General features: G+C 41.9%; 1 protein-coding gene and 1 long non-coding RNA gene across 5 annotated transcripts; one reads left to right on the top strand and one right to left on the bottom strand.

The window, feature by feature from the left end:
* Positions 1-65,522: 65,522 nt before the first annotated feature.
* LOC140462836 (uncharacterized) lies at positions 65,523-75,605 on the bottom strand. Of its 2 annotated transcripts, XR_011954547.1 has the most exons (4): positions 75,132-75,605; positions 72,054-72,587; positions 67,186-67,288; positions 65,523-66,162 (listed from the first exon to the last, which is right to left on the bottom strand). It is a non-coding gene; the product is annotated as an uncharacterized lncRNA (long non-coding RNA). The 2 variants fall into 2 exon arrangements; XR_011954546.1 differs by having other exon boundaries at positions 65,523-67,288.
* On the top strand, positions 73,914-143,402 carry asip1 (agouti signaling protein 1). 3 transcript variants are annotated; one of them, XM_072556186.1, is made up of 5 exons: positions 73,964-74,065; positions 120,455-120,551; positions 135,985-136,166; positions 138,848-138,918; positions 142,437-143,402. In XM_072556186.1, the coding sequence occupies exons 2-5, from the start codon at positions 120,535-120,537 to the stop codon at positions 142,626-142,628; spliced, it is 462 nt and encodes a 153-aa protein (XP_072412287.1). In that variant the 5' UTR covers positions 73,964-74,065; positions 120,455-120,534; the 3' UTR covers positions 142,629-143,402. The 3 variants fall into 3 exon arrangements, with proteins under 3 accessions (XP_072412285.1, XP_072412287.1, XP_072412286.1); XM_072556185.1 differs by lacking the exon at positions 120,455-120,551 and adding an exon at positions 130,883-131,103 and having other exon boundaries at positions 74,015-74,065; XM_072556184.1 differs by lacking the exon at positions 120,455-120,551 and having other exon boundaries at positions 73,914-74,065.
* The last annotated feature ends 777 nt before the right edge of the window (positions 143,403-144,179 follow it).

Below are 144,179 nucleotides of genomic sequence, written 5' to 3'. Positions count from 1 at the left end.
AGAATATACATTACAGCGCAGTACAGGCCCTTCGGCCCTCAATGTTGCACTGATCTGTGAAACCAATCTAAAACCCATCTAGCCTACACTATTTCATTATACATCCATGTTTATCCAATGATCAATTAAATGCCTTTAAAATTGCCGAGTCCACTACTGTTGCAGGCAGGGCATCCCACACCCTTACTACTCTCAGGATAAACAGCCTACCTCTGATATTTGTCCTATATCTATCACCTCTCAGATTAAAGCCATGTTCCCTTGTGCTAGCCATCACCATCCAAGAAAAATGGCTCTCACTGCTCACTCTATCTAATCCTCTGATTATCTGATCATCTTGTATGCCTCTATTAAGTCACCTCTTAACCTTCTTCTCTCTTCTGTTGTTTAAATCTTTCCCCTCTCACCTTAAACTTGTACCCTTTACTTTTAGACTTCCCTACCCTGGCTATTCACCCTATCCATGCCCCTCATAATTTTTAAACCTCTACAAGGACGTCCCTCAACCTCCAACGCTCCAGGGAAAATAGCCCCAGCTTATTCAGCCTCTCCCTGTAGTTCAAACCCTCCAACCCTGGCAACATCCTTGTAAATCTTTTCTGATACTTTTCACAACATCTTTCCTATAGCAGGGAGACCAGAATTGAATACAGTATTCTGAAAGTGGTCTAACCAATGTCCTGTACAGCTACAACATGATCTCCCAACTCCTGTACCCAATACACCGACCAATAAAGGCAAGCAATCTGAGAGGTGATAGATATAGGACAAATATCAGAGGTAGGTTGTTTATCCTGAGAGTAGTAAGGGTGTGGGATGCCCTGCCTGCAACAGTAGTGGACTCGCCAATTTTAAAGGCATTTAAATGATCATTGGATAAACATGGATGTATAATGGAATAGTGTAGGCTAGATGGGCTTTAGATTGGTTTCTTCTGCACTACCTAGTGCATTGGAGGAATTCAGCAGGTCTAGCAGAATCTGCAGAGAAAAAGCAGGGTGATCATTTGGGTCCAGTGACCCTTCTTTAGAACAGTGTAGTCTTCTTTGAATTTTAATTCCACTGGCCCTTCAGCAACATGGGAACCATCAGCTTCTGGAGAAGACTGACAGGACTCAAAGCATTAACTCTACTTTTTCTCCACAGATACTGTCAGACCTGTTGAGTTTCTCCAGCAATTTCAGATTTTCAACATTCCACAGTTCTTTATTTTATTTTATGACAGCCATCATGTTCTGTAGAATGCATGATCCCTGGTTAACTCTGTTTAATTTCACATTCACAATTTCTGAACACAGAATATACAAAGGCTTGCTGTTCCCCAGTGTCACACTGTAACAACCTGCATTCACAAAGTACCTTTCATGTAAGAAAACACCCTTTTCCCCTTCAGACAGAAATTGATGTCAATGTGGAGTAGATGAGCTTCGACACATTTACTGCAAATTGGGCAAAGATGTTGGAAAAGTGGGATAGAGAAAAATCATAGAATCCCTACAGGGCAGATAGAGACCACTCAGGCCATCAAGTCTGCACTAACCCTCCGAAGAATATACCACCCAGACCCAAACTATCCCTGTAACTCGGCATTTACCATGGCTAACCCTCCCATCCTTGCACTTTCCCCTGCTACCGCAGGAACTGTAAAACCTGTGCCCACACCTCCTCCCTCACCTCTATCCAAGGCCCTAAAGGAGCCTTCCACATCCATCAAAGTTTTACCTGCACATCCACTAATATCATTTATTGTATCCGTTGCTCCCAATGTGGTCTCCTCTACATTGGGGAGACTGGGCGCCTCCTAGCAGAGCACTTTAGGGAACATGTCCGGGACACCCACACCAATCAACCACATCGCCCCGTGGCCCAACATTTCAACTCCCCCTCCCTCTCTGCCGAGGACATGGAGGTCCTGGGCCTCCTTCACCGCCGCTCCCTCACCACTAGACGCCTGGAGGAAGAACGCCTCATCTTCCGCCTCGGAACACTTCAACCCCAGGGCATCAATGTGGACTTCGACAGTTTCCTCATTTCCCCTTCCCCCACCTCACCCTAGTTCCAAACTTCCAGCTCAGCACTGTCCCCATGACTTGTCCGGACTTGTCCTACCTGCCTAATTCCTTTTCCACCTATCCACTCCACCTCTCCTCCCTGACCTATCACCTTCATCCCCTCCCCCACTCACCCATTGTACTCGATGCTACTTTCTCCCCACCCCCACCCTCCTCTAGCTTATCTCTCCACGCTTCAGGCTCACTGTCTTTATTCCTGGTGGGGGGGGTTTCTGCCCGAAACGTTGATTTCGAAGCTCCTTGGATGCTGCCTGAACTGCTGTGCTCTTCCAGCACCACTAATCCAGAATCTGGTTTCCAGCATCTGCAGTCATTGTTTTTACCCCATATGATAGAAAGACCTATTGGATATTTCTCCAGGAAATTGAACATGTTGAAAAGGATTCATTGAGCTTGGTGTTGGTGTTACAATATTTCCATATTTATTTTGCCAGTAATGTGTCTAAGACAATCATACAAACTGATCATGACCCATTAACATTTTTGGAATAATTTAAGGACAAACATTCCAGACTGCTTAGATGGAGCTGATTAGTGCAGGCATTCAATTTGAAAATTATTCATGTGGCAGAATGACAAAACATAATTGCCGATGCAATCTTGAGACTTGGATTAAAAACTTGGATTACAACTCGGTTGTAGTTAAAATTCTCGAGTCTGGATTAGAGTGGTGCTGGAGGGGCACGGCAGGTCGGGCAGCATCCGAGGAGCAAGAGGGTCGACGTTTCGGGCAGGGGTCCTTCGTCAGGAATGGAGGCAGGGTGCCTCTCACTGCAACCCCCTGGTCATCTCCTCTGCCCTGAAGCTACTTTCTCCCCACCCCCACCCCCCCTCTCATTTATTTATCCACCCTGCAGGCATCCTGCCTCTATTCCTGATGAAGGGCTTTTGCCCGAAATGTTGATTTCGAAGCTCCTTGGATGCTGCCTGAACTGCTGTGCTCTTCCAGCACCACGAATCCAGAATCTGGTTGCCAGCATCTGCAGTCATTGTTTTTACCTAATCCACATAACCTGCACATCCCCGGATATTATGGACAGTTTAACATGGCCAATGCACCTAATCTGAACATCTTTGGACTGTGGGAGGAAACTGGAGTACCCAATGGAAATCCACACATACACGGAGAGAATGTGCAAACTCCACAAAGACAGTGACCCAAGGGTGGAATTGAACCTTGATCCCTGCCAACGTGAGCCAACAATGTTAATCACTGTGCCATCATGCCACCTCAAGATAGGGGCTTCAGAAGAATGCACACTTCTTGCCTCAATTCCATTTATAGGGCAAAAGGAAAGATGAGGTGAAGAAGCGAACAAATGTGAAGAACACACAGCTTAGAAAGGTCGAGGGGCCTGGCGGCAGCTGTACAATGGGAGGAGGTTGCAGAGGTGCAATGGACAAGGCCTTGAACAGTGGGATTTAAACACAGGACAGGTATCCACATGTGTTAATGAACACCATCTCAGACAGTGCACATTTAATTTTAAAATTGCATGGAATAGCGGCATATCTCAGAGCTCTGGTGTCGCCTTTACAAAATATGTTACCATGGCAACTCCACTTACTTAAGAGTGAGAAGAGGAAATACACAAAAAATGATTAACATCTATATTTGGCTTAGTTTTACAAGCCTATAAAAATACATCTATTCAAAGAAATGCGCATAATTCTATGCATGAAAGAAGGGCAATGGAACTTTTGGACATATGTTAAATGTATAAGGCTGAATACAAAGTTTAGATGGGCAAAGGAATAGGCTGCATGGTGATACATTCTCAACTCGATGAGAAAAGAAAGAGTCCCAATTTACAGAGCAAGACCGATAATGCCTTCATCCTGCCAATCTAGCTCTGAAAGAAAATGAGGTGGATTTTTAAAGACCTACAAAAGTCTGCAACCTGGTAGGCTGCAATTTTAGAACTACAATCCCTGAGGTCAGCCCTGATTCTCAACATAGTCAGAGCAGTTTTCAATTTCAATGACTTGATGGCTAGGGGGAATAGAATGGGGGACTCAGTTTTCTCCAATTAAGGAGACATTCAACCTGCATTCGACTGAGTGTGGCATCAAGAAGGCCAAGAAAAACTGGAATCAATGGGTATCAGGGGCCAAACTCTCCGATGGTTAGGGTCATGCCTGACATGTCGGAAGATGAGCCGTGGTCGTTGGAGGTCAATCATCTCAGCTCCAGAACATCTCTGCAGGAGCTCCTCAGGCTGGTGTCCTGGGCTCAATCATCTTCAGCTGCTTCATCAATGACCTTTCATTTGTCATAAGGTCCAAAGTGGGATATTCACTAATGATTGTATAATGCTCAGCACCATTTATGACTCCTCGGGTACTGAAGCAGTCCAAGTCCAAATGCAACAAAATCTGGTCAATATCCAGACTTGGGCTGACAAGCAACAAGTAATATTCATGTCACTCAAATGCCAGGCTATGAGCATCACCAATAGCAGTCAATCTAACTAATGCTCCTTGACATTCAATGGTGTACCCATCACTGAATCCCCAACAATCAACATTCTGGGAGTTATCATTGATCAGAAACTCAACTGGACTCACCACATGATCTCAGTGGCTACAAGAACAGGTCAGAGGCTCGGAATACTGTGGCGAGAAACTCACCTCCCACCTCAGACTCCCAAAAGCCTGTCCACCATTCAGGTGTGTGATGGAATATTCCTCACTTGCCAAGATCAGTGCAACCCCAATAACACTCAAGAAGTTTGACACCATCCAGGACAAAGCAGCCCACTTGATTGGCACTGCATCCACAAGCCTCCAGTCCCTCCACCATCAATGCTCAGTAGCCACAGTGTGTACTATCTACAAGATACACTGCAGAAATTCACCAAAGATCCTCAGACAGCACCTTCCAAACCCAAGACCACTTCCATTTAGAAGAACAAGGTCAGCAGATACATGGGAACACCACTCCCTTCAAGTTCTTCTTCAATGACCATCCTGACTTGGAAATATATCGCCATTCCTTCACTGTCACTGGGTCAAAATCCTGGAATGCCGTCCCTAATGGCATTATAGGTCAACCCATTGCAGGTGGACTACAGCAGATGAAGAAGGCAGCTCACCACCACCTTCTCAACGGGCAACTAGGGACAGGCAATAAATGCTGGCCCAGCCAGCGATGCCCACATCCCACAAAATGAATAAATAAAACAAAATAAACTCCTTTGAGAGCTTGTTGGTGGACCAGAGAGGTTGGCCCTGCAATTGTTAATGGAAATGTTGATGACCTGGAACAATTCTCTACATGTTAATGCAGAGTTTTAGATTAGATTAGATTAGATTACTTACAGTGTGGAAACAGGCCCTTCGGCCCAACAAGTCCACACCGCCCCGCCGAAGCGCAACCAACCCATATCCCTACATCTACCCTTTTACCTAACACTACGGGCAATTTAGCATGGCCAATTCACCTGACTTGCACATCTTTGGATTGTGGGAGGAAACCGGAGCACCCGGAGGAAACCCACGCAGACACGGGGAGAATGTGCAAACTCCACACAGAGAGTCGCCTGAGGCGGGAACTGAACCCGGGTCTCTGGCGCTGTGAGGCAGCAGTGCTAACCACTGTGCCACCGTGCCGCCCCTGTTGGATTTGTTGCAGTGAAGTACATTTTTCTTTAAAAATTGCTTAAAACATTGCCCTCTTCAGGTGTCCTACCTCAGAATGAACTCCATTTTGCCTTGTTGCCCACTGTTTTATGGTTTCCTGTTTATTATCATAGGACTAGCTTGGAGGAGGTTACTGTAGTCTATTCCATATTTGATTTACTATATACAGTAAACACTTTAGACTTAGTATGAGCTCTGCACTCTTACAGTTTAGTTCGCAATTTCTCTATAATCTTGTGATCTTTTTATAATTACTGACATATCTTATTAATTACTTATTTAAGAATTAATCCTTTACTTGACATCTCCTCAAAATCATTGCCTTTATATCACAGTTAAATTCTCAAAAATACTTTAAAATCTTCCTCTTCAAAATCTGTGTTTCGGAAGGATAAACTTTATGGTGCTTTCACTGGTGTTGTTCTTAGTTGGTGGTTGAGGGTCTGGGTTGTCCAAGTTTTCATTTGCACTCTGTGAATCATCCTTTAATCGTGAGAGAATGTCAAACCAATCAGAGTGTGCTGGAGAAAGTGAGCAGGTCTGGCAGTATCTGTGGAAATTGTCCTATATGACTCTTCTTCAGAGCTGAAGAACCAATGAATCATATCAGATTTTCATTTGTATAACTGCTATTCTCTGGACCTGAATGGTAACTTATTCAAGTATTTCTTGATTGACCCATTTTACTGCATCTAAAAGGATTGACACACCTTCTCCAGTGTCACGTTGTAAATTCATTTGGTACACATTAATTTAAATGGCAATATTCCAAATACTTCCCTTTGGATTGTTTTATTTCACCTAAAGATGTTTATTCATTGTTTGACTTGCCGTCCCTTGGAAGCTGCTCTTTCTTATGGGCTATTCTTTCTAAATTTGTGGTGAAAATCTTTTTTACTATGATGAGCTGTTGTTGAATGACTTGTCTTCTTGCAATTTAAATATCCTGCGTTGTTGGCTAGACAAACTTTATGCCAATACAAACTGTTCCCACCACAGCAAGAACACTGCAGCCTGGTATCAGCTGGCCGTTTCTTGGTATATCCATTGGGCTTTAGCTTTGATGGACTTTTGCTTTTGTGCCTGACATATTACACTGCCTCTTTTTCCATAAGCCCCTGCATTGGCTCAAACAAAGACTCCCATGTTTCCTTACTCCAGCTTGTCTTACTGCTTGCACAATTTTAGTAAACTTAGTTAAAAAATCACACAACACCAGTCCAACAGGTTCAATTGGAAGCACTAGCTTTCGGAGCGATGCTCCTTCATCAGGTGGTTGTCAACATAAAAGTTGGCAAGGGTATTCACCGTCATGGCACACTTCCTCTGCTGCCTGAGGAAGAAGAGTCGTTGTTAGTCCTTTGTGACCAGCGCATCCATATGAAGAGTCCAAGAAAGCTTGTTGTGGATGAACACTCCCAAGAGCTTGACACTCTCCACTTTGTTCCATCTCTGTGCTGTTAATGCATGGGGAGCATGAGTAACATCTGCATCCCCCCCCAACCCCTCCCCTCCACCCCCCCACCCCACTCCCCGAAAGTGAATAATGAGTTTCTTGGTTTTGCCGGCATTGAGAGCTAGGTTGTTCTCAGTGCACCATTTCTCCAGGTTTTCCACCTCCCGTCTGTAGTCTGTTTCATCGCCATCTGAGATTCGAACGACTGCAGTGGTGTCATCAGCGAACTTGTAGATGATATTAGTCTGGTATTTGGTGACGCAGTCATGGGTATACAGTGAGTACAGTAGGGGGCTGAGTACGCACCCCTGGGGGGTAGGGGGGGGGGTGGAGGGGTTCCAGTGTGGAATGTTAGTGAGGATGAAATATTGTCCCCAATCTTCACTGATTGTGGCCTGTGGGAGGAAACTGAGGATCCAGTTGCAGAGAGTGGGCTTAGTCCAAGGTCACTAAGTTTCATAATCAGTCTCAAGGGGATAATAGTGTTGAAGGCTGAACTGTAGTCAGTCAGTAGGATTCTTATGCAGCTGTTCTTGGCGTCAAGATGTTCCAGGGAGGAGTGAAGGGCAAGTGGTATGGCATCTGACGTGGATCTGATGGTCTGATAGGCAAATTGGAGTGGGTCAAGAGTAATGGGGAGGCTGGAGTTGATTAATGCCATGACCAGCCTTTCAAAGCACTTCATAACCACCGAAGTTAGGGTCACAGGGCAGTAGTCATTAAGACATGCTGCATGAGCCTTCTTAGGCACAGGGATGATGTTGACCCTATTGAAACAGGTAGGGACAGTGGCCTGCTGCAGGGATAGGTTGAGGATGTCCGAGGAGAACTCTGCCAGTTGATCTGCTCATGCTCTGAGTGCACGGCCTGGTACTCTATCTGGTCCTTTCACTTTTCTTGGATTCACATGAAGGAAAACTGACCTGACCTCTGATGCAGTGACTATTGGGATAGGTTCATCAGGACTTATTGGAATAGGTGTTACCTCTCCACCGAAATTCTGCTCAAAGCGAGTATAGAAGGTGTTGAGGCGATCTGGGAGGGATATATCATCGTCTGCTATCCTGCACTGACTCTTTTTTTGAACCTGAGATGTCATTCAGTCCTTGCCATAGTCACTGTCTCTAGTTTGGATTGGTATCAGTCCTCGGCTGTCTTAATGGCTCTTTGAAGGTCATACTTGGATGAGTAGTAAGGGCATGGAATGCCCTGCCTGCCAATGTAGTTAACTCAAACACATTAGGGGCATTTAAAATGTTCTTGGATAAGCATATGGATGATGATGGGATAGTGTAGGGGTTGAGCTTAGATTAGTTCACAGGTTGGCGCAACATTGAGGGCTGAAGTGCCTGTTCTGCGCTGTATTGTTTAAAAGAAATTCTGCATTCTTTCTAGTTTAAAAACATCTTTCCTATCGCAAGGTGACCATAACTGAACACAATGCTCCAAGTGCGGCCTCACCAATGTCCTGTACAAATGCAATGTAACTTCCCAACTTCTATGCTCAATGCCCTGACTGATGAAGGTCAGTGTGTAAAAAGCTGCCTTCACTGCCCTGTCTGCCTCTGATTCCACTTCCAGAGAACCATGTACCTGAACTCCAAGGTCTCTCTGTTGCACCACACTCCTTAAGGCCCTACCATTCACCATGAAACTCCTACCTTGATTTGACTTTCCAAAATGCAACATCTCACACTTGTCTGTATTAAACTCCATTTGCCATTTCTTGGCCCACTTCCCCGGCTGATCAAGGTCCTGCTGCAATTTCTGATCACCCTCCTCACTGTCCAAGATACCGCCTATTTTACTGTGATCTGCAAACTTACTAATCATACTTTGTACATTCTCATCCAGATTATTCATATTGCTAACAAACAGCAATGGGCCCAACACTGACCCCTGAGACGCTCCACGAGGCAGAGGCCTCCAGTCCAACAAGCATTCTTCCACTATTACCCTCTGCTTTCTACTGTCAAGTCAATTGTGTATCCAATTTGCCAGCTTCTGCTGGATTCCAGGCAATCTAACCTTCCACAGCAGCCTACCATGCAGAACTGTATTAAAGGCCTTACTGCGATTCATATAGACTATGGTTTACTGTCCTTCATTCGTTAACCTTCCTGGTCACTTCATCAAATAACTGTAACAAATTTGTGAGGCATGATCTCCAATGCACAAAGCCATGCTGACTATTTCTACTCAAACACTGTCTTTCCAAATGCATGTGTATTTTATCTCTCAGAATCTTCTCAAGTAACTTATCTACCACAGATGTTAGGCTTACTGATGTATAGTTCCCAAGGTTTTCTTTGCAGCCTTTCTCAAATAAGGGCACAACATTTGCTGCCCTCGAGTTATCCGAGACCTCATCCATGGCTAACGATGATGCAAAAATATCAGCCAGGGCCCCTGCAATTTCTTCTCTAGCCTCTTGCAGTTCTTGGATATATCTGGTCAGGACCAGGAGATTAATCGACCTGCATACATTCTAATGCATCCAATACCTCCTCTACTGTGAAATGGACTGTCCCCAAGATATAGTAGGAGAAAGTGAGGACTGCAGATGCTGGAGACCAGAGTTGAAAAATGTGGTGCTAGAAAAACGCAGCAGGCCAGGCAGCATCCGAGGAGCAGGAGAATCAACATTTCAGGCATAAGCCCTTCTTCAGGAATGAGGCTGGTGTGCTAGGCGGGCTGAGATAAAAGGTAGGGGGGAGGAAATTTGGGGAAAGGGCGCTGGGAATAGGATAGGTGGAAGGAGGTGAGGGTGAGGGTGATAGGCCGGAGTGGGAGTGGGGGCAGAGATTTCGGGAAGAAGATTGCAGGTCAAGAGGGCGGTGCTGAATCCGGGGTTGGGACTGAGATAAGGTGCGGGGAGGGGAAATGAGGAAGCTGGAGAAATCTACATTCATCCTGTGTGGTTGGAGGGTTCCTAGGAAGATGAGGCGCTCTTCCTCCAAGCATCATGTAGTCAGGCTCTGGCGATGGAGGAGGCCAAGGACCTGCATGTCCTTGGCGGAGTGGGAGGGGGAGTTAAAGTGTTCAGCCACGGGACGGTTGGGTTGGTTGGTGCGGGTGTCCCAGAGGTGTTCCCTGAAACGTTCCGCAAGTAGGCAGCCTGTCTCCCCAAGATATCACCATTAACTTCCCCAAGTTCCCAAGTCTTTATGTCTTCCTTCATGGTAAACACAGGGGAGAAATATTCATTGAGGACCTTGCCCAACTCCTGTGGTTCTACACATACACGTCCACTTTGGTTTTGAGGGGTCTTATTCTCTCTCTAGTTATTCTTTTTTCCTTTTATATACTTAAAGAACCTCTTTGGATTCACCCTAATCTTCTTAGCCAAGGCTATCCCATGCCCCCTTTTCACCCTCCTGATTTCCTTCTTCAATAAACTCCTGTATCCCCTAAATACCGCCAGGGATTCCCTTGATCCCAGCTGCCTATACCTGAGCCATGCCTCCTTTTTTCTGATCAAAGCTTCGATATCTCTTATCATCCAGGGTTCCCTACTCTGGTCACCCTTGCCTTTCACCCTCACAGGAACATACAGAACTTGAGCTCCAGCTATCTCACTTTTCAAGGCCTCCCACTTGCTGGAGGTTCCCTTTGCCTGCAAACTACTCCAGTTAACCCCTGCAAGCTCCTGTCTAATTCCATTAAAATTGGCCTTGTTCCAGTTGAGAACTTAAACCTGTGGACTAGTTTTGTCCCTCTCCATAACTATTTTAAAATTAATAGAGCTATCGTCACTGACCCCAAAGTGCTTCCCACTGTCACCTCAGCCACCTGCCCAGGCTACTTCCAAAGAGCATGTCGGGTTTTGCCCCTCCCCGAGTAGGAACCATTATATACTGCTTGAGGAAAATTTCCTTAACAAATTCCACCACATCTAAGACCTTATCGCGCTATGGCAGTCCTGGTCTATGTTAGGAAAATTAAAATCCCCTACTATGACAACCCTATTGCTCCTGCAAGTCTCCCTAATCTCCCTGCATATTTGTTCCTCTAATTCTCTTTGACTATTTGGGGGCCTATAGTACAACCCTAATAAGTCACCATTCCCTTCTTATTTCTTAGCTCCACCTACAAAGCCTCACTGGATGATCCTTCAGTTATTTCATCTCTGATTACTGCTGTGATACTCACCTTCATCAAAAACGCAACTCCCCCTCCCCTTCTTCCACCACCTCTGTCCTGCCTAAGGTACCTGTACCCAGTCCCACGTACCTAACTTTGCCCTGAGTTTGTTGGCCTTATCTGTCAGCCATCTTGCATTGAAACAGATGCAACTTAATCCAACAGGCATTCCTTGCTCCCTATCATGTTCCAGTCTGACCTGTCTCTTCACTTTACTATTCTGATTACTGTATCTCCTGTCAGCCTTGCACTTGCCTCCCTGCTGTTCAGGATCCCCCCCCCACCCCCGCCAATCTAGTTTAAACCCTCCCTTGTAGCACTAGCTAACCTGGCCGCCAAGATATGACCGAATTCATGAAAAAAACACCATTGACTCATTGACAGTCATCACCATCCTAGCTTCCATGGAGGGGCAGAGTGTCATAATGGCAGGCATTAACAAGCTAGAGATCTGGGACTTGAGGGTAAAGTAGAAAGATGATGATTTAAATAAAAGAGTTGGGTGGGATGTGTTGAAGTTCAGTCCTGTTGACATGTACAGAGAGTGTAAGGAAGAAGACAATGTTAAGGATTTGGTGCACAATCACCTCAGTTGAGAAGCTGACCATGTGACTCATTCCATGAAGTATTACTGGTATAGCCTTCCATACTGGTTCAAACCACAGGTGTGCAATGGAAATGAGAAATGACTGCCACCAGATTCACGTTGAATCATCTAACTATTTTCTCTCTGATAGTGTGAGAGAAACCACTAGGCTCACAGAGTGAAATCCTCCACAAAACCTGATGAAAAACACTTAACTGAATTCTAGTAAGACACAGCCTATAATTACACATTTATTACATGAGGACAATGCAGATAGCAAGTCTGTATGAACATATAAAAGGTTTTGGACAAAGTGTTATATAACATTCTTGTTCCTAAAGTCTAAAGTGAGAACCAATTAAAAGGTTTGTGCTCTCTCGGACAAAATATTGTGAGAACCTGGGATGATGAATGTCAGCATTTATAACTGATTCTCATATGAAGCCAAATCTAAGTGGGAGATCTCATGAATTCTACAGATGGCAACATGTCGATTTCATCAACAGGAAATCAACTGGACTATGAGAAGTATCCCATTTTTATCCTTTGATTTTGGACTCTAGGCTCATTATTAATTTTGTTGCTTTTTAAAAAATTCCAATATCATCCCTTCACAGCAGCATGTTGAGTCTGTCATTTGGATGCATGCATTGGGGATTAAGGGATATAGTTTCATTTTATGTTGCAGCTTATCAGTTAACTAGCTTTATCACTTATTGTAAGAATTTTGTTTTGCTTCAAATAAACAACTTTTTTTAGTTAATGATGACAGCCTGATGAACATTTCTTTTATTCTTGGTAGTTCGACAAAATTAATCATATTTGTGATCAAATAACATTGATGTGCTCAGCAATTAGTGTACCAGTGCATTGGTTACCAGTGCATTCCTGTTAGGGTCATAATACGGGCAGAAAACAGAGAGCAAACGTGAACAGAATAGAGAAATGTTCACAGTGGGGTTTGAAGGAATTGGGATGTGACCTCTGGTTTTATTGATGCATATTCATTCCTTTGTGTGAAGAGGGCAAACTTTCAAAATTTTTGGGTGAAATAAAACTTGGAACTGTTGTGAATAGTGAAAGGATTGTGAATGACTTGAAGGGGACATATAAGTGATTTAGATGAGAATTTCAGAGGCCTGGTTAGTAGGTTTGCAGATGATACCCAAAATTGATGGTATAGTCCACAGTGAAGATATTTATCTAAGATTACAAAGCCATCCTTATCAATTGGACCAATGGACTGCAGAATGGCAAATGTAGTTTTACTTGGTCAAATGTGAGGTATTGTATTTTGTTAAAAAAACAAGAGACAGGACTTATACAGTTAATAGTCAGTCTCTGAGTAGTGTTGTCAAAAAGAGAAACCAAGGGCTTTAGATACATAGTTCTATGAAATTTGCATCACAGGCTCAGACCAATGAGTGAAGGGTTGGGACATCATGTTGAGGTTGTACAGGACATTGGTGAGGTCACTCTGGAAGTATTGCGTACACTTCTGGTTGCCCTGCTATAGGAAGGATATTATTAAATTGGAAAGAGTTCAGAAAAGATTTACCAGAATGTTGCCAGGAATGGACGTTGAGTTATAAGGAGAGGCTGGATCGGCTGTGATTATTTTTCATTGGAGTGTAGGCGATTGAGGTGTGACCTTATAAAGGTTAATAAAAGATGAGGGGCATTGAAAAGGTGAATAGCAAAGGTCTTTTCCATAGGGTAGGTGAATTCAGACCTGGAGGGCATGATTTTCAGTTGAGAGGGAAAACATTTTAAAGGGACCTGAGGGGCAAAGTTTTCACACAGAAGTTGGTTCATGCGTGGAATAACTGCAGCGGAAGTGGTAGATTCAGGTACAGGTACAACACGTAAATGACATTTGGATAGGTACACGAATAGGAAAGGTTTAGAAACATGTCAGCCAAATGCCGGCAAATGGGACCAATTTAGTTTGGGAAACTTGGTTGGCTTGAATGAGTTGAATGGAAGAGTCTGTGTCTATGTTGTATGATTCCATGACTCTACATAAAAGCTGACGAGTAGCCAGACATGTGTCAGAGGAGAAAGTGAGGACTGCAGATGCTGGAGATCAGAGCTGAAAATGTGCTGCTGGAAAAGCGCAGCAGGTCAAGCAGCATCCAAGGAGGAGGAGAATCGACGTTTCGGGCATCAGCCCTTCATCGATTCTCCTGTTCCTTGGATGCTGCCTGACCTGCTGCGCTTTTCCAGCAACACATGTTCAGACATGTGTCAGATGCAATTAAATGCAGGAAATGTGAGGTGATACATTTTAGAAGAAGGACCAAAGACAGATAATACAAAACAAAATATAGACTTTTAAAGGAGGTGGGGAAGCAGTGGGACCCAGATGCTTTTTGTGCACTGATTAACATTATTGAAGGTGACAGGACAGATTGGAGAAGTGGTTAAAAAATACAGAATCCTGGAATTTATTAATGTAGGGGTAGAGTACGAAATCAAGTGTACTGCAATGAATCTTTATAAAACATTGGCTTAGATCAACTGGAGTGTTGTGCCTACCTTTAAATACCCTCTTCAGAACGGATGTGAAGATCTTACAGAGAGCGCAGAAAAGATTTATGGGATTGGGACTGGCTCTATCCCTGCTGTATTCCCTCTCAGAACATCCCCATTCTCCCTTTCCACTCCACCAGTCTCTATTCAAAGGATCATCCTTTGCTTTACTGCTACCTCCTGCAGGATGTCACACCTTTCCACCCTTGTCAGTATTCCACAGGGACTATTCCCTCCACAATGCTCTGACTCACTCCTCCATCGACCTGATAAATAATTAGAAATGACTGGGCAAACCACATTAGCAATAATCCTGTGGCTGATAGATTCCTGGAGTGTGTGGAAGGTTTTTTTTTGTAGCCAGTACATTGAGTAACAAACGTATCTATGAATGTGTGTATAATGTATATATTTATCACCAAGTGTATTTTGTTACAAAAGTTCAGGCAAAATGTGTTAATAATGTTGCCACTCTCCGATACCATCTTAAAACCCAGAAAAGTAAATCAAAACACAGAACACCAAGGCAGAAAAATAAAGAAATAAAGAAAAAAGTGTTCAACTTTACAGTCCTTCTTTATTAATTTCTTTATTAAAATTGCTTTTGGAGCCAGCTATCTGAGAAAAAAATGGAAAATCCTTTTTCAAGATCCTTCTGCAGGGATGAATGGGGCCAGGGGTGAATGGGACCGGGAGTGAATAGGACCGGGAATGAATGGGACCGGACGTGAATGGGACCGGGAGTGAATGGAACCAGGGGTGAATGGGACAGGGAATGAATGGGACCGGACGTGAATGGGACCGGGAATGAATGGGATCGGGAATGAATGGGACCGGTGGGCCTGATGGCCAGCCCCTGTGCCATGCCTCCACTGCTGGAACAAGAGTCGCTTCTGTGCCATCTCTTCTCCACTAACGTCCCCGTCACTGAGTCCTCAACAGGTCTGGTGGCATCTGTGGAGAGAAATCAGAGTTAGCATTTCAGGTGGGTGATCCTTCCTCAGAATGGAAGGGGAGTCACTCAACCCACAATTATTAACTCTGACTTCTTTCCACAGTTACCGCCGGCAAATCTGTTTTTGTTTCAGATTTATAGAATCAGCTGTTCTTTCTGTTTTTATTCTGAGTCCTCACTGGACCTCGTAGATACAGACACGACTGATTATGCCAAGCACTGCAACGGCACAATCGTGACTCCACCGCCACCATGAGTCTGCTTCAGGCCCACATCACCAATGCAGCCGCTGCTGACGCCACCAGGTCTTGTACTGGCCCAAACCTGCCTCCATGAACCTGCACTGGATGCAGACGTCGCTGAGAAACCAGATTCACTGCTGCCATGGCAGGCATGAGTTGGCATTAGAGCTGACTCGCCAATACAAAAGTGTTGGGCTCACTTCGAGACTGCACTGGTTCCACTCAATGACCAGCACCAGTCTACTCTGGCCCATTCACTGATCACCACGAGTCTGCACTAGGCTCACTCACTGACCACCATTAGTCTGCATTGGGTCCACGCACTGACCACCACGAGTCTGCACTGGGTCCACTCACTGACCACCACGAGTCTGCACTGGCCTTACTCACTGACCACCACAGGTCTGCACTGGGTCCACTCACTGACCACCACGAGTCTGCACTGGGCCCACTCACTGACCACCACGAGTCTGCACTGGGTCCACTCACTAACCCCCATGGGTCTGCACTGGATCCACTGACTGACCACCATGGGATGCACTGGGTCCACTCACTGACCACCACACGATGGCACTGGGCCCACTCACTGACCACCACGAGTCTGCACTGGGTCCACTCACTGATCACCATGAGTCTGCACTGGGCCCACTCACTGACCACCACGAATCTGCACTGGGTCCACTCACTGACCACCATGAATCTGCACTGGGTCCACTCACTGACCACCATGAGTCTGCGCTGGGTCCACTCACTGACCACCATGGGTCTGCACTGTGTCCACTCACTGGTCATCATGAGTCTGCACTGGGTCCATACACTGACCACCAAGAGTCTGTACTGGGTCCACTCACTGACCACCACGAATCTGCACTGGGATCACTCACTGACCACCACGAGTCGGCACTGGGATCACTCACTGACCGTCACGAGTCTGCACTGGGCTCACTCAATGACCACCATGTGCTTGCACTGCATCCATTCACTGACCACCACGAATCTGCACTGGGATCACTCACTGACCACCACGAGTCTGCACTGGGATCACTCACTGACCACCACGAGTCTGCACTGGGATCACTCACTGACCACCATGAGTCTGCACTGGGCTCACTCAATGACCACCATGTGCTTGCATTGCATCCATTCACTGACCACCACAAATCTGCACTGGGATCACTCACTGACCACCACGAGTCGGCACTGGGCTCACTCAATGACCACCATATGCTTGCACTGCATCCATTCACTGACCACCACGAATCTGCACTGGGATCACTCACTGACCACCACGAGTCGGCACTGGGATCACTCACTGACCGCCACAAGTCTGCACTGGGATCACTCACTGACCACCATGAGTCTGCACTGGGCTCACTCAATGACCACCATGTGCTTGCACTGCATCCATTCACTGACCACCACGAATCTGCACTGGGATCACTCACTGACCACCACGAGTCGGCACTGGGATCACTCACTGACCGCCACAAGTCTGCACTGGGATCACTCACTGACCACCACGAGTCGGCACTGGGATCACTCACTGACCGCCACAAGTCTGCACTGGGATCACTCACTGACCACCACGAGTCTGCACTGGGATCACTCACTGACCACCACGAGTCGGCACTGGGCCCACCTCATGTCGGCGCAGAGTTAATTCGCTGTGACTAATGTCACGATGCAACCAAGGTATTCAACAACAGATAAGTAAAAGGAAGAAAAAGAGTAAAAGAAATCAACAAAAAGAAAAAACCAAATGGAGGGACAAGTCCTGGGCTCTTACTGGAATCTGAATTATGCCAAAACCAGGGAACAACTTTTCCAAGAGATGGTCTTGGGCAAAGGGAAAGAGTTAATTAACAATTTTATTGTGAGAAGTCTGTTAAGCTTGGGAGGAAAGAGTCAGCTTCGTAGAGAAATCCTCCAGAAAACTCACCAAAATTAATATGCATCTAATTTACTGTAATCCCTTGTTTCTGTGTTAGTCTTCAGATCAAAGAAGGAGCAATATTTTTTTGCAGAGAAAGGGTATCTGATAACATAATTGGATCAAATCTGAAGGAATCCTAAACAACACAGAATACTATTGACCTTTAAGATCTTGAGGAAATATATTAATCCTGAAAGTATTAATTTGTTTGACTGTTTCAGCATCTGGCTGCTTCTATTAAATGTACTTATTAGATCCATCAGCAGGAGAGTATGTCAAGGAAGACATTGATAGTGCAGTAAATCTCTCTGGCAGCTGCAGAATATAAAGAATATCAAAAGCAAGTGGTAGTGATTTTCTAAGTTTTCACTAAATTCCAGGATGTCTTGTGAGTTTATGATCATGTTAAATAAAAGCACAGCTGTAGTTGACTCTGTGTATTGTGAATGAGAAAAAGCACTTCTCTGGACTGGGATCACTGGGAAACCTCCTCGGGAAAGCTGGCTGAAGAAGTAGAACTCAGTGCAAGGTGAAACAGGATGAAGTGGAGAAGGGCTAAAACATGAAAAGCCAGCAGATTGTAGCGCGGAGGGAAGAAAGTGGAATGTTTCCAGTTCCGACGAAATACCTAGTGATGAAGCACATGTGCTAATAATCATTTTTTTTTGTAATGGTGCCACAAGATAGGTTAGAACAAAATAACCTGCATTTATCTAGCATCCTTCAGGACCAATGTAAGTACCAAGCCTCTCAAGAAGCTCAGTGCATATATGGAGAAGCCAATTTGTGCACAGGAAGGTATCACAAACAGCATTTCAAAACACCACCTCATCATCAGTCTAACAGTTCTGTCTTAATCCTACTGCAGTATTGCAGCAAAGCTCAGCTGGGGAAACAGTGCCTCATGTTTTGCTTAGGCATTTTACAACCTTCAAGAATCAGAAACTTCAGAGCATGAACACCGTCATCCATTTTGATTAAATACCTCCACAACCCCACCACCATCTGTTCCACTCGCTCCATCTTCCCCTTTGTCAACAGCATAAAAACTCACTTCCCAGAATCCTCCAGTCCCAAAACACTATTGTGAAAAATAATCTAATTTTGTAGTCAAAACATTAGCTTAGTTTTTCTCTCCACAGATGCTGCCAGACTTGCTGCGTTTCTCGAGCACACTGTTCTTATTTCATATGTCCAACATCTGCAGTATTTTGCTTTTATCCGATCAAACTATTGATGACTTGTATACACCTATTTAGTTTTAAGGGATTTCCTTTCTCTACATCACTTGTTCAGTGATAATAAGATCAATCTGTAACTTCCATTTATTCAAAGCTTCTGTCTGCTATACATTTTCCCACAAGGATTTACCCTGAATCTACATTACATTATGGGATATAGTTACAGACACTGGACTTCGTTATGACCTCTGGGCCAAGGGTCTAAATCAAATCCCAAATGACCCAGAGGTGCATTTTAACATCCCTGAAAACATTGATTAAAAATAATGAGGAACATAATGTTTAGGTACAGGCCATTTGGCATTTTGAGTCTGTTTCACCATTCAATAAGATCATGGCTGATTGAGTTGAGCTTTCATCTCCACTCTCTTGTCTTAACTCCTTTGTCCATCAAAAATCTACATAACTCATCTTTGGAAAAAATTGAACACACAGCCTTTAATACCTTCTTGGTAGGAGAATTCCATACATAAACATATGAACCTAAGAATAAAGAGAGTGGTTGGCTCCCCAGTCTTTCAAACCTGCTTTGTGTCCACTATCATGGCTGATGTGGTTACTCCCCATTTCTGTTTACCCTGAATAAGTTTCACCTCTTTGTTCAGCAAGAACCTCTCCATCTCTGTCTTAAAAATATTCAGGGACTCTGTTTCCACCACAGTTTCAGGAAGAGAGTTCCAAATTTCTTCTCATTTCTGTCTTAAATGGGTGACCCCTTTTTTCTTAAACAGTAACAACTCGTTTTAGATTTTCTCATAAAAGGAAGATTTAAAAGGCTCCTAAGAAGCAACTTTTTCACACTGAGGGTAGTGCATATTTGGAATGAACTGCAACAGGAATTGGTGGAGGCAGGTACAATTAGAACATTTAAAAGGCATCTGAATGGGTACAGAATAGGAAGGGTTTAGAGGAATAAGGGCAAATACTGGCAAATGGGACTAGATTCATTTACGATATCTTGTCAGCGAGGGCAAATTGGACCAAAGGGTCTGTTTCCGTGCTGTCCAATTCTATGACTCCACAAGAGGAAACTTCCTCTCCACAAGCACTCGAAAGATCTGTTTCAATCAAGATTAGAGTGGTGCTGGAAAAGCACAGCAAACCAGGCAGCATCCAAGGAGCAGGAAAATCCACGTTTCGGGCAAAAGCCCAAAACGTTGACTTTCCTGCTCCTCGGATGTTGCCTGACCTGCTGTGCTTTTCTAGCACCACTCTAATCCTGACTTTGTTTCCAACTCTGTAAGTTGATCTTACACTTCTAAACTCCAGCAGATACAAGCCTAGCTTGTGCAAACTTTCCTTGCATGAAAACCCACCCATTCCAGCTAATAATACAAGTCTTTTCTAAACTGATTCCAACACATTTACAACATAATTTAAATAGGGAAACCAATACCATACTCTTCAGATGTGACCCACTAATGCCCTTATTTTTATATTCGATTTCCCTCACAACAAATGTTACCATTTAATTAGGTTTCCTGAATATTTATTTAACCTGCATCTTAACCTTCCGCAATATGTTTGGGGGTGAGGGGATTGATGGGGTAGTCGTAGTGTTACTGGGCTAGTAATCCATAAAGCCAGGTAATGTTCTGGGGTTTGAATCCTGCCAAAGATGTGGATAAAGCATATTTTATCTACTGTATTTTTGATTAAGGATTAAAAGGGAAAATAACGATGTTTTAAAAGCCAAGAATTGTGAAAAGAATTGCTACATGTTTAAAAGCATACTGAAACTCATCATGTATGTTGTTTACACAGCTGTTTCAATCAAGCAGTGGGAAAAAATGTTTGTAATCAGCCCAGCGGAAGGGGCCTGTGTGCCGTGTGATTTGGATAGCTGATTAGTTTGTGTAATTGTGACCAGTTACGTTAGCATGATGAGAACTCTCTCTTTGGTCCCTGGGTAGCTGAGCAGCTTGAGGGTGTGAACGATTCAGTGAGAAGCCTTTAAGCTGCAGGAAGGACAAGTGGTGTGTGTGTGTGTCTGTGTGTGCGTGTCTGTGTGCGTGTGTTTGTATGTGCATGTATGTGTGCACACGTGTGTGTGTCTTTCTCTCTCTCCTGTAAAAACTCCTGAAGCCTGAAAAAAGTCAACTGTAAGCAACCAGTGTCTAAGAGATTGCGTGAATATTGTACCAATCACCCTGCGCCTTCTTTGCGCAGGCAAAAGGAGATTCAAGAACAGAAATCATTGGGAGCAAAAGGAACATCTCCACAGACCTGTGGACAGGAGATATTGAACTGCATTTTCCAGTTTTTTACAATTATAAAACCAATTATTTTTAAATTGTCTGTATCTAAATGTTGGGGTTTTAAAAATGGTTTAAAGTTTTATCTAGTAGAACTATATGTGGATAGTTCACAGTTGTATATTTGTGATTAGAATATACTCACTTATAATAAACAGTCATTTCTTAAATTAAGTACAGGAACATGGTCAATGTTTCCTTTATTTCTCATTGGTAGGTAAATTGGAGAGTTTGTGTAAGTCATTAATTTTTTTCACAATCCTGGGAGTTCTGGGCTTGAGAATTGGTGCAATTCCCCAAATGGCAGGAGGGTTACTGTTGCTGAACAACAAATCCAAAAACCTAGGTAATGCTGTGGAGACCCACATTTAAATCCCAAGATGGAATGGCAAAATTTTGAATTCAAGTTTTAAAAAATAATTTGGAATCAAAGGTGCAATGTGCACCATGATTTCATTGGCAATGGTTCAATGGAGAGTGCTGGAGGGTGTGCCAAGAACAGCACAGGCATACCGACAAATGAGATGTCAACCTGGTGAAGCTACCAAACTGGACTGCTTGTGTGCCAAACAGCATTACCAGCAAGCGACAGAGCTAAGCGATTCCATAATCAATAAATCAAATCTAAGCTCTGCAGTGTGTCAGATCCAGTCATGAACGGTGTTGGAGAATTAAATAACTCACTGGAGGAGGATGCTTCACAAATATCCCTATCCTCAATGATGGAAGAGCTCAATACATCAGGGCAAAAGATAAGGCTTAAGTATTTTCCACAGTCTTCAACCAGAAATGCCAGGTCGATGATCAATCCCATCCTTCTCTAGTGATCCCCAGCATTACAGATACTAGATACTCATCTTCAGCCAATTCAATTCACTCCACATGATTATAAATGATTAGAGGCACTGAATACCGCAAAGGCTATGGGCCCTGAAAATATTCCAGCATTGGTACTGAAGACTTGTGTTATGGAGCAGAGCAGACCCCTCAAGATACATTCAGAAGACAGTCTACACCTTCACCTTTTCTTATTTTAAAGGGAAGTGCCAGCCGTTTCATTCCAAATACAACTTGATTGGTCAAACTACCAGATTTGGGAAAAAACACACTCTATATGCTATGGTTAAAATACAACGAACGAAAGAAGAAATTGGAATAACTTAACTCTATTGGAAAACTTCACAGAATAATAGATTAGTGAGTTTTGAGAATAGTTCTAGCTCAGGTTGAGGTTCTGGATATAGGTTTGCCGCTGAGCTGCAAGGTTCATTTTCAGAAATTTCGTCACCATACTAGGTAACATCTTCAGTGAGCCTCCGGACGAAGCACTGCTGATGATTCCTACATTCTTCTTATATGTTTGGGCTTCTTTGGGTTGGTGATGTCATTTCCTGTAGTGATTTCCTATGGGTATGTCATTTCCTGTTCTCTTTCTCGGTGGTGTTAAATCGGGTCCAAGTTAATGTGTTTATTGATAGAGTTCTGGTTGGAATGTCATGCTTCTAGGAATTCTAGTGCGTTCTCTGTTTGGCTTGTCCTAGGACGGATGTGTTGTCCCAGTTGAAGTGTTGTCCTTCCTTATCTGTACGTAAGGATATGAGTGAGAGAGGGTCATGTCGTTTTGTGGCTAGTTGGTGTTCATTGTTGATCATACTCATTGAGGATGATTCTCTTGTTTCTACTTTAAAATAAACTCAAGGCCCCACAAACTGTTTACTTTATGGGTTTTCATAGCTCAGTACCCCTGACCTAAAATCTCTGTTCAAATAAAACCAGACAAAATACACCTCTTAAAGCCATAATATCATCACACTTGTGCTCCAGAGCTTACTCTTCCTGACAATGTGGAAATTGTCCAGCTATGTCCTGTATGCAAAAATCAGGACAAATCCAACCTGGCCAATTACTGGCCAATCAGTCTACTCTTGATCATCAGTAAAGTGATGGAATGCATCAACAACAGTGCTATCAAGCAGCGCCTGTTCTGTCATAATCTGCTCAGTGACACCCAGTTTGGGTTCTGCCAGGACCACTCAGCTCCTGAACCCCATTACAGCCTTAGTTCAATCATAGATGAAAGAGCTGAATTCCAGAGGTGAGGTAAGAGTGATAGCCCTTGACATCAACTCACGTTCAGCTCAAGTGTGACATCAAGGAGCCCTAGCAAAACTGGAATTAATGGGAATCACGGGAAAATTCTCCACTGGTTGGAGTTCTCAAGGTAATGTAAAGGAAGATGGTTGTGGGTGTTGGAGGTCAGTCTTTTCAGCTCCAGGACAACTCTGCAGAAGTTCCTCAGGGTACTGTCCATGGCCCAACCATTTTCTGCTGCTTCATCAATGATCTTCCCTTCATCATAGGTCAGAAATGGGTATGTTCAATTATGATTACACTTTGTTCAGCACCATTTGCAACTCATCAGATATTGATGCAATCCATGTTCAAATGCAAGCTGGAAGAGCAACATCTCATCTTCTGCATGGGGACCCTGCAGCCTTCAGGACTCTATACTGAGTCTAATAAGTTTAGTACTTAATTCTGTCCTTACATGCTTTTTACCCATCCCACACCCAGTCTTGACATGACATGGGTTGCTTTTAGTATAGACAACCGTTTCACGCACACTCTCAGACCTATTATTACAGTACATGGGTCGCTTTCAGCACAGATTACCTATTTTCGGCTACCATCAGTTCTCATTATTATTAATTCCACTTCTCTCCCACCTTGGCCTGCCATCCATAACTCCCTCATTTACCTTCCCCTTTCATCTCTCTCTCTCTCTCTCTCTCTTTCTCTCTGGGTTTCATGTCCACCTACTCGCGCATCTCTTCCCACCACCAGTTCACCACCAACCCACCCCCAACCACAATCTTCCACTGTTTCGAATCTTTCAGGCATGCCTTACATAAGCCTAACATCTCAATTTCACCATATAAGTGATACTCCAAGCAATTGTAACCATTAGTGCAGTTGTGTCTTTAATTATCTAAGTGTTATCTTTGGAATTGCCCCTCCAAAAGCATTGTTGAAGCTTCTCATTTTATACTTATCAGGATAATTTGCAAGAATATCAAAGCAGAGGGAAAACATTTACATAGCATGAGAGGAGAATGCTGATTGGTTGGCAAATGGACTCTGGTAAAGGTATTGATGGGGATTGCTCCAGTTAATAATGGCTTGGTTTTCCACCACATTTAAATGTTCAACTAGACAAGTTCAATCTGATTGGCCAAACATTAAATCTCTGTCCAATGCCTTGTATGTTCTTCTATGTTTAAGGTCACACATAAATACAAGTTGTTATTACATTAAGCCTTGAAGTCACCTGCGGTAGGAACATAGATATCTGTATTGAGCATGAACGAATTGACCGAGTGAGATAGTTTAATATGTGCCAGCCCCCTTGGTATTCTAAACATCCATATTGCAAGTTGCTTTTATGTATACTCATTGCTAACTGTGTAATCTAGCTCCTCACATGGGGGATATTAACTAAGCTTGGCCTGAGACTGACTCCTTCCCTACAGTACTGAATAACAAATTGGTCTAAGTTTGAGAACACCTTCCTGCAGTGGTTTCCTTTTAAAATAATTGAAACTTGGTTATGGTACTTGCTTTGGGACTAGAGAAAGCCCTTCGATCATGACAGGAACTCTGAACGACAAAAAGAAACTCTGAACCATAAATGGGAACTTTTTCAACACACATGTTAAAAGCTGTTCTTGATTTATTTTTCATTCAGAGACTTAGGAATATCAAAGAAATCAGTCCGTGGCAATATTCTATTGGTCCCCATTCTGCATTAAGCTATATTAGATATAATTAACATCATTATGAATGCAAGGACATTACAACAGTAGGCAACACAGTCCTTTGGATCTTACATCATGACTCAATTGCTCTTTGTTCCATATTCCTTAACTATTAAACACTCACTGAGCGTAATTTGTAAAGTTCCACTTAATTAATTCAGAGGATTTGGACGACACTGTCCCTAATTGCTCTTGAGAAGGTGATGGTGCATTCCCTTCTTGAACCATTGACACTCTTTTGATGTAGATACACCCACCATGTTGTTATGAAGGGAGTTCCAGAAGCATAACCCATCAATAGTGAAGGAATGGTGATATATTTCCATATCAGGACGGTGAGTGGCTTGGAGGGGAACTTGCAGGTGGTTGCGTTCCCATGTATCTGTTATCCTTGTCCTTCTAGAAGGAAGTGATTATGGATTTGCTGTCTAAAGAACCTTGTTGAATTTTTGCAGAGCTTCTTGTAAATGGTACACATCTAAAAAATGGTACTGAGCGTCGACAGTGGAGAGCTTGAATGCTTGTAGATGTGATGCCAATCAAGTGGACTGCTTTGCCCTGGATGATGTCAACTTGCTCTAACGTTTTTGGAGCTGCAATTATCCAGGCAAATGGAATTCAGTGCTCTTGTCCATGCTTGCATTTACATCCACAGCCTTTAGGGGAGAAAGGTTGTACAGCGACTGACATGATAATGTTTAAGGGCAACTTATCAAAATTGAAATCGAGGCAAGTGTCTTCATGTCTGCATCTTTTTAAACCAATTTCTCAGCCTTTATGTTGACAGTGAGCAAGGTCCAGGGCAAGGTAATGAAGGGAGGAACAACAATTTATCATTTAAAAACTGTTGAATGATGTAATTGCAAAACTTAATGTTCATTGTAATTGGATGAGATACAGTATACCAAGTGATCTTTGCCATCTGTGCTTATTGCTTGGCCTTCTCTATGCTAGCAGTTAAGACAGAAAGAGGGAAAATTCAAAGGAATGTTCCATGGCCATCTTTGTTGACGTTTATTATGGACAAGGTACATTCATATCTTCCTCTCATAATTATTGAGGCATTTTCTGCATATTTCGTTGCTTTTTATTGGAATTAGTGATGCTGGTCTACGCAGTGATGTTCATATTCAATAAATAAATGTTTATAAAAAGTGTTTCAGCAAAGTGTACAAACCAGTTCCTTCAAATATAATTTATATGCAATTATAATAAAAGTATTCTGGGAATGTTCAGTGGACTGTCAGTAAAAATAGACCGAATCCTTATGTATTTTGACTAAGTGCAAGTTGTATCAAGTTGTGTTGAGAGATTCTTGCCATAGCTTACCAAACCCAACTCATTAGTTGCCTACCACACCTCTCTGGTGTATTCAATTCCATTCCATCTTACCACTCAGCATTCATAGAGTCATAGAATCATAGAGATGTACAGCATGGAAACAGACCCTTCGGTCCAACCCGTCCATGCCAACCAGATATCCCAACCCAACCTAGTCCCACCTACCAGCGCCCGGCCCATATCCCTCCAAACCCTTCCTATTCATATACCCATCCAAATGCCTCTTAAATGTTGCAATTGTATCAGCCTCCACCACTTCCTCTGGCAGCTCATTCCATACACATACCACCCTCTGCGTGAAAAGGTTGCCCCTTAGGTCTCTTTTATATCTTTCCCCTCTCACCCTAAACCTATGCCCTCTATTTCTGGACTCCCCCACCCCAGGGAAGAGACTTTATCTATTTGTCCTATCCATGCCCCTCATAATTTTGTAAACCTCGATAAGATCACCCCTCAGCCTCCGATGCTCCAGGGACAAGCAACCACACAGCAGATATCCTGGCTTAACCAACACCTGCGGTATTTTAGTAGCCCCACTGTGTACCTGGACAATCACTATCAATCTGGAGTGACCCTGTATGGTTCCAAATACTTGCCCCTCACATGGCAATCAAGGGGAAAAATGGCACCCTGTTTTGCATATAGGGTCCTGTAGAGCTTACTGGACAGATTGGTGCCAACACAGGACTTCCTCTTCCATCCAAGACCAGCAGTAGGCAATATAGGATCATGCCATACTGGCCCCAGGTTACTATCCAGCTTAAAACAGTCTTACCCAGAGGAGTACACAGTACAGTCAGGAGGAGGTTAATGACTTTCTCCATTTCACTATCATAAACATTACCTTCTCTGTGATATTCCATGCTCACTCTGTGCTACTATGCTCGCCTCCCAGTAAGAGTCAAGCTCGACAACTTTCACTATTGCCTGCAAGGGCTTTTCTCATCACTGTCACCCACTCTAACCCCTGACCATACATGCCCTCTGTGCTGCCTACTCACTTGCACAGGACACTTCACTGCCCAAACCATTGATAACAGCTGCGCCACCCACTTTCATCTTCTGTATTCATAGAAGATAGAGGCCATTCAGTCCATCAAGTCTGGACCAATCCTCGAAAGAGTATCTTGTCCGCACACCATATTCCCCATAACCACACATTTAGCATGGGTAACCCACCTAACCCGCACATCTTTGGACTATGGGAGAAAACCCAGGGAGAACATACAAAATCCACACAAGTTGCCTAAAGGTGAAAATGAACCCGGGTCCCTGGCACTGTAAGGCAGCAGTGCTAATCACTGAGCCACCGTATGCCCTGCCTGTCTCATATTTTAAGAAGAAAACAGTACACAATCAGGCAGAAACATTCAAGACAAGTGGTGGACTGCCTATCAATCAGCTCCTCAACCCTATCTGAGGAGAGTATCCTGACTGTGGGCAGTCCAAGCAGGGCCTAGATTGGTATGGGAGGCTGTCCTAGACTTTCTGCATTGGTACATACCCTGAGCTATGCCCTTTGATTGGACAGAGGCCTGCCAACAATGATGAAAGATTCCTAGCTATGTGTCTGTGTTAAACAGCATGGCAAGCTAGCATTAATATGATTCTGATGTCTCTGACTGAGGGGTTAAAGTGCAGAAAGGCAATGCAATGTAAGGCAGGGATGCTGTGAGCTTCCAGGCAGGATCAGAATGAGTGAGCACTATGAGTAGAGATCAGAGATACAGGGACTATGAGAAAGTGAGAACTGCAGATGCTGGAGAGTCAGAGTTGAAAAGTGAGGTGTTGGAAAAGCACAGCAGGTCAGGCAGCATCCAAAGACAAGGAGAGTTGATGTTTCGGGAATAAGCCCTTCATGCCTGGTCCAGTCCCTGAGCGCACAGTATCCTTGCTGCAGCATTACAGTGAGAGTTACCGGTGCAGCCCAAGGTGCACCATTAAAATGCAGAAGTGTCCTGTTGGTGGATCAGAGGTGTGCAGTCAGGGCTCTTATAGTTGGCACATGTTAGATGCCCATGTCCATGAACAAGTAATGCTTGTGGTCAGTGCCCAAGGAGTGTGCCCTGAGATGCTGGTGATGGTTTCCAACATAGAGGTGGTTTGGAGCAAGAAGTGAGTTAAATCTGCCAAGTACTCACTCTGATTCCAATACTGGGGCTTTCCCAGCATATGGTATATTGGCTGAGTTTAATAAGAATCAGAACCTGAAATATTAATAAAGTGAGTTGGGCAAACAACAAGGAACTGAATGAGCATTATCCCCAACATGGCAACTCCCTGCTGCCTGACGAGATTCTCACTTTGCATATTTGTGAGGTGTAGAAGAAATGATTTTGACTTGGACCTTGCTGGAGTTCACCCCTGGTTCTGCTATATGTTTTGTCATAGCCCACGTCTTTCAGACCACTATATGATTCTTCCCAATGCTTGTGAGTCAACATACATTAATGTTTTCATCACGGACCTTTCATTAAGTCTGGTCATTCTGATAAGAGATCCTCACCTGAAACATTCCAACTGCCTATTCTTCCAGCAGATTCTGGTTGATTGCTGAGTGTATCCCACAATTCCTGTATGCATTTCCATGACCTATGAAATGTTTTGGTTTATTTACTTAGCTAACTCTATTTGTATTAGTGCTTTGAGAAAACACTTCCCTGCACTTAGTCACAGTTTAAATAAAATGTTTTTGCACAAAATTAGCTGCTACTAAGCTTAAAGGTCTCATGTAGGAAAAATCTTGGATATCTAGGTATCAACTTTAGATATGATTACATTTGCAATGAAGTGCTTGCTAAACTATAACAAATTTTCACACATTTCTACTTAATGTCCTATTTTAAATGATGTAAATGGGTAGTGAATTTCCTCTCAGATTTTACATCCACCATGGCACTACATAGTGACATGATGCAAACCTGGACTTGGTATTTTTCAGCTTAAAGTGGCTTTTTAATAAATAATCATATCCAATTTATAAAATGGCATTACCACTTTGTCAAAATAGCTCAAAGTGTTTCTTGGAAAATGGAAATTGAAAAGTTGGGATTTAGTCTTGTATCCACTGGACTAGAATATAAAGATGCAGAAGTTACACTGCAGTTATATCAAACCCTGGTTAGACTCCATTTGGAGTACTGTGAGGAGATAGGGCATCACACTTTAAAAATGATATATTGGCCTTGGGAGGAGGGTTACAAAAATGATACCTGCACTTCAGGCATTATGAACAGAGATTATACAAATTAGTCCTGTTTTCTCTAGAATTTAAATGTTTAGGAGGGAGCTGCTTGAAAGCTTCAAGATATTAACAGGAAAAGACAGGGCAGATAAACTATTTCCACTGGTTAGGGATTCTAGAACTAGGGGGCATGGTCTGAGAATTAGGGCCAGACCGTTCAGGAAAGAAATTGAAAAGTACTTTTACACACAAAGGATGGTAGAGATTTGGAAGAGTCTTCCATAAATGGCAGTGGATGCTGGATCAGTTGTTAATTTTAAATCTGAGACAGATAACGTTTTTGTTAAGTAATTGTGTTAAGGGATATGGGCCAAAAGCAGTTATCTGGAGTTAGGCTACTGATCAACCATGAACTTATTGAATGGTGGAACAGGCATGAAGGGCTGAATGGCCTACTCTAGTTCTTATATGTTCCTGCGTGTATTCTAACTAATGTTCTGTACTTTCCTGCACACATTTACACAGCTCCTGGAATCCAATCAACCTTGGCATAGCAAGGAACTGTACTCCAAGTTACTGAAGTTTATTGAGGGTAAAAGGTTATAAACCAGACTTACAGCTCTTCATACTGAGGCCTAAAGGTCATAAACCAGACATTCGATGCTTCGTCTTACCTTCCATTAGTCTGGCATATACTGTTTAACAATGGAACAGCAACAGAGATTGATTTACAGCAACATCTTGAGTTCATTTTATTCTTATCATTGAAGTTTTTAAAAAGGCAATAAAAAGGATGCAATTCTATCTGCACATGCCTAGAATGAAGTTGAGGTTGAAAGAACCAACGTTTTGGCACTTAAGGAAGTCAAAGAAGCCATAGAGAAAGACTGCTGGATGCCCAGAGCTGACAAAACAACAGCAGAAATTATAAATAATTGTTGGGATACAATGATAAAATGGCAATATATTGGACCTCATATTTACCTTTTAAAAAATACCTTTTGCCTGCAAAAAAAGGCAAAGATTCAATTTTGTGAGGTTATTACACACATCGTGGACACCTGAAATGCATATGACCAGCCACTTCAAATAGCATTAGGTGTCTTACTCATACTGGTATGGGTATACAGGATTGATGGAACAGAGGGCTAGGAATCAAGAGACCCAGACAATACTCTAGAGGAAACAAAAACAGAAATTGCTGGAAAAGCTCAGCAGGTCTGGCAGTGTCTGTGGAGAAAAATCAAAGTTAATGTTTTGGGTGGAATGACCTTCCTCAGAACTTGACCTGAAAGGTTAACTCTGCTTTCTCTCCACAGATGCTGCCAGACTTGCTGAGTTTTTCCAGCAATTCCTGTTTTTGTTTTTGATTTCCAGCATCTGCAGTTCTTTCAGTTTTTAATAACCTAGAACTGATAGTTTAAATGTCACCACAGTAGTTGGGGAATTTAAATTAAGTTATAAGCAAAAATTGTAAAGCAGTTGCAAAAATTCATTCACTTCACTAATTTCCTTTCAGACAGAAAACTGCTGTGTTTACCTATTGATGCCTACTTATAATTCCACAAGCCCAGCAATGTGGTTGATTCTTAACTCCCATCTGAAGAGATCCAGCAAGTCAATGGATTGTTACGATCACTTTATATCAGTATTTAGGTATGGGCAATAAACACTATTGACACTCATATCCTGTGAAGGAATACAAAAATGGAATTTTAAAAAATTGTTAAGGACTCCTCTCTAAATTAGGTCAAAAATAAAACAGAGAAAGTTCTGAGTATCCTTTTTAAACTTTTACAGCGGTCTAACAATTGATTCTTAAAGCAAGGTGGTGAAGATGAGGTATTCTAAAATCATGTCATTCTAGAAACCACTCTGTTCTTTGTTCCTGTGTTAGTATTTTGAAAGACACATCAGTTAGCTTTCTGCACAGTGCTGCAATTCTTGCTTTTAAGTACCTACCAATTTCATTTTGAAAGTAATGATTTTTTCAGACAGCACTTTTATACTAATGTTTTTTTTTCACTAACTTTGCAAGGGGAGCCATCTCCTGACTCTCCAAAGCCTGTTCACATCTATAAGGCATACGTCAGGAGTGTGATGGAATATTTCCCTACTTGTCTGGATAGGTGAAGCTCAAACAATATTCAAGAAACTGGACACCATTCATAAGAATCCACTTTCTCCAACAACGCTCAGTAACAGCAGTATGTACCATCTACAAAATGCACATCAGTAATTCACCATTGTTGCTGAGACAGCACCTTGCAAAACCATAAAGATTTCTATATAGAAGGACAGAGACTGCAGAAACATTGAAACACCAGCACCTGCAAGTTCCTCTCCAAGTCGCTCAGCATCCTGACCTAGAAAGATATCACCGTTCCTTCATGTTGTTGGGTCAGAATCCTTGAGTTCCCTCTCTAACAACCTTATGGGCCCACCTACAGCATACAGATGCAGCAATTCAAGAAGGCAGCTCACCACCCAACGTTTCAAGAGCAACTAGGAAGGGCAATAAGTGTTGATCCAGCCAGGGATACTCATGTCCCACAAGTGAATTTTAAAAATCCTTAGAGGATGTCAGTAAGGTCTGTGATTCATATATATATTTAACATAATTTCTTTTGGAATTTTGAATTGTGAACTAGTGACATATGGGTGTTCTGGGTATCTGAAAGCAGTTTAAAGGTTAATTGTAGCTATTTCTGTACCCATTGCAATTTTTTTTAGAACAGTCTGAGAGAAATAATTCAGGGAGGCTAATGGGAATTTGTTAAAGTTGGGACATTTTTGTGAGTGAACAGAGATTCTTTATTTTTTCAGTATAGAACGGTGAGAGATTGATTTTCTTCTTCTTTTGTTGAGGGAAAATATCCTTAACTTGATAAAAGAAGCTTTTTAGTTTCTATTGGGCAGTTAGCAGTATTGGTGGAAGCCTTTTTGTATTCACTCGCAGGATGAGGACATCGCTGGCATTTATTACCCTTCCCTAATAGTCCAGAGAGCCAACTATATGGCTGTGGGTCTAGAGTCACATATAGACCAGATCAGGTAGGGATGGCAGTTTCCTTCCCTAAAGGAAATTAGTGAACAAGATGGGTTTTCCTGACAATCGACAATGGCTTCATGGCCATCATTAGACTCTTCATTCCAGACTCATTTCTTACTGAATTTAAGTTCTACTATCTGCCATGGTTGTGTTATGAGCTCAGATCCCCCGGACACTAGCTGAGTTTCTGGATTAATAGTCTAGTGAAAATGCCACTAGGTCATTGCCTCTCCATTTGGTTCATGAATGTTCTTTAGGGAAATGTCGTGATTGGAACCATGGCCAGGTGGATCTCCTTGACTATGAGATTCTTGACTGGAGTTGTTAAGCTGGGCCAGTCAGGGAGTCCTGGCTGACAGATATAAACTGGGGATTTTTCTTTTCCTCCTGGTGGTAGAAATTGAATAAAGATTTGTACACCTTGTGTCTTTCACGGTGTCTCACACCTGCACACACACAATGTGGGTGCTGAGGGAAATCTAAGCACTACCGCAGTTAGATGGTAGTGTAGGGAAAAGAAAAAAATAAACTGGGGATTTTTCTTTTCCTCCTGGTGGTAGAAATTGAAGGTCTCCTCAGTGTAGGGACTGGTTTTGAGCTGGCGGGTCACAGCCCATGTACAGTGCACATGTAAATAAGGGGTGATTTGGTGATGGGATACTCGCCTCTATGCAGTCATTACAGGAAGGAAATTGCTGTCTTTATCTAGTCTGGCCTACATGTGACTCCAGACCCACAGCAATGTGGTTGACTCTTAACTGCCCTCTGGGCAATTATAGATGGGCAATAAATGTTGGCCCCGTCAGTGATGCCATTATCCCATGAATGAATCAAACAACCTAAAAATGGGATGTCATAGCAGGAATTATTTAAAATACAGCTCGAACTGAAAAGATTTTAATTAGAAGGAAAACAGAGAATGGTGGAAATTGAGGAGAGAGAGAAATCAAGGGTCAAAGAATTAAGAAATCCTGAAAAGGAAAGCAAAATGGAATTAAAAATACTTAAACTCCAAAAATATAGGAAAATTAAAGAACATGAGTTGGTAGTGTAAAACCTCAGAGTAAGTAGGTAAGGAGGTGGTAATAATCTGAAGGATTATTCTGGATCTAATAATGAATTTAGTTAACTAAGAATCTACATATATTGAATAAAATTACTGAGCTAAGTCAAAAGGTATTTTACCTCATTTGAGAAGGTAGCCAGAAATAAGAACACCGAACCTTAATATTAGTAACTGTTTGGACTGGTGCAGCTATAACTGTGTACATCAGTTTGTCAGAAGAACAATCAATAAATTACAAAAGTGCCAAAGAGGAAATATATAACACTATGAGCTTGTCTGAAGTTTATCAATTAAAATTTAGGACTGTTAGAGAGAAATCTAATCAGGCATTTGTCAAAGTTGTCAGGGAGAAAGAAATTCTGCATGATCAGGGTTTAGATCTCTTAAGAAAATAATTTGAGAATACAAGGGAAATTATAATTATCAAAGAATTCAGAAACAGCATTCTTCCTATTTTAAAAAGCATCAAGTATTCAAGATCAAAGGAACAGTTATTCAGGCAGATACCTAAGATATCTCACACAGACAATTACAGGTTGCAAGATGGTCCAATGGAAATCCACAAGGAAACTGGAACAAGATAGTACCTATGGATAGAAGACATGCCAGTTTTGGAAAACAGAAAGAAGGATGCTAAAGTGTTAAAGGAGAAAGATTAAGGTGGGTGAACATGCACCATGGGTTGGTACCTGACTTTGATGTTTTGGCCATCTTGGAGACATGGATAGAGCTGGGACAGGAATGGTTGTTGCAGGTTCCGGGATTTAGATGTTCCAGTCAGAACAGGGAAGGTGGTAAAAGGGGGGGAGTTGTGCCATTGTTAGTCAAGGACAGTAGTACATTGGCAGAAAGGATGTTTGAGGACTTGTCTACTAAGGTAGTATGGGCTAAGGTTAGAAATAGGAAGGGAAAGGTTAGCCTGTTGGCACTTTTTATAGGCCTCTGAATACTTCTAGAGATATAGGGGAAAGGATAGCAAAGTTAATTCTGGACAGGACTGAGAGTAACAGGATAGTTGTTATGGAAACTTTAATTTTCCAAATATTGACTGGAAATACTGCAGTTCGAGTACTTTAGATGGGTCAGTTTTTGTCCAATGTGTGCAGGAGGGATTCCTGACACAGTATGTAGACAGGCCAACAAGGGGCGAGGCCACATTAGATTTGGTACTAGGTAATGAACCTGGCCAGGTGTTAGATTTGGAGGTAGGTAAGCACTTTGGTGATAGTGACCAACAATTCGGTTATGTTTGTTTTAGCGATGGAAAGAGATAGGTATAAACCGCAGGGCAAGAGTTATAGCTGGGGGAAATGCAATTACAATGCGATTAGGCAAGATTAAGGATGCATAGGAGGCAGAAGGAAACTGCAGGGGATGGACACAATTGAAATGTGGAGCTTATTCAAGGAACAGCTACTGTGTGTCCTTGATAAGTATGTACCTGTCAGGTAGGGAGGAAGTGGTTGAGTGAGGGAGCTGTGTTTTACTAAAGAAGTTGAATCTCTTGTCAAGAGGCAGAAGAAGGCTTATGTTAGGATGAGTTGTGAAGGCTCAGTTAGGGCACTTGAGAGTTAGCCAGGAAAGACCTAAAGAGAGAGCTAAGAAGAGTCAAGAGGGGACATGATAAGTCATTGGCAAATAGCATTAAGGAAAACCCTAAGGCTTTCTATAGGTTTATCAGGAATAAAAGAATGACTAGAGAAAGATTAGGGCCAATCAAGGATAGTAGTGGGAAGTTTGCGTGGAGTCCGAGGAAATAGGGGAAGCACTAAATGAATATTTTTCGTCAGTATTCACACTGGAAAAAGACAATCTTATCGAGGAGATTATTGAGTTACAGACTATTAGGTTCACAAGGAGAAGGCATTAGCAATTCTGGAAAGTGTGAAAATAGGTAAGTCCTCTGGGCCAGATGGGATTTATCCTAGGATTCTCTGGGAAGCCAGGGAGGAGGTTGCAGAGCCTTTGGTCTTCATGTTGTCATTGTCTACAGGAATAGTGCCAGTGGACTGGAGGAGAGCAAATGTTGTCCTCTTGTTCAAAAAGGAGAGTAGAGACAACTCTGGTAATTATAGACCAGAGAGCCTTATTTCAGTCATTGGTAAAGTGTTGGAAAAGGTTATAAGAGATAGGATTCACAATCATTTAGAGAGGAATAAGTTGATTAGGGACAGTCAGCACAGTTTTGTGAAGTATAGGTTGTGTCTCACAAACCTTATTGAGTTCTTTGAGAAGGTGAACAAACAGGTGGATGAGAGTAAAGTGGTTGATGTGGTGTATATGGATTTCAGTAAGGCATTTGATAAGGTTCCCCATGGTAGGCTGTTGCACAAAATATGGAGGCATGGGATTGAGGGTGATTTAGCAGTTTGGATCAGAAATTGGCTAGCTGAAAGAAGTCAGTGAGTGGTGGTTGATGGAAATGGTCATCCTGGAGTTTAGTTACTAGTGATGTACCACAGGATCTGTTTTGGGGCCACTGCTGTTTGTCATTTTTATAAATGACCTAAATGAGGGCATAGAAGGATGGGTTAGTAAATTTGCAGATGACACTAAGGCCAGTGGAGTTGTAGATAGTGCTGAAGGATGTTGCAGGTTACAGAGAGACATAGATAAGCTGCAGAGCTGGGCTGAGAGGTGGCAAATGGAGTTTAATGTGGAAAAGTTTGAGGTGATTCACTTTAGAAGGAGTAACAGGAATAAAGAGTACTGGACTAATGGTAAGATTCTTGGTAGTGTAGAGGAACAGAGAGATCTTAGTGTCCATGTACATAGATCTCTGAAAGTTGCCACCCAGGTTGATAGGGTTGTTAAGATGGCATACAATGCGTTAGCTTTTATTGGTAGAGAGATTGAGTTTTGGAGCCACAAGGTCATGCTGCAGGTGTACAAAACTCTGGTGCGGCCACACTTGGAGTATTGTGTACAGTTCTGGTCATTACATTATAGGAAGGAAGTGGAAGCTTTGGCAAGGATTCAGAGGAGATCTACTAGGATGTTGCCTGATATGGAGGGAAGGTCTTATGACAAAATGCTGAGGGACTTGAGGCTGCTTTTGATAGAGAGAAGAAGGTTGAGAGGTGACTTAATTCAGATATATAAGATAATCAGAGGGTTAGATAGGGTGGACAGTGAGACCCTTTTTCCTCAGATGGTGGTGGCTAGCCAAGGGGATATAGCTTTAAATTAAAGGGTGATGGATCTGGGACAGGTATTAGAGGTAGTTTCTTTACTCAGAGAGTAGAGGGGAATGGAATGCACTGCCTGCAACAGGAGTAGACTCACCAACTTTACAGGTATTTAAATGGTGATTGGATAAACATATGGGTGAAAATGGAATAGTGTAGGATAGGTAGGCTTGAGATTGGTTCCACAGGTTGGCGCAAAATCGAGGGCCAAAAGGGCATGTATAGAGCTGTAATGTTCCATGTTCTATGTTATCACCAACAACTGATATATAGGAAGTAACGTGCCTGCATTGTAATAAGAATGGACATACAGCAGCCAATTGTTAGAAGTTAAATGTAAGAATGATTGCAACAAGAGAAATGTCTAAGGAACCTTCTGAAAAAGAGGCATCAGGAAAGGAAGTGGGCATTCAATCTGTAGTGGGAGTACATACAGAACATGTTTCCTTGCAAGACAATAAGAAGGGACAATCATGAAAAATCATTTGTTTGAAGTGACTAAGAGAATCAGACTACTGGAGGTTCTGAGCATTTTATCTCAAAAGGGGAAATATTTCTTTATGCTTCAAATCAAAGGGTTAAACCAATAAAGACATTTAGAGACACTGGAGCAAGTCAGTCACTGATGCTGGCTGATGCTACTTATTTTAAAGAGTGATTGATGAAGGAGAAAGTATTAATTGGAGATTGCAAACTAGTCTCATTTCACAGAGTTGGATTAAAGAGGGACTTGGAAAATTGAGACGTTGTAGTAGGAATAGTGAATGAATTCTGATGAAAGGAATTGGCTTTATTTTGGCAATTTATCTGGCAAGGTTAGCAGAATAGCCAGTGGAGAAAAAGGGTACTAACGAAGTGTATCTGGATTATTTTCGGACTGTATTGTGACTAGATCTCAGCCCACACAATGAAATCGGAAAAAAGCCAGAGTATGAAGCAGGGAGATGATTTGACAATTCTGTTATTGGATGCAATTGTTGAAAATTTAAATAAAAAGGATATAAGCAACAGAATGCTGCTGATTAATTTAGCCCATCTTCTTCAATAGAAATGCAACAGATTTTGAATTGCAAGTGTTATAGCAAAAAGCCTACTCTGAGATTGAATCAGAAACAATACCTGAGTGTTATTACTTTAATACAAGATATTAATGAGGAAATAGAGACCACCTCAAATACTAGCTGATGAAGAAAGGGCAGTAATTCATTAGGTATCACAACGAAATTTATGAGTTGTCACACAATTCTCATGACAGGTCACTAAGGCTTCAGGAAGACAAAGGTAAAATAGTAAATTTTAATACAAAAGATAAGGCTGAAGCATTCACAGCAATCTTTAATCAGATTAGATTAGATTACTTACAGTGTGGAAACAGGCCCTTCGGCCCAACAAGTCCACACCGCCCCGCTGAAGCGCAACCCACCCATATCCCTACATCTACCCCTTACCTAACACTACGGGCAATTTAGCATGGCCAATTCACCTGACCTGCACATCTTTGGACTGTGGGAGGAAACCGGAGCACCCGGAGGAAACCCACGCAGACACGGGGAGAATGTGCAAACTCCACACAGTCAGTCACCTGAGGCGGGAATTGAACCCAGGTCTCTGGCGCTGTGAGGCAACAGTGCTAACCACTGTGCCACCGTGCCGCCCAATAATGTTCCAAATGAATGATCCACCTCAGCATCCTCCAGTCATTCCCAGCATACCAGTTTTCAGCCAATTCAACTCGCTCCATGCAATATCAAGAAATGGTTCGAGACACTGGATAACTGCAAAGACTCAGGGCCCTGACAACATTCCAGCAATAGAATCATAGAATCCCTACAGTGTGGAAACAGGCCATCAAGTCCACACCAACCCTCCAAAGAGTAACCCACTCAGACCGATTCCCCTATTCTATATAGAATCATAGAATCCCTACAGTGAATTTTACTGATGACTTGTGCTCCAGAACTTGTTCTGCTCCCCTAGACAAGTTGTTTCAGAACAGTTACAACACTAGCATCTACCTGTGGAAAATTGACCACATATGTCCTGTACACAAAAAACAGGACAAATCCAACCTGGCCAATTACTGGCCCATCAGTCTACTCTCAATCATCAGTAAAGTGACGATTGGTGTCATCAACAGTGCTATCAAACAGCAGCTACTCAGCTATAACCTGCTCAATAACACCCAGTTTGGGTTTGGCCAGGGCCACTCAGATCCAGACCTCATTACAGCCTTGGTTCAAACATGGACAAAAGAGCTGAATTCCAGAGGGGAGGTGAGAGTTACAGCCCTTGATAACAAGGCTGAATTTAACCGAGTGTGGCATCAAAGAACCCTAGCGAAACTGGAATCAACGGGGATCAGCAGTAAACTCTCCGATGGTTGATGTTACATCTGGCACATAGGAATATGGTTGTGGTTGTTGGAGGTCAGTCAACTCATCTCCAGGACATCTCTGCAGGAATTCCTCAGAGTAGTGTCCCCGGCCCAACCATCTTCATCTGCTTCATCAATGGTCTTCGCTCCATCATAAGGTCAGAAGTGGGGATGATTGCACAATGTTCAGTGCCATTCGCGGCTCTTCAGAAGCAGTCTATGTTCAAATGCAGCAAGATCTGAAAAATATCCAGGTTTGGGTTGACAAGTGGCAAGTGGCATATGTGCCTCACAAATGCCAGGCTATGACCATCACTAGCAAGAGACCAACTAACCACCACACCTTGATATTCAATGGTGTTATTATCATTGAATCCCCCACTATGAACATCCTGGGAGTTATCATTGAGCAGAAACTTAACTGGACTCACCATATAAATGCAATGGCTACAAAAGCAGGCCAGAGGCTAGGAATACTGCGGTGAGTAATTCACTTCCTGACTCTCAAAACCATGTCCACCATCTGCAAGGCACAAGTCAGGACCGTGATGGAATACTTCCCACTTGAGAGGATGAGTGCAGCCCCAACAACACTCAAGCTCAACACCATCCAGGACAAAGCAGCCTGCTTGATTGGCACTGTATCCACATGCATTCACTCACCGCATCATCAATGTTCAGTGCAGCAGTGTGTACCAACTACAGGATGCATTGCAGAAGTTCACCAAAAACCCTCAGACAGCACCTTCCAAAGCCATGACCACCTCCATGTAGAAGGACAAAGGTATCAGATACATGGGAACACCACCCCTTCAAGTTCCCCTTCAAGCTACTCACCATCCCGACTTGGAAATATATCACCATTCTTTCACTGTCGCTGAGTCAAAATCCTGGAATTCCCACCTTAATGGCATCGTAGGTCAACCCATAACACACAGACAGCAGCAGTTCAAGAAGGCAGCTCACCCCTACCTTCTCAAGGGCAAACAGAGCCAGACAGTAAATACTGGGCCAACCAGCAAAGTTCACATCCTGTAAAAAATGAGTAAATAAAAACAAAACAGTGACAACTGCAAAGGACCCCAGAAAACTTCAAATTCAAGCACCATGAACCTGGAAAATCAAATCTGAAATTATGATGCCAGAATTGGCAGAATCCGAAAAGAGATGAATGGATGAACACCAAAACTGCTTCACAGTCGAGAAGGAGCCAGAGAGAATGAGAACATCAACTTACAAAGACATGGTACTCTGTGAAGAAACTTTTGATGCAGTAATCATAGACTTCGAGGAGTCAGGGAACTGGTGAAGTAAAGGGGGGCACAAAATTGATTTAGTGGCACATTCGGCAGCATTAAAAAATCCAGTTCCCCAGAAAGACAACTTTAAGTAAAAAATTGTGCACTCCCAATCAGAGGTCATGCCCTGGTGACCAAGGGGTAGAAAAGTGAAAAACAAGTGGCGAAAAGTATTTAATAGTCCAAGAACAGGTTGGAAGAGATTGCTCAAATAAACAAATGTCAAGCAGTTTGTAGCAGGCACTCTCCAGGGAAAGATGGGGATCACAGTGGGAGTCAGTGTCAGGCTGAGGAAGCTCGAGAAAGTTTCTAATTGTGGAAGGATGATTTGAAACCAAATAAACTGACTAGAAAAGCTATGAGTTTTACATTTAAATTGAGGCAGGAAGTACTCCCTTTTTGTGGATGGTTTTGCCAGTACATGATGAGAAATTGTTGTTCTGGTCTCCTATTGGGCACACAACTTGGAGAAATTTCACCAAAGTAACATGAGTATCCCAAAATATACAAGACTGTGGACCAGGAATGCTGAGATCCATACAAGGGTAATTTCTTGATATCTGCCTTATCTCGACTCAGTTCCCGTCCAGACCAGTAGAATGTCCGAGGTGTATTTATTTATGGTTATTGGCAGGTCCTACCTGATTCTCAATTATTATTTTTCTGGATGGATTATGATCAAATGTTTATTCTGTATGACCATTGAGGCTCTACTTTGGAACACAAGAAGAGTCATATCAGACAGATTCTGCCAAACCTGCAAAGTTTCTCCAACACTTTCTGTTTATATTTTAAGGCTTATAATTTTAATAAGAGATATTGTGCATCTAATGTTCTACTCAAGTTAATGGTAGAAAGAAAGTTCTGGATAAGAAATCACAGGGCTATGGGCAAAGGTCTGCACCTATACAAAACACTGATGCAGTCACACTTGGAATATTGTGTACAGTTCTGGTCCCCATATTTCGGGAAGGATGTGGAAGTATTGGAAAAAGTGCAGAGGAGATTTACCAGAATGTTGCCTGGTCTGGAGGGAAGGTCATATGAGCAAAGGTTGAGAGACTTCAATCTGTTTTCATTGGCAAGAAGAAGGCTAAGAGGGGATTTGATAGAGACATACAAGATGATCAGAGGATTAGATAGGGTAGACAGTGAAAGTCTTTTTCCTAGAATGATGATGTCAGCGTGTACGAGAGGCATAGCTCCAAATTGATGGGTGATAGATTTAAGTCAGATGTCAGAGGCAGGTTCTTTACGCAGAGAGTGGTAAAGGCGTGGAATGCCCTACCTGCTAATGTAGTCAACTCAGCCACATTAGGGAGATTTAAACAATCCTTAGATAAGCACATGGATGATGATGGGATAGTGTAGGGGGATGAGCTGAGAATAGTTCATAGGTTGGTGCAACATTGAGGGCTGAAGGGCCTGTTCTGCTCTGTATTGTTCTATGTTCTATGGGACTTGCTAAATTGTGCTCGCAGTGAGCTGGCCAAGTGGCCTCCCTCCAATCCACAACTCCTCTATGTTTTGAAGTAGACCTAAGTGAAGCTCTTATTAAACTGAGCACTGTGTTATGACACAGGCTAAACACCTCTGATAATTTAAACCAGTCACACAGAAAAGATTCACCCTGTGCTGTAATCTGTTAAAATTCAAGAGGGAAAAAACTATCCCAAAAGTCACTATTTAAAGTAAAAATTAACAATTTTTCAAAAGTCTAACAGAGAATAATTAACTAACAACTATTTACAAGTCCTTTATCTTAAACCTATCTCTTACCTCCCACTCTATAATACCAGTCCAATAAAACTCCCGATAATGATTTATAAAAAATATCATGTTTCAAAACCAGCCAGCTTTGCCAAGTTTCCTCTGTAGAGTTTCCTCTGTGGAGTTTCCTCTGTGGATTCTATCTCTAGGTCACTTTCAATGATCTTTTTCTGGGCAAACTCCTTCTCCAGTCAGGTACCTCTCAGAGAGCTCTCACTAACAGCCAACATCTGTTGGTTTTTAGGCAATTCTCTTTGCCGCTCTGGCTAACTGTTCAAAATGTCTGGCATTCATACCCTAAAACGTTGGATCTTTTCATTGGTTTTAATATTGTCAAAATACTAAATTCAAACTTGATTGAAAAAGTTTGGATCTTTGGAAATAATTTAAACTGATTGGCCGAATTTGATTTTGTTTTTGTATCCAGGCAACACAGCTCTTAACCAGTTGTTTCAATCAAATATTACATTGTTACCTTGTTCCGGACTCTCTGTGCTTCTCTAAATCTTTACTAGCTTTTCAACTCTCTTAAAGGTACAGTGCCCCTACATCTTCATAAAACGTCTCCCCTTAAGAAAAAAATGAACCACTATAATGAAAAGATGGCTTCAATTTTTTTCTCCAATCCTTAATGACAATATCATGACATACATATGACTTTAATCTAAGTTCATATTAACTTCTTCCCAACTATATATAACATTGAATAGATGTATGTTATCTATACTTTATTAGTTAAATCCGCGTTTACACATCTGCAATTATATTCTTATGACCTGCAAGATGTATAATATGTAAATTAAAAGTCTGTAACAGTGAAATAGTCTCATGTTCTTGTCTTCAAAGCATTCTAAGAATGTAAGTGGATTGTGATCTGTGTACACAACTGTCTCTAACACATTGTTCGTAACATACAATTAAAATGTTGTAAGGTCAGTACCAACCTCAATAGTTGTTTTTCAATCATGGAGTACTTCCTCTGGGGGATGTTGAGTTTCTTTGAAAAGTAATCATCTGGCAGTTCAATCCCATCCTCATCTTCCAAGAGGTGTACAGCTCCAATTTCAATGTCACTAGCACTAGTGGGCGGCACGGTGGCACAGTGGTTAGCACTGCTGCCTCACAGTGCTAGAGACCCGGGTTCAGTTCCCGTCTCAGGCGACTGACTGTGTGGAGTTTGCACATTCTTCCTGTGTTTGCGTGGGTTTCCTCCCGCAGTCCAAAGATGTGCAGGTTAGGTGAATTGGCCATGCTAAATTGTCCATAGTGTTAGGTGTAGGGGAATGGGTATGGGTGGGTGTGCTTCAGTGGGTTGGTGTGGACTTGTTGGGCTGAAGGGCCTGTTTCCACACTGTAAGTAATCTAATCTAGCACTGAAGACAACTTTAAAGGTTTTGAAAAGTTTGGTGCAGCTAAACCTGGTGCGGTGGTTAATATTGCTTTCAAACAGAATATAGAACAATACAGTGCAGAACAGGTCATTCGGCTCTTGATGTTGCACCGACCTGCAAACTAATCTAATCCCACCCCCTACACTATTCCATCATCATCCTTATGCTTATCGAAGGACTGTTTAAATGCCCCTAATGTGGCTGAGTTAGCTACATTGACAGGCAGGGCATTCCACACCCTTATCACTCTCTGAGTAAAGAACCTGCCTCTGACATCTGTCTTTACTCTTTCACCCCTCAATTTGTAGCTATGCCCCCTCATACAAGCAGACATCATCATCCTCGGAAAAAGACTCTCACTGTCCACCCTATCTAATCCTCTGATCATCTTGTGTGTCTCTATTAAATCCCCTCCTAGTCTTCTTCTCCCCAATGAGAACATACTCAAATCCCTCAGCCTTTCCTCATAAGACCTTCCTCCAGACCAGGCAGCATCCTGGTAAACTCCTCTGCACCTTTTCTAATGTTTTCACATCCTTCCTGTAATGGGGAGACCAGAACTGTACACAATATTCCAAGTGAGGCCACACTTGCATTTTGTACAGTTGCAGCATGACATCACAGCTCTGGAACTCAATCCCTCTACCAATAAAACCTAACACAACGTGTGCCTTCTTAACAGCACGATCAATCCGGATGGCAACTTTCAGGGATCTATGTACGTGGACACCAAGATCCCTCTGCACATCCACACTACCAAGAATCTTTCCATTGACCCGGTATACTGCCTTCCTGATATTCTTCCCAAAGTGAATCACCTCACATTTAGCTGCATTGAACTCCATTTGCCACCTCTCAGCCCAATTCTGCAGTTTATCCAAGTCCTCCTGCAACCTGCAAAATTTTTCCACACTGTCTACCACTCCACTAACTTTAATGTCATCTGCAAACTTACTAACCCATCCATCTATGCTTGTGTCCAAGTTGCTAATAAAAATGATAAACAGCAATGGTCTCAAAACATATCCTTGTGGTACACCACTCATAACCTCTATAATAGGCTGAATATTTTCCATCAACCACCACTCGCTGCCTTCTTACAGAAAGCCAGTTTCTAATTCAAACTGCTAAATCACCTTCAATCCCATGCCTCTGCACTTTCTCCAACAGCCTACCATGCCGAACCGTATCAAAAGCTTTACTGAAGTCCATGTACACCACGTCAACTGCCCTGCCCTCATCCACACACTTCGTCACCTTCTCAAAAACCTCAATGAGGTTTGTGAGATATGACCTGCCCTTGACAAATCCATGTTGACTATTTCCAATCAAATTATTGCTTGCTAGATGATTATAAATCCTATCTCTCACAATCCTTTGCAAAACCTTTCCTACAACAGACGTCAGGCTCACTGCTCTATAATTACCTAGGTCATCTCTACTTCCCTTCTTGAACAAGGGCACATTTGCAATCCTCCAGTCCTCTGGTACTAAACCTATAGACAATGATGACCCAAAGATCAAGGCCAAAAGCTCACTATCTCCTCCCTAGCTTCCCAGAAAATTCTCAGAAAAATCCCATCCAGCCCAGGGGACATATCTACTTTCATTCCTTCTAGAACTGATAACACCTCCTCCTTACTAACCTCAATCCTTTCAAGTCTAATAGCCCGTATCTCAGTCTTCTCTACAATATTCTCCTTTTCCTGAGTGAAAATAAATGAGAAACATTCGTATAGCACCTCCCCAATCTCCACAGGGTCCCCATACAACTTCCTACTTCTGTCTTTGACTGGCCCTATTCCTACGCTAGTCATCCTTTTATTCCTCACATATCTATAGAAAGCTTTACGGTTGTCCTTTATTATACCTGCTAAAGACTGCTCATGTCCCCTCCTTGCTCTTCTTAACTCTCTTTTAATCCTTCCTCGCTACTTTGTAACTCTCCATTGTCTCATTTGAATCATCTCGCCTCAACGTCACATAAGCCTCCCTCTTCCGCTTTAACAAGAGATGCAATTTCTTTAGTAAACCACAGTTCCTTACCTTATCACTTCCTCCCTGCCTGACATGGACATACCTATCAAAGACACGCGATATCTGATCCTTAGACCAATTCTAAATTTTGATTGTCCCTATCCCCTGCATTTTGCTCCCCCATTCTATGTCTCCTAAGTCTTACATAATTGCATTATAATTGCCCTTCCCCATCTATAACTCTTGCCCTGTGGCATGTACCTAACCCTTTCCATCGCTAAACTAAACAAAACTGAATTATTGTCACTCTCTCCAAAGTGTTCACCTGTCACTAAATCAAACACCTGGCCTGGTCCATTACTAAGCACCAGATCCAGTGTGGCCTCCCCTCTTGTTAGCCCTTCGACATGCTGTGTCAGGAAACCCTCCTGTACACATTGGACAAAAACTGATCAATCTGTCATAGTAGAGTTATAGCATTTTCAGTGAATGTTGGGGAAGATAAAGTCCCCGATAATGACCACCCTGTTTCTTTCACTCCTGCTCCGATTCGATTTTCCAATCCTCTCCTCCACGTCCCTGGAACTTTGCAGATGCCTATAAAATATTCCCAGAAGTGTGACCTCTCCTCTCCTGTTTTAACCTCAGCCCATACCACCTCAGTAGACGAGTCTTTGTCAAAAGTTCTTTCAGCCACTGTTATACCGTCCTTGACTAACAAAGCCACACCTCCCCCTCTTTTACCACCTTCCCTGATCTTAATAAAAGATCTAAACCCTGGAACCTGCAACATCCATTCCTGACCATGTCTCCGAAATGGCCACAACATCGAAGTCCCAGGTACCTATCCATGCTGCAAGCTCACCTACCTTATTGTGGATACTCTTGGCATTGAAGTAGACACACTTCAAACCAGTTTGCTGTTTGCCAGCACACTCCTGTGACTGAATGATCGAATTGTTCTGTCCACCAAAAGTTTGAGTTCTTCTTCAGCAAATCGGTTAACGGTGCCACTGCACTGCTGAAGTTTGGAACAAACTTCCGATAGAACCCATTTAGTCCTAAGAATCGAAGCATCTCATTTTTCAAGGTTGGTTATGGAACTTCCTTGATGGCCTTTGTCTTTGCCTTCCATGGGGTCAACCTTCCATGACTGATGTTATATCCCAAGAAAGATTTACAAGGATGTTGCCAGGGTTGGAGGATCTGAGCTACAGGGAGAGGCTGAATAGGCTGGGGCTGTTTCCCCTGGAGCATCGGAGGCTGAGGGGTGACCTTGTAGAGGCTTACAAAATTATGTGGGGCATATATAGGATAAATAGACAAAGTCTTTTCCCTGGGGTCAGGGAGTCCAGAACCAGAGGGCATAGGTTTAGGGTGAGAGGGGAAAGATATAAAAGAGACCTAGGGGGCAACCCTTTCACCCAGAGGGTGGTGCGTACATGGAATGAGCTGCCAGATGAAGTGGTGGAGGCTGGTACAATTGCAACATTTAAGAGGCATCTGGATGCGTATACGAATAGGAAGGGCTTGGAAGGATATGGGCCGGGTGCTGGCAGGTGGGACTAGATTGGGTTAGGATATCTGGTCAGCATGGATGGGTTGAACTGAAGGGTCTGTTTCCATGCTGTACATCTCTATGAATCTATGACTGTACCGTCAACTTTCCTTTCGCAAATTCAATTTTGTTCAAGTTTATTGCAAGTTTTGCTTCTCATAGTTATTCAAAGAGCTCTGCCAACCGTACCATGTGATCTTTCCAAGACTTACTAAAAATCACTGCATCGTCCAAATAGACTGCGCAGTTTGTTCACCCAGCTGCACCTCTGTTCATGAGTCTTTGGAATGCTGCGGGTGCGTTCTTCATTCCAAAGGGCATCACTTTAATTGATATAGACCATTTGGGGTTTACAAGCGCAGAAATTTCATTCACAGTCTCTGATAAAGGAACCTTCCAGTAACCATGCATTAAATCCAACTTGGTGATGTAACTGGTTTGTTCAATTTTCTCGATACAGTCCTCCAATCGAGGAATTGGATATGAGTCCGATTTTGTAAAGGCGTTGACCTTACGATAATCTACTCAAAATGGTTGAGTCCCGTCCGGTTTAGGAACTAAGATGGTAAGCAAACTTCACGTGATCTGGCTCGGATCAATGATGTCCTCGTCGAGCATGGCCTCCACCTCCATCTGAACCTGCCTGATTTTGAGAGGATTAAGCCAATAGGGATGCTGTTTTATCGGAGCAATATTCCCTACGTCTACTTCATGTACAATTCCATTCGTCCTCCCCATTTGATTATTACGTAGGTCCTTAAGCAGCAGAAACAAATCTTTCAATTGTGTGAGACAGATAGTTTACTAACCTATCCCACTTGTCAAGGACTTCTTCATTTTTTAATCTGTTTTGAGGCACATCAAAATCCACATCATCTGGATTTGATTCCTCACTCTGCAGGGCAGTAACTAACACCTGTTTCTCCAGTTCCTTCACTATAGTATAATACGGTTTCAAAATGTTCACAAGACAAATCCAATACTTTTTTTTCTATCTGGCATCTTTATTAGATAGTTCAGCTGACTCAACTTTTTCTCAATTTGATAGGGACTGCTAAACCTAGCTTTGAAGGGATCTCCTATCATTGGTAACAGTACAAACACATCATCTCTTCGGGAAAACGTCCAAGTCTCAGAGCTTTTATCTGCCACCTGCTTCATTCTATACTGTGCCCTCTTTAGGTGCTGTTTAGCTAGCTCACCTACTCAATTTAATCTCTCCCTCACCTCCAATACATAATCTAAGTATGAGATCTCTGACTTTGGTCCTATCAATTTCTCTTTAATTAATTTCAAAGGGCCTCTCACTTCATGCCCGAATATTAACTCAATGGGAGTGAACTGAATAAATTTGTTTGGGACATCTCTAATGGCAAACAATACGAATGGGATACCTTTATCCCAATCATTCGGGTAATCCTGACAGTATGCTCTCAACATAGTCTTCAAGGTCTGATGCCGCCTTTCTGAAGTTCCCTGGGAATCGGGATGATACCCACTGGATTTAAAATGCTGTAAACCTAAGCTATCCATAACCTCCTTAAACAGTAAAATGTGACCCTTGGTCTGACTGAATCTCTCTGGATAGCCCAGACCATGTGAAGAAAGATACTAACTCCTCTACTACCCTTTTTTGCCTTGATACTCTGGAAATCTGGTAGATCCGTCCATTCTGGTTAACAAGTACTGGTTCCCACTTTTAGTATTCAGGAGGAGACCTACACTCAATTATAACCCGTGTGAAAGGTTCTTCAAATACAGGAATTGGCAACAAAGGGCTGGCTTTATTACCGCCTGTGGTTTACCTACCATTTGGCATGTATGATACATACGGCAAAAGTTAACCACATCCTTGTGCATTTCGGGCCAATAAAAATGTACCTTAGCCTGAGTACTTCATGCACCTAGGTGACCTCCAATAGGAAGTTCATGTGCTACCCATAACACCTCCTGTCTATATGCTACCGGCAACACAATCTGATGCACTTCAGCCCATTTCTCCTCTGCACTAACCTGCCATGGTCTCCATTTTCATCTTAGGATTCTATCTTTCAGATAATAATCCTCAGGAATATTCTCTGCCTCCTTTTCTGTGTATGCATTTACGTACATATCTTTTATCATTTTATTTTGCGGTTGCAAGTCTCTAAGCCTTTCAGGACTAAACACTACTGTCTGACCCTCTGCCTGTTCAGGTTTTTCCTGCATCACTGCGTCAAACAGAGTGTCTGCTAATTGAACCTTAATTCCTTCATCTTTCTCGTTATTTTTCACTGTGACTTATGACAGTAGGATCTGGTTACTACATAGTCTGGGAAAATACCAGGATATTTCTGTTTAACTCCTCAGTTTTTTTTAGATTAGATTACTTACAGTGTGGAAACAGGCCCTTTGGCCCAACAAGTACACACCGCCCCGCCGAAGCGCAACCCACCCATACCCCTACATCTACCCCTTACCTAACACTACGGGCAATTTAGCATGGCCAATTCACCTAACCTGCACAGTTTTGGACTGTGGGAGGAAACCGGAGCACCCGGAGGAAACCCACGCAGACACGGGGAGAATATGCAAACTCCACACAGACAGTCGCCTGAGGCAGGAATTGAACCCAGGTCTCTGGCGCTGTGAGGCAGCAGTGCTAACCACTGTGCCACCGTGCCGCCCACAATTCTAGGTCTTTCTGGGCTTCTCCACAACAAGGGGCGTCATTTCCGCCTTGGATCCTGCCAAATCATACCAAGAACAAACTGAATTCCTAGAACTGTCAATCACTCCCACTGTAACTTCCCTGGTCTTCAGTTGGCACTCAACCTGATCTTACGTAGGGAACGCTAAATTTCTGTCATCCATCCCACAAATTACCACACTCACGAGTAATAGATCAGAAAGAGAGCCTTGGGCGACTGACTGTGTGGAGTTTGCACACTCTCCCTGTGTCTCCTTTACTACCTTCACTAATGCCACTGGCTTAGCTTCTTTTACCACATCTTTTCCCACAGTACCTTTCATTAATGACCAGCACTGGGAATTTATATGTCCCACTTTCTGGCAGTGAAAACACCTTTTCCCAGTGCCCTTCTGAAACTACCGGCTCTGTAATTTTCTGTGTCCCACTCCATTACAGTGAAAACACCTGAGGCCTTTCAACTCCTATCCACCTCTTGCACTTCTTCAACCTGTGGTAAACTCTTCCCAGTGATCTCTACTCTTGGGTTCATAGTGTAGGATCTCCCCTTCCCCCAACTTCTATCCCTCCCAGGATGAAGTTCTGGCCGCAAGCTTGTCTTTTGCACCAACACATATTCATCCGCTAATTCTGCTGCCCTTCTCACTTCCTGAACTTCCTGTTCCCCCACGTGAATTCTTACAATCTCTGGAAGTGAGTTTTTAAACTCCTCCAGCAGAATAATCTCCCTTACAGCCTCATTGGTCTTATCTATTTTTAAGGCCCCCACCCATCTATCAAAATTACTATGTTTCATTCTTTCGAACTCAACATAAGTCTGATCTGGTTCCTTCTTTATGTTTCTGAACCACTGTTTATATGCTTCTGGTACCAATTCATAAGCACTTAAAATAGCCTGTTGACCTGTTCATTTCTTGACCCCTCATCTGACAGCATGGCAAATACCTCACCAGCTCTGCTTACCAGTTTAGTCTGAACTAGAATTACCCATAAATCCTCGGACCACTCCATCTGCCTAGCCAATTTTTCAAATGAAATAAAGAAAATTTCAACATCTTTCTCATCAAAATGTGGCAATTTTGCCATATTTGTCTATATCAATACCTTCTGTTTTAATCTCCATCCTGTTAACTTGATTTTGCTGACTAAGTCACAACTTCTCAAGTTTAAATTCTCTCTCTTTTTGTCTCTCTCTTTCTTCTTTCTCTCTCTTTGCTCAGCTGAGAACCTTCTCCCTTTCTCTTTACTCTCTCTCTCTCTCTCTCTTTCTTCTCTCTATTTCTCTCTCCCTTTCTTCTCTCTCTCTTTCTCTTTCTTTCTCCCTTTGTTTATCTTCTAACTCAATTTTCCACAATTGTAATTTAACTTTTTCTACTTCACTTGTCTGTTTCTCTGATACACCCACGCATTTGAGTAATTCCCTTACAATTTCAGCTTTACTTTTGCCCTTGGTTAAACCCAAATCTAACTTATTCACGAATTTTAAAGTATGGCCTTTTTCTTTCCTTCTAAACTTTCTTGCCAAATTTGAGAATCATCTTTAATTCCCAGAACCTCTGTAGCAATTTTCTGAGCCATTTCTCTCACTTTTAATTTAATCAATCACAAGTCACCAAAATTAAACAAATTATCTCACCTATGTTTTATTTAAAGATCTAGGACACTAACCTGCAAGTGTTTAAATCTACTGGGCTTTTTCATACCGCATATCTATTCAGATCTGTCCAAATCTCAGACTGGATCTGTCTAAACCTGTTCAAATCACGAATTTGAGACCCAAACTGTTCAAATCCCAGCGATGAGCACCCAAACTGTTATGACATGGTGTAAAAACCTCTGCTAATTTAAATTAAAATTCGAGAGGCAACTATTCCAAAAGTCACTATTCAAAGTAAAAATTAACATTTTTTTAAAGTCTAATAAAGAATAATTAACTAACAACTATTTATAACTCCTTTCTCTTAAACTTATCTTTTACCTCCCACTCTATAATACCAGTCCAATAAAATCCTGATAATAATTTACAAGAAAAACAGTTTCAAAACCAGTCAGCTTTGCCGAGTTTCCTCTGTAGAGTTTCCTCTGTGGATTCTATCTCCAGGTCGGTTTCAATGTTTTTTTCTGTGTAAACTCCTTCTCCAGACAGGTACCTCTCAGAGAGCTCTCACTAGCAGCCAACATCTGTTGGTTTTTTGGCAGTTCTCTTTGCTGCTCTGGCTAACTGTTCAAAATGTCTGATACTTATACCCTAAAACATTGGATCTTTTCATTGGTTTTAACACTAAATTCAAACTTGATTGGAGTTTGGTATCTTGGGGCATAATTTAAACTGATTGGCCGGATTTGAAATTGTTTTTGTATCCAGGCAACACAGCTCTTAGCTAGTTGTTTCAACCAAATGTTACATTGTTACCTAATTCTGGACTCTCTGTGCGTCTCTTAGTCTTTGCTCGCTTTTCAACTCTTTTACTGGTACAGTGCCTCTACATCTTCATAGCAACTGGAAGAATCTAATTTAACGTTATCGGTAATTCTATTAGCAGTAGATGCATGAATATAGATAGGATAAAAGATGTCACAATGTCTGGAGGAAAGATTTGTGAATTTATGGTAACAGTCTATCAATGTTGGTGAAAGGAGTATTACATATGGGCTTAAGAACAACGGGGGGTGTCATTTGACACTTTGATTTCACCAAGACAAACAATGCTACAGATGTGGCTTCCAAGATAAGTAGGAAAAACTGCAGAATACAAGTCTCCAAAATGTAAAAAACAAAATCCAAAAATGTTACAAGATAAATTGCAACTCTACAGTTACAGAAATTCCACCTAGAGTGTAAGACTGTCTCTATCATGGAAACATTGTGGAAACTACAAATAATTGGGGGAATTTGAAATGCAAACATTATAAACTGCACAACAAAGCAAATGAGTACATTTAATGACCCAAAATCCAAGTAAACTCTCTTCAAGAGAAAACCAATGTAATTTACCCTCCAACTGAATCCTCTTCAATATGGTAGAGATGGGTGTGGTTAATGAGGGGTTAACAGAGAGTCTTTACAGACAAATCCAGGCTCCCCCAAATGGATTAACAAAATAGCTGAAAATACACAATACATCTCTGACTACCCACGAAAATAAACAGATTTGTGCAAAGAACAAGACCCTACTGTAGAACAATGGGATTATTTTGAAAGGGTATCACTAAAATCATCATCCTTTAATAAAGGATGGTATCAATACAGGGGTGAGTAGTGATATTAGTGCAATAGATTGTGATGTGGAATCAGTTTGGATGTAAAGACTAGGACCTGCAGGCACAGTCTTAGAATTAGAAGGGGGTCAACTTAGAGTGGAAATGAAGAGATATTTCTTTAGCCAGAGAGTGGTGGGCCTGTGAAATTCATTGTCACGGAGCACAATGAAGGCTAGAATGTAAAATGTCTTCAAGGCAGAGATTGATAAATTCTTGATCTCGCAAGGATTTAAGAGCTACAGGGAGAATGCGGGTAAGTGGAGTTGAAATGCCCATCAGCCATGATTAAATGGCAGAGTGGACTTGATGGCCCAAATGGCCTTCCTTCCACTCCTATGTCTTTTGGTTTTAAATAAGGAATAAAAAGGAAAAGAGGTAATAGGTAGGAGTTGAAGGACAAAATATAAATCAGAAAATAGTGGAGATGCGTAAGAAGGGCATTACAATGTTCACAAGTGAAATTAATCTGCAATTTGACACAATAAATCAAATAGTCTAGGGTAGCAAGGAAAACAAATTTGTGGACTGCACCAGGAACTGATTCTTAGAGAAGTTGCTGTATGTTCCTGTTTCCTGAGAACAGGCTATTTTAAACATGTGACGTGTAATGAGGTAGGATTATTAAGACATATTGTAGCTAAGGATCCTCTACAGAATAGCAATCACAACATGGTCAAATTTCGATTTCTGTTTGAGGGAGAGCAACTTATGTTTCACATTAGTGTCCTCAACTTAAATAAGGACAATTACAGAAGGGTGAAGAAAGAGTTATCTGAAGTGGGATGGAAGAATAGGCTACTTATCTACATTGGGTAAAAACAATGACTGCAGATGCTGGAAACCAGATTCTGGATTAGTGGTGCTGGAAGAGCAAAGCAGTTCAGGCAGCATCCAAGGAGCAGCAAAATCGACGTTTCGGGCAAAAGCCCTTCATCAGGAATAAAGGCAGAGAGCCTGAAGTGTGGAGAGATAAGCTAGAGGCGGGTGGGGCTGGGGAGAAAATAGCATAGAGTACAATAGGTGAGTGGGGGAGGGGATGAGGGTGATAGGTCAGGGAGGAGGGTGGAGTGGATAGGTGGAAAAGAGGATAGGCAGGTAGGACAAGTCATGGGGACAGTGCTGAGCTGGAAATTTCGAACTAGGGTGAGGTGGGGGAAGGGGAAATGAGGAAACTGTTGAAGTCCATTTTGATGCCCTGGGGTTGAAGTGTTCCAAGGCAGAAGATGAGGCATTCTTCCTCCAGGCGTCTGGTGATGAGGGAGCGGCAGTGAAGGAGGCCCAGGACCTCCATGTCCTCGGCAGAGTGGGAAGGGAAGTTGAAATGTTGGGCCACAGGGCGGTGTGGTTGATTGGTGCGGGTGTCCCGGAGATGTTCCCTAAAGCGCTCTGCTAGGAGGCATCCTGTCTCCCCAATGTAGAGGAGACCGCATCGGGAGCAACGGATATAATAAATGATATTAGTGGATGTGCAGGTAAAACTTTGATGGATGTGGAAGGCTCTTTTAGGGCCTTGGATGGAGGTGAGGGAGGAGATGTGGGCACAGGTTTTACAGTTCCTGCGGTGGCAGGGGAAGGTGCCAGGATGGGAGAGTGGGTTGTAGGGGGGCGTGAACCTGACCAGGTAGTCATGGAGGGAACAGTCTTTGCGGAAGGCGGAAAGGGGTGGGGAGGGAAATATATCCCTGGTGGTGGGATATATTTTTGGAGGTGGCGGAAATGTCGGTGGATGATTTGATTTATGCGAAGGTTGGTAGAGTGGAAGGTGACCACCAGGGGCATTCTGTTGGAGGGGTGGGCTCTGAGGGCGGAGGTGCAGGATGTGGACGAGATGCATTGGAGGGCATTTTTAACCACGTGGGAAGGGAAATTGCGGTCTCTAAAGAAGGAGGCCATCTGGTGTGTTCTGTGGTGGAACTGGTCCTCCTGGGAACAGATACGGCGGAGGTGGAGGAATTGGGAATACGGGATGGCATTTTTGCAAGAGGTAGGGTGGGAAGAGGTGTAATCCAGGGAGCTATGGGAGTCAGTGGGTTTGTAAAAAATGACAGTGTCAAATCGGTCATCATTAATGAAGATGGAGAGGTCCAGGAAGGGGAGGGAGGTGTCAGAGATGGACCAGGTAAATTTAAGGTCAGGGTGGAATGTGTTGGTGAAGTTGATGAATTGCTCAACCTCCTCGCGGGAGCATGAGGTGGCGCCAATGCAGTCATCAATGTAGCGGAGGAAGAGGTGGGGAGTGGTGCCGGTGTAATTACGGAAGATCAACTGTTCTACGTAGCCAACAAAGAGTCAGGCATAGCTGGGGCCCATACGGGTGCCCATGGCTACCCCTTTGGTCTGGATGAAGTGGGAGGATTCGAAGGAGAAATTGTTGAGGGTGAGGACCAGTTCGGCCAAACGAATGAGAGTGTCGGTGGAAGGGTGCTGTTGGGGACATCGGGAGAGGAAGAAACAGAGAGCTTGGAGGCCCTGGTCATGGTAGATGGAGGTGTAGAGGGATTGGATATCCATGGTGAAGGTGAGGCATTGGGGGCCGGGGAAACGGAAGTCTTGGAGGAGGTGGAGGGCGTGGGTGGTGTCTCGAACGTATGTGGGGAGTTCCTGGACTAGGGGGGATAGGACAGTGTCGAGATATGTAGAGATGAGTTCAGTGGGGCAGGAGCATGCTGAGACAATGGGTCGGCCAAGGTGATCAGGCTTGTGGATCTTGGGAAGGAGGTAGAACTGGGCAAGGCGGGGTTCCCGGACTATGAGGCTGGAAGCTGTGGGTGGGAAATCTTCTGAGGTGATGAGGTTCTGTATGGTCTGGGAGATGATGGTTTGGTGATGGGGGGGTGGGGTCCTGGTTGAGGGGGTGGTAGGAAGAGGTGTCCTCGAGTTGGTGTTTCGCTTCAGCGATATAGAGGTCAGTGCGCCAGACTACCACTGCGCCCCCTTCATCTGCTGGCTTGATGGTGAGGTTGGGATGGAGCAGAAGGATTGGAGGGCTGCGCAGTGCGGGTGAGAGGTTGGAGTGGGGGGGGGGGGGGTAGACAGGTTGAGGCGGTTAATGTCCCGGCGGCAGTTGGAAATGAAGAGGTCGAGGGCAGGTAATAGGCCAGTGCGGGGTGTCCAGGTGGATGCAGTGTGTTGGAGGTGGTCGAAGGAGTCCTCGGAAGGTGGGCAGGAGTCCTGATTGTGAAAGTAAGCTCAGAGGCAGAGGCGACGGAAGAATTGTTGGACATCACGGTGTGTATTAAATTCATTGATGCGTGGACGGAGGGGGATGAAGGGGAGTCCTTTGCTAAGGACTGATCGTTTGTCCTCAGTGAGGGGAAAGTCTGGAGGGATGATGAAAACTCAGCAGGGCTGGGAGCTGGGATCTGGTGTGGGTGTGGAGCTGGGAGTGGGGGCGGAACCAGTAACTGGAGTGGGTGTGGTGGTGGGGGGAATGGGGGTGGAGTGTCCCCACTGTCAGCACTGTCCCCATGACTTGTCTGACCTGCCTATCTCATTTTCCACCTATCCACTCCACCCTCTCCTCCCTGACCTATCACCTTCATCCCCTCCCCCACTCACCTATTGTACTCTATGCTACTTTCTCCCTACCCCCACCCTCCTCTAGCTTCTCTCCACACTTCAGGCTCACTGCCTTTATTCCTGATGAAGGGTTTTTGCCCGAAACTTCGATTTTGTTGCTCCTCGGATGCTGCCTGAACTGCTGTGCTCTTCCAGCACCACTAATCCAAAAATACTTATCTACATTGTTACATACAGCCTGGAATAAATCTTATCTAAAACACAGTATATCCAACAGTGCAGAACTGTCTCAGTACCAATCTGAATTATATGTTCAAATATCTGGAATGAAAATTGATTAATTTCATGAGTTTAATTGTACTACATAAAGGTTCTCCAGGGGAAAAAAACATTCTAATTAATATGTTCAAATATGCTGTGATGAATCCCCGGAGTAGATGGGATTTTAATCCAGGCCTCCTGGCCCAGAGTAGTGACACTAGCACTGCACCAAAAGAAAGCCTTTATATGCACATGGAGGCTTTTTAAAAATGTAACCTATTTTTTCTCATCAACCTGTTCAGAGATGCTATTACACAGCTCTGGAGTCGGTGGGATTTGAATTTAGGTATCTAAACCCAGAGGTAGAGACACTACCAGTCCAGAGACTGATGTTCATGGCAGTTAAGGCAAGAAATACAAGTAGGCTACAGCTGGCAAAACAAGTCAAAATTGAAATCCCCAATTAATTATAAAAAAAAGTCCTCACAAATACATTAAGCATTATTTTGTGAGCCAATCATGCAATAAGCGACCTGAATTAAAAACATTAATGCCTTTGGGCATGTAGATGGTGTTTTCAAATCTTATTCCAGCAGAATTGATGCAAAGCCACGTTTGTTTGAAAGAAAAATTAGTTCCAGGGAAAAGCAAATTAATTCCTAGGATCTGCAGTCTATTAGTCCAAATGGATTCTGATTAAATGATTATCATCCTGAACAATGGTATTTTCCACAACAGATGATTTGCCTCAAATTCCCAGACAGGAATTAAAGAAAACATTACTTCAGTTTTCCCCAGGCCAGCGCCCAAGGTCCAAGTACCTACAACTGCTTCATTGATGGTCTTTCCTTCATTATAAGGTCAGATGGAAGTACATTTGCTCATAATTAAATTTTATTCTCCTCTCCCCAGATGACAAATTGTGTACTCACTTGCAGTATGATTTGTTCAATTGCCAGTCATAGGCTGAAATGTAAGGCAATGTTAGATCATACATTTCCAACGAGAGAAAGTCTAACCTTAATATTTGTGCAAACAGGAGCAAGTTAGAGGCTAGTTATTCACAAGTGAATGACTCAACTCTTAACTCCCTAAATCCTTCCCAGGATCCATACAACACACTCAGGAGTCAATTAAAAGATGAGTGCAGCTTCAAAGTCCTCTGTTGAGACACTATTCGGGACAAGATTGACCATTTGACTGGCAATGCTTCCAGCATTTTAAACATTTGCTCCATCCACCATTGAGCTGCCTTAGCTGCACTGTGTGCCATTTAGAAGAGGTGGAGGAATAATGGTAATATCTCTAAACTAGTAGCCCGGGCTAATGGGGCAAGTGTTCACAGCTCTCCATCACCTTTGATCAAGGGTAATTATAGCTGGCTTTGCCATGGTTGAGTTGGCATATTGGAAGTGACGTGAATGTCATAATTGATGGCTGTCTTCATCAAGAGGAGGCTCCCGAGACAAGGAAAACAGTCTACAATTGATTTTAGTGAATGTGGGAGGTGTGGTACTCTGGAAGTTGGGTAAAAGAGGGCCTTAGCTTTATGGGTACTTCATGAGGCCCATTTTCTCACACAAGCTTCAGTGAAGCAGTCAAGAAGATTTAAAATCAACAAGGAGAAAGTGAGGACTGCAGATGCTGGAGATCAGAGGTGAAAATGTGTTGCTGGAAAAGCAACTCCTGGCACCTTCCCCGCAACTGAAAGAAATGCAAAACTTGCACCAACATCTCCCCCCGCACATCCCTCCAAGTCCCCAAGGAATTCTTCCATATCCGTCACAAATTCACCTGCACCTCCACACACATCAGTTACTGCATCTGCTGCACCCGATGCGGCCTCTTCTACATTGGGGAGACAGACTGCCTACTTGCGGAACATTTCAGAGAACACCTCTGGGACACCCGCACCAACCAACCCAACCGCTCCGTGGCTGAACACTTTACCTCCCCCTCCCACTCCGTCAAGGACATGCAGGTCCTTGGCCTCCTCCATCGCCAGACCATGGCAACACAACCTTCCGCCTAGGAACCCTCCAACCATAAGGAGTGAATGCAGATTTCTCCAGCTTCCTCATTTCCCCTTCCCCCACCTTATCTCAGTCCCAACCCTCAGACTCAGCACCACCTTCTTGACCTGCAATCTTCTTCCCAACCTCTCCACCCCCCACCCCCTCTCCGGCCTATCACCCTCACCTTGACCTCCTTCCACCTATCGCATTCCCAATGCCCCTCCCCCAAGTCCCTCCTCCCTACCTTTTATCTTAGCCTGCTTGGCACACTTTCCTCATTCCTAAAGAAGGGCTCTTGCCCGAAACATCGATTCTCCTGCTCCTTGGATGCTGCCTGACCTGCTGCACTTTTCCAGCAACACATTTTTCAGAAAAATATTTAAAATTCAGCTTCTGAGTGAGTGCCTACACTGTGTGATCTGCACAGTAGAACCCTAAAACAGGATAGAGTGTTAATTAGTTTTGGTTTGAAGGAGCAGTTATTTACCATTGATTGTATAGAACATCACAACCTTTGGATAATTTATCGGAGATGAGGTGCAACAGTGCCACTAGGAAAATGAAGAAGAGACTTGGTGTAACAACACAGCCTTGTTTGACCCCAGTTGTCAATGAGGTGGGATTTGTCGCAGTTCCTTTGATAAGCATAATGGCTCGAGTGTTGCAATGAAGTAGATGGAGGATGGTGAGGGCAGCATTCATGGTGAAGAGTCAAAGACTGTTGTGATGTCAGATAAGGCCACATACAGAGGTTAGTGCTGTTGCTCGAACTGATTACTTGCTGCACAGTTAAAATCTTCTTTATGCCCCTCTCAATTATTTGAGGACCAGGAGTTCAACTTGAGACTAAGGTTATAGTTTACTGGGCATCAATGATTCCCAAGCTCCTGCAGGCTTTGGAGACTCAGACCAGTTACATCAGAAACTCCAAAGCACTGGAAAGTACATCATTACTATCATTCTTCTATTCACTCAGGAGATGTGAGTGTGACTAGCTGGGCCAGCTTTTATTGCCCATCCCTAGTTGCCCTTAAGAGGTGGTGGGGAGCCGCCTTCTTGAACCACTATAGTCCATATGCTGGAGGTAGACCCACTATGAATGAAATTCCAGGATTTTGAACCAGCAACATGGAAGTTATAGTGATATATTTCTAAGTCAGGATGGTGAGTGGCTTGAAGGGGAACTTGCAGGTAGTGGTGCTCCCATGTATAGGCCAACCTTGTCCTTAGAGATAGAAATTGTCGTGGGTTTGGAAGGTGCTATCTAAGAATTCTGTTGAATTTTTGCAGTGCATCTTGTAGATAGTAGAACTGTTGCTACTGAGCTTTGGTGGTAGAGGGAGTAGATGCTTGTGGATTTGGTGCCAATCAAGCAGGTTGCCTTGTTCTGGATGGCGTTTAGCTCCTTGAGTGTTGTTGGAGCTGCACCCATCCAGGGAAGTGAGGAGTATTCCATGACACTCTTGACTTGTTACTTGTAGATGATGGACAGGCTTTGGGAGTCAGGACGTGAGATACCCATTGCAGTATTTCTAGTGTCTAACTTGTTCTTGTAGTTATTGTGTTTATGTGGCGGGTTCAGTTCAGTTTCTGGTAAATGGTAATCCCCAAGATGTTGACAGTGGAGATTCAGTGATGGTAACACCATTGAATGTCAAGGGACAGAGGTTAGATTGTCTCTTGTTGGTGATGAACATTGCCTGCATTTGTACAGCACAAATGTTACTTTTTACTTTTCAACCAGAGCCTGGATATTGTCCAGGTCTCGTTGCATTTAGACGTGGACTGCTTCAGTATCTAAGGAATTGCCAATGGTGCTGAACATTGTGCAATCATTGGCAAATATCCCCACTTCTGACCTTAGGATGGAGGGAAGCTTATTGATGAAGCAGCTGAAGATGGTTGGGCTGAGGACTCGACCCTGAGGAGCTCCTATAGAGATGTTCTCAAGCTGAGATAACTGTCTTCCAACAATGATAAACACCTTCCTTTGTGTCAGGTAAATCCAATGCCAAGAAAGACAGTCCAACAACAATGTCTTCTCCCAAGCTAACTTGTTTGGCATCAAAACAAGCTGCACTAAGTGACATATATCCCTGATACCAACTCCTGAAATAACTGTGCATCTTAAAGTAGTGAACAGATTGAACATAAATGCTGATTCATGGGAGAATCTGGCTTGTGTTTGACCAAAATAGAGAATGCTTAATTGCAAAAGTACCAAATACATCAGGTAACTCCCTCTAGAATGGTATCAGGGCAAGCTTGAGTTGTCTCGTGGACAGTACAAGTCTCAAATAACTCATCTATCCTACCTTCAAGTAGCATTTACTGTGAATGTGGTAGAGTCTACAAATCATCCATTTGAATTAGCAGCCATTTCAGAATCTAGAATACTGGAAGGGAAGCAAGTTACTGTCAATTCTGAGGTGCTGTGCAACAAGAAAACAATAGTGCTTTACACACTATAAATGTCCTCTTCCATTTAATCCCTGGGCCAATACGTAATGTTTCATTCTGAATCCTGACGGCCAAATTTACTGCAGAACATTCTGTTCAAATTCACCCCGTCTGATGGCACAAAACTTGAAAATTCACTTTTCCTCCTTTCTATCTTTCGAACAATATATAAACTTTTAAATCCCTATCTTGTGTCAACTGTTACTTTACCAGTAAAATGAAGGGTTTGACTTTGGCTCATAACTGTAAATACTGACCTCTTTTACCCTTGTTGATTGCCATGCAGGTTAGGTGTGGTCTTTTAGAGACTGAGCAGTCCTGAGCTGAGTTCCTTTCACACTCCTTCTATTACCGAAACTGCTTTCTTCTGCCTTCACAATGCTATCTGTTTCTGACATTCTTCCCCACCCTCTCATGCCACTGGTACTGAACCTTTATTCACAACCTTAGCACATTTAGATTCAGCATCTATTAAACCCATTAAGGATTTATCGACTGTATTTACTATTGATAAATTATAAATCATGTAGAATCTTATGTTATCAGTTTCACAAAATCCATTACCATGTGATCTCCAAATTTGTGATTCCTTTAATATCAGAGATGAGGGATGATCCTCCAGCCCAATAAAGATTTCATAATTCTTGACTGATGTTAGTCTGATAAATCAACCCTTCCATCCTTTCACCACTTACAACAGAAAATCAACTAAGATCTATAACCAAGGAATGAGATTCATAGAGGCATAGAGATGTTCAGCACAAAAACAGATCCTTTGGTCCAACTCATCCATGCTGACCAGATATCCTAAACTAATCTAGTTTCATTTGCCAGCACTTGGCCCATATCTCTCTAAACCCTATGCATATACCCATCCAGATGCCTTTTAAATGTTGTAATTATACCAGCCTCCACCAATTTTTCTGGCAACTTATTCCATACACGCACCACCCTTTGCTGAAAAAGTTTCCCTTAGGTCCCTTTGAAATCTTTCCTCTCTCATCTTAAACCTATGCCCTATAGTTTTGGATTTTCACACCCCTGGGAAAAGACCTTGTCTACTTCCTTTATCCATGCCCCTTATGATTTATATGGGCCTCTATAAGGTCACCCCTCAGCCTCTGGCGCTCCAGGGAAAACAGCTCCAGCCTATTCAGACTCGCCCTATAGCTCAAATCCTCCAACCCTGACAACACCCTTGTAAATCTTTTCTGAACCCTTTCAAGTTGCACAACATCCTTTCTATAACAGGGAGACCAGAATTGCATGCAGTATTCCAAAAGTGGCCTAACCAATGTCCTGTACAGCCACAACATGACCTCCCAAATCTTCTGCTCAATGCTCTGATCAATAAAGGAAAGCATACTAAATGCCTGTCTACTGGTGACTCAACCTGTACTTCAAGGTCTCTTTGTTCAGCAACACTCCCCACGACCTTACCAGTAAGTGTATAAATCTTTGCCTTTCCAAAATGCAGCACCTCACATTTATCTAAATTAAACTCCATTTGCTACTCCTCGGCCCATTTGATCAAGATCCTGTTGTACCTTAAGGTAATCTTCTTTGGTGTCCACTACACCTCAATTTCGGTATCATGTGCAAACTTACTAACCATACCTCTTATGTTCACATCCAAATTTTTTATATAAATGGCAAAAAGCAATGGACCCAGCACTGATCCTTGTGGCACATCGCTGCTCACAGGCCTCCAGTCTGAAAAGCAACCCTCCACAACCACCCTCTGTATTCTACCTTTGAGCCAGTTCTGTATCCAAATGGCTAGTTCTCCCTGTATTCCATAAGATCTGATCTTCCTAACAAGTCTACCATGAGGAACCTTGTTGAACACCTTACCTAAATCCATATAGGTTACGTCTATCGCTCTGCTATCATCAATCCTCTTTGTTCCTTCTTTAAAAAAAGCAATCGAGTGAGGGAGACACAATTTCACACACACAAAGCCATGTTGATCATCCCTAATCAGTCCTTGACTTTCAAAATACATGTAAATATGCCTCTCAGGATTCCCTCCAACAACTCATTCACCGGTGATGTCAGGCTCACTTGTCTATAGTTCCCCAGCTTTTCCTTATCACCTTTCTTAAATAGTGGCACCACGTTAGCCAACCTCCAGTCTTCTGGCATCTTCACCTATGGCTATCAATGACGCAAATATCTCAGGAAGGAGTCCAGTAATCACTTCCCTGGCTTCCCATACAGTTCTCGGTCTCCCTCCTATCGGAAGGATGTTGTGAAACTTGAAAGGGTACAGACAAGATTTACAAGGATGTTGCCAGGATTGGAGGATTTGAGCTATAGGGAGAGACTGACTAGACTGGGGCTGTTTTCCTTGGAGCTTCAGAGGATGAGGGGTGACCTTATAGAGATTTATAAAATTATGAGTGGCATGGAAAAGGTAAATAGACAAGATCTTTTCTCTGGGGTAGGGGAGTCTAGAACTAGATGGCATAGGTTTAGGGTGAAAGAAGAAATATTTAAAAGGGACCTGAGGTGCAACTTTTTCACACAGAGGGTGGAGCGTGTATGGAATGTGTTGCCAGAGGAAGTGGTGGAGGCTGGTACATTTACAGCATTTAAAAGGCATCTGGATGGGTATATGAATAGGAAGGGTTTAGAGGACTATGGGTGAAGTGCTGGCAAATGGGATTAGATTAGGTTAGGATATCTGGTCAGCATACACAAGTTGGTCTGAAGACTGTTTCCATACTGTACATCCCCATGACTCTATGACCTCATCAGAGCATGAGGATTTATCCACCTTTACGTATTTTAAGACTTCCAGCCCATCCATCTCTGTAATATGGACATTTTTTAAGATATCGCTCTTTATTTCCCCATGTTCTCTACATTCCATGTCTTTCTCCACAGTAAACACCAATGCAAAATACATGCTTAGTACCTCCCCTATCCCCTGTGCTTCCACACATAGGCAGCCTTGCTGATATCTAGGAGGCAAGAGTGTGGTGTCGGAAAAACACAGCAGATCAGGCAACATCCGAAGAGTTGGAGAATTGGCTTTTTGGGCATAAGCCCTTCATCAGGAATGAGGCTTGTGGGGAGTGGAGGGGTGGGGGGGGGGGGGGGGGGGAGCTGAGAGATAAATAGGAGGTGGAGGGGTTGGGAGAAGGTAGCTGCGAATGTGATAGGAAGATAAAGGTGGGAGTAATGGTGATAGGTCAGAGAGGAGGGTGGAGCAGATAAATGGGAATGATGATTGACAGGTCAAGAGAGTGATGCTGAGTTGGAGGCTTGGGACTAGGGTAAAATGGGGGGAGGGGAAATGAGGAAACTGGTGGATACAGTCGATGACATTTGTAGAGGTACTGTCGGATGTGGAAGGATCCTTTGGTGTCTTGGACATCTGACAGGAACTTACCCATATTTCTCCTTCCACATCTGACAGAAACGTACCTCCACAGATGTCATCTACTGTAGCCGTAGCACCTGATGTGGTCTTCTCTATATCGGGGAGACAGGACGCCAACTTGCAGATCAGTTCAGAGAACATCCCTGGGACACCTGCACCAACCAACCCTACTGCCCCGTGGCTGTACACTTTAATACCCCCTTCTACCCCACCAAGGGCATGCAGGTCCTTGTCCTCCTCCATTGCCAAACCCTAACCACCTGATGCCTGGAGGAAGAACTCCTCAGCTTCTGCCTTGGGAATCTCCAAACACACATGATTAATGTGGATTTCACCAGTTTCTTCATTTGGCCTCCCCCCACCTTAACCCAGTCTCAAGCCTCCAAGTTGGCACTGCTCTCCTGACCTGTCCATCTTCCTTCCCATCTATCTGCTCCATCTCCCTCTCCGAAGGTCGGGAGGGCAGTATGGTGGTGCAGTGGAGGGCAGCACAGTGTTGCAGTGGAGGGCAACACAGTGATGCAGTGGAGGGCAGCACAGTGACGCAGTGGAGGGCAGCATGGTGGTGCAGTGGAGGATAGCACACTGGTGCAGTGGAGGGCAGCACAATGCGGCAGTGGAGGGTAGCACGGTGGTGCAGTGGAGGGCAGCCCAGTCGTGCAGTGGAGGGCAGCATACTGGTGCTGTGGAAGTAGGCACAGTTGGGCAATGGAGGGCAGCACAATAGCTCTGTGCTGCCCTCCACTGCATCACTGTGCTGCCCTGCACTGCACCACTGTGCTGCCCTCCACAGCAACACTGTGCTGCCCTCCACTGCCCCACCTTGCTGCCCTCCACTGCCCCACTGTGCTGCCCTCCACTGCACCACTGTGCTACCCTCAGACAGTCAAGCAGATTGTAAACATTAACTCTAACCTATGTATGCTGGCCTTCAGGAATCTCACCTGGGTACACCTCTTGCAACAGTTTGATATTTAATGATTCTAAGCAGTATGCTGGTTGAGAATGGTCTGTTCTCTTCCTGTTATAGACAGATGGAGAAATGTTGTTTCCTGGATGTAGTTTAAATATGCACGATCCATTCTCTGCAAACAGAAGGAATACATTCAGGCCTTGCACCGTAATTGAATCACGGAAGCTTGGCGTGGGCCTTTAACTCCCTGTTGTTTTCTCTATGCCAATGCTTTGCGAAATCACAGATGATTTGATAAACAAACATCATCCCTTTTCTATTGCACCATAAATTGTTGCAATCATTTGAAATTTAGCATTCTTATGCTTGTTCTGATAAGTGACAGCAAAGATTTTAAACAACATGTCTCTCTCTTCAGTTATATATGTCATGTCCATACAGTCATTGGGAAATCCCTCTGTTACAGCATTGTGGATGCATCTTCACTCCATGCATTGCAGCTGTTCAGAAAGTGACTTTCCATCACATTCTCAAAGATAATTAAAGATGGGAATCAGTTGGGACCAAGCCAATGACAGCCAGCTCCTGTGAAATAATAAATAAATACTTCATACCATGAGTAGGGTATTGCTGATTACAAAATACAATGACACATCACACTACATAGAGCTGAGATTACAATAAGTTATATATTCCACAACACTCTGTGCAAATACTATTGCAAAATCTGAATCTGTCATCTTGTTAGTGGATATAAATGCACAAATTGTTAAAGTCCATCATTAAGTAGGTTATAGTAAGGAGCTTAGAAAAATCATAATGCAATCAACCAGAATCCACATAGTCTTATGAATAGGAAATTGTGTTGCAATATTTAAAAGTTAATAGTTCTTTGAGAAAGTAAGAGCTAGATGGTTAAAGGAAATTTGTAGATGTGCTGAACTTGGATTTCCAAAAGTCATTTCATATACTGCCACATCACCACTAGCACGAGGAAATAGCACATTAGCAAAGCTAGAGAATTGGTTGGCTGACAGGAAGCAATGAGTAAGCATTAATTGATACTGTTCAAGTTGGCAAGCTATAACTAGTAGAGTGCCACAGGGATTAGTGTGAAGGCCTCACCTACTTACAATCTATGCAAATGATTTGATTTTAAAATAGTTATGGAGAGGGACCAAACCGGTCCACAGATTCAAGTTCTAAACTGGGGCTAGGCCAATTTTGGTGGAATTAGACAGGAGTTTGCAGGGGTTGGTTGGAGTAGTTTATTTGCAGGAAAAGGGACCTTTGGCAAGTGAGAGGCCTTTAAAAGTTAGATAGCTACAGTTCAAGGTCTATATGTTCATGTGAGGGTAAAAAGCAAGGTTGAAAGGAAAAAGGAACTTTGGATGATAAGAGATATTAAAGCTTTGTTCAGGAAAATGGAGGCATGGCTCAGGGACAGGCAGCTGGGATCAAGGGAATTCCTGCAGATTTACAAGGGATACAGGAATTTATTGGAGAAGGAAATCAGGAGGGTGAAAAGAGGCATGAGATGGCCTTGGCTGAAAAGCTTAGAGTGAAGCCAATGAGGTTCTTTAAATACATAAAAGGAAAAAAAAATACCTAGAGAGAAAGAATATGTCCCCTCAAGGATCAAAGCTGACATGTATGGTAGAACTGTAGGAGCTGGGCAAGGTCCTCAATGAATAGTTCTCTTCTGTGTTTACTGTGGAGAAAGACATGAAGACATGGGAACTTGGACAGTCCATATCACAATAGAGGACGTGTTGGATGTATTAGAAGGCATGAGGGTGGATACATCTTCTGGTCCTGATCAGATATATCCAAGAACACTGCAACAGGCTACAGAAGAAATTGGGGGCCACTGGTTGATATTTTTGCATCATCATTAGCGACGAGTGAGCTCCCAAAAAACTGAAGATTGGAGGGTAGCGAATGGTGTGTCCTTATTCAAGAAGGCCTTACTGAAATCCATATAGACTACCGTCCTGCCCTCGTCAACTTTCCTGGTCACTTCATCAAAGAACTCGAACACTGGCTGATATTTTGCATCATTGTTGATCACGGGTGAGGTCCTGGAAGATTGGAGGGTAACAACGAAAAACCTGGGAACTATACATCAGTAAGCCTAACATCTGTGGTGGGTAAGTTACTTGAGAAGATTCAGAGAGATAAGATATACATGGATTTGGAATTATAAGGTTTGTTTAGGAATAGTCAGCATGGCTTTGTGTGTGGGAGATCATGCCTCGCACATCTGTTAGAGTTCTTTGATGAAGTGACCAGGAAGGTTGACAGGGGCAGGGCAGTAGATGTAGTCTATATGGATTTCAGTAAGGCCTTTGGTACATTTCCACATGGTAGGCTTCTCTGGAAGATTAGATTGCATGCAATCCAGGGGGAGTTGGCAAATAGGATACGCAATTGACTTGATGTTAGGGAGCAGAGGGAACAGTAGAAGGATGCTTGTCGTTCTGGAGGCCTGTGACTAGTGGAGTGCCTCAATGGTCAGTTCTGGACCCATTGCTGTTTGTTATCTGTATTAATAATTTGGATGAGAATGTACAAGCATGGTTAGTAAATTTGCAGATGACAGTAAAATTTGTGGTAACGTGGACAGTGAGGAAGGTTATTATAAATTGCAGCAGGACCTTGATCACCTGGAGAAGTGGACCGAGAAATGGCAAATGGAGTTTAACATAGATAAGTGTGAGGTGTCGTATTTTGGAAATTCAAATCAAGGTTGGAATTTCATGGTGAATGGTAGAGCCTTAAGGAGTGTAATGGAACAGAGAGACCTTGGAGTTCAGATGCATGGTTCTCTGAAAGTGGAGTCACAGGTAGATAGGGCAGTGAAAGAGGCTTTTGACACACTGGCCTTCATCAGTCAGTGATAGAAGTTGGGAGGTTATGTTGCAGTTATATAGGACGTTGGTGAGGCCACATTTGGAGTATTGTGCTCAGTTTTGGTCACTTTGTTATTGGAAGGATGTTATTAAACTGGAAAGATTGCAGAAGAAATTTATAGGGATGTTGCCAGGACTCAACGGTCTGAGCAATAGGGAGAGTCATAGAGTCATAGAAATGGACAGCATGGAAACACATCATTCGGTCTAACTTGTCCATGCCAATCAGATACGCTAACCTAATCTAGTCCCACTTGCCAGCCCATATCCCTCTAAATCCTTCCTATTCATATACCCATCCAAATACCTTCTTTCTGTTGTAACTACCAGCCTCCACCACTTCCTCTGGCAGCTCATTCCATGTATGTACCACCCTCTGCGTGAAAAAGTTTCCCCTTCCTTCCCTTTTAAACTTTTCCCCTCTCACCCAAAACCTATGCCATCTAGATTAGATTACTTACAGTGTGGAAACAGGCCCTTCGGCCCAACAAGTCCACATCGACCTGCCAAAGCGCAACCCACCCAGGACCCATTCCCCTACATTTACCTCTTCACCTAACACTACAGGCAATTTAGCATGGCCAATTCACCGAACCTGCACAGTTTTGGATTGTGGGAGGAAACCCACACAGACATAGGGAGAATGTACAAACTCCACAGAGAGAGTCGCCTGAAGTGGGAATTGAACCCAGGTCTCTGGCACTGTGAGGCAGTAGTGCTAACCAGGACTCAACGGCAACTCTCTGTGTGGAGTTTGCACATTCTCCCCGTGTCTGCGTGGGTTCCCTCCAGGTGCTCCGGTTTCCTCCCACAGTCCAAAGATGTGCAGGTCAGGTGAATTGGCCATGCTAAAGTGTTAGGCAAGGGGTAAATGTATGGGTGGGTTGCGCTTCGGCGGGGTGGTGTGGACTTGTTGAGCCAAAGGGCCTGTTTCCACACTGTAAGTAATCTAATCTAATCTAACCACCGTGCCACCCATCTAGTTCAGGACTCCCACCACCCCCCCCACCACCCCCCCCCAGGGAAAAGACCTTGTCTATTTACCCTATCCATGCCCCTCATGGTTTTATAAACCTCGATAAGGTCACCCCTCAGCCTCCTACGCTTCAGGAAAAACAGCCCCAGACTATTCAGCCTCTCCCTGTAGTTCAAATCCTGGTTGGACAGGTTGGGACATTTTTCGTTAGTGCGTAGGAGACTTGAAGGGGGAATCCTGTCGTAGTGTAAGATCATGAGAGGCATGGATAGGGTGAATGCATTCAGTGTTTCTCCAAGGGTTGGGGAAATGGGGTCTAGAGAGCATCAGTTTAAAGTTAGAGGGAAAAGAATAAAAGGGAGACTGGGGGAATTTTTTTTACAGGGTGGTATGCATACAGAGGGGCAGCACGGTGGCTCAGTGGTCAGCACTGCTGCCTCACAGTGCAAGGGACCCGGGTTCAATTCTGGCCTCAGGTGACTGTGTGGAGTTTGCACATTCTCCCCGTGTCTGCGTGGGTTCCCTCCAGGTGCTCCGGTTTCCTCCCAAAGATGTGCAGGTCAGGTGAATTGGCCATGCTAATTTGCCCATAGTGCAAGGGCATTTAGTCAAGGGTAAATATAGGCTAGGGGAATGGGTCTGGATGGGTTGCTCTTTGGAGGGTCAGTATGGAATTGTTGGGCTGAAGGGCCTGTTTCCATACTGTAGGGAATCTAATCTAATCATATGGAATAAGCTGCCAGCAGAAGTGGTTGAGGCAGGTACATTAACAACATTCAAAAGACGTTTGGACAATTACATGGATAGGAAAAGATTAGAAGGATATGGGCCAAGTGCAGGGAAACTGGATTAGTATGGATGGACCAGTGTGGGCCAAATGGCCTGACTCTGTGCTGTAGGACTCTATGAAATGAACATATGTATGGTAGCTGGGGTTCCAGATGACACTAAGATGGGTAAGAATGTAAGTTGACTAAAGCAGGTAAAGAGTCTACAAACCAAAGTTGATAGTTCAAGTGAGTGGGAAGAAATTGGCAGATGGACAAGCAATTTGGAAAATATGAACTCACCAATTTGGCAGGAAGAATACAAAAACAATATGCTTTTTAAGTCAAGAGAGATTAGGGCAATTGTGATGCAGAGCATCTGGATGCCCTAATAGATAAATCAAAAAAAGATTACGATATAGGTACAAGTTATCAGGAAGACAATGGGATTGGAATGTAAAAAGTAGGGAACGTTTACTACTTTGGTGAGGTGACATCTGTGTACAGTTTTGGCTTCTATGTTTTTAAAAGGATACAACTGTCTTAGAAGCTGTTCAGAGATAGTTCAGTTAACTCATTCCTGGAATGACTTGTCCTATGAAGAACATTTGAACAGATGTACCGATAACCATTGGAGTTTTTAAGAATGAGAAGTGATCTTGATGAAACACACAAGGCCTTGAGGGGATCTGACATTAGACAATGGGAGAAGATTTTCCTTGTGGGAAAGACCAGAATTAGTTGTCAGAGTTTAATAATAAAATGTCTCCCTTCTAAGATGGAGATTAGATTTTTTTGTGGGGGTGGGTGAGGGGCTGGGGTGGTGCAGTTGGTCAATAATCTGTAAAATTCCCTTTTGGAGACAATAGACCAGTCTGGAATCATTAAATTTAGCCTGCATTCGACATTTTCATTGATAGAGGAAGGAATGGAGGGGAATGGATATGGACGGGAAGGTACAGTTGAGTTGAGACCATAATCAGATCAGCCATAATCTTATTATATGGCACATCTGGTTCTAAGGGCCTACTCTTATTCCTAAGTATTGTATTTCAATCGTATTCCAGTGAATAAAATAAACATTTCATTATATAATTCAATAAATACTATACTGAAATAACATAATGAATATTCCATTACACTGTGAATTAATTTAGAGAAATATAGCAAAGGCATCAAACTATGTAAAGTAAAAACTACAAAAAAAAACTGAGTAAATCTGCTCAACTCCACATCATCATGCGTGAGTTAAACGTCCCTTATTTATTATTCGGAGTGTATTAAACATCACTTTATAGCAAAGGGAATAAGTAAGCAATTGCCATATTCTACATCATAGTTGCAGTGAATACTAGACGATTGTAGTGACTAATAACTCGTTTTATTGCCATTCCCTGTTTTATCAATTTTCCCAATTACACCTAAGAACTTTAATATGTTTCGCTGGTTTCATGACAAGTCCACCGTTAAGAAATCACGCATGTAAAGGATTAATAAACATAATATTCTCTTTTTATTAACCTCTTCTCCTTACAGGGGTAAATGGTATGATTGGTTTTAATTAACGATTGAAATGTAAGCTATCTGACTCCACTTCCGTGTTCTAAACTTATCGAAAACTGTATCGTGCTTTTTTTGTTTTAAAATGAATTCTTCGACCTCCAAAATTTTTTAACAAATGCAAGCTCTTTCTCCAAACTTTTAAATATTAACACTCATATTCTTCGCCCCGTAACTGAGTATTTTCTCTTTCGAAGTAATCGGCTTTAATGCATTTCGAAAAAAATTGCAGTTGAAAATTTCAAAAAGTATGAACTTAACTTCACCCAAACTTTTTATTTTCGGTTATTTGACGCAAGTGTCCAATCCTTTCTAATTCTCGTCATTGATGGTTGTGAATATCGAATTAATTTTAAAACGCGGCGAAGTCTTCGTTTACAAACGTATGTTTTCTTTTTTAAAAAAAACCTTTTGATACAACAAAGCAGGAGAGATGAAAAACAATAACAGATTATTTTATCTTTGAGAGTTGTTTATTAATAGACGATAAAGTGCATGTTCAGAATATTTTAATCTCGTTCAGGAAACTGTTTGGGACTAAATTAACTTAAAACGAATTTAAAAATAAAAAACTTAGACAGGACACAGACACGCGTGTGTACACAATCCTGTTCCTTAAATACTGCACGGGAAGTTCACTGGTGAAATTAAATCCATTGAGACTCGACTGAAATCCTGTTTACAGGGTTAGTTAAATATAAATAAAATATCGGCGGAAAGTCTTTCCCAACTTGTGAAAGGATACTTCCCTTAATCAGAAGAGACGCTTGTGAGCTGATGACCTCAATAAAACAGCTGTATGAAAAAAAAGAGAAAAATTGGAGATTGATTTAAAGTTATGTTGAATGTTTAAGCCATGATTATGAAAGGACGTTTACGTTTTAAACGGGTAAAGAGATGACTGCTTCAGTAACTGCTAGGACTCTTCATCACTTAAGTTACAGCTTGTAAAATAAATGAAACACATAAAAGTCATCTTTGCAACCTTATACTTTTTTTAAAAGCAGTGTGCGCAAACTTTGACTCAGTTTCTGCTCAGAAAATTACTGAATTTTCTCGATTTTGTTTTCCAATTGAAAATTGCGAAGTCCTGAATTCAAAGCAAATTCTAATCCATCTGTCCAAGTCTGCATTTTGCGCTGCACTCGATAAAAATCACGCAGTTTTTGACCGTATTTCCCACAGGGATATGTTTATATTTGTGGAATATAGTCGTGGAATCCAACAGACAAATAATCAAAGTAAAGGGACGTTTGTTTAATGCAGCCATCCTTTCTGACACCACGTCAAATGAAAGTATTGATGGTGAGGGTTCTGTGTCCTGGTAGTATACTTTTAATTACACAGGTCGGAGCGCTGTTGAAAGGTGATGTCAAATGAATCATTGTACTGTAAAGTGGAAGAAAAGAACATCATTAACAGGCCCCGAACGACTGCATGGCTTCTGGACGCTCGTAAAATGAACTCACTGGACGTTTATAAAATCCTGCACAAGTTAACAAACCTCCAATGATTTATTTATCCACGTCAGTTAGAAAAAATATTGGAGATCTCCAATACACCTTCTAACTGAGCAGTCACTGCGCGGTGGCACAGTGGTTAGCACTGCTGCTTTACAGCACCAGGGACCTGGGTTCATTTCCCCGCCAAACTGTGTACAGTTTGCACATTCTCCCCAGTGTCTGTGTGGGTTTGCTCCGGTTTCCTCTCACAATCCAAAAATGCACAGGTTAAGTGAATTGACCATAGCAAATTGCCTGTAGTGTTAGGTGAAGGGGTAAATGTAGGAGAGTGGGTTAAGCGTCGGTGTGGACTTGTTGGGGCGAAGGGCCTGTTTCCACACTGTAAGTAATCTAATCTAATTGTTAAATGATCACCTCCCTCAATGATTTTTCATGTTTACAAAAGAAACCTAAATATCTTTGAAATTGTTGAAATTTATGCGATTGTGAACTCTAAACACTAACACTCAATTTCAGTAAATGATTTATCTTTAAGGGGAAAAAAAACTATCTTTGACTCCCAATCTTTAATTGGCCGGTTCCCAAATGTTTGTCTTTTGTTGACATGTGATACGTCATTTTTTCTTCTCCCTCCCCCAAGACCCCGAGAAAGGGGGTGGGGGAAGGCAGGGAATGAAGGGAAACAAGCTCCTGCTTCCAGGCTGTTTTCAGAATAGGAGACTGAGAGAAAAAGAGTGTTTATTTAAGTCGTTCCCAGATGGCTGAACAGTACACTAGCAGAAAGCCTGAGCAACGAGGCAGTGTCAGCCGGTAGGTGAACGCCTTCCCTCACCAGTCTGTGTACAAACGTTTGAACTTGTTTGGACTTTAATTTGCCACTGGGGAGACACCAGAAGTGTGAATTAAATTTGACAAAACATTGTTCTTTAAAACAATGCTTTGCAGGAGAAGGGACTGATAGAGTGTATGCACTCTATCAGTATGTGTGTGATCTGGTTCCATGAGTGATTTTAATTCCGATGTTAAAAGCCTTCTGAAGTTTAAACCCTAATTTGTAGAAGTTTTTTCTTTCTGGTGCTCCTTGCAAAGATTCGACCTTTTGGTCTCATGCAAAGTTCGTGAAACGAAAATATTCATTTATAATAAGGTTAGGAGGTGGGTGGGGCGAACAGAATGGGGTCCTGATTGACTTTTTCCGCAAATCAGTCCGGACATGAAAGCGTCAAAATCGCACATTCAAAACGCCTTCACCAGGAACTAGTACTGTTGGGCAAATGGGATTGAAGTGAAATGATGCTGGACGCTTATTGTTTTCTTAAACGCGTTCAACGTTGAGTTTTTTTTCCGGAATTTATAGATCAGTTGCTATCTTCAGCTAGTTTAAAAGAAAGTTCTAAGAAAAAGAGTACGTAGCAGTCTGAAATATACCCCTATATATGATTTGGAAACTGTATTTGCGGATGTAGCATTGGATTGATTAGTCTCCCAGTGAAGTGGAAATGCAATGGAAGAAAGTTATCCTCTATTCCGGCAAACTGTCTAAAATAGGAAATTCGATACAAATTCGCTTCGTAGCAGAAGAGTTTTCACTTTACCAAGTAATCCTGTTGCCCTGTTAATGTACGGTCATCCTATTAACTCAATTAATGCATCTTAACCCTGTCCGTACAACTATCCTATATACAGCGTAAACTTTACATTTCGTTTTGGGTAACGATCGACCAGATATCCTTCATTATAAATCCCGAGACACAACAACGCGCGCAATGCATTAAAATTACCCTTAATGTGGGACATAGCTAAATATTTTAGCAGTATATACAGTAAGTGAACTTTAAAAATAAGTAGCTATTTCGGAAGGACCATACAGACTGACCTGGAATAAATCTTGATCACCAGGCATAGCCACAGCAGAATTCCAAGCTCGATTGGCCGGTCACTCTAAAAAAGGGGCAGGTTCACTCCGCTTTCGAGAACACAACTCTTCGCGAAAACCTTAAGGAATACACGACAAAGTGAATCGTGCGGCCGGGGATGAAGGAATATCCTGGGTCAGCAGTTAAGAACAGCTCTTTGTGCCAACGTTACAGAGGCGAACCTAACTTTAGAGTGAGCGCTTTCCGTCCCTCTTAAACTCTTTGCCTCTATATCAGATGTTTGCACAGAGTAAGGTCCGTCTTTTCCTTTTGTGTCACCATTGTCCGTCAGAAGTTAGTAAAATTAGTCGATAACTTGTGTCATAACCAGCGTTTACGCAAACTTTCGGCATCTCAATGTGATATTGAGGAAACTGCAGTATTGTGTGTCATAGACTACAACGTTAAACCGCGACCCCGTATCGCTTGATGATTCAGAGTAGGTAAAATGGGACATATTTTCCTTTTACACGGTTTCGAAGAGCACTCAATTGACGGTTGCTATTTGTAGGAATAAATTGTCCACAAAACGTTTGTTGCTTTTTCCTTTATTGTTAACAATCACGGAAAGCTAAACGAAATTAGCAATAAAGTTGAATTTAGACAGCGCCTTTAACAGCTGAGCTCCCCCCGAATGTCTCATGGGAGAGATATGCGAATACAATTTAATACTGAGCCACTTGCAGTATTATTTTCAGAGGTAGGTTGTTTAATAAAGGAGGTTGAGAGAGAGAAAGGTTTAAGGAGCGGAGTGCGAAGTCTGGGCTCCGCCAACTGAAGGCCAGGGCGTAAATGACAGAGAGATTGAGAGCCAGGGTGTGGGAGAGGCCGAGAATGAGGAGCAGCAAGCCCGGCAGCATCAGGAGGGGGAGAAGGCCACGCTTCGGGTGTAATCCTTCTTCAGGACTCAGAATGAGGAGATTGCAGAGCCGGGGGATTGTGAGGGTTACAGTCTGAGGGCAATGGGAGCTGCATATCTCCACCAGAGATTGCGGCTGAAGTCACTGAGACCCAGTGCTCACACTGCATTATCCCCAGCCGCTGAGGCTAGTGAACAATGTGATGGAACTTTACCGGCTACAGGGAAAGGTGTACAATTTAGATGCAATGACAATAAATTCGCACAGACTTCTGACTGAGCGAAGTCACACTGGAAAACAGGCAGACTGGTGTTTGGGAACGTGGCTGAGAAATCGAGGGCGGTTCTTGCCGCTTAATGGATATGAAATAATTAGATTTATCCACTTGTCAAACCTGAATGTGAAATTGTATTTTTTTTAAATTTAAAAATAATGAAAGACCAACACGATTACATTGTCCGAGCTTCAAATCCTTTACTAGCCTTAGATTGAATGAGAGGCGGGATTTTTTTGCTGAATAATAATACCGAGGTAGTTTAGTGTTGAGGAAAATCGACGTTTCGGAAATGAACATGTTCAGGAAAGAAGGGCTCATGCCCGAAACGTCGATTCTCCTGCTCCTTGGATGCTGCCTGACCTGCTGCGCTTTTCCAGCAACACATTTTCAGCTCTGATCTCCAGCATCTGCAGTCCTCACTTTCTCCTGGTTTAGTGTTGAAACATTTACAGCGTTCAATGCCCCCACATCTCCACCAATCCCAACCAAGGATCAAGTGACCAGTGTAGAGACAAAATCGCAGAAAATGCAACTGATTCTCAGCCACGGTGTGCAGACCTTTCTTTCTGCTATTTCAGGTTGTAGTTGTACTCTTAAGGATAACGAATTCCCATATTCCCTGGGCTTTTGTCACGGTGAATAAGGCTAAGGAGCGTGCAGTCTGTGTTATATACAGAGCGGTAAAAACAATGACTGCAGATGCTGGAAACCAGATTCTGGATTAGTGGTGCTGGAAGAGCACAGCAGTTCAGGCAGCATCCAAGGAGCTTTGAAATCTTTTTTTATTTCATAACATATACTTTATTCATAAAATACTTTAATGATCTGTACAACTGGACATGCCATACATATGTAAACATTCCATTTGTTTGCATACCGAAAAAAAGAGTAATCATTCCTATTTACAGGTCTGTACGATTCGAAATCGACGTTTTGGGCAAAAGCCCTTCATCAGGAATAAAGGCAGAGAGCCTGAAGAGATAAGTGAAAGGAGGGTGGGGGTGGGGAGAAAGTAGCATAGAGTACAATGGGCGAGTGGGGGAGGGGATGAAGGTGATAGGTCAGGGAGGAGAGGGTGGAGTGGATAGGTGGAAAAGGAGATAGGCAGGTAGGACAACTCTGGACAAGTCATGGGGACAGTTACTGAGCTGGAAGTTTAGAACTAGGGTGAGGTGGGGGAAGGGGAAATGAGGAAACTGTCGAAGTCCACATTGATGCCCTGGGGTTGAAGTGTTCTGAGGTGGAAGATGAGGCGTTCTTCCTCCAGGCGTCTGGTGATGAGGGAGCAGCGGTGAAGGAGGCCCAGGACCTCCATGTCCTCGGCAGAGTGGGAGGGGGAGTTGAAATGTTGGGCCACGCGGCGGTGTGGTTGATTGGTGCGGGTGTCCTGGACATGTTCCCTAAAGCACTCTGCTCGGAGGCGCCCAGTCTCCCCAATGTAGAGGAGATCGCATCGGGAGCAACGGATACAATAAATGATATTAGTGGACGTGCAGGTAAAACTTTGATGGATGTGGAAGGCTCCTTTAGGGCCTTGGATACAGGTGAGGGAGGAGGTGTGGGCGCAGGTTTTTCAGTTCCTGCGGTGGCAGGGGAAAGTGCCAGGATGGGAGGGTGGATTGTAGGGGGGGCGTGGACCTAACCAGGTAGCGCTGACCTTGGCGATACAAATTAATATCTTCAGATAGTTCCAGAGAGAATCCCTCTTGCTTTTGTTTTCTTTTTCAACATTTAAGCCATTTAACATTTGAAGAGTTGGAAGAAAATTCAATTTATGACATTGATGGCCGTTATATTGTAGACAGCACAAAGGAAAGTGATGCCAGTCCGTTTGTGTCCAGTAACCCTTACTCAGCCTGTCATTTTTTCACATCGATTGCCGTCTAAAAGCAGCTCCCTGTGGGAACAATTTCTGCCGAAGATCTTGTATGTTTCTATTTTTAGAAACTAAGTTTCAAACTTTGTCACAACTTAGCAAAGTGAAATACCATGCTCAGGATTTAAACGGCCCTTTGTATTTGACAGTCATAGGTATTACCTGATTATCAATGCCTTCATGAAACTGCAGTTTATGTCAGAGTGTAAAACTGCCTTCATGTTAATATTTATGCATTGTATATACCGACCTTCAGGCCAGGCAGCGATATCCCTGTTAGAATAAAAAAGGAAGACGAGATCAAAAAACAGAAATTTCTGGAAACCTCAGCAGGTCTGGCAGCATCTGTGTGAAGGAAGCAGAGTTAGCCTTTCAGGTTGAGTGACCCTTCCTTAGAACTAAAGTAGACAGGCAGGAGGCTGGAAGAACACAGCAAGCCAGGCAGCATCAGGAGGTGGAGAAGTCAATGTTTCAGGTATAACACTTCTTCAGGGGCAGAGCAAGCGTACGTTTCAAATCGAGATGACTCTTTATCGGAGCTCTGGATGTTATCTGACCTGCTGTGATCTCCAGTAAAGTACTGTGATTGATGGAAATCAGATACAAAAACAGAACATAGAACATATAACAATACAGCACAGAACAGGCCCTTCGGCCCACGATGTTGTGCCGAACATTTGTCCTAGCTTAAGCACCCATCCATGTACCTATCCAATTGCCGCTTAAAGGTCACCAATGATTCTGACTCTGCCACTCCCACAGGCAGTGCATTCCATGCCCCCACCACTCTCTGGGTAAAGAACCTACCCCTGACATCCCCCCCATACCTTCCACCCTTCACCTTAAATTTATGTCCCCTTGTAACACTCTGTTGTACCCAGGGAAAACGTCTCTGACTGTCTACTCTATCTATTCCCCTGATCATCTTATAAACCTCTATCAAGTCACCCCTCATCCTTCGCAGTTCCAATGAGAAAAGGCCGAGCACTCTCAACCTATCCTCATACGACCTATTCTCCTTTCCAGGCAACATCATGGTAAATCTCCTCTGCACCCTCTCCAAAGCTTCCACATCTTTCCTAAAATGAGGCGACCAGTTCTGCACACAATACTCCAAATGTGGCCTTACCAAGGTCCTGTAATGCTGCAACATCACCTCACAACTCTTGAATTCAATCCCTCTGCTAATGAACGCTAATACACCATAGGCCTTCTTACAAGCTCTATCCACCTGAGTGGCAACTTTCCAAGAGCTATGAACATAGACCCCAAGATCCCTTTGCTCCTCCATCTTACTAAGAACCCTACCGTTAACCCTGTATTCTGCATTCTTATTTGTCCTTCCAAAATGGACAACCTCACACTTGACACGGTTGAACTCCATCTGCCACTCCTCAGCCCAGCTCTGCATCATATCTAAGTCCCTTTGCAGCCGACAACAGCCCTTCTCACTATCCACAACTCCACCAATCTTCGTATCATCTGCAAATTTACTGACCCACCCTTTGACTCCCTCTTCCAAGTCATGAATAAAAATTACAAACAGCAGAGGACCCAGAACTGATCCCTGCGGAACTCCACTTGTAACTGGGCTCCAGGCTGAATATTTACCATCTACCACCACTCTCTGATTTCGACCGGTTAGCCAGTTCTCTATCCAACTGGCCAAACTTCCCACTATCCCATGCGTCCTGACTTTCCGCATAAGCCTACCATGGGGAACCTTATCAAATGCCTTACTAAAATCCATGTACACTACATCCACTGCTCTACCCTCATCCACATGCTTGGTCACCTCCTCAAAGAATTCAATAAGACTTGTAAGGCAAGACCTACCCCTCACAAATCCTTGCTGGCTGTCCCTAATCAAGCAGTGTCTTTCCAAAACGTCCTGAAAACGTCACTGGTCCCGAAACGTTAACTCTGCTTTCTCTTTACAGATGCTGCCAGACGTGCTGAGTTTTCCTATCAATTTCCGATTTTGTTTCTAGTTTCCAGCATCACAGTTTTTTTTGTCTGTTCATTGACGGTAAGATCTGCTCTGTATTGTTTTGAGTACGGCGGGTATTCTGCCATGTGATGTCTCCATGGAAAGTCGGAGCTTCCACTCCCAGCTTCGGGGGAATTCACAGCAGAGAGAACACGCGACAAGTTAGGAATGGGGAAATCAAATTGACATTTTAAATTATATTCCATTTAAAATCTATGGGGTTGAACGACGGACGTTAGGAAGAAAGAGCTTTTTAAATGTTGTGGACACAAAGAAACTACTAAAAGCAAGGTAACTCCTTTCAACATCCACCTAGTCAAGTCCCCTCGGACAGCTGGAGGGTGGAAACCCCAATATCGGCTCCTGTCTCACAGAAATAACGTAGTTTTACTTTAAACTGGGATCTGGATTGAATGTGGGTGGTACTTAAGGTGACTTTCTGTAAAAGTGGCTCCGCGTTTAGCATTGTTGCTTCACAGCGCTGGGGACCTGGATTTGATTCCAGCCTCGGGCGACTCTGTGTAGAGTTTGCACATTCTCCGTGTCTGCGTGGGTTTCCTCCGGGTGCTCCTGTTTCTTACCACAATCCAAAAAATGTGCAGGTCAGGTGAATTGGCCACGCTAAATTCCCCGTAGTGTTCAGGCTAGGTCAGGGGAAATGTAGAGTAACAGGGTGGGAGTGAGTCTGGGTGGGTTACTCTTCGGAAGGTTGGTGTGGACTTGTTGGGCTAAAGGGCCTGTTTTCCACACTGTAAGGATTCCGTGAAAGGAGAAATGTTTTTACTCTGAGTGGTTCGGACATGGAATGCACTGATTGAGCATGAAATGGAGGCAGATTCCATTGACGCTTCGAAAGCGAATTGGATCAGTATATGCAGAGAATATTTGCATGGCTGCGGGGGACAGTAGGCTATGGGGATGAAATGAGTTGCTTTTGCAAAGTTCTCAAACATGAGAAGCCAGTGTCATCGTGCTGTGCTGTGTCCAGATTCGCATTTTTCTACATTTATAATGACATACAGAAATAAACTCAAAATCAGGCTGACTAGATGTTAATCTGGTAACGATTTAAAATGTGTTCCTGGGATCAGATTAAAACTTGAAGTCAAACTATCCTGATGTCCACTTTTGCATATATGACTGCTCAGCATGTTTAAGGAACCTAGATATTGGATGCTTGTTAACCCCCGCTGGTTTTGTAACGCAGTTGTAAATCATCTTGCACAAAGGTTATAGTACAGACATGGACAGAGAGAAGATCAGAACTCAGAAAGACATTCACATCAAGTCAAACTTAGTCACTAAATCATAAGATAGTTATGGATAAAACCTGCGATTTAGTCTGAATAATCTATCCAGGAAAATTCCCAGAGACCCTAATTTCACCCTTCAACTGAATCACCTCTTCCTTTTCCTGTAGATCTGCACTTTTTTTTTCAGATGAACAAGAAACAAGAGTCGGCTCTTCCAGCTTGCTCTGCCATTCAATCACATCGTGGCTGACCTGATTTCAACCTCAGCTCTCCATTCCTGCATATCCCCAATAATCTGTCAACCCTATCTATCTACTTCTGCCTTGAAAATATTTAAAGATACTGCACCCTTTTTAAGAAGGGAGTTCCAAAGACTCACTGTTCCAGATAAAACAAAACTAATCTTAAATGGGCGACCACTTAGTTTTAAACTATGACTCTTAGTTGTAGGATTTCCAACAAAACAAAACATCCTTTCAATATCCACCTAGTCAAGTCCCCTCAGGATTTTAAATGTTCTTTTTGGAGAGAGGAAGACTAGGATGAGATCTGATAAAGATTTTCAAAATCATGAGCAAGCCAAGTAGAGTGGTTAGGGAGAAACTGTTCCACTCTTGATGAAGGGTCCTGCTGAAAACATGGACTCTCCAGCTCCTCTGATGCTGCTTGACCTGCTGTGCTTTTTCCAGCTCCACATTTAATCGACTCTGACTTTCCAGCATCTGCAGCCCTCACTACCTCAACTCAATAAAGGAACAGGAATGAGACAGCGTAGATTAGAAGTCGTTGCAAAAGGAGCAAATGTGATGTGAGAAAAACACCTTTTCACTCAGTGGGTAGTTAGGGTATGGAATACACTGCCTGGAAAGTAAGCAGAGGCTGGTTCAACTGAGCCATTTAAGTTGACAATGGAAAATTATTTGGATAGGAATAGCTTGCAACAATATGAAGGAAAAAAAGCAAGATTGGCACGAGGTAACAATACTCTTCTGAAGAGCTACTGCAGGCACACTGGGCCAAATGGCTTCCTTCTGCAGTATAACACTTCTATGATTCTAACAACACAAGCTATAAGGCTGTAATGTGCCTATTCAGTAAAGATACTTTCCCCAAACTTGTATTGAACAACACTGACCAACTGTCGGCAGCTGATGACAGAGATCACAGGCAGCTGAGAATTTGCAGTACCTCAATTTGCAATTAGTCTCATTAGAGTAGTGGTGATTGAATCATGTGTAAATACCCTAAACCAAATTCAAAGAAGTAAAGATTAATCGGCATTAAACCTGAAAGGAGTATTGGAGCCCTAAATGATGAGAAGGCCAATGGTGAAAAAGCAGGTGTTGCATCCTGTCTGTTGGCACAGAGTATGGACCTGACAGTGGCAAACACTGGTATTTTTGTGACCAAATGGTTAAACAAGAAGGGCACAATTGAGCCTGGATGCATAATTAGCACAGTGAGGATCAGAGATTACATAAGAAAATTACCATGAGCCATAGTGGGAAACTCATCATAAAACTCCCTGAAAATAACACTTAAGAGTCATCAAGCTGTACAGCATGGAAACAGACCCTTTAGTCCAACTTGTCCATGCCACACAGACATCCTAAATTAATCTAATTCCATTTGCCAGCATTTAGCCAATATCCCTCTAAACCCTTCCTATTCATATACCCATCCAGATGCTTTCTAAATGTTCTAAATTGTACCAGCCTCCACCACTTCTTCTGCAGCTCATTCCACACATGCACCACCTAAATGTTGCATCTTAGGTCACTTTTAAAATTTTCCCCTCTCACATTAAATCAATGCTATCTAGTTTTGGAGTCCCCCAACATTGGAAAAAGACCTTGGCTATTCACTCTGTCCATGCCTCTCATGGTTTTATGAACCTCTATAAGGTCACCCCGCAGCTTCAGCCTGTTCAGCCTCTCCCTTTATCTTAGCTAAGATACAGGACGATTTTGCCCTTGGAGTCCTGGTATCGTTGGTAAACCCATGTTTCAGTCCCTCAAAGGTCAATATATCCTTCTCAAGATGTGGTGTCCAGAATGTCTATCAATATTCCACATATGATTTGACCTTTAGGCATAAAGCCCAGCATTCCATTAGCCTTTTTGAATACTTTCAGTACCCATTTGTGATATTTTTAATAACTCATGTACATAAACTTCTTCCCTGTCTGGCCTCTTTAGACCTCCACAGCTTTGAATTTTTCACAATTCAGAATGTACCCTGAAATGTCCCTTTTAGATCCAAAATGGGTGACTTAATTTATCCACCTTGAAATCTATTTGGCAGTTTGAGCTATTTGCTTAGGCTTTCATGTGTACTGCTTAGAATTTACCTCATTTTCAGCACATTGGGGCAAACTTGGATTTTTGCATTCCCATGTGCATTGTTAATAAATGCGATGAATATTTGAGAGCTGTAACTGAGATCCTTATGAGATGGTGCTGGGCATATTCTGCAAATTAGAGTACATTACTTTTTATCACCTGTCACTTAGCCAATTTCTCAATTTTCAATTTTGTGAGCTTCAACTTTAGTTATATAATGTTAAATATTACACTCCCTTACACGATGTATTCCAGAATTGAATGTAAATCAGATCCATAGACATGTCCATTATTTTAGTCACTTTTCAGCTTCATCAGGAGTGACAAATTCTTTACAATCTATGCTCTTTCTTCCTGATCAATGAAAAGTTTTCAGATATCAGTTACTCCACCTTAAATGATTGATTCCCGGAATTACCCAATATCAGATGCTAGACTGTCGATCATTCCCTGATTTCCCTACCCCAGGATTTTAAAATAGTGATATTCAGTTTTCTGATCTAATGGAGCTATTTGCTATGAAGAATCTCTCAAAGCACTTTATAGGCAATTGACTGTTTTGAAATTCATCCATTGTTATGGCCTTATTTGTGGGTCATGGCAGGAGGTTAAGATTTCGAAGGTTGGTGATCCCGAGGGTGACTACAGCCAAGGTTATTTTTGTGCTTCCCTCGATCCATCAAAATAGATCAAGAGTTATCTTTGGTGGGGCATGGTTTGATTCAATTATCTATGGAACTGGTTGGAATGACAAAGGAGATGGTGCAACCAGTTCCTTTCTAAAATGAAAAATGGCACAGTATTTGCATAATAATATATTTACACAGCAAGGAATTTCACAGAAGTTCGATGTCAAGCTACAGAAAGTATATGTGCACAGATAAACAAAAACGTTGTCAAGGAGGTAGTTTTTAAGAAATGTCTTAAAATGGGAAAATGTAAAATGGAATTTCAGAGCTTATGATATTGATGGAGATATAGTGACATGCAGAATGGAAACATACCCTTCAGTCCAACTAGTCCATACTGACCATGTTCCCAAACTAAACGAGTCCCACCTGCCTGCACTTGGCTTTTATCCCTCCAAGCCCTTCCTATTCATGGACTTACTCAAATATCTTTTAAACCTTGTAACTGTACCTACATCCACTACTTCCTCTGGCTGTTCATTCCACATAAGAACCACTCTGTGTAAAAAAAGTTGCCTCTCATGTCTGTGATGATGCTACTCCTTTAACAAGGTAATGCTATCCTTGGCTGTTTTTTCAGAGAGGTCATAATAGCAGCAATTCTGAAATATCTGGGGTTGATCTACTTCAAGAAGCTTTTAAGTTAAAAAAACTTATACAATGAAAGGGGAGTGGCCATTTCTCCCAGCTCAGCTTTTCTCTTGTTTGGGTTTAGTTTGTTTTTAGCAAGCAGATTGTGAAGCTGCTGAACCCAAAGAAGCAGGTCCATGCTGATTCTCCCTCTCTCTGACATCTCTCCTGGAAGAACCTGTGTTGGACTTTTCCTTTTTTTGGCAAAGGGGTGTTTATGGGGATTGTTGCAAGTATTTGGAACAGCATTATTAAGTTGGGATAGTTTGTTTGATTGTGGGATAGATTAAGTTATTCTGTACTCTGTTGTCTGTTTGAGTTTCATTTGGTAATCTTGCAAATAAATTCTCTTTTGTTTAAATTTAAGTGGTTGGGCCAGCTGCATCACTCCTGGAATATTCGCTCTGCAGCTGCTTAAAGCAATTAGCAACATTAGGGTCTGGGCGACTTTCTTGAAATGTTTTGAGAGGTTCTGGCCTGGTTCATAACAGACTGGGGTCTTGTCTGGAATTTGTTCCATAGTTTCAAACTGAGATTAAGGTTGTTGGACTCAAAAGCTGCAAGTGGCAGGGGTTAGTGTCTTTTGTTCTGGGTGTTGATGTTGGTTGGTTTGAACAGTGCTTCGGATAGCAATGGCTTTTTCAGTGACTAAGAGTTTTTAGGGGGTGGAAGAAGTGACTTTGGGGGTTTTACAAAAGGTGAATAAGGTCAGGCTGTTAGAATTAGCAGGCAATCTGGAGTTGGAGCTGCCTCCTTCCATGAGAAAACAAGAGATAATTACAGCAATAGCTCACCATTTAAATTTGCTGGAAATGCCATCAGAATCCTTAGACATGGCTAAAACTCAGTTGAAAATGAAGCAGCCTGAGTTAGAGGCCAAAGACAAGAAAGGGCAACAGAAAACAAATGGTTTGAATTACAATTGAAAGTAGAAAGAGAAGAGAAAGTAAGAGAGAGAGAAGAAATGAAGAAAGAGGGAGTTTGAACTTCAGAAATTGGCGCATAGATGGGAAAGTCAGCTTAAAAGGATGAAGATGAATGCTGAAAGTAAGCTTAGTGAGGATGAGCAAACCCATGGTAACCATAGGCCTGGTGAGAAACTGTTTAAATATATTCAAGCATTGCTTAAATTTGATGAGAAGGATGTAGAAGCTTTTCCACCTCATTTGAAAAGGTGGCTAAACAGAAGTGGTGGCCAGTGACCATGTGGGTTTTGTGATCCAAACAAAACTTGTTGGTTGAGCTAATGAGGTATTCACATCACTATCAGAGGAGCTATCTGGGGCTTATGAGGAGGTGAAGAAAGCCATCTTAAGTGCATATGAGCTTGTGCCAGAAGCCTACAGACAATGTTTCAGGAATCTAAGGAGGGACCCTGGTTAAACCTACATTGAGTTTGAAAGGATCAAACAAAATAATTTTGATAGATGGATAACGGCATTAAAAATAGAACAAACCCTTAGACAGGTAATTATTTTGGAGGAGTTCAAAAATTCACTTCCTGAACTGGTGAGAACCCATGTGGAAGAGCAGAGAGTTAAAATGGCAAGATTCACACCTGAAATGGCTAGTGATTATGAGTTGGTTCATAAATCAAAGTTTGGCTTCCAAAATCAGTTTCAGTCTGTGAGGGATAGAAATTTGGGAAAAGAGAAATCCTCATGTGGAAAGGGAAAGTTAGATCTTGGTGAAGATCATAAGGGTAACATAACACAGGGTAAAGAGAAAACCTTTGAAGGGGAAAGACAAGTTAAAAAGCTCCAGTGTTTTCACTGCAAAAATGTAGACCACATGAAATCACAGTGTTGGTGGGTTAGGAAAAGCACCGGAAAGTCAGATGTAGGAAAACAGGATAAGCCAGTGAATTTTGTTAGAGTGGTGATGGAAAGCACATTGGAGGCTAGAAATCTGCATCACAATGTACATCCTGATTGGAGGTTGGTTCATGAGGAAGTGCCCAGATCTTCTTAAACCATATACCCACAACGATAAAGTTTACTCACATTGGCTAGGAGCAGCAGGTAAAGAAGTTACAATATCAAGAGATATAAGGTGAGGAGATATGTACCTCTGAAGGACTGTTGCCAGAAAAAGTACTAATAATGGGAATTCATGGTGAGACAAGAAGCACTCAATTATGTAGAGTGAGGTTAGAGTGTCCAGTGAAGAATGGAGAAGTCATGGTAGGAGTACTGGACAAATTCTCAGCTCCAAGAATACAATTTGTCCTTGCTAACGATATCGCTGGTTAACAGGTAGTAGTGCTGTGTCCTGTGGTTGAAAAGCCAGTGCAAACACAGGCAACTGAACTATTGAAGGACACATATCCTGGGAGTTTTCTTGACTGTGTGGTAACAAGGTCACATATGCACCAGTTGAAACAGGAGAGATCAAAGAATACAGGTAATCAAGTTGAAGTGGAATTAGCAGGAACTTGTTTGATCAGATAGTTGATACAAACCAGGAGCAGATAGATGACAATGCAGACATCTTTAGCTCAAATAAATTAACTGAGTTACAGCAGGTGAAAATTTAAAGTGATTGTATCAAAAGGCATACACCAGAAAAAGAATCTGAATGTATCCCTGAATTCTACTATCTTAAAAATAATGTCTTAATGAGGAATTTGGGAAATTGGTAAGTCATAAGTCAGAGACCATAGATTTGAACTATGTGTCAAAATTTTTGGGAACAATTAAATAGAGCAGGGGAGTTGACTAGACAGCATTTAAAAGTATCACAGCATAAATTGTAAACAGGAGAAAGACAAGAAATCAAAAACTCACAATCTTGCTATTGGAGATAAGGTGTTAGTGTTACTTCCAGTGATAGGTGAATGTTTAAAAGCAAGGATTTTTGGACCTTATCAATTTGAAAGGAAATTGAGTGAGGTGAACTATTTGATAAGGTTCCAGGCAGAAAATCTCACAGAGTGTGACATGTGAATATGCTCAAAAGATATTTTGACATGGAAAGAATGCAAAAGGAAACTATTATTGGTTAAACACAGAGTGAAGAACCCAGTTCAGAGGATTATTACATGGACATTCCTCAAATTAAATTGGACAATGAGGAAGTTGTTTAAAAATTGGGATAAATTATTCAGTTACCTTCCAGAAGAAAATTGAAATAACCTGAAAGAGTTATTATTATCACAAGTGGAGATAAGTGAAAATAATCTGAGAAGTACTAACCTAATTATGCATGATGTAGATATGATTAGAGTAGTGCTGGTAAAACAGAACAGGTCAGGCAGCATCCGAGGAGCAGGAAAATCGACGTTTTGGGCAAAAGCCCTTCATCAGAATTCCTTTTCCAGCACTACTCTAATCTTGACTCTAACCTGCTTTCACCTGCAGTACCCGCTTTCACCCGTAGATATAGGAGATGCTGTTCTGATTAAGCAACATCCTTATAGGCATAACCCTCTAATGTTGGCACAGGTTCAAAAGGAGATTGAAGTCCAAGTCCAAGTCCAAGGTGACATAATTGAAGTGAGTTACAGTGACTGGAGCTCACCCATAGTAATGGTGCCAAAATGAGATGGTACCCAACAATAATGTGTGGTCTATCGCAAAGTCAATGCAGTTACAAAAACTGCTGCATATCTGATTCCATGTTTGATGGACTGTATTGAAAAGGTGGGACAAGCATCTTATATTTCTAAGTTGGACTTGCTCAGACTATGCTGACAGGTACCTTTATCTGAAAGAGTGAAGACAACTTTGGCCTTAGTAATGCCAAATGTGCTGTGTCAGTTTGAAGCATGCCATTTCGTCTGAAAAATGTGCCAGTCACATTTGTAATATTTGTCAGACTTATTCGATCGACTTCGGAAGGCAGGCTTGGTGATAAACCTGGCTAGAAGTGAATTTGCCAAAACCCATGTTATTGGACATGGATGAATGACTCCATGATATGCAAAAACTAAGGTAATTGGGAAGTTTCCCATACCATCGACAAAAACAACAGTACTAAAGTTCCTGGGGTTGAGAGGATTTTATTGAAAATTTGGTCCAAATTTTACCAGTGTGGCTGCTCCACTCACTGAATTGTTAAAGAAAGGCAAGAAGTTTCAGTGGACAGCAGACTGTCAGAAGATATTTGACAGCCTGAAAGCTGTGTTAACCACTTCCCCTGTATTAGCCACACTTAATTACACAAAGCCATTCAAGGTGGCTATCAATGCAAGTGATGTGGGTGTTACTGGATTAGTGGTGCTGGAAGAGCACAGCAGTTCAGGCAGCATCCAATGAGCAGCGAAATCAACGTTTCGGGCAAAAGCCCTTCATCAGGAATCCTGATGAAGGGCTTTTGCCCGAAACGTTGATTTCGCTGCTCGTTGGATGCTGCCTGAACTGCTGTGCTCTTCCAGCACCACTAATCCAGTATTTGATTTTCAGCATCTGCAGTCATTGTTTTTACCTTGATGTGGGTGTTAGTGCTGTGCTCTTGCAGGAAGACGACGAGAAGATAGAAAGACCTATTGGGTATTTCTCCAGGAAATTAAACATTCATCAACAGAAATCTTGAGAAGGAGACTTTGAGCTTGGTGTTGGTGTTACAACATTTCAATGTTTATGTTACCAGTAATGTATCTGAGACAATCATATACACTGATCATAACCCATTGAAGTTAGTGTAGAAATTTAAGGACAAAAGTTCCACACTGATTAGATAGAGCTTGGTTGTTATGGCCATTCAATATGAAAATTGTGCATGTGGCAGGATGAGGAAACATGATTGCTGACACATTGTTGAGACTTGAATGAGCAACGGAGGGGTTCGGTAGCAGGAGTAAACAGACTGAAATAGAATATAGTAGTGCATGTTTGCACATTTATTATCAATGCAATGTATATAGATGTTGTTGTGTACTAACAACTTAAGATTAAGGGATTTTAAAATGAAGCCATCTTTAGTATTGACGGTTCATTTTTTTGCACCTGCTGAAAACAACAAACAAAGTTAGGGTCAAGGCTACTTTCGTGAAATGTTTTGGTGGTGTCTGGCCTGGTACATACATGTCTTTTTTTAAATTTTTTCATCTGACCTTAAATATATGCCACCCATTTTTGAACTCCCCCACCTTGGGGAAAAGATCTTTGCTATTCACCTTATCTATGCCCCTCATTATTTTATAAAGCTCTGTAAGATCAGAATTCTTGACTATAATTGAGTTCATGTCTATAAATCAAATTTATGGCATTTAAAGTGATTGACAAAAGGACCAGAGGAGTCATGAGGAAATACTTTTATACATAGCAAATTGTTGTAATCTGGAATGTGCTGTCTGAAAGGAATGGAAATATATTCAACAGTGATATTTAAAGGAATTTAGGTAATAATTAAATGAAAAAAGAACAGGACTTTGGGAAAGACCAGGGGAATGGGATTTATTGAATAGCTCAACCAAAAGGTTGAAATGCCTTCCCTTATTCTGGATCATTCTACGGTTCTGTGCGACTCATGGACACTTGGATAAAGTATTACAGAGCTATCGCAGAACTTTATTTCAGCACAAATTGGTCTCTTCAGGAAAGGAAGGGTAAAAAGAGAAAGCCAAAAGATTTATTTAAAGAAAAACACAGACTTTAAGGCCAAACATTTCCTCCCCATATCCTTTGTTCCTATTGCTTACTGAATATGGGACTTCATTATAGGTATGATTTGGAGATGCTGGTGTTGGACTGGAGTGTACAAAGTTAAAAATCACACAACATCAGGTTATAGTCCAATAGGTTTAACTGGAAGCACACTAGCTTTTGGAGGAGCATCACCTGATGAAGGAGCTTCCAATTAAACCTGTTGGACTATAACCTGGTGTTGTGTGATTTTTATCATTACGGGAGCTATTCTCCAGTAATTTACATTACTAACATGCATCAGAGATGGACTTTAATGCTTATGATTTAAAGAAAAATCATAACCCCAGGTGACCTTGTCCACTCCCAATGTTCATACACTAACATCTTTCAGCAATAGTTAATGGATATCAAATGGGAGCAAGAGTCCTCTTTGAAACAGAGGCTAGTTCCCGAGATCCTACACTGAAATGGTTAAGAGCAAACCCAGAACCTGCACAGGTTTGTGTGGCTGAATTGTACATTGGACAATGCAATTCCAAAAAAAGATAATTGAGACAAGTATGTTATCAGGCTACAGGGCCAGTTTTCCTGATCTCTTGCCCTCGGAGGAAAACTCAGTTCCACCAGACTCAAAAAAGTCAGGAGAAAGGTGAGGGTGAATTAGATGAGGCAACTGTCTTGTATATGGAACATTGATTGACATAGTTGCCTGGGAATATTCATTAGAAGAATAACAGTCAAGGCTTCAGAAACAATGCAGGCTTGAGAGTCATGAACCTACTGCTGGTGCTATGGACAGGCCAAAAGCCAATTAACCCTGGCTGTTACCACGACAAAAAGCTCCAACAAATCAGATAAACAATTTCCCCTTTAGAAATTCATGCTGACTCTTCCTAAACAACCTACATTTTTTCATGTGACAACTATTCCTATCCTGAATAATTGTTTCAAAAGTTTCTCCACTGCTGGAGTTAAACTAAGTGGTCTGTAATTATCAGGATTAGCTTTACAACATTCCTTGAACAAAGCTGTAATGTTGGCAATTCTTTTGGCACCTCCCTAAAGTCCAGGGAAGGCTGTAATATTATAGCCAGTGACATATATTGGATATATTAGGTACTTTTCAATTATTCACTAGCTTGGGCAAATTAACTTACCATATAGAGTCACAGGGTCATAGAGATGTACAGCGTGGAAACAGACCCTTCAGTCCAACCCGTCTATGCCGACCAGATATCCCAAACCAACCTAGTCCCACCTGCCAGCACCCGGCCCAAATCCCTCCAAACCCTTCCTATTCATATATCCATCCAAATGCCTCTTAAATGTCGCAATTCCACCACTTTCTCTGGCAGCTCATTCCATATATGTACCACCCTCTGTGTGAAAAAGTTGCCCCTTAGGTCTCTTTTGTATCTTTCCCCTCTCACCCTAAACCTCTGCCCTCTAGTTCTGGACTCCCTGACCCCAGGGAAAAGACTTTGTCTATTTACCCTATCCATGCCCCTCATAATTTTGTAAACCTCTATAAGGTCACCCCTCAGCCTCCGATGCTCCAGGGAAAACAGCCCCAACCTGTTCAGCCTCTCCCTATAGCTCAAATCCTCCAACCCTGGCAATATCCTTGTAAGTCTTTTCTTGAACCCTTTCAAGTTTCACAACATCTTTCAGATAGGAAGGAGACCAGAATTGCATGCAATATTCCAACAGTGGCCGAACAAATGTCCTGTACAGCCACAACGTGACCTCCCAACTCCTGTACTCAATACTCTGACCAATAAAGGAAAGCATAAAAAACGCCTTCTTCACTATCCTATCTACCTGCGACTCCATTTTCAAGGAGCTATGAACCTGCACTACAAGGTCTCTTTGTTCAGCAACATTTCCTAGGACCTTACCATTAAGTGTATAAGTCCTACTGAGATTTGCTTTCCCAAAATGCAGCACCTCGCATTTATCTGAATTAAGCTCCATCTGCCACTTCTCAGCCCATTGGCCCATCTGGTCAAGATCCTATTGTAATCTGAGATAAACCTCTTCGCTGTCCACTACACCTCCAATTTTGGTGTCATCTGCAAACTTACTAACTGTACCTCTTATGCTTGCATCCAAATCATTTATGTAAATGACAAAAAGTAGGGGACCCAGCACCAATCCTTGTGGCACTCCACTGGTCACAGGCCTTCAGTCTAAAAAAGAACCCTCCACCGACACCCTCTGTCTTCTACCTTTGAGCCAGTTCTGTATCCAAATGGCTAGCTCTCCCTGTATTCCATGAGACCTAACCTTGCTAATCAGTCTCCCATGGGGAACCTTGTCGAACGCCTTACTGAAGTCCAAATAGATCACATCTACTGCTCTGCTATCATCAATCCTCTTTGTTACTTCTTCAAAAAACTCAGTCAAATTTGTGAGACATGATTTCCCACGCACAAAGCCATGTTGACTATCCCTAATCAGTCCTTGCCTTTCCAAATACACGTACATCCTGTCCCTCAGGATTCCCTCCAACAACTTGCCCATCACTGACGTCAGGCTCACTGGTCTATAGTTCCCTGGCTTGTCTTTACTACCCTTTTTAAACAGTGGCACCACGCTAGCCAACCTCCAGTCTTCCGGCACCTCACCTGTTCAGCATTATATGTGTATCCATGATTGGATAACATTTGCCAACCAGTTCTGTTTGTGCTAAGAAATGGACTGGAAATGAATTTAATTTTATTGCATTGTGGCTTACATGCACATGTAGAACCTAGATATATTCAAATGCAGGGCCCTGTGCTATGTACACAGAGAAACTGTGTCCATAATTTACACGTGTTTTAAACTACAAAAATTTAGGTGACAACTATTACCTGGTGCATTTCCTCTAGTAAACCTTAACTGATCAAAATAGACTTATGCAGTTGCAATTTAAATAAAAGCTCGACTGTGAACTGATCCCTTGTTCATTCATCATAGAATCGCCTTTACTGATTAGAGTCCACTAACCAATTAATCAGGACCCTCTTTCTTCGCTGTATGAATTGTTATTCTCTTTTTGTTTTGTACTCTTGAAAAGCTTTGATAGTATGTCTCTTAGCAATATTTAAATTTTATACTACTATTATACTGTTTAATTGCCAGTCAAAAAACCTTGCACTTAACATATTAACCACATTATATAAATTTACAAGATTGGAAAAATTGAATACAAACATAACATTTTACTCTGGTTTTAGTTTCAATGCACAGTATGAGTATGCTATGCTCAGGAATTGAGACTATGTACAGAAACGTCACATGTTTGCCACACGAGTTGCTGGTTGTGCAACTCAAAGGAAACATAGGTGCAAGTTTGTTAAGAACAGTTATGATCTGAGAAGTTATATTGCACATGACTCTAATCTCTAGCAGATGTTCTGTACAGACAGCATATACTACTCACTCCACCTGATATTGAAGAACGCTGAAGTCATTGAATACTGCAAAGGCGATGTGCCCTGACAACATTCTGGAAAAAGCTTTGATGACTTATGTTCCAGAACTAGCCATGCTCCAAGCCAAGCTGTTCTAGTTCAGCTGTCTCAGCATCAACCTAGCAATGTGGAAAATTGCCCACGCATGTTCCCAACAACCAGAACAAATGAACCTGGGTAATTATCACTGCAACTGTTTACTATCAATCATCAACAAATAGATGAAATGTGTTGTCAACAGTGTAATCAAGCAGCAATTGCTCAGCCAAAACCTGCTCAGTGATGCTCAGTTTGCCTTCTGCCAGGGCCGTCCAGCTCTTGATCTCATTACAGCTTTGATCCAAACATGGACAAAAGAGCTGAACTTCAGAGGTCATTCATTCATTCATTGGTGGTCCCTTACAGGTAAAGATGACTCTTGTCCACTCACAGGGTGAGTCTGTAGGTTGATGTGCAGACCAATGTGGATACTACAGGCTCTGAAACACTTGGGGCAGGTAGTGGTCATGGGATGGGCTAGGTGTGGCATTGGTGTGGCAGCGTGCTCCAATCACTGTTTTTGCCTGGATTCTACTTTTTCCCAACAGCAAGTCCTGAGGTGTTCAATGCTTTCCTGGATGGTCTTCCTCCACTTTGGATGGTCTTGGGCCAGTGATTCCCAGGTGTCTGTGGGAATGCTGCACTTCACCAGTGAGAACTTGAGGATATAACTGAAATGTTTCTTTGTCCACCTGGACCTCACCTGCAATTTTGAAGCTGAGAATAGAGCACATGCTTGGGAGTCTCGTGTCGATCATGCAGATGACATGCCCAGACTATAGTAACCAAACAAGGGTGGTCAGTTCCTTTTCAGCTGGGAAGGTTGGTTGAGGACCCTGATTTTGGTGCGTCTTTCTTCCCAGCAGATTCTCAGGACCTTGCACAGGCAGCATTGGTGATACTGCTGCAATGTCTTGTGACATCTGCTTTGGAAATTTCATGTCTCAGTGCCACACAGGAGGACAGGAACCACTAAAGCTCTACAAAACATAAGCTTGATGTCAGATCTGATGTTGTTGTCCTTGAACACCCTTTTCCTCAGGAGGTCAAAGGCTACAGAAGTAAAGTGAGAGTGGCTAGCCTTGACATCAAGGCAGCATTTAACTAAATCTGGCTTTGAGCTGCGAAGCAAAACTTATGTCAATAGTTTAGATGTCAATGGGAATTGGAAGAAGGGTCTCCATTGGTTGGAGTCATATCCACCACAAAAAAAGATTGTAATTGGTGTAATCAATTTAGTCCCAGGACATTGCTGATGAATTCTTCAGGGCATTGTACTTGGGCAAACTATCTTTACTCATTTCACAGCAGATCTTTTGTTATCACAAGATTTAAAAAAGGGATGTTTGCTGATGATGCACAATTTTCATGGTACTGCATTATTTGGCACAACAAAGGCTGCTCTGTTAAAGTGTCATTAGTCAAAATAATTAATGATGTTATAAAACTGGAACCTAAACAAATTAAGAAAGATAGTTCTTCTATAATGCAATGGTTGTGTTCTTGTGCAACCCCATATTATAGAAAAATCACGCTTTAGAAACAGCGCTTAAAGTGTTGGCAATGTAATCGCATTACAGCCAACATGTTTTAAAAGTTTGTGCTTTAGAAAGTGTCCAAAATTCTTCAATCGTGTGACAGCAAATTTGTATTAATGAAACATGCGTTATAGCAGGATGACCTGTATTGCTTGCGATATCTTTCTAATTGGTTAACAGGGCTTTCATTGTAAGTCAGTGGTCTTATAGTTTTTGATCCACAATCAAGATATATAAATGGATTATTAAGTGAAAGAGTCTGAGATTATGGTTGATTGAGTTATGAATACACCAGTACACGAGTCCTGTAGTTAAGGCCTATTTGTTAAGGTGATGAATTTGAAGGAAATGGGCCTCTTATGGCACAGTGAGAGAGTCTTTACCTGAAGAATTGGAGCACCTGGGATAGGGATTATATACTGACATGGATTGAGAATTATTTATTGGAAAGAAAACAAAGTAGAAATAAATGAATCATTTTCAGTCAGGTACTACAAGAATCACTCTAGCTATTCACAAGCTTGGATGATTTATAAATGATTTATAAATGGGGAACAGATGTAGTATTTTCAAGTGTTTGGATGAGACAAAACTGGATGGGAATAAAAGTTGTGAAGAAGATACAAAGAGGCTTCAGAGAATGTGAACAGGCTAATGACTGGGCAAGAACATCATAGATTGAATATAATGTGGATAAATTTGAGATTATCCACATTGGTAGGAAGAATGGATGTACAGAGCATTAAATAGTGAGAAATTAGAAAGTGTTGATGTCCAGAGAAACCTAGGTTTCCTTCCTCACAGGTCAATCAAATTATCATGTACTACCAGCAAGCAAATAGGATGACAAGTGCTATGTTGGCCTTTATCACAAGAGATTTGAGTACAGAAGTAAAAATGTACAGTTAGATTGGAATTAGCTTTATTGTCATATGTACTCAAATGAGTACAGTGAAAGGTTTACTTATGATGTCATCTTAGGTACAAAGTACCTAGGCACACATTCTTCAGTATAAATTCTTAAGGGAAAATATGAGCAAATTAAAGAAATAAAATATCCAGCATTACAAAACATAGAAATAAATTAGAAAAATAAAGTTATAAAATGTTCAGAACAACGGTCTTTCCAACCCAGTCTACGCCAGCGCCTAGTTTCTAGTCTGCACTAGGCCTTGATTCCAGACTGTGCCAGGTTTCACCTTGAGGCCATCGAGGCTGGAGGACTGCTCTGAAATCACCTTGAGTCTAGAAGTCCATGCTGAGGCCACACCAGGCCAAAACACCACATTGCCAGACCACCAAGAGATTACAACACTGGGTTCACACCGAGACCAGGAATTCAGGACATTGCCAAGAAGAAAGAGATATAAAAAAAGAAATAGATGGAGGAGAATAAGCTCCAACTAAGAATCCTACTCCACCAACTTTAAATTTGTTGCTTTAGTTGTATAGAACCTCGAATATTGTGTAAAAACTGAAACAACTGTGGATGCTGTAAATCAGAAGAACAGAAGTTACTGGAAAAGCTCAGCAGGTCTGGCAGCATCTGTGGAGAGAAATCAAAGTTAATGTTTAGGGTCGAGTGACCCTTCCTTAGAGGAATACCACTGGTCACAGATCTCCAGTTAGAAAAACACCACTGCTACTCTGCGCCTTCTGTGACTAAGCCAGTTCTGTATCCCATCTTACCATGGATCCCATATACCTTTATCTTTTGTATCAGCCTGCCATGTCAAAGTTCTTGTTAAAGTCCACACAGGAAACTGCCCTGCCCTCATCAATCAATTTTGTCACCTCCTTCAAGAACTCATTCAAGTTTGTCAATTACTACATTGTTGGATGCCAGTATTGTAGATACACCAGAATAGGGTAAAGGCACAGCTAGTTCTGGAGCACAAGTCATCATGATTAGAGATGGAATGTTATCAGAGTATTGAATTTTCAAGTGCCTTCAGCTGTTTCTTGCTGCCATATGGAGAATCACATTAGCTGAAAACTGGCAGCTGCATTAGAGGGAATGTCAGGAGGAGGACAAGATGAAGCCTCTTCCTCTTATAATTAGTTATTCAATTTCAGGGTCTAACATTCTGTAACCTTGTTTGCCTCACTTTGTCTAAGCACCCTATGATCTGTATGTCCTTGTTTGCTATTATCTACTTGTATTGTTTGCAAAACAAAACTTTTCACTGTACTTAGGTACATGTGACTACAATATATCAAATCAAAATCAAATCCCAAAAATAGCTCCATATGTGTGTCTTTCATTTTTTTTAGGAAAAGCGAAGACCCAAAACTTTAACTTTGATTTCTCTCCACAGATGCTGTCAGACGTATTAAGCTTTTCCAGCAATATCTGCTTATTATTGTATGCAGATTTGGTTCCCTTATTTTAGGAAGGATATACTCCTCATGGAGAGTTCAATCTCATTCTTGGGAAGGCAGGACTGTCCTCTGAGGAGAGATTTAATATACTGAGCTTGTATTCTCCAAAGTTTAGAAGGATGAAGGATGGTCTCATTAAAGTAGAAAGAAGTGTTCAAGGATACATGCAGAAAGGATATTTCTCCTGCCTCAGAATAAAGGCAAGCAACTTAAGACTGGACAAAGGAGGAACTTCTTTATTCAGAATATAGTGAATCTTTGGAAACTCAGTCATTAAGTAGAGACTAACAAATGTCTATACAGTAATGACATCAAGGATATGGGGATATCACAGGAAAAATGGTATTAAAATAGATGGTCAGTTAAAATCTAGAATGGTGCAGTACGCTTGAGGGGCTAAGTGACCTACCACTACTCCTAAGTTCCCTTGTACTTTGAAAAAGACATATGCTTTTTCTTTGGAAAGGGAAGACTTATGAAGGCAGCTGTTTTTGAGATTTGATTTTGATTTGATTTACTCTCATGTCCTTGTTATCTATATGTTCCAGTGTGTAGAAATGGAGTCCGCTGTTGACCTGTTTTGCCATTAATCAACTTACAGGGGATTGAAGCAGGCTGGGAGGCGAGAATTGATGTGGGCCATGACCAACTTCTCAAAGCATTTCATGATAATAGAACTCACAAGCACTAGTCAGTAGTCATTGAGACATGTTTTAAGTGTTTTATTTTGGTACTGGGAAAATGGCAGTCTTCTTGAAGCAGGTGGGACTTCAGATTGTAGCAAGGAGAGGTTGAAGATGTCAGCCAATACCTCTGCCAGCTGGTCCACACAGGATTTAAGTGCATAGCCAGGGATTCAGTCTAGGCCAGTTGCTTTCCTCAGGTTTACTCTCAGGAAGACCGATCTGACATCAGAAGCACTGACCGAGGGAACAGATGCATCCGGTGCTATCGAACCAGGTGACACCGTGCCACTGGCATTCTGCTCGAACTGAGCATAGAAATCATTCAGCGCATCAGGGAGGGAAGTGTTTTGTCCGCAATATCTGTCTAATTTATGTGGCTACATGTGCAAATCAGGGCAGGCTGTTCTGCAGAAAGTAGCTCACCATCTGATTCTCCAAAGCCTGTCTATCCTCTATGCAGAACAAGTCAGGAGTATGATAGAATACTCTCCATTTAGGTGACTGCAGATCGAATCACAGTTCAACAGCACAAAAGAAATTTGACACCAAGCAGAACAAAGCATCACCCTTAATTGATTCTGCATCCAACATTTACTCCCTCCATCACTGATACACAATTGCAGCAACAATTTACAAATTATACTACAGAAACTCACCAAACCTTCTTTGACAGAATTTATCAAACCCACAACCTCTCCCAATATTTCCAGAAGGAGTTGCCTTCAAAGCCGCAAATATATATTGCAGTCGATTCATATCCTGGATCTCTTGTGATGTTTCAAGAAGACAGCCCACCACCACTTTTCAAGGGCAATTAATATTGTCCAATAAATGCTGGTGAAATAACTGGTGAGCTGCATTCTTGAACCGCTGCAGTCCAGTTGCAATAGGTTGATCTACAACGCTGTTAGAGAGAAAATTCCAGAACTTTGACCCAGTGACCGTGAAAGATAGACAATATGTGTCCAAGTCAGGGTCATGAGTGGCTTGGAGGGGAACTTACAGGTGGTGATGTTCCCTTGTATCTGCTGCTCTTGTCCTTCTAGATAGAAGTGGATATGGGTTTGGAAGGTGATATGCCAGACTCTTTGACTAATTTCAGTGAATGGAGGGAGTGATTGCTTCCAGATGGGCTGCCTATCAAATGGGCTGCTTTATCCTGGATGATGTCAAGCTTATGGAGTATTGCTGGAACTGCATCCATCCAGGCAAGTGGGGCGTATTCAATCATACTCCAGACTTCGGCCTTGTAGATGGTGGACAGGCTTGGTGGTGGTGAGTTACTCACTGAGGATTTCTTGCCTTTGACCTACTCTTAAGGCCACTGTATTTATATGGCAGTCCACTTGAGTTTCTTGTCAATGGTAACTCCTAGTACATTGAAAGTGGGAGATTCAGTGTGGATAATGCCATTTAATGTCAAGGGGCAGTGGTTAGATTGTCTCTTATTGAAGATGGTCATTGCTTGGCATTTTTGTGGCACAAATATTACTTGCCACTTGTCAGCCAGTACCAAACTCAATAGTTCTTTTTCAATTGTGGAGTATTTCCTCTGGTGGATGTTGAGTTTCTTTGAAAAGTAACCAACTGGCAGTTCAATCCCATCCTCACCTTCCTGTAGGAGTACAGCTCCAACTCCTATGTCACTAGCATCGATGGTGACTTTAAAAAGTTTTGAAAAGTTTGATGTAACTAAAACTGTTTTGGTAGATAATATTGCTTTCAAATGGCCGAATGCCTCCTGGCGTGTTCTCTCACTGAAACTTTGTGTTCTTCTTCAGCAAGTCAGTTAACGGTCCCACTACACTGCTGAAGTTTGGAACAAACTACTGATAGAATCCGTTTAGTCCTAAGAATCGAAGCACCTCTTTCTTTAAGGTTGGTTGTGGAAATTTCTCAATGGCCTTCATCTTTGCGTTCCATAACCGATGTTATGTCCCAAGAAGGTCTGCTTTTGTGAATTCAGTTTTGTTTAAGTTTGTTACCAGTTTTGCTTCTCGTAGTCATTTAAAGAGCTCTATCAATTATACCAGGTGATCTTTCCAGGACTTATTAAAGATCCAAATAGACTGCACATTTTGTTAACCCAGCCACAACTCTGTTCATAAGTCTTTGGAATGTGACGGGTGCATTCTTCATTCCAAAGGGCATCACTTTACATTGATATACACCATTTGGGGTTACAAATGCAGAAATTTCTTTCGCTGTCTTTGATAAATATACATGCCAGCAACCATGCATTTTCCTTCCAAGTTGGTGATGTAACTGAGTTGAGAGTGGGGTGCTGGAAAAGCACAGCAGGTCAGGTAATATCCAAGGAGCAGTCATTCCTGATGTAGGGCTCTTGCCCAAAGCATCAATTATTCTGCTCCTCGGATGCTGCTTGGCCTGTTGTGCTTTCCTAGCATCTCACTCTCGACTCTGAACACCAGCATTTGCAGCCCTCACTTTCCCCTCCTCGGGGATGTAACTGGCTTGTCCAACATTCTTGCTACAGTCCTCCAATCTTGGAATTGGATAGGAATCCGAGTTTGTAACAGCATTGAACTTCCATGATCCATGCAGAATTTTTGAATCCATCCGATTTTGGAACTAAGATGACTGGCGAACTCCACTCGATCTGGCTTGGTTTGATGATAACCTCATCAAGCATGGCCTCCACTCCTACTGGCAACATCCGACTTTGCAAGAATTAAGCTGATAAGGTTGTTGTTTTATCGAAGCAGTATTCTCTACATCTATTTCATGTATAATAGCGTAATCCTCCCCACCTGATTCTTACATATGTCTTTAGACTGCAGTAACAAATGTTTCAACTGTGTTCTGTGCTCCTGAGACAGATAGCTTACTAACCTATCCCACTCCTCAAGGACTTCATTTTTTAATCTGTTTTGAGGCACATCAAAATCCACATCATCTGGATTTGATTCCTCACTCTGCAGGGCAGTAACTAACACCTGTTTCTCCAGTTCCTTCGCTATAGTATAATATTATATTCACATTATTCACATGGCATATCCAATACATTTTTTTATATCTGGCATCTTTACAAGATAGTTCACCTGACTCAACTTTTTCTCAATTTGATAGGGACTACTAAACCTAGTTTTGAAGGGATCTCCTATCACTGGTAACAGTACTAACACATCATTCCCTCAGGAAAACATCCAAGTCTCAGAGTTTTTATCTGCCACCTGCTTCATTCTATGCTGTGTCCTCTTCAGGTGCTGTTTAGCTAACTCGCCTATTCAATTTAATCTCTCCCTCACCTCCAATACATAATCTAAGTGTGAGATCTCTGACTTTAGTCCTGTCAATTTTTCTTTAATTAATTTCAAAGGGTCTCTCACTTCATGCCTGATAACTAACTCGAAGGGAGTGAACTATGTAGATTCATTTGGGGCACCTCTAATGGCAAACAATACAAATGGGATACCTTTATCCCAATCATTCGAGTAATCCTGACAGTATGCTCTCAACATGGTCTTCAATGTCTGATGCCATCTTTCTAAAGCTCCCTGGGAATCAGGATGATACACATTGGATTTAAAGTTCTGTATACCTAAGCTATCCATAACCTCCTTAAACAGCTTAGCAGTAAAATTTGACCCTTGGTCTGACTGAATCTCTCAGGGTAGCCTGTACCATATAAAGAAAGCTACTAACTCCTCTATTAGCCTTTTTGCCTTGATGCTCCGTACTAGAATTGCCTCTGGAAATTTGGTAGACACATCTATTACGGTTAAAAAGTACTGGTTCCCACTTTATTATAATCAATTATAACCCATGTGAAAGGTTCTTCAAATGCAGGAATTGGCAACAATGGTGCTAGCGTTGTTTCCAATTGTGGCTTGCCTACCATTTGGCATGTATGACACATACAGCAAAAGTTAATCAAATCCTTGTGTATTCCAGGCCAATAAAAATGTTTTTGTACCTTAGCCTGAGTCTTTCGTAGACCTAGGTGACCTCTGACAGGTAGTTCATATACTACCCATAACACCTGTCTGTATGCTACTGGCAACAGAATCTGGTGCACTTTGGCCCATTTCTCCTCTGCACGAACCTGCCGTGGTCTTCATTTCCGTCTTAGGATTCTATCTTTCAGATAATAACCCTCAGGAATATTCTCTGCCTCCTTTTCAGAGTACGCATTTACATACGTACCTTTTATCGTTTTATTTTACGGTTGCAAGTCTCTAAGCCTTTCAGGAGAAAGTGAGGACTGCAGATGCTGGAGATCAGAGCTGAAAATTATGCCCGAAACGTCGATTCTCCTGTTCCTTGGATGCTGCCTGACCTGCTGCGCTTTTCCAGCAACACATTTCCAGCTCTAAGCCTTTCAGGACTAAACACTTCTGTCTGACCCTCTGCCTGTTCAGGTTTTTCCTGCATCACTGCTTCAAACAGAGTGTCTGCTAATTGAACCTTAATTCCTTCATCTTTCTCTTTACTTTTCACTTCATGCTGTGACTTATGACAGTAGGACCTGGTTACTACACAGTCTGGGAAAATACCAGGATGTTTCTGTTTTAACTTCTTAGTTTCTTGGTCTTCCTTGGGCTTCTCCACAACAAGTGGTGTTGCTTCCACCTTGGATTCTGCCAAATCTTTCCCAAGAACAAACTGAATTCCTGGAATTGATACTCTGTCAATCACTCCTGTAACTTTCCCAGTCTTCAGTTGGCACTCCAGACTGATCTTAGGGAAAGATTAAATTTCTGTTCATCTATCCCTCTCTCGGGTAACAGATCACAAAGAGTGCATATTCGCTCATCTCTTACTATCAGAGACTGGTTAGATCCTGTATCTCTCAAAATTATAACTTCTTGTCCTTCTTCCTCTGCTCTTTCTGAGTAAACTTTACCCACAGAGGTGGCTTGTTTGTACAGATCATGTACTAACTCCATACCCAGTCGCTGCCCAGGCTGTACACTCTCCTGTAGCTCCTTGGCTTTTCTTGGGGTATCCTTTACTACCTTCACTAATTCCACTGGCTTAGGTTTTTTTTACCACAGTGCCTTTCTTTAATGACCAGCACAGTGACTTCACATATCCCACTTTCCCACAGTGGAAACACCTGAGGCCTTTCACCTCCTTTCCACCCTCTTGGGCTTCTTTTATATCCTGTGATAAACACTTACCAGTGATCTCTACTCTTGGGTTCGTAGTGTAGGATCTCCCCTTCCCCCAACTTCTATCCCTCCTAGGATGAGGTTCTGGCCGCAAGCTTGTCTTTTGCACCAACACGTATTCATCTGCTAATTCTGCTGCCCTTCTCACTTCCTGAACTTCCTGTTTCCCCACGTGAATTCTTACAATCTCTGGAAGTGAGTTTTTAAACTCCTCCTGCAGAATAATCTCTTGTAGAGCCTCAAAGGTCCTATCTATTTTCAAAGCATGCACCTATCTATCAAAATGCCTATGTTTAATTCTTTCAAACTCAGCATAAATCTGTCCTGGTTCCGTCTTTATGTTTCTGAACTGCTGTCTATATGCTTCTGGTACCAATTCGTAAATAGCCTGTTTAACCTCTTCATAATCTTTTGACACCTCATCTGACAGCATGGCAAATACCTCACTAGCTCTGCCTACCAGTTTAGTTTGAACTAACATTACCCATAAATCCTCGGACCACTCTATCTGCCGAGCCAATTTTTCAAATGAAATAAAAAAAGCTTCAACATCTTTCTCATCAAAATGTGGCAGTTTTGACATATTTGTATATATCACTACCTTCTCTTTTGGAGGGTGGAAAAAATTTCTGGTTGTAAACAGGCTGCTCCTTTTTTGAGGTATTTGAGGTGATTTCCTCGAATTCCAGGAGAAACAATTACTGTTTTATATGCTATTGCATTGTTTTGTAATTTTGGAATAAAAAAAATCAAAACAACAGCACTTTTAAAAGGGAGCAGGACAGACAAAGGCAGCACATGGTGAGATCCGTGCAGGGGAGAGAGAAGGAAAGAAGCCTACACTGCTTACTGACACAGCAGTGAATCTGCGCAGTTACTGCTTTTGCTGTTTAATTCATGTATCACTAGATACCGGAGTGCATCTAGGAAAATTAACAAATAGTGAAATTCACAACTGATCATAGAGGAACCTGTTTGGGAGAGGCCTCAGCACAGAGGTAGATAAGTGAATAGTTTTAAGTGTGGCCTTGGGGCCTTGCTGTAAGTCTGTAGTAGTGAATAGAGTGGGTTCTTTCTTGATTATATGTTTATTGAAATATGTCTCTTGATTAAACTCAAAAATATAAGCCATAAGTATTACGTTCACCTGGAACAGTGTTATAGAGAAATAAGATGGGGCCATTTTCTGGGTCTGCAAATTGAAAGAGGCATAAATGGACCTTAGTAGAGTAATATGCTCTTCTTGTCAGATGTGGGAGTTTACGGAGAGTTTACATGCTATTGAGGATTTTTCTGCAATAAATACTATTGGTTACAAATCCTATCAGATCGAATGGAACAGTTGGAGCGACAGAGGCAATGAGGAATTTACAAGAGCAAGGAGGTGTGGTGGATGGTAGTTATAGGAAGGGAGAAAATTCACAGATGCAGTCACATTGATGGGTTAATTCTAGGAAAGGTAAGAAAGGTGGGCAGGTAGTGCAGGAGTCTTCTATGGCTATCCCCATTTCAAATAAGTATTCTGTTCTGAAAAACATTGCGGGTGATGGATTCTTAGGGTAATGTAGCATGAACAGCCAAGTTTCTGGTGTGAAGACAGGCACTAATGTAATGAGGGTTACGTCGGCATCCAAGAGATCGATTGTGTTAGGGTACTCTCTAGTCCTAGGCACAGACAAACGTTTCTGTGGCCAGCAACGAAAAATCAGAATGGTGTGTTGCTTCCCTGGTGCCAGGATAAAGATCGTCTCAGAGAGGGTGCAGAATGTTCTCAAGGGGGAGAGGGCCAAGGAGGAGGTCATTGTAACCAGCGACATAGGAAGGGAAAATGTTGAGATTCTATTGGGAAAATATAGAGAGTTAGGCAGGAATTTAAAAAGGAGGTCCTCAAGAGTAGTAATATCTGGATTACTCCTGGTGCTATGAGCTAGTGAGAGTAGAAATAGAAGAATAGAGCAAATGAATACATGGCTGAGGAGCTGATGTATGGGAGAAGGATTCACAATTTTGGATCATTGGAATTCCTTCTGAGGTAGAAGTGACCTGTACAAGGAGGATGGGTTGCACCTAAATTGGAAGGGGACTAATATACTGCCAGGGAGATTTGCTAGAACTGCTCGGGGGGATTTAATCTAGTAAGGTGGGGGTGGGAAGCAGGGAGATAGTGAGGAAAGAGATCAGTCTGAGACTGGTACAGTTGAGAACAGAAGCCAGTCAAACAGTCAGGGCAGGCAGGGACAAAGCAGACAACAAGCTAGGACTGATAAATTAAACTGCATTTATTTCAGTGCAAGGGGCCTAACAGGGAAGACAGATGAACTCAGGGCATGGTTAGGAACATGGGACTGGGATATCATGGCAATTACGGAAATATGGCTCGGGGATGGGCAGGACTGGCAGCTGAATGTTCCAGGATACAAATGCTACAGGAAGGATAGAAAGGGAGGCAAAAGAGGAGAGGGAGTGGCATTTTTGATAAGGGATAGCATTACAGCTGTGCTGAGGGAGGATATTCCTGGAAATACAACGAGGGAAGTTATTTGGATGGAACTGAGAGATAAGAAAGGGATGATCACCTTATTGGGAATGTATTATGGACCCCTAATAGTCAGAGGGAAATTGAGAGACAAATTTGTAAGGACGTCTCAGTTATTTGTAAGAATAATAGGGAGGTTATGGTAGGAGAATTGAACTTTCCAAACATTGACTGGGACTGCCATAGTGTTAAAGGTTTAGATGGAGAGGAATTTGTTCAGCATGTACAAGAAAAGTTTCTGATTCAGTATGCGGATGTACCTACTAGAGAAGGTGCAAAACTTGACCTACTCTTGGGAAATATTGCAGGGCAGGTGACTGAGATGTCAGTGGAGGAGCACTTCAGGACCAGCGACCATAAGTGACGACAGAGAGCTAGGTTGGAAGCTGAAGAGCAGGACGAGTAGAGTAGTGTTCACAGGTTTGCTACGAGATAGTGAGGTTGAGGAACAGGCAGTGAGTGCAGCTTAAAACGTGGCTGTGCAGCTGGTGCAGGAGGGAGGGATTCAGATATTTAGACCATTGGGATGCCTTCTGGGGAAGGTGGGACCTGTACATGATGGATGGGGTTGCACCTGAATTGGAGGGGCACAAATATCCTGGGTGGGAGATTTGCTTGTGTGGTTTGAGAGGGTTTAAACTAGTTTGGCAGGGGGGTGGGAACCAAAGCTACATATCTGAGAGGGGAGTAGTTAGATATAGGGAAGTAACAGGATGTAGTGAATCTATCGAGAAGGTTATTCATGCGATGAAACAATGGGGTCAGTTAAAGTGTGTCTGCTTTAATGCAAGGAGTGTCAGAAATAAGAGTGATGAACTTAGAGCATGGATCAGTACTTGGGACTATGATGTTGCGGCCATAACGGAATCGTGGGTTTCACAGGGGCAGGAATGGTTGCTCGATGTTCCAGGGTTTAGAACATTTAAAAAGAACAGGGAGGGTGGAAAAAGAGGACGGAGTGTAGCATTGCTAATCAGAGAGTGCATCATAGCTACAGAAACGAATGGTGTTGAGGAAGGTTTGTCTACTGTGTCAGTACGAGTGGAAGTTAGGAACAGCAAGGGAGAAGCCACCTCATTGGGGGTTTTCTACAGACCCCCTAATAACAGTTGGGAGATTGAAGAACTCATAGGCCGGCAGATTTTGGAAAAATTCAGATGTAGCAGGGTTGTTGTTATGGGTGACTTCAACTTTCTCAATATTGACTGGAACCTTCTTAGTGCAGATGGCTTGGATGGAGCTGTTTTTGTCAGGTGTGTTCAGAAGGGTTTCCTTACTCAGTATGCAGACAGACCGACGAGGGGAGAGGCCATTTTGGATTTGGTGCTTGGCAAAGAGCTAGGACAGGTGTCAGATCTTGCGGTGGGAGAGCACTTTGGTGACAGTGACCACAATTGTCTCACATTTAGCATAGTCTTGGAGAGTGAAAGGAGCAGTTACCAAAGAAAGATATTTAATTGGGGAAAAGGAAATTATGATGCTATCAGACAGGAGTTGGGAAGTACAGACTGGGAGCAATTGTTCCACAGAATGGGCACAGCAGACATGTGGACACTGTTTAAGGAGCAGTTGTTGTGAGTGATGCACAAATTTGTTCCTTGGTGACAGGCAAGAAGGGGTAAGATTAAGGAGCTTTGGATGATGAGAACAGAGGAACTTCTTGTCAAAAGGAAGAAGGCAGCGTACATAAGGTGGAGGAAGCAAGGATCTAGCACAGCTTCAGAAAATTACAGGCTTACTAGAAAGGAGCTCAGAAATGGACTGAGGAGAGCCAGGGTGGGGCACGATAAAGGCTTGGCAGGAAGGATTAGGAAGAACCCAAAGGCATTTTACTCATACGTGAGGAGTAATAGATTGGTCAGCGAGAAGGTAGGGCTGGTCAGGGATAGCATAGGGAACTTGTGCGTGGAGCTTGAGCAGATAAGGGAAGCCCTAAATACGTTTTTTGCTTTGGCTTTCATTAGGAAAGGGACCTTGTTGTGAATGAGAACTTTGAGGAGTTGGGAAACAGGCTTGAACACATCAAGATTGATGAAGTTGAAATGCTGGAAAAATTAAGATTGATAAGTCTCCCGGGTCAGACCAGATTTATGCTAGGTTGCTCCAGGAAGCGAGAAAGGAGGTTGCTAAGCCACTGATGAAGATCTTTGGCTTCCTCACTCTCCATGGGAGTCATACTGGAGGATTGGAGGGAGACAAATGTTGTTCCTCTTTTCAAGAAGGGGAATAGGGAAATCCCTGGCAAATACAGACCAGTCAGTCTTATGTCTGTGGTCAGCAAGATTTTGAATGAATTCTGAGGGATAGGATTTATGACTATTTGGAAAAGCATAGTGTGATTAAAGGCAGTCAGCATGGCTTTGTGAGGGGCAGGTCATGCCTCACAAATCTTATTCAGTTCTTTGAGGACGTGACGAGATAGATCGACGAAGGTCAAGCAGTGGATATGGTGTATATGTTTTTCAGCAAGGCATTTGATAAGGTTCTCCATGGTAGGCTCATTCATAAAGTCAGGAAGTATGGGATACAGGGAGATTTGGCTGCCTGAATTGGTTGGCTGACAGAAGGCAGAGACTGGATGTAGTTGGAAAGTATTCTGCCTGGAGGTCAGTGGTGAGTGGTGTCCCGCAGGGCTCTGTTCTTAGGCCTCTGCTCTCTGTAGTTTTTATAAATGACTTGGATGAGGAGGTTGAGGGGTGGGCTAGTAAATTTGCCAATGACACAAAGGTTGGAGATGCTGTTGACAGTTTTGAGGGCTATTGCAGGCTACAGTGCAACATAGATAGGATGCAGAGCTGGGTTGAGAAATGGCAGATGGAGTTCAACCTGGATAAATGCGAAATGAGGCATTTTGAGAAAGGAAACCTTAGCTGGACTTATATACTTAATGGTAAGGTCCAGGGAGTGTTGCTGAATAAAGAGACCTCAGAGTTCAGGTTTATAGCTCCTTGAAAGTAGAGTCACAGGTAGATAGGATAGTTTGGTATCTATCCTTTACTATTCAGAGTACTGAGTACAGGAGTTGGGAGGTCATATTGTGGCTGTACAGGACATTGGTTAGGCCACTTTTAGAATATTGCATGCAATTCTGGTCTCCTTCCTATTGGAAAGGATGTTGTGAAACTTGAAAGGGTTCAGAAAAGGTTTACAAGGATGTTGCCAGGGTTGGAGGATTTGAGCCATAGAGAGAGGTTGAATAGGCTGGGGCTGTTTTGCCTGGAGCATCAGAGGCTAACGGATGACTTTGTTGAGGTTTATAAAATCATGAGGGGTATAGTTTGTCTATTGATCCTAAGTCTTTTCCCTGGGGTGGGGGAGTCCAGAACTATAAGGCATAGGTTTAGGGTGTGAGGGGCAAAATATATAAGAGACCTAAGGGGCAACCTTTTCAAGCAGAGGGTGGTGAGTGTGTGTGGCATGGGCTGCCAGAGGACATGGTGGAGGCTCGTACAATTGCAACATTTAAAAGGCATTTGGATGGGTATATGAATAGGAAGGGTTTGGAGGTAATATGGGCTGGGTGCTGGCAGGTGGGACTAGATTGGGTTGGGATATCTTGTTGGCATGGACGAGTTGGACTGAAGGGTCTGTTTCCATACTGTACATGTCTATAATCTCTATCCTGTTAACTTGACTTTGCTGGCTAATTTGCAACTTCTCAAGTTCAAATGCTCTCTCTTTTTGTTTCTCCCTTTCTTCTCTCTCTCTTTCTTCTTTCCCTCTTTGCTCAGCCAAGAACCTTCTCTCTCTCTGCTCTCTTTCTCTCTCCCTCTGTTTATCTTCTAACTCCATCTTCCTCAATTGTAATTTAATTTTTTCTACCTCTGCTATACTTGTCTGTTTCGCTAACACATCTAAGTGTTTGAATAATTCCCCGAAAATTTCAGCTTTACTTTTGTCCTTGGTTAACCCAAATCTAACTTATTTGCTAATTCTAAAAGTATGGCCTTTTTCTTTCCTTCTAAACTTTTTGACAAATTTGAGATTCATCTTTAAATCCCAGAACCATTTAACAATTTTCAGAGCCATTTCTCTCACTTTTAATTTAATCAACCACGTCATAAAATTAAACAAATTATCTCATTTGAAGATCTATTGTTTAAATCTGCTGGGATTTTTTGTACCCCCAAATCTATTCAAATCTGTCTGAACCAGTTCAAATCCTAGCAACGAGCCCCCAAATTGTTATGAAATGGGCAAACCTCCCTGCTTAATTAAAACTAACAATACAGAAAAGATTGATCTTGTGCAGTAATCTGTGAAAATTTGAGAAAGTAAAAATTAACAACTTTATTTCCTAAAGTATAACAGAGAATAATTAACTAACCACCATTTACAACCCTTTCCTCTAACCTATCTTTTACTTTCCCTTCTATAATACTAGCCCAATAAAACCCCCAAGTAAGATTTACCAAAAATTCAAATTTCAAAACCAAGCAGCTGTTGAACCTTCCCTTTGTATCTTCCTCTGTAGATTTCCTTCTTCTTTGGGATGTCTGTTATTGATAGATAATGGTACCTTTAAGAGAGCTGTGGTTTGGGCAAGCTGTACATGCTGGTGGCTTGGCAGTTCTCCCCTCAACTATTCAATTTTCCATGACCTTATACCCCCAAAGCATCAGATTGTTTCATTGGTTTTTAATATAGGCAATATACTAAATTCAAACTTGATTAGGGGTTGATATTTTGGCGTACGATTTAAACTGATTGACCAAATTCAATTTTTTTTTTGTCACATAGCAACTCAGCCAGTGCTAGCTGCTGGACCAAATGTTACATTGTAAATTCTCCAGTACTCTGTGTGCTTGCTAAGTCCTTCACTATTTAAAAGGTACAGTACACTTCTACACCTTCACAACAACTGATTCTTATAATATTAAGGACTGAAAGCAATGATCAAATATATCTGGACACTTGGTCATAAGTGTGTAAATTTTTGATTGCTATTAAAATAGTTGTTAATAATTTCAACCTAACTCTAATTTAGACTATGCCTTCAGTCTTAGATTCACCAACGAGCAAAACAATATCAATCCACCCTATGTACTCTCCTCAATTTTTTTGCAAACTTTAAAAAAAACGACCGTGAGCCTTCAAATTCCAAGGAATAAAACGCCCAGATTGTCTAAGTTCTCCTGATCATTTAATTCTCACAGTCCACATATCATTCTGGCAATGCACCTGCTTTCCTTCAAGACTAAATATCCTTGTTTAGGTATGATACCAAAGATTTGTTCACAATATGCCAGATCTTTGTGCTCCAATACTAATCATATCCTGTGGATTAACCCTATTCCTTGTTTCCTACTGCTCAGCAAATTTCCGAAACAAGTCAATAATTTGCCTACAATTCCTTGAACATCAAATATCATACACGTTCATCTAACCCTTAATTTAGTACCACTTCAAAAAACTTCTATCAGGTTTGTCAGGCATGATTTGCTGTTTACAAATAGTTGCTGAGTCTTTGATCATCTGAAAGTTTTCAAGGTGCATTGTAAAGCTTTCTTCAATTATAAACTTCAATAATTTCCTAAAAACAGACATTAAATAATTCCTGGCTTTCCCTTTCCTCCTTCTTAAATAATAAAGTGACGTGGAATTTTCCAAAATAAGATTCCAAATGAAGTCAAATTTAGATGGTTATAGTGAAGGTATTTGCAATGTACTTCTTTCAAAATTCGAGGATCCATCAAATCCTAGGATGGAGACACCTTGGTGGAAGGTGAGAGGTGGCTTCAGTGGGGAGGGTGAGCAGCAAGGTGAGGTCTTTCCTTTTCTTTTAATCCAACAGTTATTAGAGTGGTAGTAATGGTAATTATGACTCTATGGTATGCTCCTCCTTTGGAGTTCAGATAGAAGTAAATGTCCCTGACAATGATGTCTGCAGTGAGTGTATCCAACTGCAACTCTTCTCAGAGTGAAGGGAAACACAGAGTAATAGTCAATGGGTATTTTTCAGACTGGAAGGTTTGGAGCAAAGTTCCCCAGGAGTTGGTATTAGAACCCTTGCTTTTCCTATAAACATCAATGATCTAACTCTTCATATGCAGGGGACAATTTCAAGTTTTGCGAAGAGGACAGTGTAGAATTTCAAAAAGGATATTGACAAGTTAGTGAAATGGGAAAGTAGGTGGCAGATGAAGATCAGAGCACTTTGATACTTAGAACATGGAGAGTTGGCATAAAACACAGGATACTATTCCAAAGGGTGCATGTACAGAGAAACCGATATGTATGTGTGCGTAAGTCATTAATGATGGCAGGATAGATAGACAGAGTAGTTAATAAAGCATACAGTATTCTAGGTTTCATGAATAGAAGCACAGAATATAACAGCAGGGAGGTTATGATGAAGTTATATACAACCACACCTGGTCTATTATGTGTAACTTTTGGAAGGATGTGAATACACTGAAGACAATGCATAAGAGGTTTGTGACGGTTGTCCCAGGGATGAGACCCTTTAATTATGAGGAAAGATTAGAGACTTTGGAACTGTTTCCCTTGGGGAGGAGAAGGTTAAAAAGAGATTTCATAGAAAAATTGAAAAATCATGAAGGGATTGGACAAAATGAATAGGGAGAAACTATTCTCACTCATTACAGAAGCCACCTTTTTAAAGGTAGGTTGTAAAAGGTGAAAAAAGCTTTTTCACACAGCGAATAGTTACGGTTTGGAATGTATTGCCTAGAAACAGTGTCATTGCAGGTTCATTTGAGGCATTTTGGAGGGCTTTGGCTGATTATTTAAATAGAAACAATTTATAAGGTCACAGGGAAAAGGCCAAAGATTGGCACTAAGTTAAAATTCTCAGACAACCTGTGGGGACACAATATTATGAATGGTCTTCTTCTGCATCATAACAACTTTGTGATTCTGCGATTATTCTGGTGGGAAATGAGGGTACAAATGGTTCACAATGTAAAGGAGATGTTAGGGGCAGGAAATGGGAAACTGCAAACTAACAGAGGGAATTTGAAGAGTCACAGATGGAGGGAGGAAGAGACTGAGGGTAGAAAAAATGTTGTTAACCTGGCTGAAACAAAAGGCCAACCAAGGAAGTTCAGTTTGTGGATTGTAGGAAATAGGTAGAAGCAGGCTAAACAAAAAAAAACTTTGGATGCTGGAAATCTGAAACAAAACCAAAAATTGCTAGAAAAACTCAGCAAATCTGGCAGCACCTGTGGAGAAAAAAAAATTCTGAAGAAAAGTCACTAGACCCAAAACGTTAACTCTGTTTTCTCTCCACAGATGCTTTTGAGTTGCTCCAGGAACTTCTGGTTTTGTTTGAGGTAAAAGCAGATTGTTGAGTTGAAGGATTAGTAAATTGGAGGGTGACAAGAAGAGATGAGGTCAACAATGGTCCTGGAAATGTTTGATTTTTGGTGGTACTGTTAAGGCCCAGTGTGACATTAGAGCAAGTGTCATGTGAGTGGCTTTAAATCTCTGTAGATAGAGGTCAATATTCTCGGCAATAACAGTGACATTCTCATCAGCATGTTTGATAATAATCTTAGAGCTCGACCGAAGAAAGCCAGAGGAAGATAAATGAGACCATAGAAAAATGAGATAATCAATGTCATACCAGCTGTTCTCAAAGAAAAGAACTCTAGATTGTAAGTGATCAGAGGAGATGGCTAGATGAAGGGAAAATACTGAGGTGGATAAAAGAGTCCACTGAGTGAAGGAAGGAGTCCTAGATAAAGAAGTAAACTTGCAGGATAAGGCAACAGCAGAATGCTCAGCATTGTTCAGAGCTTCCTTGAGTTCGGCCTGAGGGGATGAAGCTGAGGTCTATGCTAAAGACAAATTGTTCAGAATCAGAGAGGGGACAGTCAAAGGGTTTTGTGAACAGATGACAGGAGTTAAGGTTGAAAGAAGGGATGGGGTCAGAGGGAAGTGAAGGAGAAGGTATTCAAAGGATTGTCGACCCTGATGAGTTGCTTGTAATTTTTCATTTCTTCAAAATGTCTTGAAAGTTAGAATGAAGTAAAGAATGAAATAGAAATGTGGGCCAGGATACCTTTGAGATAAAGTGAATTGATCCTGCTGAAGAGAATGCGCATGTCATAGCACTTCCTGATAGTGTGGATTTCAGGATGCAGTGTGACAATAGTTCAAGGGATGCTGATGTATATACGTCGTGGATGGAGCTAAAATAAGAAGGGCTTTTTTTTATATAATCCACATGGAATAAGCAAAGTAGACATGGAAAAAAGAGCTGAACTCAAGAGGGTACATGACATCAAGGCTGCATTTGACCAAGTATGGCATCATAGAGCCTGAGCAAAACTGGAGTTTATTGGAAGTGGGAAGTAGACTGAATTGAAGTCACATTTAGCACAAAAGAAGATGGTACATTCTTAATATTCTAGACTGGGACTTTGGCAGACCATAGAATTTGCCAAACTAGGGAAGACCAACTGTTAGGATCAGCATGGGAGTTGTTAAACCTAAGTAATGCTGCGCAACATATAATGAGATGCAGAACAGTTACTTTAGAGAGTACAAGTAATCTCTTTACTTGTCAGTATAATTCTGGACATCCAGAAAGATTATGGGCTCTGCAAAAAACTGGAATACTTGGAGTTAGCGCCTGAAAAAATTGCCATATTATAGAGGTTGATGGGGCAAAAATGTCCAGATTATGGAGATACAACTGACTTCCAATGACTACAGGTTGTATTAGCCACAAGACACAACTGCAGAAGTTTCTAAGGGTAGTGTCATAGGTCCATCCATCTCTTCAGTTGCTACATCAATGACTTTGCTCCTCCATAGGTCAGAAATGTAATTTTCACCAATGATTACACAAGATTCAGCACCACTTGTCACCACTCAGATACTGAAGGAGTCCATGTCAAAATGCAGCACATTCTGGACTAATTGAGGCTTTGCTAATGAGGGCAAGTAAAACGCATGCTAAACGTATGTCTGGCAATGACCATCTTCAAACAAGAGAGAGAAGTATTTACTAGGATAGTTGGAATTCAATGGTACAACCAACAACTAATAAATGAACTGCATTCAATGGGTCACCAAATTCATGCATTAATGCACTAGCAGTTGCAGATGCAATGCAGCCATGGGAATTTAGCATCAAAACTGCAAATATTTCACCTGTTAGACACAAGCGAACTAACAGTGGCACGACTACCACATGAGATCACCAAGACACCTATGGTGGCAGAGAAGACCAAGAATGCTCATGTTGAATCAGTCCAGAATTTACAACCATTGTCCCTGGACAGGCTTTACTCTAGGGAAAGTTCAAAGCCAATGCTGTATGGTATTACTGAAGATGAAATTCCGACAGTTGACCTTCCCTGAAAGGGCAATGTTCACACACAAGGAAAGTTTAAGCTTGAACTGCATTACATGGAATACAATGGCATCATCTGCCCTATGGATTACCAACAGGCAGGTGCAGTTCAATTACATGGACAGGTCGTTCTGCAGTAACTTACATTTTTTAACACAAATTCACTGTAACATGATTGACAAATTGGGGACATTTTTCTAAAGCACAAACTTTTAAAACATGCGCTGGCTGTAACGTGATTACATCACCAACACTAAGTGCTGTTTCTAAACCATAATTTTTCTATAATGCAGGGTTGCACAAGAACGCAACCATCACATTATAGAAGAACTGCGTGTATGCTAAAGAAGGAAGCAGTCAATTGTCAGTGCACTTATCCAAGGAATCTCAGGAAATCACTACACATTCAGAACCCCATTTGGAAGATATTGTTTCCCAACACTCCTTTTACATTTATCTGCCAGTCAAAATCTGTTCCAGCAACTTATGGACAGCAGTACAGAAAATGGGCCCAAATGCACACACATTGCTGATGATATGGCCATCGTGTGCAAAGTCAAAGAAGAGCATGATCAGAACCTTCAGTCACCACAAAGGATTCATTTCTAAAAACAAGACATGCCAGGTGAATGCAGGTCCTGATAAAAATTTTTGGTTCTATATCTCTCCAAACCCAGACCAAGTCAAAGATGTAAATCAACTTCCTATATCACAAGCCAAAGCAGATCTACATAGATGCCTTGAATTCTTCAACTTCTTGAGACTATACATTTTCCACAAAACATCATTGTCCAGGGAGCTCCTAAAGCAAGACATACCATATTTTGGGCAGGAGACACCATCAACTTATGTTCTAGTCTCAGAAACAAACAGGTATCGTCAGCATAAAACTGCACTCTAATCCAAAGCAGGAAAATGACTTTTTAAGTTGATACTTCACAAGAAGGGCTAGGAATGTGCATTATACAAGATAGTAAGCCAGTTGCATTTGATTCCAATCAAATTATTTTGTCAAAGAGCATAGAACATTTGTTCTGGTATTCAGTATCACAGCATCCATACATACCTGCAAGTCACTGTGGAAACCAATCATAAAGTATTGGAAATGATTTGTGCCAAACCATTGTACCAAATGAACTACCTAGATTAGTTCCATGAATTTGCTGTCGACTACAAACCTGGTACCAAAATGGTCATCTCAAATACACTGAACAGATTGCCAAATCTGATTAAGGATACAAACATCCACTGAAAATACAAGTTAACAGATATGGACATCAAGGTGGAAGATGTGTCTAATTTGATCTACGGTATTTTGGGTCAGTATAAACATGATCACCTTCAATTGGAAACAGCTTATGATCCACAACAGAAGTCACTGTGGAGAAGTATAATTGAAGGTGGTCTGACACCATAAAAAAGGTGCCAGATACTCTCAGATGCTTTTGGCTTTACAGAGACAAGCTCAAAATCTCGAGTATCTTTGGTATCTTCAAATAAAAACAACTACTTATGCTGAAGCTGCCCAACATGACATACTGTCACAACTACACCAACATCACAAATTAAGATGATTTGCTCCTAACTATAGTTATTGGTCAAGGCTAAACAATGACTGTCAAAAGTTAGAGGTTGTACAAAGGTTTCCAGCTACCATAGAATCTAGAGTAGGTTTCTGTTGCTATCAGTCGCTACTGATTTATTTACAGTGAATGGAGATGATACCATCTTAATCACTGATTATTTTGTGAAATTTCCAATTGTCAAACAGCTAAAGAATGCTTAAACATGACAGTGAGATATATACTGAGTACCAGATTCAGTCTCAAGAAATCATTTCTAATAACCAATATTCAGGCAAACCTTTTAAAGGATGCATGCTTCAAATGGGACATGAATCATGTGACATCCTCACGAAACTACCCCATATCAAACAGCCTTACCAAGCATCTTTAAATCATTTATCCTGAAATGTAAGACGAAACAAGATTTTCCTGTTGCCATGTGAAACCTCAGGGCCACACCTCTGGATACTTATGACCAACACCGACAAGGATTATGGTCAGAAGGCAATTGACCTTGATCTTGTTGAGCTACCCATACCCAAATTCTCTGAGATTCCGGATGCGCTTCTCTGCATGGACATTTTGGTCGGCACAGACCAGTTTGTGCCAAAGGACCTGTCTCCATGCTTTAGTACTCTATGACAAAAAGGGAGTATGAAGATGGTGCATGACTTGAATGCAGGTGTGAAGTTAACTTACCTATACATAGAACAAAAGATCAGAATCACACCCTCTACAAGAGAACAGTCACCTGCAAGACTTTACATATCCTTACAGGATCTTTCAGAAAAGTAAAAGGCATTGTCTCAGTGAAGGCCCTAACTACAATGAGTATTTTGATGGCTTATTTAAGTAGTTCTGAAATAGCTTGATCTATGAAGTTGTGCCATATTCTTTAAAAAGTTGGAACTTAGATAGGAGATTCATTGTTATCTAGTGCATTGTGGGGAATTTGGAATCCATCCATCTGCTTTCAGCACTGTACTTGAATATGGGCCATATTTTTTTGTTGTGTGAATGTCGGAACATGTTTTCTTACTACATTGCAAGGCCGCCTCCTTTCAAATTTGAAATAGCCTTTGGGCTTGAATCAGCTAGACACTAAAACAGAGCTGGCCAGCTTTAAGGCACTCACAGCTTGCAAAATCATCTTTTTTTTCTCTCTGTTTTCTCTACAATCGGACTTCTTGACTGTTGTTTCCCCCTTGGTCTTTAAGTTTGTAAGGCTTGTTTCTTCTTGTTTTTTTCAGAGAAATTTTCAAAGAATTCTGTATTGTTACATAATATCTAAATATGATGTAAATGAGATACATGGATTCTATTTACTTAGGTTTCTTTACAACTAAACTAATACTTATAGTACAAAGTAATTTCTAAACACAAACTATACATGAAGAGTTCATAGCCTGTGGTCATAAGATGACATCCAGGTACTTAGTTCATTTGTCAGTTGAGATTCTGAAAGTGTTATTGGTCCAAAGGTGATTGTACAACCACTAGAGTGAAGAATTATTATGCCAATTATGTATAACACAATGACCTGGCCACATTTAGATCCTTGGCTGTCCAATTCTCTGCATCACACTTCACAAAAGATGTGAAGGCTTTAAAGATGGGGCAGCAAATTGTTCCAAGAATGAGAAACTTCAGTGAGAAAACTAGAGAAAATAGTATTATATGCAAACATACAAATTAGGCAAGGAAGTAGAACATCCCGCATTTAAAACCTGTTCTGCCATTCAATCAGATCATGGCTGATCGGTTTATGTTTCAATTTCCACATTCTGACCTTTCCCCAATAGTTTTTGATCCCCTTGCCCAACAAGAATTGATCCATTTATGCCTTTAAAATATTCAGTGCCTCCACCGCCTTCTGAGACAGAGGGTGCCGAAGTCACACAACCCTCTAACAAAATAAAATCCCCTCATCTCTGCCCTAAAAGGATAACCCCTAATTGTAAAACAGTGTCCTTATTTCAGGACTCACCCACAAGAGTAAAATTTCCTCCTTTGGGAATTTTACTCGAGGGAGATTAAAACTGTACACAGTATTTTAGGTGTGGTCTTACCGATGCCCTGTACAATTGAAAGAAAATGAGCACTGCAGAAGCTGAAAATCAGAGTCAAAAAGTGTGGTGTTGAAGCATATGCTCGAAACGTTGACTCTCCTGCTCCTTGAATACTGCCTGATCAGCTGTGCTTCTCCAGCACCACACTTTTTGACCCTGTGCAAATGAAGCATAACATCCTTACTTTTACGTTCATTTCCTCTCGTAACAGAGACTCTATCCCTTTAGCTTTCCTGGTTATGTGCTGTACCTGCATACTAACCATTTGCAATTCATGCATTTGAACACCTAGATCCCTGTTTGTCTCAGAATTCTGCACTCATTCTCCATTTATGTAATACTCTGCTTTCTTATTCAACAACTTCACATTTCCCCATATATTATTCCACCTACCGGGTTCCCACTTATTTAACCTATCTACATCAGTCTGTGTTCTTGTTATGCCATTTTCACAATATACTTTCTGACTTATTGTTATGTCATCTGCAAATTTAACCATCATGCTTTCAATCCCCTCACGAAAGTCATTCATATAAATTGTAAAATGTTGAGGGCTCACCATAGATACCTGTGGGACTCCACTTGTCACATTCTGCCATCAGAAAAAGAACCATTTTTCTTCCTTAAAAAAGTGAAGGTTAAGAGGAAAGAGATGTTCAAATTTATGAGTGATGTAGGCCAAGTAGATAGAGAAAAATTTATTCCCACTGGTAGGAGGGTTGAGAAGTCATAATCAAATACAGAATCAAAGTGCTTGGTAAAAGATCCTAAGATGACACAAAGAAAAATCTACTTTGCAAAGTGAGTGGTTACAATTTGGAATGCACTGCTTGCAACAGTAGTGAAGGCAAATTGAGATGTAGCTTTCAAAGTGGAGCTGGAGAAGGGAAAATAAAGGCAGGGCTTGGGTCAAGAGTAGGGAACTAGGATTAGTTAAAATGCTTCTGCAACTAGTCTGTACTGAATCAATGCATTGAATATGGCTGATGTAACCATTTTATGATTCTATATATGCACCTTACCAAATCTCTTTATGTTTTTAAAGACCTCAATCCATGCTTCAATTGTCTGAACTCAAGGGATTACAAACCAAGATAATACAATTTTCAAGCTTTAATCCTTTGAATGCCTGTAAAATTTTGGTGAGTCTGTGTATCATTGTGATCAAGTTTTGCCAAAACAGAATATTCCAAGGGTGGTCAATTCAAAGCTCGGTACAAGTATGACTGCCCTAATTTTGTGATGTAATCCTATTAAATAAAAGGCCAATGCTCCAAGAGTCTTTTGATTACTGTTTCTACTTGTCCAGAATATGTTGGTGATCTTTGTACATGGACACTCAGCTTTTTTCCACAGCTACTAGTTTTCCATAAACAAAAGAAAACTGATTTTGTCTTTCTCTAATTCACATTTCTACTTTTCTCAAGTAACTATCCTGTGAATTTCCAAAAGGCAGAGAAAGGGAACGATTAGTCATCTAGTTTGAATATCCGCTTAAATGACCTCCAAAGATACCAAATAGAAATATTAGGTGCCACCTTTAGTTACTGTAACAAAGACATAATAGAATATGAATTCACTGATTAGGGCTATTAATCTGATCCAATCAGGGAGCTCTAGTTGACATATAAAAAAGGGGAGTAAAAAAATAAGCACTACCGCACTTCGGCGGTAGTGTGGGGGTTAAATTTAAAAAGAAGAAGAAAAAAAAGAAAAAAAAAGGGGAGTATCTGCTCCTGGACCTGGCCAAACTGGCCATAAACAGGTCCAGGCAGTGGGCCATGGAGGGGTCGTTAGGGCCGAATGCCCCTGTCCCTTTTCTACGGTTATGATAGAGCCCGGGTGTCCTTGGAGAAGGAGCACGCGGTGTCCACCAATACCCTGGAGTTGTTCAGGGAGAAGTGGGTGCCGCAGGGAGTGGAGTGCATTATTTCACCTTCCAACTCTATTTTGATTTAGTCCCTACCCTTCCCTTCACTGTTTTGATCACATAGCATTGCCCTTTGATGTGAAGGGCAGTGCTTGTTACTGGCCACTTGGGTGTTTTCCTATCTTCCTGGTGGTGGAAATTGAATAAAGATTCATACACCTTGTGTCTCTCACTGTGTCTCACACCTGCACACACACACCATGGGTGCTGGGGAAAAAAATAAGCACTACCGCAGTTAGGTGGTAGTGTGGGGGTTAATAAAAAAAAAGGGGAGTATCTGCTCCTGGGCCTGGCCAAACTGGCCATAAACAGGTCCAGGCAGTGGGCTGTAGAGGGGCCATTAGGGCCGAATGCCCCTGTCCCTCTTCTGCGGTTATGTTAGAGCCCGGGTGTCCTTGGAGAAGGAGCACGCGGTGTCCACCAACACCCTGGAGTTGTTCAGGGAGAGGTGGGCGCCGCAGGGAGTGGAGTGCATTATTTCCCCCTCCAACTCTATTTTGATTTAGTCCCTACCCTTCCCTTCACTGTTTTGATCACAAAGCATTGCCCTTTGATGTGAAGGGCAGTGCTTGTCACTGGTCACTTGGGTGTTTTCCTATCTTCCTGGTGGTGAAAATTGAATAAAGATTCGTGCACCTCGCGTCTTTCACTGTGTCTCACACCTGCATACACACAACATAGGTGCTGGGGAAAAAATTAAAAAAAGAGAAAAAAAACGAAAAAATAAAGGGGAGTATCTGCTCCTGGGCCTGGCCAAACTGGCCATAAACAGGTCCAGGTCGTGGAGGGGGTCGTTAGGGCCGACTGCCTGCCCCTCTTCCACGGTTACATTAAAGCCTGGGTGACTTGGAGAAGGAGCATGCGGTGTCCACCAACACCCTGGAGTTGTTCAGGGAGAAGTGGGCGCCGCAGGTAGTGGAATGCATTATTTCCCCCTCCAACTCTATTTTGATTTAATCCCTGTCCTCCCCTTTACTGTTCGATCACACAGCATTGCTCTTTTGTGAAGGGCACTGCTTGTCACTGGCCACTCGGGTGTTTTCCTATCTTCCTGGTGGTGAAAATTGAATAGAGATTCATGCACCTTGTGTCTCTCACTGTGTCTCACACCTGCACACACACACACCATGGGTGCTGGGGAAAAAATAAGCATTAAGAAGAAAAAAGAAAATTAAAGCAGGCATGTTTGTTAGAGCCCGGGTATCCTTGGAGAAGGAGCACGTGGTCTCCACCAACACCCTGGAGTTGTTCAGGGAAAGGTGGGTGCCGCAGGGAGTGGAGTGCATTATTTCCCCCTCCAACTCTATTTTGATTTAATCCCTGCACTCCCCTTCACTGTTCGATCACACAGCATTGCCCTTTTGTGAAGGGCACTGCTTGTCACTGGCCACTTGGGTGTTTTCCTATCTTTCTGGTGGTGGAAATTGAAAAAAAAGGGGGAGCATCTGCTCCTGGGCCTGGCCAAACTGGCCATAAACAGGTCCAGGCTGCGGGCCGTGGAGGGGGTCGTTAGGGCCGACTGCCTGTCCCTCTTCTGCGGTTACGTTAGAGCCCGGGTGTCCTTGGAGAAGGAGTATGCGGTCTCCACGGACACCCTGGAGTTTTTCAGGGAGAGGTGGGTGCCGCAGGGAGTGGAGTGCATTATTTCCCCCTCCAACTCTATTTTGGTTTAATCCCTACCCTCCCCTTCACTGTTTGATCACACAGCATTGCCTTTTGTGTAGGGCACTGCTTGTCACTGGCCACTCGGGTGTTTCCTTTCTTCCTGGTAGTGGAAATTGAATAAAGATTCATACACCTTGTGTCTCTCACTGTGTGTCTCACACCTGCACACACACAACATGGGTGCTGGGGAAAAAATAAGCATTACCGCAGTTAGGCGGTAGTGTGGGTGTTAAAAGAAGAAAAAAAACAGGAATGTCAGAGGTTCTGTTCACAAAAAAAGGGGAGTATCACAGATACTGACACTTTATTACTGCCTCATTTAGAGTCAGGTACCAAAGTCAAGGACTGTTCATGTGTAAATAAAGGGTGATTTTGTAACGGACTCTGACCTCTATAGAATTATTTCACTATCTACAGCAGATCTCAGTGTGCATAATAATGTAAAGTGTTCCACAGTCAAAACAGCCCTTCGGGTTGTCTCTCATCTTTCACACGTGGAGCAATTGGCAGTATCATCCATGTCCACTATAGATTCAGTTGAGCATAGCCACCATTTTCAAGAATTAGAAGCTGGGATCAATGTTGACGAATTGGACATTTATTCTGCATGTGTTCCATGACTCTATCTGCCCAGATAGTAACTTAATACCAGGTGTGTGAAAATTTGCTCTTATTTTCTCAACTGGCATGTGTGAATTCAAGTGCTTTTTGATAGGTTTTCAAATCCTTTTCAGTGCAAGGTCAGGTTTTCTCTTGAATTTTCTTCTTTGTCACAGAGCATAATGGTGTCTTGGCACCAAAAAAGAGAAAATGCTGGAAAATCTCAGCAAGTCTGGCAGCATCTGTAAGGAGAGAAAAGAGCTGACGTTTCGAGTCTAACTGACCCTTTGTCAGTTAGACTTGAAACGTCAGCTCTTTTCTCTCCTTACATCTGCTGCAGACTTGCTGAGATTTTTCAGCATTTTCTCTTTTTTGGTTTCAGATTCCAGCATCCGCAATAATTTGCTTTTATGGTGTCTTGGCAAATGACAGAATGTGGGACAGAACTAGGAGTCACCCAGTCAGAGGTCCTAAGCATCCTTTTCATTGTGAAATTTGGGATGATTAACAATATTAAAGGGATTGTGCAAATACAAGTTGTTAGATAGTATAAAATATACAATTAAAAGCTGAAGCAGTTATGGATGTAATTACTGATTCTTCATTGAAGATTTCATATCACTGTGAAGCTACTATGAACAAAATTAATCTAATTACTCAGTTTCAGGTCATGTCAAGTTCCTATAAGAAAAAAACAAGGCATTTTATTGAGTGATGGCATATTTAAGGTATTATGTGCACTTTTCTGCATCCAACCTTCAAAAGTATCTTGATCATTTAAAGAGGTTTCAAAGAAAGTATAACAGGATCTTGATCAGATGGGCCAATGGACTGAGGATTGGCAGATGGAGTTTAAGTTAAATAAATGTGAGGTGCTGCATTTTGGAAAGGCAAATCAGAGCAGAATTTATACACTTAATGGTAAGGTCCTGGGCATTGTTGCTGAAAAAGGAGACTTGGAATGCAGGTTCATAGTTCCTTGAAAGTGGAGTCACATGTAGATAGGATACTGAAGAAGGCTTTTGATATGTTTTCCTTTATTAGTCACAGCATTGAGTATAGGAGTTGGGAGGTCATTTGCAGCTGTACAGAAAATTGGTTAGGCCACTTTTGGAATATTGTGTGCAACTCTGGTCTCCCTCCTATCAGAAACTTGAAAGGGTTCAGAAAAGATTTGCAAAGGTGTTGGAAGGGTTGGAGAATTTGAGCTACAGGGAGAGACAGAATAGGCTGTGGCTGTTTCCCCTGGAGCGTCAGAGGCTGAGGGGTGATCTTACAGAGGTTTATAAAATCATGAGGGGCATGGATAGGGTATAGATCCTGTCTATACAAGGTCTTTTCCCTGGAGTAGGGAAGTCCAGAACTAAAGGGCATAGTTTTAGGGTGAGAGGGGAAAAATATAAAAGAGACCTAAGGAGCAACTTTTTCACGCAGAGGGTAGTGCTTGTGTGGAATAGCTGCTAGAGGAAGTGGTGGAGGCTGGTGCAATTCCAACATTTAAAAAGCATTTGGATAGGAAATAAATAGGAATGGTTTAGAGGGATATAGGCCAAGTGTTAGCAAATGGGACTAGATTAGGTTAGGATATCTGGTTGGCATGAATACGTTAGGACCAAAGGTTCAGTTTCTGTGCTGTACATCACCATGACTCTAAAATTAACAAGGATGTTTTTGGAATTTATGCTTCCTGTTCCAATTACAAAGACGAACTTGCAAATTTAACTTACCTTCATTGGGTGGGTAGGTTGTGGTAGAGGGGGGGGAGGTGGGGTCTTGGTCCTTTAAAATCTCAGCAAGGCTGAGTAATTAAGATTAATTTTTAATTACACAAGGCTACAGAAGAAACTTATTAATATCCAAAAATATCGAAATTATATGATAAGAATATCTATATTAAAAACCGGAATGCTAGTATTTGCAATGTTGCTCCTATCTCAGAGAAGAACAATTTGTTTCCTTCACTATGCTGGATGTGTGAAGCAATTTTCATGCAAAAGCAATGTGGGTTAATTCACAAGTTTGGATTAAACTATCACATTATTAACAGAATTAAAAATCATGCGACTATCCTTATAGCTCTTCCTGCCAGGAAATGTATGTCATGGTATGCTGTGCTTGTCTGTCGTACCATCCTTATACATCATCTATAGCCTGTCTGTAATTGCTCCATGACATCCATCATCCAACCACACTTAAGTCAACCTTTTTTTCTGTTGCTTTTCACGTTACCCTCTGGAAGGGATTTGTGCAGCTTCAGATCAAATTACACATTTTGGAATGTCTTTTTTTAGCATTTTTTACTCTTGCAATTTCAAGTAACTTTTTGCGTTATTTTTTAGTTTATACCTTAGCATCCACCTTCACTGGTCATCTAGGTTTCTGAGGCAGGCAAGGAAATTGGATAGACAACAACATCTTAACGGTTTTTCTCCATTTTACTAACCTTAGCTTTCCTCCTGTTAATATTCTTCACCTTTGTAAAACTACTTCTGGCTATCTCTATCCTTCTTCTCATTTGGCATTGCATCTATCATTTTCAGTTATCGTTTGTACTGAATAGACAGACTTATCTTCTTGTAACAAGTTTTGAGAAAATTTGTAGTTCAGGTTGAGGTTCTGGATTTAGGTTTGCTCGCTGAGCTGGGAGGTTCATTTCCAGACGTTTCGTCACCCTACTAGGTAACATCTTCAGTGGGCCTCAGGTGAAGCAGTGTACATGATTCCTGCTTTCTATTTATATGCTTGGGTTTCTTTGGGTTGGTGATGTCATTTCCTGTGGTGATGTAATTTCCTGTTCTTTTTCTCAGGGACTTGAAGTGTTTATTGATAGAGTTCCGGTTGGAATGCCATGCTTTTAGGTTCTCTTGTGCGTGTCTTTGTTTGGCTGGTCCTAAGCTGGATGTGTTGTCCCAGTTGAAGTGGTGTCCTTCCTTATCTGTATGTATCTTCTTGTTTTAGCATGAAACCACCCAGTTCAATCTTCATGTTAGTTTTTCCTGATGTATTTCTTCAAACTACAATTTCTTTTTTCTTCTTGATGCTCATTCTTGAATGATAGTCTGTACTTCTAGATTTTACTTACCTACAATGTTTACCAGGACCTCTGCTGATTCTGAGAGTAATGCTGTATTGTCAGCACACTGCAAATTAATGTTCTTTCTATCAATTTATAACCTAGATGTATGTCTAATCCTCTTAATATTTGTTCTGTGTACAGACTGAATAAATTTGGTAACAATATACTGTCTTGACTCACTATTCTCTTTGCTTGAAACATATTAGATTGCCCCCTTCTAGTTTGATTTTCATTTTTTCATCCCCATGTAGGCTGTGGATAAATATCACATCTTATATTGTCATTATCACATTTCAGTAACATGTCTATCAACCTTTAGTGACAAATACAATTCAAGTTCCTTTCAAATTAATTAATAATAAAGCATATATGAATGTTCTTCTTTACTTTCAATTATTTATTGGAGATTGTTTTACTGTCAAATATTGTACTCTTTTTCTTGTTCCTACTCCAGGTCTAAATTTAGACTGCTTTACATCAATTTCTGTTTCAAGTATGCTGTTATTTCTTTGAATTTTTCTATTCTTTCTTTCACTTTAACATTTGACTCATTAAATATAAAGTTCTAAAATGATTCCACATTTACAGGGTCATGTGCCTTCACTGGGATCATCATTCTCTGATTTCTTACATCCCCAACAGGCTAATAATGGGGACCCACAATTAAAAGAGAAAAAAAATGATGACAACTTCTGAATTGATCCTTTTAAAGCTGACAATCTGAATCATATTAGTGAAATTTCAGGACACCTATTTTTGGAAGTAAATTAATGCAGATGACAGGGAAATGAATACCCTATTGTTTTATATTGTTTGCTATAAAGTCATATGAGATGTTCTTCCTCTCTTACCCACTGAGTGGCTGGTACTGATAATGAATAACTTTTCAGTGCCTCAAGTATGAATAACATCCTATACAGCTCAACCCAAGATTAGTTTAGCTTGTAGGAAATGGAATTAATATAGTATTGACAAAATGCTTTAAACTGTGGTTTTACTAGACTGGAGACATCTGGTGCCTGCAGTCAAGAGGTATTTATTACAGAATACTTCCTTTAAAACTTTTCAAACTTAACCATAGATTTTCAAAAGAGGTTTCAAATAAATTACCATGAGGTTATTAGGAAAGAAATCTCTCCTGTGTGCCAATTATGTCCATAGATGTCCCAGGGCTATGTCAATAAATGGCAAGAGTATCTCTCAAGTCGTCAATATTTCAGCTGATGTCAGACAGTAGCTTATAGTACAAAAAGACTGGACACTAACAAACATTGTAATGAATGTTTTACAGCAACAACATATTCAAAACTTTCAATTAGCAGTCAACTGCAATGACTTGTATGGATCTAATCCACACAGAAAAATTAAATACCGATTTTGATCTCTAATTTCTAGAGCTAGGGGTTAATAAATATGCAGATGAACTTTTGAGGTATGCTGTGATGGAACTATGAATTTAGTACTCATGTGAGAGGGACCCTAAGAGAAGGTGGAACCAGAGTTGCTCTTGGCAGCAATGAATGCTGTTAGAACATTGTGAATATATTGTTTTTAAACACTGTTTAAAGAAAATCTTGAGGTTTGGCCTGAGTTTATTTGAACAACAGATGAACCCACACTAAGATATAACCTTCACTAAGGCAGCATAGTAGCTCAGTAGTCAGCACTGTTTCCTCACAGCACCAAAGTCCTGGGTTCAATTCCAACCTCAGGCAATTGTCTGTGGGGAGCTTGAATGTTCTGTCTGTGTCTGTGTGAGTTACATCCAACAATCGAAAGAAGTGCAGGTTAGGTGGACTGGCCATGGGAAATTGTCTGTAATGTCCAGGAATGTGTAGGTTGGGTGGATTAGCCATGGGAAATACAGGAATGGGGTGGGTCTGGGTGGGATGCTCTTCAGAGTGTCGGCATGGACTTGATGGGTTGAATATTCTGCTTCCACACTGGAAAGATTTTATGAGATTAGATTACCTCAGCTGTGTAAGTGTTGCCACCCAAAGGAGGGTTGGGAAAAAAAAAACAGTGACAGCCATGGATCAGAAGCAAGACATAATTCCTCTAAGTTAGAAAACTCTAGGTTCAACTCATTACTTCCAAAACTTGAACATTAAGGCAGAACCTGGAAAGTGAGAAATTTGGAAAACACAAGAATAGTTGAGCATGTTTGTAAATATTTTCACTTTTCACTATCCCCCATTGTGTCAAGAAATGGCAGTCCATGTCCACATGCAATAACATCTGAAAAATATTTAGACTTGCACTGAAACGTGACAAGTAACATTTGTGCAAGGCAATGACCATTTCCAATAAGAGATAATATTTGATGGTGTTATCATCTCCCACTACCAACATCCTGGGGGTTACCATTGACCTGACATTCAACTGGACTCATCATATAAATACAGTGGCTAAAAGAGCAGTTGAGGCTAGGAATACTGTGGTGAGTAACTCAATTTCTGACCTCCCCGTTAAAAATTGTCCATCATCTACAAGGCACAAGTCAGGAGTGTGATGGAATACACTCTATTTGTCTGGATGGGTGCAGCTACAACAACACTCAAGTCTTACACTATCCAGAACAAAGTGGCCCACTTGATTGGCACCACATCCACAAGCATCCAATCCCTCCAACACCAATGCGCAGTAGCACCAGTGTGTACTAAATACAAGATGCACTAGAGAAGTTCACCATAAGTCATCTTTAGCACCTTGCAAACCCATGACTGCTTTCATCTAGCAGGACAAGGACAATGGATACATAGGAAGACCACCACCTACAAGTTACTCTCCAAGCCACTCATTATCCTGACTTGGAAATATATCACCCTTTCTTAACTGTCACTGGGTCAAAATCCTGGAATTCCCTCCCTAAGGGCATGGTGGGTCTATCTGCAACACATGGACTGCAGCATTTCAAGAAGACAGCTCACCCCCATCTTCTCAAGGATAACTAAGGATTGTAATAAATGCAGGGCAGGCAGTGATGCCCATGTCCCACATGTGAATAAAAAGAAAGGAATCTTGTTATGGTTATTAGCTGTCAACAATCATGGAGGTGAATATTATGCATACATCTCACTGCTACATAATCTCACTTCTATGTGTTAGTCACATGAGCAATCATATTGCATTTGCTTCAAGTAGACATGTCTCAAGGGGGGCACTCATCAATCAAAGCTTCCTGGCACAGTAAGTTAAAGGCAGCTTCCAACATCAGTCCTGATTTGGGCACAGTCAGGCATCTGGTGAGGGGGTTGATACAAGTACAGTACAGGGAGTTGTCACTGTCAGCTTTGTGAGTCTGTGCCGATAAAGTGTGAAGCTGGAAAAGCACAGCAGGTCAAGCAGCATCAGAGGAGCATGGGAGTCGATGTTTCAGGTCAGAACCTTTCAACAGGCTGTACACTCATTTGAGAAGTTGTGAGAACACAGATGTGGAGTTATACTGATATCAGTCAGAGGTCTGGTCAATCATTGTTTGGGGCTAAGTTGCTTAAGGGAGTAGGTCATGGTCAGTGCAGGGTTCGTTTATGAAACATCAAGGAGGGATGGGGGTTTTCAGGGTCTGGTACATAGGAGGGTGGGGAATTTACTGGAGTGCAAGTAGAATGCTTGGATGCAGATGAGATTTCAAAAGTGAAGGGGGGCACACAATATTCAAGGGTAAGAAGGAAGGTGCTAGAATGTAAGAGGGTTGTTGATGGTGAGCAGCAACCTGGTTGCCAAGGAAGGAACAGTGAACTACAAGATCTGACATATTCACCTCATATACCCAAGACTCGGGAGGTAGGCAGATTCAGACTCAGACAGGTTGCTAAACGACACCTATGAGGTTGATGAGTTTGGCCATCAGAAAGGAGATTTGATGTCTGAGGGTTCACCTGTTTGGTGAGGCTGAGCTGACATCTCATGGTTCGAGGAACCACTGTTACCTTTCATTATCTTGACAATCACAAATGTGTAATAGAAATGAAAAGGGTTAGGACCTAACCTAGAATGGGTGGGGTAAGTGCTTCATTCAATGATGGAGGGGTCTGCAAGATGTAGATATGTGGGACCCTTCAAAGGGAACTCCAATAGACATTCACCCACGCTGTGAGGAAGAAAACTTCTTGCAAGCTCATCATTCCTTGTAACCATTGGCATTAATCTACTGTGTGCAGTCCAACTCCTTCACACTACACTCATGTCTTTTCATGCAGGCTAACAGCTGAACCGCACTAATACATGGAAAGATGGAGTTTAGTTGCCAACGTCACAGGGACCTGCGATTCACATTACATACTGATGGAGCACAATTGCTGATTTCGTACCTTGGTCAAAGGCACACCATCTAGAGATATAGATGAGTGGTTGCATTTGATGCTACACAAAGAACCAAACAAGTTCACGGAAGCAGCCAGATGACCATATACCTAAGACAGTAGGATCCTTATGGTGTTGTTGCACTTCTTCATTCATTGTGTACAACTGACTGGTACACCTAACAAACATGTTACTCCCATATCTGTTTACAGAGTTTGTGAACTCCTGGATTCCGGTACCGTGAGATCCTCTTCTTGGAGATGAGCAGGTGCCAGGTCTCCACCAGTCCTTTGGGTGCCAGTAGCTGGGGCATTTCATCTTTGACCAGCTACAAACACAGCCAATGCAATAGCTAAACTGGTCATTTATTCATTACTAGTTATAAAATCTTTCCATGCCCAAATCAACTGGCTTGTACACCTACATATGAAAAGTGATTACATGTCAAAATATATTTCCTTGAATTCCAGGAGGAGCAATTACTGTTTTATATGCTGTTGCATTGTTTTGGAACTTTGGGGAAAAAAAAGTCAAAACAACAGCAATTTTAAAAGGGAGAAGAACAGACAAAGGAAGCACATGGTGAGGTCAGTGCAGGAGAGAGAGAGAAAGAAACTGACAGCACAGTGAACCTGTACAGTTACTGCCTTTGCTGTTTGAATTCATGTATGTTTGGGCATTGGAGTGCGTCTGGGAAAATTAACAAATAGTGAAATTCACAACTGATCTTGGAGGAATTGTTTGGGCGAAGTCACAGCACAGGAGCAGATAAGTCAATAATTTTAACTGTGACTGACAGAAAGTCTGCAGTAGTGAGTAGAGTGAGTTTTTTCTCGATTATATGTTTTTGAGATATGATTAAACTTAAAATATAAGCCATAACTATTCATTTAACCTGGAGCAGTGTTTTGCAGAGGAATAAGATGGTGTTATTTTCTGGGTCTGTAGATTGTAAAGGAGCAAAAATGGCCTTTAGTAGAGTGAAATGCGCTTCTTGTCAGATGTGGGAGTATAAGGAGAATTTACGGGTTACTGTGGATTATATCCACAATAAATGCTGTTGGTTGTGAATCCAATCAGATCGAATGGATCGGTTGGAGAGACAATTAGAGGCAATGAGGAATTTGCAACAGCAACGGTATGTGATCGATGGCAGTTATAGGAAGGGGGAAAGCTTGCAGATCCAATCACATAGATGGGTTAACTCCAGGAGAGGGAAGAGACATAGGTAGTTAGTGCAGGAGTCTTCTGCGCTATCCCCATTTCAAACAAGTATGCTGTTTTGGAAAAGTAGAGGGTGATCGATTCACAGGGGAACATAGCACGAACAGCCAAGTTTATGGAATTGAGACTGGCTGTAATGCAATTAGGGGTACATTGGGTTCCAAGAGATCAATTGTGTTAGGGGACTCTCTAGTCTGAGGTACAGACAGACGTTTCTAGGGCCAGCAGCGAAAAATCAGAATGGTGTGTTGCTTCCCTGATGTCGGGATCAAGGATGTCTCACAGAGGGTGCAGATGGGCCAGCAAGAGATCATTGTCAACATTGGAACCAACGACATAGGAAGGAAAAAGGTTGAGATTCTGTAGGGAGATTACAGAGAGTTAGGCAGGAATTTAAAAAAGACGTCCTCGAGTGTGGTAATATCTGGATTACTCCCAGTGCTACGAGTTACTGAGGGCAGGAATAGGAGGATTGAGCAAATGAATGCATGGCTGAGGAGCTGGTGTATGGGAGAAGGATTCACATTTTTGGATCTTTGGAATCTCTTTTGTGGTAGAAGTGACTTGTACAAGAAGGACAGACTGCACCTAAATTGGAAGGGGACTAATATACTAATATACAAGTGAAAGCTGCTTGGAAAGATTTAAACTAGTAAGAATGGCGGTGGTGGGGGGGGGCGGTGGTGGATAGGACCCAGGGAGATAGTGAGGAAAGAAGTCAATCTGAGACTGGTACAGTTGAGAACAGACGTGAGTCAGTCAGGGCAGGCAGGGACAAAGCAGACAACAGGCTAGGACTGATAAATTAAACTGCATTTATTTCAATGCAAGGGGCCTAACAGGGAAGGCAGATGAACTCAGGGCATGATTAGGAACATGGGACTGGGATATCATAGCAAATCCAGAAACGTGGCTCAGGGATGGATAGGACTGGCAGCTTAATGTTCCAGGATACAAATGCTACAGTAAGGACAGAACGGGAGGCAAGAGAGGAGGGGGAGTGGCGTTTTTGATAAGGGATAGCAAAACAGCTGTTCTGAGGGAGGATATTCCCGGAAATACATCCAGGAAAGTTATTTGGGTGGAACTGAGAAATAAGAAAGGGATGATCACCTTATTGTGATTGTATTATAGATCCCCCTAACAGTCAGAAGGAAATTGAGAAACAAAAGTGTAAGGAGATCTCAGCTATCTGTAAGAATAATAGGGTGGTTATGGTAGGGGATTTTAACTTTCCAAACATAGACTGGAGCTACGATAGTGTTAAGGGTTTAGATGGAGAGGAATTTGTTAAGTGTGTACAAGAAAATTTTCTGATTCAGTATGTGGATGTACCTACTAGAGAAGGTGCAAAACTTGACCTACTCTTGGGAAGTATTGCAGGGCAGGTGACTGAGACGTCAGTGGGGAGCACTTTGGGGCCAGCGACCATAATTCCATTTGATTTAAAATAGTGATGGAGAAAGATAGACCAGTGCTAAAAGTTGAAGTTCTAAATTGGAGAAAGGCCAATTTTGACGGTATTAGGCAAGAACTTTCAAAAGCTGATTGGGGGCAGATGTTCGCAAGTAAAGGGACGGCTGGAAAGTGGGAAGCCTTCAGAAATGAGATAACGAGAATCCAGAGAAAGTATATTCCTGTCAGGGTGAAAGAAAAGGCTGGTAGGAATGCTGGATGACTAAAGAAATTGAGGATTTGGTTAAGAAAAAGTAGGAAGCATGTCTCAGATATAGACAGGATACACTGAGTGAATCCTTAGAAGAGTATAAAGGCAGCAGGAGTATACTTAAGAGGGAAATCAGGAGGGCAAAAAAAGAGGACATGAGATAGCTTTGGCAAATAAAGTTAAGGAGAACCCAAAGGATTTTACAGATACATTAAGGACAGAAGAATAATAGGGCCCTTCAAAGATCAGCAAGGTGGTCTTTGTGTGGAGCCACAGAAAATGGGGGAGATACTAAACGAGTATTCTGTATCAGTATTTACTGTGGAAAAGGACATGGAAGATATAGAATGTAGGGAAATAGATGGTGACATCTTGAAAAATGTCCATATTGCAGAGGAGGAAGTGCTGGATGTCTTGAAGCGCATAAAGGTGGATAAATCCCCAGGATCTGATCAGGTGTACCCTAGAACTCTGTGGGAAGCTAGGGAAGTGATTGCTGGGCCTCTTGCTGAAATATCTATATCATCGATAGTCACAGGTGAGGTGCCAGAAGACTGGAGTTTGCCTAATGTGGTGCCACTGTTTAAGAAGCGTGGTAAGGACAGGCCAGAGAACTATAAACCAGTGAGCCTGACATTGGTGGTGGGCAAGTTGTTGGAGGGAATCCTGAGGGACAGGATGTACATGTATTTGGAAAGGCAAGGACTGATTAGGGATAGTCAACATGGCTTTGTGCGTGGGGATTCATGTCTCACAAATGTGACTTGAGTTTTTTAGAGAAATAACAAAGAGGTGGTCTAAATGGACTTCAGCAAGATGTTCAACAAGGTTCCCCACGGGAGACTGGTTAGCAAGGTTAGATCTCATGGAATACAGGGAGAATTAGCCATTTGGATACAGAACCAGCTCAAAGGGAGAAGACATGGGGTGGTGGTAGAGGTTTGTTTTTTGGACTGAAGGCCTGTGACCAGTGGAGTGCCACAAGAATCGGTGCTGGGTCCTGTACTTTTCGTCATTTATATAAATGATTTGGATGTGAGCATAAGAGGTATAGTTAGCAAGTTTGCAAATGACACCAAAATTGGAGGTGTAGTGGAAAGTGAAGAGGGTTATCTCAGATTACAACAGGATCTTGATCAGATGGGCCAATGGGCTGAGAAGTGGCAGGTGGAGTTTAATTTAGATAAATGCACGGTGCTGCATTTTGGGAAAGCAAATCTTAGCAGGACTTATACACTCAATGGTAAGGCCCTAGGGAGTGTTGCTGAACAAAGAGGCCTTGGAGTGCAGGCTCATAGCTCCTTGAAAGTGGAGTCGCAGGTAGATACGATAGTGAAGAAGGCATTTGGTACTTTTTCCTTTATCGGCCAGAGCATTGAGTACAAGAGTTGGGAGGTCAATTCGCAGTTGTACAGGACTGGTTAGGCCACTGTTAGAATATTGCATGCAATTCTGGTCTCCTTCCTATTGGAAAGATGTTGTGAAACTTGAAAGGATTCAGAAAAGATTTACAAGGATGTTGCCAGGGTTGGAGGATTTGAGATATAGGGAAAGGCTGAACAGGCTGGGGCTGTTTTCCCTGGAGCGTTGAAGGCTGAGGGGTGACCTTGTAGAGGTTTACAAAATTATGAGGTGCATGGATATGATAAATAGATAAAGTCTTTTCCCTGGTATGGGGGAGTCCAGAACTAGAGGGCATAGGTTTAGGGTGAGAGGGGAAAGATATAAAAGAGACCTATGGGGGAAAGTTTTCATGCAGAGGGTGGTACATGTATGGAATGAGCTGCCAGAGGAAGTGGTGGAGGCTAGTACAATTGCAACATTTAAAAGGCATTTGGATGGGTATATGAATGGGAAGGATTTAGAGGGATATGGGCTTGGGTGCTGGCAGGTAGGACTAGATTGGTTGGGATATTTGGTCGGCATGGATGGGTTGGACCGATGGATCTGTTTCCATGTTGTACATCTCTATGACTCTATATTATCAGCTGTAAAATTGGTTTGGGCTGCATTCATTTATAATTGCAAGTTATTTATTATCATTGAAAATTATGTTGTCATCTTTGTTAATGCATAAGTAATCATCTATTTATTTTGCCTATCCTTTAGTTCATCAACATTCAAGATGGCTCGCACTATGTACTTTTGTTGGATTCTCCAATACACCTGCTGCCTCCTTGTGTACTCACATCTGGTTATTGAAGAAAAAGACCCAGAAACTCCACAAAACAAGAATATTTCTGGTCTCCATCCTGAGCAGGAATCCAAGTATACTGGCATCTCCATTGTAGGTTAGTCATGAGATCATTGGGTATGATACCTGAGGGGATAGTGGTAAGTGGAAGGGAACAGAAAGTATTTTAAATTAGTTGTTTTGACTAAGAGTCAAGAGAAGAACATTGAAAATCACTTTTGATATGAAAAATCAAGTTATTTAAAGTTGTAGTGATCTATTAGAGATGGGGTCTGTCCTTTTTGACCTGATTTGCTATTCTTGTACTAGCATGCATACTCTCAACTTGGTGATCAATTATTCTAATTTGTTTCATATATTAGTTAATTAATTCTCAGTGGTTAGCACTGCTGCCTCACAGCACCAGGGTCCTAGGTTCAATTCCAGCCTCGGGTAACTGTCTGGGTGGAGTTTGCACATTCCCCCCGTGTTTGTGTGGGTTTCCTCCGGGTGCTCCGGTTTCCTCCCATAGCACCAAAGATGTGCAGGTTAGGTGAATTGGCCATGTTAAATCACCCATTGTGTTAGGTGCATTAGTCAGAGGGAAATGGGTCAGGGTGGGTTACTCTACAGAGGGTCGGTGTGGACTGGTTGGGCCGAAGGGCCTGTTTCCACACTGTAGGTAATCTAATCTAAACTCTGAATATTTAGCTTTAAGAGAATAAATCATTCTATCAATAGTTATTCACAAGTCTTAGGAGACAAATTTCTGGGAAGTTTCACTCTCGGCAAGAAAGCACAATGGAGTAGAATTCCCATCAGACCTTGTATAATTTTAGTTGTATGTATAGAATTATTTAAATAGTTTGAATGGGCAACGGTAAGGCTGCATTAGTTGTAAAGTTTGTGACTGTGTGACTAGTGGCCAAGAACATATGAACAGATAAGAGTACGATTCTATGAATTATTAAAAACTCTTATAAAGAGTCTTAGCTGGTCTGACCTACATGTGACTCCAGACCCACAGAAATATGGTTGACTCTTGATTGCTCTCTGGAATGGGCAATAAATGCCAGCATAGCCATCAACGCCCCATCTGTGAATGAATAAAACAAACATGAATGCATTTTTAAAGATAAATTACATTGGACAAAAGTTGCAGAATTATTTGATGAACTATCCGAAAGGGTTAATGAAGATAAATCAGGTGATGCCTGTATGAACTTTCAAATGACATTTAATAGACCATGTAATAGACTTGTTAGAAACTGATAACCAAGTTCCATAGCCATGAAAGTGACCTCACCGTTGCCTTGGGCTCATGTCACACTACGTGACTCCACCACACTGTTCTGTATCTGGAAAATCTTCCTTAATGTCCTATTTTGACACGATTACCTTGATAAACTATTATTATCACTCTACCTTAATTACCTCTAACACTCTCGGTCACCTGCTGAGACTTATTATTTGACAGTCCACTCACACCATTTGTAGGATCTTTTGATCTCTCTGCTCTTGATCCATCTGCACATGAATCTTGTGTTCTGTGTGTTTCCCTCTCACTTCACCTGACGAAGGGGCTACAGTCCTAAAGCTTGTGATTTCAAATAAACCTGTTGGACTATAACCTGGTGTCATGTGATTTCTGACTTTGCCCACCCAGTCCAATACCGGAACCTTCACATTAAAATTAGCTGAGATAGCAAAGAGTAGTAGTTGATTTTCAAATTCAAAAGAAAGTATATACTGTGGTCCATTGGAATTGATGATACACAATTATTCTTTTTGGTATTTATTAGTAAACTAGACTTGAGTATGGGAACATAGTTTTAAAGTTTACAGATAACACAAAATTGGAAATGTACTGAACAATAAGGAGGAGTGTATGAGATCAAGAGGGTATGGACAGGCTACTAAAACAGGAGGACACATGGCAAGTGAAATTTAATGCAACAAAGTGTGATGTGATTCATTTTGGATTTAAGATTACCAACCACACCGTATCATTCAGAAAATATTGAACAAACTAGGACAAATTGATAAAGCAGCATATAAAATGAAGGCATATTGGGATCATTTGTATTATGAATATAGTTGTAAGTCCATCTAAATAACTATAATTTTTTACATCTAGTTTTTATCTACTCAACACATACTCTATACCTTTAATATACTTTCTAAGTATAGTGCTAAAAGTAGTTTTCGTAGATATGGCCCAAACAGCCCTTCATACAAGTTCAAATTTATATGCTCCTGTTTGGGAAACTAGAAATTGTACTGAACCTCTTAATGCTTTACCAGTATGTCTCCTTTCAGTGAGTTATAATGCCTAAAGTCAATCTAGCTTTTCAAACTGATATTGCACTCTGGCAGATGTTTTTGTATCCAAACACAGAGAATAGCACTAACCTAAGTTTAAATGGGAGGGTTTAAATGCCGATTGACTGAATCCAACTACCACATAACAAAGAGTATTGCATGAAGTTGAGGAGATATTGCAAGTGCAGGACTGTTGAAAGCTGAGTACTCTTCAGCTCTAGTGTTCTTCATGACATCACTATAAGTCTGGAGTTCATGATAACCATGAAATTAAAACTGACACAACACAGTTTACAACTTATGTTTATAGCAGAAACTTGGTAGAACACAGTGGCAAGGAGACAATATGATTATTCAGCTCCTCAGTCAAATAAGTTATTGTTACACTTCAGAAGTTTTAATTCCTGGTAAAGCAGCTAACACTGTGCTTCAAATTTGACTCCTCTGTTTCCCAACCTTCTCACATTTTCCTTACAGAACTGCCAAATAGTAGAAAAATAAATTTCAGAAGAGATGGTAGAAGAATGAGCCCTAATCCACACAAAAAAGTAAGTAATATTAGCCAGTTTTTTGTAAATTGATCTTTGCAGTTATCTCCATCTGAATTAAAACATTTTAGTCTTGCAAGTAACTAGATTGGTAAAGTTACTGCCCAATAAGTCACATGTCCATGAAATTCACAAGTTTACTTAGGGATCAAAACTATTTTGCAGGAGTCACAGATTAATATTCATAATCCCTGACATGGGGCCCTTATTCTCACCAATCAGTAACTGGTTTTCCAAGGTGAGGAAGGCATCTGCCAAGCTTTGTGGTTTGCATGTCCTCAGGTAACTCTCAGGCTAATTCTGGAACCATTGACCGTTAGCAGACCGTTAGTACCTTAAAGAAGGGAGTACCAAGCTAGGGTTCTTCTCACTTTCTTTCTTCTTTTGTCTCTTCCCACAATGCAGTTTCTGCAGTAAGTTTCCAACTGGTATACTCCTTCTTGGATGAGGCAGTGCCATGTGACACAGTTTGCAGGAAAGTACTGCCACACATTCAGCACAGACACACTAGAATACTCACCCCCTTCTGTATTTACATTAATAACAATAATCAGGAACTATTGTTTCCGTCCTACCTGCGATTACTGCATTTGACTTAGACCTTAAGACACAGGAGCAGAATTAGGCCATTTGGTCTATCGAGTCTGCTCCATCTGGTAGGTTTCTCAGCTCCTTAACATGCCTTCTCCCCATGATTCCCTTACTAATCAAATCCTACCCATCTATCCCTTAAAAACACTGAATGACTTGGTCTCCACAACTTTCCATGGTAATGAGTTCCACAGATTCACTGCCTTCTGGCTGAAGAAATTCTTCACCTAAGTTCTTCATTCTGAGACTGTTCCTGCTGACCCTAATCTCCCCTGCCAGTGAAAACATCTTCTCCATGTCCACTCTATCTGGGCCTTTCAATATTCTGTAAATTTCAATCAGATCCCCCTCACCCTTCTAAACTCCATCGACTACAGACCCAGAATCCTCAACTGATCCTCACATGACAAGCCCTTCATCCCATGATCATTCTTGTAAAACTCCTCTGGACCTCCTCCAATGACAGGACATCCTTCCTTAGATACAGAGTCAACATTACAAATGCGGTCTGATCAGAGCCTCATCTAGCTCTCATATTCTAGCCCTCACAAAATGAATGCTAACTTTATATTTGTCTTCCTGACTGCCAATTGACTCTACTTGTTAACTCAAAGAGAATCATGAACTCGGACTCCCAAGTCCCTCTGTGCTTCAGATTTCTGAAGCCTTTCCCAATTAAAAAATAGTCAATGCCTCTAGTCTTCTGACCAAAGTGCATAACATCACACCTCCTCACATTGTATTCCATCTGGAATTTGTTTGCCCACTCTCCTTGCCTGTTCAAGTCCTTCTGTAGCCTCATCTAGATGGCAGAGTAGTTAGCACTGCTGCCTCATAGTGCCGAGGACTGGAGTTTGATTCCAGCCTTGGTTGACTGTCTTTCACGTTCTCCTTGCGTCTGCATGGGTTTCCTCTGGACACTCCACTTTCTTCACACAGTCCAAAGATGTTCAAGTCAGTGGATTGGCTATGCTAAATTGCCCTGTGATGTGTAGGCTGTGCGGATTACTACTTATGGGCGGCACGGTGGCACAGTGGTTAGCACTGCTGCCTCACAGCGCCAGAGACCCGGGTTCAATTCCCGCCTCAGGCGACTGACTGTGTGGAGTTTGCACGTTCTCCCCGTGTCTGCGTGGGTTTCCTCCGGGTGCTCCGGTTTCCTCCCACACTCCAAAGATGTGCAGGTCAGGTGAATTGGCCATACTAAATTGCCCGTAGTGTTAGGTAAGGGGTAGATGTAGATGTAGGGGTAAGGGTGGGTTACGCTTCGGCGGGGCGGTGTGGACTTGTTGGGCCGAAGGGCCTGTTTCCACACTGTAAGTAATCTAATCTAATCTAAATGCAGGTTACAGGAATACTAGTCAGGCTAAATCTGGGCGGGAAGCTCTGCAGAGGGTCAGTGCAGAGTTGATGGGCTGAATGGCCTTCTGCACTGTCAGGATTCTATGATATTATGCTTACCCCATTTTCTCATCACTACCTGTCCCTCCACCTATCTTTGTGTCATCTGCAAACTAACAACAGTGCCCTCAGATCAATTACACACACAAATAGAATGAGAAAATGTCATAAAGTTTAATCCTCTCACTTATTACAATAGAAATGCTATGTATATAGGATACACCTGTTTCTCGTCTGAGCTACTTTGTTTGCAAAGATCTACTTTTCTCAGTGGATGAATAGATCTTGGGGCCTATTGGAATAATTTGCCATGATTTAAAACTATTCCTAAAGATTTTTGTTCTTGACTACTCTAAAGACAGCTTAACACAGTAAACATGCAGGAGGTTTCTGAGGCTATCTCCACATTCCATGGTTCAATGCACTGCACCAATGTAACAAATTGGCTGCCTTTGTCACAAACAGAATATCTGTCCCATCAAAGAATCAACCAAATTCTTAACAGTCAAAAATCCTGCTTTTGCAAGAATTAAGTGTTCCTAAGTACCTTGCAGGAAGCATTTGATTTGATAACTTTAAGCAAGCACAGTCTTACTTAAATCCATTATGGATTCAAAGCAAATATTATATTTGGTATCTCAATCACTAACAACATCTCTGATGCTTTCCAATCATGAACTCTATTAATTAAGGATGATAGTGAAACCAAAGAATAGAGAAATTCATCACTGGCAAAGTTTTCATGCATCTTGATATCAAAGCTTTTTCTCATCTTTGCAGTTCAGCATTTTGGAATACTAAATAGTTATGCTACAGAGTGGCAAGCAGGAACACTGTCTTTGAATCTGATCTCAATTTTGTCTCTATGGGAAAAAGCAATTTTCCACAGATTAGAACTACAGAAAAGAGAATCACCTTTTGGAGTTAACGTGAACCAATTTCCCAAGTGATACATATAAAGTTGGTATTCACAGTGCATTATGATGCGTTTCATCTTCCTTATATGTTGACCAAGTTAATAGCAATGAAGAAAAAGGAGCAAGAAAATAGTGATGAATTCAATTGAAATCTTAATTGCTTCTTCCTCCAATTATCAATATTACAGTTTATTCCTCTTCCCCAAATCCCCAGGTACACAGTTCAATATGGTCTCCCTTCCTTTAGTCTTTGTCTAATTGAATTATTTTGAAGTCTCTAAATTGTATGCAATCCAGTCTGGAACATAAGGAACTCTTTTCCTTTCTCAATCTTCATTTTCTCCTATAATGTATAATTATTTAAAACACAAACTTAATGCTACCAATTCCTGTGTTTTGACTTCCGTTAATTTTTTGTACTGCTCTCTTCACTCTTTGTTGTTGTCTTGAATTTGAAACTTTCTCCTTTCACCTTGGTTCTACCATTCATTATGTGCAGAATGCATATCAGTAAAGGAATAAGATTTAATAAATTTTTATAAGGATATTTGTTTTAGTTATTGTATTGCAAACTTCTCATCTTTAATTTTCTCATCTCCTTAAATACAGAATAACAGAATTGCAATGGCTCATAAGGTGAAGAAGCTAAAACCAGAGAACGGTCATTGTGTGCCACTCTGGGGAATGTGTCTTCCACCATCTCCACCATGTTGCAACCCCTGTGCCTTCTGTCACTGCCGATTTTTCAATACTGTCTGCTATTGCCGGAAGCTAAATGCCAAGTGTTTGGACAAAATGTAAGCAGTTGCACCCGTGATGAAGAATAGCACAGCCACCTGGCTATAAAAAATTAAAAGTAAATACTATGCATGTCTTCTTGTTGGCCACTGTCAAATCAAATTATGGATAAGGGTAAAGGTATTCCAATTGATTGAGAATTATTTACAAATCAACAGTAAAAATACAGAACCTTCATTGTTTTGCGCTATGTCTGTGAAATTGAAGGCTCACAAGCCCACATCTAAAAAAAAGTTTGGTAAATGTTTTGGGGTGGAGGAAAGAACACCAAGAGAGTCATTTATCAATTGCAAATACAAAAATGTGACTTACACCACCTTTGCAAATAATCACACAACACTTTTTTTCATAAATAAAAATAAATTTAATAGAATCGCAAAAAAAAGTGATAACATTTCACTTAACTTCCTATCATACCTCTGATTCTCAAGTTTTAGCAGGAGCCTATTGTCATTGGAATTTTTTTTCAGAGCAATAGCATGATCATCTTATGTAATAATGTGTTTTCTCGTATATAGAAAACACAGTGCAAGATCTAGTTCATTGTCCAAATTTTGCTTGTCCTTGGAGGAATATTTATCCATATTGTAGTCTATCATGGAACACAGAACTTTACAGCTGACATTAGAACATCAGAAACAGGAGCAGGAGTAGATTTTTTTTTCCCTTTGAGCCTGTGTCCCCATTTAGTAAGATCATGCCTAATCTGATTGTGAATTTAACTCCATTTTCCTTCCCTACCCTCTTGGCAGTTGATAAATGTATACAAACAGGAAATCGCTCTGATGAATTACATTTTTCTCCAGGAAACAATCATGATCTTCCATATGCCAATAATCCAACTTTCCTTCAACTTCAATCAAGGTTCTCTTGAGTATGTGTGGATTTAATGAACAAAAATGGCCTTCTGTTATTTGTTCTGTTCACAAAATTGAGTGTCTGCTTTTTAATGCAGTCTACAGCACTGGCTCAGATTTTCCAATAGACAATTATTTCTGTAGATGGGCAAAGGTCCCTCTTGAAACCCTGAAGTAACAGATTCAACGATTCCAATAGCAATTCCAAAAGTATCAATTTAAATCAGATAATTTAGAGGTTTGACTGCAGTTAGCCTGAGAATTACATGAAAATGTCAAAAGATTGGAAATTTAGTCAAACTCCCAGGTAACTATTAAACTGACTCCATAACGCACTATTCATTCCCCCACCTATAGCTCTCTTAGATTTCATATGCCCACCAGACTCTGACCTCACATGAAAATCCCCTGTTCACTGTGACCTGAGAGCCCCCACCCCTTTAGCACAATGATTCCCCTCCCTTCATGGTCCCTAACCCACATCTCCATCACTAGATCTGCAAAGCCCCAGCACTGGACACAACACTTCCCTCCCGACCTGGATTTGACAGCCCCTTCTCATCCAGACCAATTATCCCTCTCCCCCAGTGACCTGACATCTTCTCATGCCCCCCCTCCCCAGTCCTGTATCCTTCCCGTTCCCCATCAAGATAAAATTTTCTATGTTACTGAAACTGCACTCCCTCCCATCAATGTG

Source organism: Chiloscyllium punctatum, chromosome 37, assembly GCF_047496795.1.
Source record: "Chiloscyllium punctatum isolate Juve2018m chromosome 37, sChiPun1.3, whole genome shotgun sequence".
NCBI lineage: Eukaryota > Metazoa > Chordata > Chondrichthyes > Orectolobiformes > Hemiscylliidae > Chiloscyllium > Chiloscyllium punctatum.
The sequence above is the reverse complement of the archived record's forward strand: the minus strand, read 5'-3'. Positions and strand labels throughout refer to the sequence as shown.

What these genes read in the sequence shown, in the direction of transcription:
- asip1 (XM_072556184.1), top strand. Translation starts at nt 74,013, where the DNA reads ATGGCTGAACAGTACACTAGCAGAAAGCCTGAGCAACGAGGCAGTGTC. An exon ending in CAACGAGGCAGTGTCAGCCG is followed by an intron (nt 74,066 to 135,984) that starts GTAGGTGAACGC and finishes CCTATCCTTTAG; the next exon opens with TTCATCAACATTCAAGATGG. An exon ending in GCCCTAATCCACACAAAAAA is followed by an intron (nt 138,919 to 142,436) that starts GTAAGTAATATT and finishes CCTTAAATACAG; the next exon opens with AATAACAGAATTGCAATGGC.